The sequence below is a fragment of the Lucilia cuprina genome, chromosome 4 (genome assembly GCF_022045245.1).
Source record: "Lucilia cuprina isolate Lc7/37 chromosome 4, ASM2204524v1, whole genome shotgun sequence".
NCBI lineage: Eukaryota > Metazoa > Arthropoda > Insecta > Diptera > Calliphoridae > Lucilia > Lucilia cuprina.
The window spans coordinates 73,061,987-73,184,799 of record NC_060952.1 but is presented as its reverse complement, the minus strand read 5'-3'; the positions used below and the strand labels follow the sequence as shown (position 1 = coordinate 73,184,799).

The 122,813-nt window shown below is 30.1% G+C and overlaps 3 protein-coding genes across 33 annotated transcripts; 1 reads left to right on the top strand and 2 right to left on the bottom strand.

The window, feature by feature from the left end:
* Nucleotides 1-24,226: 24,226 nt before the first annotated feature.
* LOC111675443 (ataxin-2 homolog) lies at nt 24,227-38,391 on the bottom strand. Of its 2 annotated transcripts, none has more exons than XM_023436208.2 (5): nt 37,322-38,391; nt 28,543-28,907; nt 25,897-28,419; nt 25,567-25,712; nt 24,227-25,496 (listed from the first exon to the last, which is right to left on the bottom strand). In XM_023436208.2, exons 1-5 carry the CDS (start codon nt 37,402-37,404, stop codon nt 25,200-25,202), a joined length of 3,414 nt encoding a protein of 1,137 aa, XP_023291976.2. In that variant the 5' UTR covers nt 37,405-38,391; the 3' UTR covers nt 24,227-25,199. The 2 variants fall into 2 exon arrangements, with proteins under 2 accessions (XP_023291976.2, XP_046804290.1); XM_046948334.1 differs by lacking the exon at nt 37,322-38,391 and adding an exon at nt 37,084-37,236.
* Nucleotides 38,392-48,726: 10,335 nt separating this feature from the next.
* LOC111675444 (sodium-independent sulfate anion transporter) lies at nt 48,727-58,686 on the top strand. The gene is made up of 9 exons (XM_046949523.1): nt 48,727-49,014; nt 54,942-55,217; nt 55,293-55,463; nt 55,557-55,759; nt 56,456-56,792; nt 56,861-57,022; nt 57,091-57,191; nt 57,261-57,446; nt 57,806-58,686. Exons 1-9 carry the CDS (start codon nt 48,984-48,986, stop codon nt 58,145-58,147), a joined length of 1,809 nt encoding a protein of 602 aa, XP_046805479.1. The 5' UTR covers nt 48,727-48,983; the 3' UTR covers nt 58,148-58,686.
* Nucleotides 58,687-70,724: 12,038 nt separating this feature from the next.
* On the bottom strand, nt 70,725-117,570 carry LOC111675456 (RIMS-binding protein 2). 30 transcript variants are annotated; one of them, XM_046948913.1, is made up of 20 exons: nt 117,362-117,570; nt 117,060-117,161; nt 116,669-116,923; nt 112,953-113,070; nt 112,461-112,891; nt 106,164-106,731; nt 105,905-106,016; nt 104,742-104,890; nt 104,475-104,675; nt 104,016-104,206; nt 103,542-103,943; nt 103,209-103,470; nt 102,895-103,142; nt 98,937-99,038; nt 97,215-97,745; nt 90,283-90,594; nt 90,101-90,199; nt 86,756-87,053; nt 81,478-81,545; nt 70,725-72,415 (listed from the first exon to the last, which is right to left on the bottom strand). In XM_046948913.1, exons 1-20 carry the CDS (start codon nt 117,494-117,496, stop codon nt 71,639-71,641), a joined length of 5,361 nt encoding a protein of 1,786 aa, XP_046804869.1. In that variant the 5' UTR covers nt 117,497-117,570; the 3' UTR covers nt 70,725-71,638. The 30 variants fall into 30 exon arrangements, with proteins under 30 accessions (XP_046804869.1, XP_046804871.1, XP_046804870.1 ...); XM_046948915.1 differs by having other exon boundaries at nt 104,016-104,200; XM_046948914.1 differs by having other exon boundaries at nt 104,742-104,887.
* Between the last annotated feature and the right edge of the window lie 5,243 nt (nt 117,571-122,813).

Sequence of the window (122,813 nt, the reverse complement as noted above, 5' to 3'; positions counted from 1 at the left end):
GCTGAACAAAACATTTTTTTTTCATCTTAAAAATCTTCATACTTTAATAAATTTTAAACAAAATTATTTTAATTATTTTCTATATTATAAACAAATATTTTTATTGGTTAAAAAAAAGCAACAACAAAAAAAATCACTCATACAATTTTATTTTTGAAAATGTAATTATTTTATTTTTTTGGATATTGTAAAAAAGCAACGTTGTATTTTTATTTAAAAAGAACAATTTTATCAATTTGTGTGTTATTTTACTTATTGATTTATAAGCATATACATATATATTTTTTTAAATAAAAATAAAGACGAATTTTAAGTTAATTTTGATAATAAAAATAAATATCAAATGTGCTTTTAATTTTATGAAAAAAAAAACTACCCAGCAAAAACTTGCATTGCCATGTAAGGGGTTAAAATGCTAAAATTTACTTACACAATAGCATTTTAAGACATTATGTACTTACTACAAACGCTTACAGGCAAGAGGAAAGTATTTATATAACACATTACTAGTAAGGCCTAATTAAACTTCTTCTATTGCAACCCAAACGATATGTACTAGTCATTGAGTAGTATGTTGTTAGGTTAGTTAGATAGTTAGTTTGAATGGAGGATGTATATATACATCAAATCCAAAGAAATACACCTAGGCCTCTATCAGGCCTGTTGTGTGCTCCTTTACCACCACCTCCGATCTACCAGACTAGAACACTAACCACTAACCTACTGCAGGCCACATGTTGTTAAGTTATTAATTGTCCAGTTTTGGGAGAGTACTCGTCCCATATTGCTAGTCCACCAACTTACTACCTAAATGTTCATAGGAAAGTCAAAGTTGTTGTTGCAAAATTTGAGGACTTTAGATTTAATAGTATGGCAGGTCCAAAAAATAACAATTTTTGTATTAAATTCATGAAAGACGTTCCAAACCCACCCTGATGTAAGTCTGATAATTTTCCCCAAAATGTTTGTTTTCTTTTTCTTGCCTAATTGAAAAATTCTCTAGTTGTTTCCCACATATACGATTTTTTATATTTAATTTATAAGAAAGATTTCAAGCTCCCAATTGGTATTCTAATTGTTATTCCGACACCTATAGGAAGTCCACGAAATTTTCAGATGTATGCAAAAGTTTTATAGGTCGTGTATTTAATTCATATGGGAGATTTCAAAGCAACCTATTGTTATAAGCGATAAAATTCTTCGTGCAATATAATAAAATGATCACAAAATTTGAGAACTTTTGCTGTTGTAGTTTCTGAGATATGCGAATTTCGATAATTGTTTTGTATGTAGACGTGGCACCTTACCGGGCATATGTTGCTAATTCACACAGTTTTTATCTTAAATATTCCTATTGGCAGGATCCAGTGATTCCGACAAAAGTCGAGGACATTTTTATTGAGAAACTGTTATATATTCTCAGATACACTAATTTAAGATTTTCCTTTAATGGAAGGTGCAACGCCCATAACATAAAAATTTTTCAGAAATTATAAGCAGGAACCATTAAATCGTACTTCGTATGTAATATCATTGTTAAACCGGCCGCGAAAACAAGAATTCATCTAACACAATTAAGATCGATATGGACCCATGGCAAGCGGTTACGGCCCTTATGTAAAGCTCACATATTATACTATCAATCCCAAACTACTTCATTTAGCTTAATGGTTTACGGAAATAATCCTTTAGCACAATATATAGACCTCAACACAGAAGCCTCGGATTAAAAATTATGCTGGTAAATAGATATGATCCGAAACTGTACATACTGAACATATTAGAGGATTAACATTAAGACATTGGTCCGAGATAGGAGATCATAAGCTGTTGTTATACGGATGGTTTTAACCTAAGAGACAAAGCGAGTCTGCGGATTAACATACACTCAAAATCGGGAAATCAAGGACTTCCTAAACACATCACTATCAGGAAAACGTCCATACATCAAAGGTACATACCTTTTGGATTTGGATTTGACTTAAATATCACTGGAACAGAGGTTAACATATTGACCTTTGACATATAGTCAAAAGGCAATTAGGAAGATATCAACTGATTATGCTTTGATGTGACCTCTTCAGAATAAATATATCCGAGTTTAGTATGATACGTATTTTTACTGTACCGACAGGTTTATGGCTTTCCTAGAAATTACATTTAAATATCTTTGAAGCTATGTTATTTCATATACATATATGTATACAGTTTGAAGAAGACTTACTTGGATCACAATATTTTTTTTAATATATTACATATTTCATATCATTACTCATCTCGATTTCCCAGTAACTGTAAAGCGCACATATAAGAACATCAGTTTGAAAACTTTTAGTTATAATAAAACCTAATACTCTTAAGAGAATCGGAAATACGAAACTAAGTACAGTCACAAGAAAGCAGTTCCTCTAAATGCGAACGAACATTTCTTTCTCATTTTTTATTCGAAACAATACAAATTTTTCGAATTTATTTGTTGTTTTCAATATAAAACTAAAAAATATATCTTCGTTCGCATTTAAAGTATATATAACATACTACGGTCTTTTTAGAATAGAAAACTAGCATTTTATGATACCGAAGTCGGGTGCTTTACGTACCTGTCAACACATATTTCATGGATAAGGTAGAAACTTCTTAACACAGGCCATCGCGTCCCCTTTGTGTAACTTCCAAAATTCAAAATACATTATGTTCGTATAAAGACGTAATCGGTAAATCGAAATAAGAATTAATCAAATGAGCCAAAGCCATATTTCTACAGAGAACACACTGTTGTAGGTCATATATGAACAGACCACACACTTAACACACTCTTAATAAGATTCCGTACCACAATCACCGTTCAACTCATCACACTTCTCATTCAAGAGAGTCTTGTGATGTCTACATACTTCTGATTCATTCTGTATCTTATTAATTTGGCATCAATTCACATTTAGCCTTTAAACAGAGGAAGAAATAAATGTACAAAGTGTTTGTAATTTTTCAATAACATTCTCTGTCAAAGCGACAACACTATTTTCCAATTCCCCATCAGTGTTGTATTATGACATACAACGCTACAATGATACGACATCGATTCTGAATTGGACATATGTAATATAATGACAACGGATGTACATCTGTTTTTAATCCAATATTGTGTTCTACTGTAAACCTCTTCGTGTGGTAATGTATAAAAAAGATTCTCTGGTTCGACTCTAAGTTAAATGACTCTATGTATTCCCGATAGACTATTCATTTACTATAGACTACAGTTTATTGAGGACTCCAGCGCCAATTTCTCAATTTGAAAGCATCCAAGTTCTAATTAAACGGTTTTAGAACGAAATGCAAACTTAAAATAAGTGAAAGCTTTTTAACAAAAAGTTATTTTATTTAAAACTTTACCTATCCACAACACAGACAAAAACCCTGTTCAAAAAAAGTTGTTTATTTCTAAAAATCATCCCTTCGTGTTACCACATTAAATAGCCCGAGGTGAAGGCGCTAACAAAAATTCCACAAATCTAGCTCCCATTCAACCCCCTTGCGTTTAGTGAAGAAACACTGAAATGACATGCGCCTCAAAATATGTGAGAGTTATACAGAACTTTTTTTCAGTTCCTCTAATTTGTTGTTTTTTTTTTTTCTTGGTTTTAGAAAACTATACACTAAAATTTAGAAAGTTTGTACAAAGGAAAATTCCCAGCCCAAACAGAGAATGTTTTTTTGTTGGTAGAAAACGGCTAGAAAAAATACCAGTCAACACATACACACAGGACATGGGCAAGAGAGTTTGTTGGTGGGTTCAATTCATTTTCTACTTTTTTTCATTTTCGTTTTCGTGTGTGATTTGTTTAGTTGTTGTAAAAGTAGTTGTAGTAGAAAGACTGAAAAAAAATCTGAAAAAAGACACAATACAAAAGAGAAAAAACTATATAGAGTTTGTGAAAAAACCGGTTAATAAATTATTGGCAATTGACTGTGAATGGTGTGGAAAAAAAAGAACTAAAAAAATTTTTAAAATACAAAAAAAACAACAGAAATATTAGAAAAAATAAAACAAATAATTGAAATTATAACAAAAGAAATCTAATGTAAAAAAGCCGACATTGAAAACAAAAAAATGGTGCAAATAAAAAAATTAAGTTATTAAAAAAACCCTGAAATACTTAAAAAAAATATTAACAATTTAAGGAAAAAAAAACTATTTATTAAAACTTTAAAAAATATTGTAAACATAAAAAACATTAATTTGTATTTTAAAAAGAAATTTTCCAAATCAAATAAAAAAAAACTTCAATACATACAAAATTTTTCTTTTCCTTAAAAAACATAAAAATTTTGGCACTAACTTGTATACTGGAGCTGATATAATACATCCCTAATTTCCTGCTACCACCCTAAATTACAAAATCTTCCCCCAACTCCAGCTCACTACATAACTATTCTACTATTGAAGTTTTCCCTGTGTAAATATTCCCAAAAAAATTCAATAACTTTAAAAAAGCTATAAAAAAAACAAAAATTCTATAGTTGTTGCTACAACAAAAAAACATATTATTATTATTTAATTAACAACAAACTAAGTATTCCATAAAAGCAAAAGTATTAAAAGAAAAAGCAGCAACTCAAATTACCAGGAAATTTTTCAAAATTCTAAGAAAAAGCGCTTGAGCATAAATATTTTTTCAAAGTACAAACCAAATAATAAATTAACGAAAGAATAAAAAAAACAAATATTCGCGCCATCAAAATTGAATTTTGTAACAACCCTTAATCCCCACTACAAACAGTGTCTACACATTTAAACTACATACACACAGACACATTTCCACACAAACATACACACACACACACTTTTGATAAAGTATAAGGATAACAGGAAGAACTGAATACCGTTAAAACTTTAATAGTAGTAGTTGTTGTTGTTATAATATTTGCTCTACACTCATTATTTATTGTCTATCATATTGTTGTTGTTGTTGTTGCTTTTGTTTTATATTTCATTATATTTTCCTCAATTCTAAACTAACTGTTTTATTCGTAAGAGTGTTTGTAACGTATACTTAACAAAAATATTGACTATTTTCCTTTTAATCATCAACCCCCTTCTAATGCCATTTAACACTCTAACACAATATGAGCGCGAGTAATAGAGAAAAAAAAGAGAGAAAAAGTAAATTTTATTCTAATACATATTTTCTCACTTAATGTTCTTGCTAATGAGCAAGCTAACAAGAGAGTCTGCAACAGAGGGAGTATTTTATTATTTTGTTGTATTTTTTGCGTAATATTTCTTTTATTCTTATTTCCTTTTTTTGTCCTCTTTTTTGCTTTCTTCCTTTTTTTCAACGTTTACTGTCTTTTGGTGAATGTTTAAACAAACAAGTGTAAAAGGGCGTTAAGGCGTTCAACTTTAAAGGGCGTGTGAGCAACACTTACAAAACTTTATAAACATTGGTTTTGTTTTGTGTCGTAGGGTTGCCGGGCGAGTGGGAAAATACCTTTACGTATAATCGTGTGGAAATGTTTTGATTTCTAACTCTAAGAAATTTTGACACATTTTGGTCCGATTTACAGACAAATATTTTATTTGAGTCTTGTATCTATTAAATAGTTTCCTGACAAGTGTCCAACGGAAATCAATAGGCGAGTCTATGGACTAATCTATTTACTCGCCTTTGAACAATCTTATTTTCAGTTTATTAGCAATAGTTCCCCTCGGGGGCATGTTACCTTGATGAATGACTCCATCTTGGTGTTATTGTAATCCGGGGGAAAAGCGTTGGTACCAGTACCTCAAGTCTGCCGGGACTATAAACTGGTGATGTTACTTCAACCCTCGGATATACTTACATTGACTTGACATTGAGTCGAACCAGAGAACCACAAAATCTGGTACTACAGGTTACCAGTTGCCCACAGGACTGGTCAGTTGGTTGAGGTTCCTTCGGTATGCGTGTAGTGGCTGCAGTTTAAATCCAATTTCGCTGGAAGAGTGAGTTGTAATTAAAATACTGATGCATGGTTGTTGCCGATGACAACAGATACCCCACAGAGGAGTGACTGTTTGACTAAGCGTTGGGAATGAGTTGGTGTTAAATGTGTATTATACAGGGTTCGGAATAATTGAAGATGCATAAGGGTCTTGCCAGCACGAATACCTAGAATAAATGTGTCGAATAAATGATAAGTGTACTGGGTTGAATGATGATGGATGAAAAGTATAATATACATGTTATACTCTTGATTTTATCTTCCTTGTCCAGGAATGTTCATACAAGATTTATCATATTGTGTTCTCTGTGAGTAAGATCAATAGGCTCCAAGAGCTACTAAAACCGTTTAAAAGGATCATGCGCTCGAAAAAATATATTTGACATAGTTACTGATACCCTTTTTTGGTTAATCAGCTTGTGTGCCCCGGTATGCCTGACAGTCTGGGTTCGATTCCTACCAGAGAGTGGATTCTGCAACGGGTCATCGTCCCCCTATCCAGTGAAATAGGTTAGAATTTAATTTTTAATTGTATTGTAATGTACAAATAAATAAATAAGATTATTAACGGGGTCTTTTTGATCAGATCAGATTTCACTTATGTTCCACGCCATAAAATATTTGTAAATTCTTTTGAATCCAATTTAAAAGAATGAAAATTCGGTTTATTTTAAAAAAGTGCACGTTCTCATTTCAGAGAAATATTTATGCACCTAAGTTGCCTTAATATTGGTTTCATCTTCCGTTGTAGCGCTTTACCAATCAGTCGAACCTCTTTAGTAGCGGATCCAATTATTTGTGGTACATAATAGACTTATTTCATTAAGTAGAGAATTTCAAAATTTGAACTGAAGCATCGTGCTTTTACAGTTCTCGACGCTATTTCCATTTCACCGAGAATACATATCGAGGACCGTGACTTCAAATATGTTTCTAGGTGCTGATACCGAAGCAATAGTGCATTGTGATGTGGTTTCCCGGCATAGGGACTATAAATTACTTAAAGGTAGGGACGTTACGGCGTATTACATGATAACGTATCAATTGGTCCATATCGGTGTCATTCCTGAGATTATGGATTCAACAGATGCGTTTGTGGGGACTTGCGCAAACCTCTCTCATTTAATTCAACCGGTTCTTCGCCGCCTAAGTCGAACCAGTGGATGGTTAGACTTATTTCTATTTCTCTCTTTAAAAAGTCGATAACACCGTCTAAAGAATTTTTAATCCACAAACCAAAGTAAACTTTTCTAAAGGCTTGATTTGCGCTGAATCCGAATGTCTGCATCACATATTTAAGAAAAATCCAAACTCTGAAACCAAGGGCCAATAATGACGTTTTCACACTTCAGGGAATGATATAGATAAATATTTAATGTGGTCACGATCATATTAATCAATTGTTTATGTTACAGCCCTGCAAAGTGCGTCTACCACCACCCACAGGTGTGACCATGGCACCTAGTAAACCTCTAAGACCATCGGCTCCCATTAACCAAGTAGTTTTACTGACGACAAAACTTTACACTTCCGGAAACGATAAATGAGGTCAGTTTCAGCACTGTTCAATACTTGCTAATAGTAAAACTTGTCCCCAGGGTTTCGATATTTCAAATTTTGTCGGCATGTAAAGAAACTTAAAAATCAATGATCTATTCTAATAAGATCAATCGCAATAGATCTATGGACCCAAGCCATTAAAACCCAAACCACTACACCAAATTTAGTCAGAATTTTAAGACAGATTTTTGAAAACTATAGCACCTGAAAACTCTAAAACATCGAAAAAATGAACCCAAATACTTAAAATTTATTTTTCTGCAATATTTTTTATAAAACTTTCTACATTTTACAATATAAATTAAGCCCTTTCATTTTAAATAATACCAAACTATGGCAACCCTTCTTAGTTATACTTTTAAATTAAAAACGTAATAATCAAAGGAAATTAGTTTCAATATACTACGAATACAAACACTATAATAGTACGAAAACACTAATACTACTACTAAAACCACCATCACAACTATAACTATTATTAAACACAACAAAAATAACTGTAAATTTGTTAATAAAAATAATAAAACAAACAACAACAACTTCAAAATAGTGAATAAAAATAAAAAGTGTGCTTTTATACTAAAGTGAGTAAGAGTAAATGTTAAATATGGAGAATGTGAGTGTGAGTGTGTGTGTACCTAAAACTTCCTTTAATTTTATTGTACTCATAAATCTTATTACTGTTGTTTTTGGACTTTTTCTCATTTTACTTTATGTTTAGTATGTGCAAATTACTAATATTTTGTTGTTAGTGTTAAAGTATAGTATGTGTTGATGTTGTTTTATTTTTTTGTTTAGTAGTTTTTTTATATTTATTATTTTATTGTTGTAGTTATAAGTAAAATATACGTGCGCGACAATGCTTACAACAATAATAGCAAATACAAGAAAATTTTATGAAAATAAAAGAGAAAATAATTTTATTTTTTAGTTGGAAAGCTTAAGGAGAATAAAAATTTTCTCAGATTTTTTTTTCCAAACATTTAGCCGGTCGAGGGCGGTGGTTATTTTATAATGTTGAAAGAATTGAAAAAAAGGAAATGAAATAAAAATTTTTAAATAAAGTATAAAAATTAAAAAATAAAGAAAAATATTAAAAAAAAAATTATTAAAAAAAAATTAAAATAAATATTTTAAAGTGTTAAACAATTTTAATAAATATAAATAATATTCAATTTTGTTTTTTTTTTATTAAAAAAATATAAATATTTTTTTTAATATTTTTTTTTTTAATTTTCAATTTCATAATTTTACACATATTTTAATCCATTAAATTAAAAAAAAATATTTAACAGCAAGAAAATTTTAAATTCTTAAAAAAATACAGAAAATAACTGTGTATTCATTCTTGTATTCCAAAAGGTTTTTGTCCTCTCACAGTAACAGACAGCAAGTAAGTAAGTAAGTAAACCGTTATCATATGTACTTGTAAACCATTATATTATACATGCACACACACCTTGCTACATACATACATACATATATTCCATATTAAAGTGTAACGGCTTTTTAGTTATTTTGTATGTATAAGTGTGCTAAAGAAATGAAAAACAGACAAACCCCTATAACAACAGAGTCAAACCTCCTCTTTCTTCCGCAGCTCTTCTGCTCATACATATACATACAGATGTATGTACATATGTTGTTATAGTATACTAAATCTAATAAGAATAAAAACCAACAACAACAGAAACATTTGCTCTCCAACAAACTAACGGTAACTATTAAGTAAACTAAACTCAACGACTTACTGACTACAAAATGAACAAAACTGAATGTCGTCGAAAATAAAACAATGAAAAAAAAAACAAAACAAAAAAGCAAAAAAATAACAAGAATAAAGAACAAAATTCAAAAAGGAAACGAAAGAAGTAACGAAATTACAAACGAACTAAACACACACAAACACACATCTTAGTATTTGTATGGACAATGTCATTGTATGTATTATTCGTTTGATTGTTTTTCTATTACGAACAACACAAACAAACGAACGAACAAACTAAAGAACGAGAGTAGTTTTTTTATCCTATTTTTATTTCCTTAAATACGAGTACGAGTATTTTGTTTGTGTAGTGCTATGTGTTCAATACGTAATAATATTATGTATACGTAAGAGGCATCTTAAAAAAAAAAACAATGTTAACATTTTAGCGTTTTTGTAAAAGTAATAAAGAGCATATAAAGTTGCATTTTTTGTAATGCAAATTGGGACTGCATGCTAAATACTGCTACAGTCTGCATATATAGTTGAATTTATTTCGATAAAACGTATATTCTGATGGAGTTCATCCTAAAATAACGCAGCAAATTTGTTTGAAAGCATAGTAGAAGCTCAACTCAAGACAATGTGTCCCATTTTCTGGCTCGTATAACAATAACATGTTCGTATCATCGAAAGCCAACATAAACAGTCCCTATTTTTAAATTTTTGCTGCCAGAATGGTCCCACCTACACCCAAACAACATTCACGCTAAACTCCATAACATTCCACCAGTTTATGGAAGCGTAAATTATAAATGGTTTAATTACGATAGGAAAAGCATCTCGACTCAATGGTTGTCCTACATAACTCTCAACATTGAAATTCTTTGTTCTTTCTATTCGTTGTATCCACTAAATTATATTTTCATTTTAGATGTATGTAATTTTACTCTGTCAGCTCTTTCCATGGACAATGGTTAAGTATTGTATTGGAATTTTGTCTTTCTTGTAAAAAGAAAGATTTTCATTTTTGTTGGTTAAACATTCAACTTTTTTGATAAGGCACACCCGATGTTAAAACCTCGTTAACCGCCCTGTAATAATCGTAATCATTTCCTGATTATTTGTTCAACAATCTAGCAACTTATACACCTATTTCATAGAGTAGACTGATGTTTACCAATGTTAGACTTAGATCTCTCAATTGTTCTCCTACATCGCTCTCAACATCGATATTCTTTGTTCATTTTAGCCTCTGAGTGATATTTTAATTTTAGTTTCCGATCAAGGATTCTGCATAAGAATTTCGCCTTGTCGGTTACTGATATCGTCCTTGCCATTAACAGTGGTTTAATAGTGGCTTGGAATTTCGTCTTTCTTGTAAACATTCAGCCTTCTTGGTTAAGCAAGAATATTATTGTGCTTCATCGATTAATGTCTAGGAGGCTTTATATATTTAGTTACTCAAAGTAATTTCCATTATGTGTAGCGCAAAATATTCATTTCCTGATATGATGCAAAACTTATGTCATCCTAAAAGCTACCAGTTATAGTAGGTGAGAAACGAAGGTCAATCAGAAGTTTAATAATTCTAAATACTCCAGTCTCTTGCTGATTATATTAACCATCTCGTTACACATGTCTTTTCGATATTAATTCTAATATACCTACTCTAACCCTATTCGAAAGATTGTGAATAGTGTTTCTAATATCTGCTATTAAACAGGATTTCTTCTAAAGGATAGAAAGCATGGTTAGACTTTTTACCCCAATAAGATTGAACTAAGGGTCCTCTTTCCTATAAAATACCAAAAAATACCTCTATTTAACCAGTCTTAGCTTTTCGCCGTCACATAGGTGTGATGCCAATCAACACACCTGCTAAACTCGCTGCTCATTGGTTGTTTGATAGCGTGTTCTAGTATATTATTTTTGACAAAATCTTGTACCTTTTTATACTGGTCTATTGGAATTTTGTGCACCAGGTTATCGACGACTTACTGCTTTGCAAAGATCGTTTCGGTGTCTCCTTTAAGGATATAAATCGGCGCTCTTCCTTTTTCAAAGATTTTCTTTCGCTTTAGTTGGAACTTTTTTTAGATATTTCGTCCGAGGTTGATTTACCAACATACTTGTCTTCCAAATAGCTTTTTTTCTTTGTCTTTCTCATTTGTAGGATTCTGACTGGAAGCTCCTTAAAGAAAGATTTTTCTTGGTTTTGTTAAAATATTTGATGACGTGTGAGTTCTTTTTCTTCTTTGGTATATTTTCTAAGTGTTCATGCTTTAGAGTGACCAAATAACATATATTGAAGCTAGCCCAGGATTGTAACGTTTATACAAAATTTTCTAAGGAGAAAAAAAGTGGGGAGAACAGATTGATGATGTTTGTTCTGAATGGCCATATTCGCGAACAATCCATTAACAAAGAAAATTAATATTATCAAACATATGGACCGATAAGCTGACAAAACTAAATTGAATATTGCTAACGATATGTAAGGTTTCATAATAAACTTTATACAATAATATACTAATTTTCATAGCATACTTTTAGTATAATTTAAAACCCTATAATGCAGCCTATTTCTTAACAACTTTATATATTAACAACACTGTAAAGATAAATGAGTTTCTGTGCTTTTTTTATTGTATGTGTGCATTTACAGGTTCATATGATTTGTGTGTATTTTTTTTTTTTTGTATTTTTTGTTACAGTTTTTCTTCTTCTATTAATTTAGTACGAATAAATGAGAGTATGAGAGATTGAGAGTTGTGATGTGATGACGGTGAAGTGAGTAAGTAAATGTGTAAAGTGGGGGAGAGTATTCCTGTGTGTGTGCGTGTGTTCGTGTGTGTATTATAAAATATTCTTGTTGAATTTAACGAATCGTCGAAGAAGAAGGCAATTTCAATGTCATCAAAAAGGGCTGTTGTATGATATTTTGCATTCGATTAAGTATCACAGCCAGCTTTGATGAGCATTGCAAAATACCAACAAAATCATCTGTAAAAAATCAAGCAAATAAAATGATAAAAAGATTAAAAAAAAAAGAATTTCAAGCAAGAATTATCTATTTTAATCTGAAATAAAAATAAAGTGTTTGTGTATGTTTAAAATATAACAAAAATTGTGCCTAAAAGTATGCTTCGTTTATTTGTGTTTTAGTATTTATTATTGTTTTTTTGCCTCTATTTCATTCTTAGTATTTTGTGCAAGTGTAAGTAAGTGTGTGTTGGTGTGTATGTGTGTATGTATTGCGGGTGTGAGTGTATTATTTTGTGTATTTTCTGTGCAACTTCCGGTGAGATTCAAACAAGTTGTTAGTGTACTTTTCATCATAACTAAAGTAAATGCTGTGTATAGTGTGTTTTTTCTACATTTTTATTTTATTTATATTTCTTTCCTTGATTTCATTGAACTGATAATATTTTTCTTAAAATTTCTATAGTTATATTATTTAACAAAAATTTGATTTATTAAAAATATTGAGAATCCTTTTTTAAGGGCTGCTAAAATAAAATTAACATTATAAATCTTACAGTTTTCCTTTTAGACAATACATACACAAAATTTTCTTGCTTTGAGCTTGAAAATAAAAAAAAAACGAAAAATTATTGGCCACAAAGGAAAAATCAAACTCAAACGCTAAAAAGTGCTTACATCAAAAAAAAAGAAAAATAATAAAATAAAACTAAACCTTAAGAACTTGTAACAAATTCTTGCGTAACTCTTCAAGATGTTGTGAAATGTTATTATCTTTTTAAAGAAATTTATTCAAAAATTCATATCACAGCCATTTTGATGAGTTATGAGGGAATTGGAAAACATCAACAATTCATAGTTTGTATACAGCAACAACATAACCACCACCATCGTCACCAGCACTATTACTAGCAACGAATCTAACAACAACCTTAGAAGTAATAACTTACATCTAACTATCTCTCTAACCATTCAGCCATCGTTCCATCTAGTTCTAACACCATCATCATCAAAGTATACATACAAAGAGTTTTCTTAACAAATTCTTCTTCTTTTGTATACATGAGTAGAGTTCATGTATGTGAGTGTGTGTGTGTGTGTGATTTTTTTGATTGAGTGTGTGTATCTTAAAGTTAATTTAATAATTAGTTTCTTTTTACCACTTCGTTAAAAAGGTTTGTGATTTATGTTAAATTATCATATCACAGCCATTTTGACGAGTTTGAGTAAAGAAAACTTCAACAATTCAATTGAAATATTTTACATTGTTCATCAAAAACAACAAGTGCATTTTCAACAACAGCAGCAACAACAAACAACATCATAATCATTATCAGCATACAAACATTCTTATACATCCTTTAGATCCTTTTTAGGTATTTGTATTACTTCCTTGCAATTGTGTATCTCTTAAAAAAGCAGAAGTTAAACGTTGTAAGTTTTTTTGTTGTTGTTGAAAGAGTGTCATTGCGAGTGTATGTCTGTGTGTGTGTGTCTTTTTTTTTTTTTGGTGACAATAGAAAACTTTTTAAATTTATTTTGTTTAAATAATATTTTTTTCTTTCGCAGATTTCCTTATCAGGGTGTGGTTGGTGAAATCTTAATGGAGTTTAAGCACAATTTCTATATTTAATGTTTAAATGTTCTTTATAAATAAAACTAAGTCAGATAGATAAAGAAATATACACGCCTGGTACCAAATTGATACCAAAGTGTTTATAATTTTTCAATAACATCCATCATCATCATTGTTGAAATCAAAATTTTATAAACATCCGTTATCTAAATGTTAACAATCGTGGTAAGCTCACTATTGACAACGGATTGTTTTGTTCAGGTACCAGGTATGTATATTTCCTTTGCCCTCTGTGTACTGAACTTAGTTTATGTTGATGAACAATTTATATTCAAATATTGTACTTTAGTTTTAACAACTTTGTTTTATGAATTTATTTTAAACTTAGAATCATTTTTATAAAATGTCTGTTAAATGAAAAATAATTTTCATTATTTTGAAAAACTTAAATACAATTGTTCGATTTTATAAAACCACTGCGTGATTTATTTAATAACTTTTCTAATAGGTTAAGGTTGGTCGAAGAATTTCTTCAAGGTGTAATAAAGGAATTCCACATAAAAAGTATGGCTATAAAACTATTTGAAATAAAGACCCAATTACTTACAAAGCAGCTATATCAAGACCAGACAGCAAAAATTGGCTGACAGCTATGGAAGATGAAATAAAATCTTTGAGAGAAAATGAAACATGGGAACTAGCCAAGATGCCCGAGGGTCGTAAGTTAGTTAGCTGTAAGTGGGTGTACAAAATTAAGAAAACGGTAGATGGCAACCAAAAATATAAGGCAAGATTAGTTGCAAAGGGATTTTCACAGAAATTTGGGGAGGATTACGATTAAGTTTTTGCGCCTGTAGTTAAACAGACAACTTTAAGATCATTATTGGCTATAGCAAGTTTTGAAGACATGAAGGTAATGGTTTGAAGGTATATGTATTAATTTATGTGGATGACATTATAATAGCATGCAAAGATGAAAATGCAATCAAGAATATCGTTTGTATATTGAACAGTCATTTTGAGATAACCGATCTAGGCGAATTAAAATTATATTTAGGACTTGAGATAAATCGTGAAGAAGGAATTTTCTACTTATCTCAAGAAGAATACGTAAATAAAATTATAAATGAATTTAATCTTTCTGACGCAAAATCTTCCTCAATTCCAATGGAGCCTGGTTATTTAAAGGAATGTATTGAAAAATCTCAATTAGAAGACAACAATTTGTATTGGAAGGCTATTGGTTCATTATTATATATTTCAAACAATACAATACCAGATATATCAGTTGCTGTATCAATACTAGCTAAAAAAGTAAGCGGTCCAAATCAACGTGATTGGATCGAAGTAAAAAGAGTAATTAAATATCTCAAAGGTACCAAACATTTAAAACTTTGTGTTGGAACTAAAAACTCGTTGGGCCTAAAAGGATATGCTGATGCTGATTGGGCTGGGGAAATATGTAGTAGGAAATCTACAAGCGGGTTCGTATTTAAACTTGGAGATGCAACAAATAGTTACGCAAGTCGAAAACAAACTAATGTTACGTTATCATCCACTGAAGCAGAATTTATGGCTTTGGCACAAGCATCGCAAGAAATTCTATGGATTATACAACTTCTAGGAGAATTCGAAATGGAAATATCAAAACCTGTCGTTTTTTAAGACAACCAGAGTTGCCTCAAGATAATAGAAGAAGAGAAGATTAATCCAAGAAGCAAACATATAGATGTTAAATATTATTTTGTGAGAGATTTGTTAAAGGAAAACATAATTAGTTATGAGTATTGTCCTACTGACCAAATGTTAGCAGACATATTTACTAAACCTTTAATAAAAATTAAAATTTGTAAATTTAGAGAATTTATTGGTTTATGTCATTAATTATAATTTTGACCGATGTTTATATTATGTATATGTAATTGTTAACAATATTTGTTATATTGAGAAGGGGTGTTGATGAACAATTTATATTCAAATATTGTACTTTAGTTTTAACAACTTTGTTTTATGAATTTATTTTAAACTTAGAATCATTTTTATAAAATGTCTGTTGAATGAAAAATAATTTTCATTACTTTGAAAAACTTAAATACAATTGTTCGATTTTATAAAACCACTGCGTGATTTATTTAATAACTTTTCTAATAGTTTATCTTGATCAGTTCATTCTACAAATTGAAAAGACTATCTTGCAACGTACAATTTTTCTGGGAAAATGTGAAATTCGAAACAGTTAAAATAAACCGTTAAAATATACCGATTGTCGTGAAATTTAGTTAAAAGAAAATTACATTAGCATGAAGTCTAATGTCATTTTCTAAGGGATAACTTATATGGGGTCTAGCGTTAAGTGTAACCAAATAATCGATTTACTTAACAGTATATAATAAACGTATGTTTACGTAATAAATATATTTTTGAATACATTGAATATTTAAAACTGAACTAGAACTGAAGTAGAATTGAACTAAAACTAAACTAATACTGAACTAGAACTGAACTAGAACTGAACTAGAACTGAACTAGAACTGAACTAGAACTGAACTAGAACTGAACTAGAACTGAACTAGAACTGAACTAGAACTGAACTAGAACTGAACTAGAACTGAACTAGAACTGAACTAGAACTGAACTAGAACTGAACTAGAACTGAACTAGAACTGAACTAGAACTGAACTAGAACTGAACTAGAACTGAACTAGAACTGAACTAGAACTGAACTAGAACTGAACTAGAACTTAACTAGAACTGAACTAGAACTGAACTAGAACTGAACTAGGACTGAACTAGAACTGAACTAGAGCCGAACTAGAACTGAACTAGAAATGAACTAGAAATGAACTAGAACTGAACTTCGTAGAGCTACCTGTATTGTTGATGGATAAAATCGTCAGGCCTCTAGGTGTTTGTAATTACACAAAGTAATTCATTACATTCTTAATTACAATTACTTGTAATGTGTAATTAATCAAAAACTAATTGGAATTACTTGTATTTGTAATTAAAGTTTTTCCAATTACATACAGTTACTTGATTTTTGTACTTGAGCAATAACCAATTACTTGTAATTGCAATTGAAGTTTTGCAAATTACAAAAATACTTGTAGTAGTAATTGAATTACATATAATTTTAAGGAACAAAATTCAAAATTACAAGTATTTGTAATTTTTTTCAATTACAAGATAATTGTAGTAGAAATAAAAACTATCTTTTTCTTATTACTGAACACCCTTGAGTTCAAGGCCTTACTTCAGGGATGGAAAAATAAATATTATTTCAGTATCATAAAAGATGTCTTGGCGCTATTATAGCGTTTAAAAAAGGCAAAGAAATTTTATTTCAGTATTCTAAAAGATGTCTTGGCAGGCGTCATCTCCAATTTCAGGACATAATATATCAAATTTCAGAGGTGATGGAGAAAATATAAGGACGAATTCGAATTCAGCGCTGTTCAATACTTTAAAAGCGTTGCGCTATATGTCATTTGACCTTACATAGGACATTTACTCGTACATCCGATTCTGAATATGTGATGAAACAATTACTTGTATAAATAATTTAGCTGAAAGCTAAATTTCAAAACATATCGCAAATCATTTCTTTTAAAGTCAAACATTTTTTTAAAATTGAAATTTTTGGTAATTTGTTTTCATAAAATATTAACAATGGAATTTTAATGAGATTCATATAGTCTAAATCAAGATAAAAATAAGTACAACTTTCAGTTTCCATTTTAAAATGAGCTACATTGGATATTTGCTTTTGAATATCAAAGATGTAGTATCAAAAAAAGTACCATAAATTTTGCCATCCCTGCCCTACTTCTTTGTCCGATTTGATAAAATACAATAACATGGCACTGAGCTTCAGTGTCACTGTCCTCTATATTCGTCTAAATACACAAGTCCAATTCTGTATATATTCTGTATCTCAATATACGAAACACATCATTATTATTATACTAAGGACGGGTTTCATACTCCTCAGTTAGATTAAACTCGGAACAAATTTAGGCGGACTTTAACCGATGATTGTGTTTTTCAGATTTAGATTTAAGCTCAGTTAACTTTGTTAGTATTGCCAAGTTTTCACTCAAAAACATAAACAATGAACAGCTGTTTTTTTGCAAACAATACTTTTGTAAAATGGAAAATTTTGGAAAAAAGTTAAATAAACATTTAAAATAATAATAAATAAAACAAAACAAATCAGAAAATTGCAATTTACTAAAAATATTAATTTTTTGTTCTTCCGAAATCATTGTTTTATTGTTTTTGTTAATTGTGTTTTCTCACTTATAACTTGAGTTTAATTGCCCAATTAGTTAAACAAAGATAATAAGTAACTTTACTGATAACTGAAAAACACAAAACATATAATAAACCAGGTTTAACCCCAGAATGAAGATTATCTTTATCAGAAAAACTCGCCCTAAGAAGGCTAATGGGAATCTTGCCCATATTTTTAATTCCATTGTACTAGAACTGAACTAGAACGGAAATATAACTGAAGTAGAACGGAACTAGAATTGAACTAGAACTGAACTAGAACTTAACTAGAAATAAACTAGAAATAAACTAGAACTGAACTAATACTCAGCTAGAACTTAAATAGAACTGAACTAGTTCATTACACATAATGATTTTGTGTTTTACCTCTGAGAGAATACTCAGTTAAGATTTATTTACAATCCAATTCGGTTTTAGACCTTGTCAGCTGATATCGCCGTAATTGCCTTCTAATTGTCGATAAACACGTAATTAACACCGGTTGGCGCCATATTTACGCACGCCGTTATGGTTCTGCCTAAACGAATGTGTTGTAATTAGGAAAACTCTAGTACATTTCTGTTTCTACGATTTCAATATAGAACCCCAAGACCGCTAAATCCCTCACTTTAGAGCCATCCATCCGAGAGCAATGAATTACTAAGGTATTTGGTCTAATGTTCCGTTTAAAGCAGAACCACTTCTGTTTCTAGTTCTTCAATATAGAACCCCAGACCTGCTAAATCCCCATGTTAGAGCCATCCATCCGTGTTCTGTGGATCATTATTGGGATTTCTCAGTTACTATATAATCGGTATCGGAGAAGACGGTGAAAAAGTTGATGGGAAAATGTAACGACTTAATGTGCTTTTAAAAACTTCTAAAGAAATCGGAGAACAATCGGACATTTGAACAAAACATACATACCTAAAGGACTCGTAAAGGCGTAACAATCTCGTGATCCCAAACCAAATAAACCGTACACGGAGAGAAAAATATAACGCTATTAAATATGATTTTAAATCAAATTAGCCAATTGTCATCGTTTGGAGATTTGGGCTCTCCAAATACAAATCTGAGGAACTATAAAAAAAATGTTAAAATGTCCTTTTGACATTTGATGAATTTTAATTAATTTATTTTAGCACAAATATCAATAGTGTCGAAAAAGTGCTCTGAATACGGTAATTCACAAAGAATTTCAATACATTTCATAGTAAATCTAATAGAAAAATTTCTCAATACTAATTCATTCTAATTTTTATGTAATAAATAATAATAAAAATTGCTTTTATTTTTTTTTATTTGTATTAATACCCATATTGTCCCTTTGTACCCATCCGAGTACAGCCCAAAAATCGCATTTCTAACATTTAAAAATTGTTTGTTCTTAAATTTTATTTTAAATTAACCCATAATAAAATACATTTTGCAATAATAAAATAATAAAAATTTATTGATTATAAGATGGTTGGGATCTAAGGGGTAATATTAACTTATTCACATACCTGAAATTCTTGTCATTAGGTACGTCTGAAACCGCTTGATTTTATGATTTTTGGACTCAAAATAAGAAAACAATTTTACCGTTTTCCAACTGTTTAAAAATTACTGGATTGCTCAACATTTGCTTGATTTCCCCATTGTGCAGCATCCAATATATATATGTACCTTCAATTTCTCCATTTAAATAATATACAAATTTTCTTTGGAATGCTTTCGTTCGGAGCATCATTGATATTATAACCCAATCTTAAGGACAATTTAAGAGTTGTAGAATACTTGCATTGTTCAAACATATTTAAGACAATTTTTAACATAATTTATTGTAATGGAATTCCTCTTTTTTTTAATGCGCAAACTCTATTTCTTGTATAAATTTTATTTTAAAGATTTTCTATGATAGCTTACCCTTGAATTAATGGAACTGGTGACGAATGGAATTGTAAAGTTAGAGCAATGATCAATGATGAAATTTCATTACTTAGCGTGTGACATGCACTCCTTATTGATGATGAACACATTTTCCACATTTCCACATTTAAATAAAAAACCAACAAGTATCTTTTTTGTGTTTTACGTTTTTTTTTATTATAATTACACGCATATTTGATTTTAAATATTTTTTTGTTTATTATTATACTTTTTATTTTGCTCCATTTTTTCCAGAATCTTTTTTTGTTGTATGTTTTTTTTTATAAGAAAAATTAGATGTACAATGAATTTTACAAAAATGTTATTTCTATAAATATTAAAAAAAAAAATATTAAAAATTTCCATAATTTAAAAAATGAAAATGTTAATTTTGATTATTTTTCAATTTCTGTAAATTGAGTGAAATAAAATCTATCGAAAATCTTTATAAAATCGATAACTTCCATTTCAATCGATTTAGAGATGTGTTACACCAATAGAAAGTCGAAATACATTGAAACATTTGAGGCAGATTTTTAACAAACTGTGCAAATAATAATTCCATTTGTAAAAGCAGGGATCCTCTTAGAAACTTTTAATAGACTAAATTACTACTTTGCCAAATATCTAATGGAAAAACTTAAAGAAAAAGATATCAGATCCAAAGAAATACCCCTAGGCCACTATAAGACAGTCTCGAAGGCAAATTTGTAGTAAAATTACAGTGAAAAGGAATCCAAGAAAAATTACGATGAAAATTTTACTTGATATCGTATGCGGTAGTCCGCCCCGAATCTTTGTGACATTCTACTTTAAAAAAGTTTGAGGTCACTTTTTTGAAATCATACCCTCAAAACAATGCAAGTAATTAAACGTTCCATTCGGCCCGAAAAATTTTTAAAAATCTTAGTAAAGTATTGAAAATTTATATTAAAAAATATGGTGATGACTTTCCAGTATCAGTTTTAGGATTTCAAATTTGCAAGATTTACAAGAACAACACGAATTTTTATCAATAAAATACAATTTTATTGAAATTTGTAAAGTTTTTCTCACTCAGTCATTTGTTTGTTCAATGTAAGGGACCGAAGTTGTCCTTTTTGAGATGATGACATTCGATATCGAAAAAGAAATCTAGAATATAGACATTTTTAATTATGATATCGAAATTATTTCAAAGCATATTCGATCACTGAGATTGAAGGAACATATGGCAGAAATAGTTTTTTCTCAAGCATTTTATTTATTTGTCAAAAGTCAGGGATCGAATCGGTCCATTTTGAGTTGAAGGAATTCGAAATCGAAAAATAAATCTAAAATCTAGAACCTTTTAGCTTTGTTATGATATCGAAATGATTTTTGAAACTCGTGACCCATCTTCTACGTCAAATCCAAAGAAATACACATAGACCACTATCGATCCTATCATTTTCATATAAAATGTTTGTGGGTAAAAACAAAAACTTTATATAGTCATCAATGAAGGTATTATCTTCCGAAGTACATATTTACCGGAACGTAAGATATTTGTATCTATATATAAAATGCTCCAGAGTTTTACTGTCATCTCCACATGATTTACATTAGTTTGAAGACACAAGTCCAATTCTGTATAGTTGTGCCTAAAGCTCTAAGTGACCACTGAAAATATCGAACTACCGCATAAGTGATGGTATAAGCATTTATATCGAAATCCCGTTTCAATATCGAAATGAAGTTTTAATATACTTGATTTCATGTTCGATATCGAATATGTTTCTCTTTACAAAAATAAAAATTATAATCATTTTTTTATCGATCGCTTATGCGATAATTCGACACCAGTTCTAGATCTAGTTTGATTAAAACTTAAAAATTACTTTAGAATCATAGCAATAATCTAGAGATCAAGGTCCACGTCTCCTTTTTAAGAATCTCGTTCTAGAACAAATTTATTATCTTGGATGGAAATTTTCGTGTGAAAAATACTCAGCTTTTTAAGAATTTTAAAATTGAATTTCCATTCGAGAATGACATTGTTTTTCAGAACTTCTTTCGATCTTCATTCTGGAACTAGTTATTTTTTCAGTGAGTTAAAAACTTTAGAATTACAAAAATGTTCCAGAGCAAGAGTTCTAGAAGTAATGGTGACTAAATATGGAAAATTTTCCCTAATCTCTACCGATGCGGTTTGCAGTAGTTTTATAGCAAATTCTAAAATTTTTCTATTTAGTTTAATCAGCGATTTTGTTTAAAAGACAATGTTCTAAAAAACGGTTCTAGGAGTAACTCCCACATTACTGCTTTTCAACAATTTAAAGTGTTTATTTTTGCACTCGTTTTAGAAATAGTTCTTTGAAAATAACTACAACTTTTTCCTGGATTTTCATATAAAACTCAATATTTTCAAAGATTTTAAACTTCTTATTAAGTTATTCAAAGAGTAGATCTAAAGTGTTTCTGTTTTACATTCGTTCCAGAACTAGTTCTTTTAGAACAAATTATCTATATTTAAAAACATATAAAGTACTTAATTTTGCACTAGTTCTAGAACTAGTTTTAACAAATTCTCAAATTTTCCTAGATTTCCATATAAATCTCAATATTTTAAAAGATTTAAAACTTCATATTAACTGATCTCAAAAATAAATACCACATCACTGCTCTTCAACTATTTAAAGTAGTTCTTTTTGCACTCGTTCCTAGAACTAGTTCTTTTAGAACAAATTGTCTAAATTTTCCTGGATTTTTATATAAATCTTAATACTTTAAAAGATTAAAAATTTCTTATTAACTGATTGTAAACGTAAATGCCACATCACTGCAATCTAAAGTGGTTCTTTTTGCACTCGTTCTAGAACTAATTCTTTTACAACAAATATTCTGAATTTTCCAGGATTTTCATATAAATCTTAATACTTTAAGGCCGGGTTTCTTACTTCTCAGTTAAACTAGGCTTAACTTGCTGTTAGATTAAACTCGGAACAAATTTAGGCGGACTTTAACCGATGATTGTGTTTTTCAGTTTTAGATTTAAGTTCAGTTAACTTTGTTAGTATTGCCAACTTTTCACTCAAAAACATAAACAATGAACAGCTGTTTTTTGCAAGCAATACTTTTGTAAAATGGAAAATTTTGGAAAAATGTTAAATAAACATTTAAAACAATAATAAATAAAACAAAACAAATCAGAAAATTGCAATTTACTTAAAATATTAAATTTTTGTTCTTCTGAAATCATTGTTTTATTGTTTTTGTTAATTATGTTTTCTCACTTATAACTTGAGTTTAATTGGCCAATTACACTCAGTTAAACTAAGATAATAAGTAACTTTACTGATAACTGAAAAACACGAAACATCTATTAAACCCGGTTTAACCAAAGAATGAAGATTATCTCTATCAGTAAAACCCGCCCTAAGTGATTTAAAACTTCTTGGCCTCCGGTAGGTTAGTTGTTAGTGTTCTAGCCTGGTAGACCGGAGGTCGTGGGTTCGATTCTCGCCTGAGGCACTGGTTAAAGAGCGCACAACAGGCCCGATAGTGGCCTAGGTGTATTTCTTCGGATTTGATGTATATATGTACATTCTCCTTTCAAACTAACTAACTAAAACTTCTTATTAACCATTTTTAAGAGTAAAATACCACATCACTGCTCTTCAACTATCTAAAATAGTTCTTTTTGTACTCATTCTAGAACTAGTTCTTTTAGAAAAAAATTTTCAAAATTTTCCTGGATTTTCTCAAAAATTTCAATATTTCACTTTTACAAAAAATAGTTTTTTTTCGAAAAAATTCTAAATTTTTCCTGGATTTCCATTAAAATCTTAATATTTTTAAAGATTTTGAAATTTTTTTCTTAATTCTTACAAAAATTTTAAACTTAGTATTAGAAGGCGTTAGAAAAAATCTTGTAAAATAAGCAGCATACTTTTAGGTTTATTTTAATTTAATTTTTAAGCAAAACATCAATTTTTATAATTAATAGTTGGAAAGAAAATCTAAAAAAAAACAAAGAAATTTCTCAACCAAACTTAATATTTTTAAAGAAAAATAAATATCTGAATATTTCAAAAACATATCGATATATTATTTATTCTCAATTGCCTAAAAGTATGCCAATTATTTTATAGCTTTCCCAATACAACAACAAATTACAGAGAAAATAATAGAAAATTATTTATAAAAGTCATCTATCTGTACATCTAATTTTTCTTATTCAAGTTCTAATTTATTATTATAGTTTAGAATTGAATTTATATGACATGCTTTATTAAGGTTCTTTTAACTATTTTACGACAATATTTAAATAATAATTGTAAAAAACAGAAAAACAAAGAAAAATTAAAAATAATTATAAAACAAGTGGAAAAACAAAACAGACAGCAAACAGACAAGGCAGTAGAGGAAGGAAAAAAAGTTACAACAAATGAGGAGTAAAGATAACATTTCAAATTCTAAACATGAGCAATTTTTTCAATATTTTCACAGTTAAAAATATAAAAACAGAAAGATTGAGAAGAGTAGGTGATAGAGAGGATATGACCTATAGGGGAAGAAAAGAAACTAAAAAAAAATAGTGAAAGTTAAAACAGAATAGTTTATGTCTTAATTTATATGGTAAATGTAATAGGAGCTGGGAGCTAAGTGGAGGCAGGGGAGCATTTAGGGAAATATCTTTGTTGCAAAGAATTATTTGGACATTTGATTTAATTTTTTGTTTCTTTTTTAATGTGTGATTTTCACAATATTATTTATATCTTTTTGTTTTGTTTTTTTTTTAAGTTTTAAACAGGCAACAATTCACATTCACAGAAGTTTCATTAACCACGTCATCACTTTTTGTATGATAAATTTGTTTTTGTTTTAATGAGAAAAAAATAATGAAATTTCTTTAAAAAAAGGACGTTTTTAACAAAGTAATTACTTAAAAAAAAGAGAGGGACAACATGGGCTTTATCTTCATTTTTATGTTTGTATTCTTTAATAATTATGAACCAAAAGTATCTTTTTGTTTATTACGCTGCTGCATCTTCGACAACTTCTTTTTCTTGATCTTCTTCTTCTTCTTCTTCTTTTCCATTTTCTTTTATAACTTCTGGTTGTTTATGTTTTTTTGTTATGAAAAAATTATTTTTGTTTTCTTTTTTTTAAATTGTTTTGTTAATAACGAAATAAAAATTTGTTTTAATTACGAACACACAATTTGCCTAAAAACTTCCCCTACTGGGCCGGATGCTGTGGCATTATCAGCTGAGGCTGAAGCAATTGTTGTGGATGTTGCCCCGCCGCTGCTTGATAATAGTGGCTGGGCATCAATTGTGAGGGATGTATTGTTAGGGGGCACACAACATGGTATGAGGCTGGGGTTTGTGGGGCAAATGGTGGCTGTGGTCCCCCGCCAGCAGGGGAAGGTTGTGGCTGTGGATGGAACGTTTGATGTGGTTGACCAGGTGATGGTGTAGTTGATGGTGGTGTTTGTGTTAAAAATTGCAACTGTTGTGGTTCATACATACGGACCTAGAATAAATAAAGGATAAAACCACATTATAAGAAAAAGAACTAGATCGTTTTTTGGAAAACAACTTACCATTTGTGGAGCATAAGACTGCGATTGGAAATGTGGTGCATGTGGTGTTTGTGGATATGAGATGAATTGTGTTTGCAATGGTCCGGTGGCCAATAATGGTTGACCTGTTGCCGCTGAAGCATGCATTTGTGATGGTGTCATGGGTCCTACAAGTAAATTTGAAAAAGATTAATAAATTATTATTAATTTTTTTAAACCTTGACTATAATTAAATTTAAAACTTAAATTCGAGTTAAAGTTCGAAATTTCGACTTTTCGCGGACTTGAAAAGATTTCAAAGCTGTTATGTTTACGCAGATATGTTTTATAAAAAAGATCGATGGCACTTACCATAGTTTCCTCTTCTCATGCGCGGCTGTTGGGCAGCCTGTGGATGACCGGGAGCATGAAAAGCTGTAGCCGGTTGTTGTCCAGTCATCATATAGATCGGTGTCTGTTGACCACCAGCCGCAGCCAATGGCGCACCTTGTGTATAAATGGTTGTCATAGTGACGGGAGTTTGGGGTGTATGAGGCCGCGAAGGATTTGGAGTGCTGGGACTGCGAGGTGTAAAAGGCTTAGCTGAAGGATTGAGGACATGTGTCTTTTTGACGAGTGGTGCTGAACTCGAGGCCGAACTTGTTGTGCCGGTTGTGCCTGATGAGGATGTATTGCTAGAGGGTGGTGTTGTTTTATCTGATGGTGTAGAGCTGCTGTTTGAGGACGATACCGGGGTACCGGCAGCATCTGTTTTTGTTATGGGTGTTTGCTGTTGTTGTTGTTGCTGCTGCTGTTGTTGTTGTTGTTGATTGGGTGTGTTATTATCGACCGCAACGGGTGGTGAAGTTTGTTGTTGCTGGCTATTGGTTTGTCCAGCACCAGTTGGTGTTACATTTTGTGTTGTTGTGGGCTGTTGGGGCTGGGTTGAAGTGCCAACAGTATTTGTTTGTGTTACCTGTGTGGTTTGTTCGGGCATGATGTGTTGCTGTGGTGTTTGTGGTGCCACGTGTTGTTGTGGAGTCTGTGGTGGTGGCACATGTTGCATCGGCATCGATGCTGGTCCTGCGCCATGTTGTTGTGGTACATGTTGCATTTGTTTTTGTGTCTGTTGCTGTTGTTGGGGTGGCGGCAAATTCTGTTGTTGTTGCTGCTGCAAATGTGGTGGTGGACCGTGGGGTTGTTGTTGCTGCTGCAAATGTGGTGGTGGCACATAGTGTTGCTGCTGCTGTGGTGGTGGTCCTCCATGATGCGATTGCTGGCTCTGCTGTGGTTGTCCAGCATGATGTTGCTGCGGCACATGCTGCATAGCAACATGTTGCGATGGATGACCACTAACATGTTGTTGCTGTTGCATATGGGGTGGTTGCTGTTGGGGCGGCGACACCGATGGCTGTGGTTGATGGCCCTTATTAATGTTCATGTGTTGCTGTGATTGTGAAGAAATGGAAGCAGACTGCTGCTGCTGAGTTGGGGGACCGGGAGAGGGTGATGTGTTGGCCAATTGGAAATCTTGACCAAATTGTCTTAGGTCCTGTAATTGATTTTCACGAGAACGCATTTGCCTTTGTGGCTGAGGTGGTGGCTGTTGGTTTGAGGGAGGACCAGACATGCCATGTGGACCACCAGATTGTAAGGGCGGTGAACTGCTGTTACCACCTTGTCCTCCGCTATGAGGTGGACCATGTTGCGTGTGTCTACCCTGATTTTGATTATCATTGTTGTAGTTCATCGAGGAGTTCGATGAAGAACCCGAATACTGACGCATAGCTCTTTGAGGCAACGGTTTTCCATCACCACCTCTGCCGCCAGCATCACCATTCATTTTCGAAGGACCTCTATAGGGAGCGGGACCACCGTGCATTGGAGCTGGTGTATAAGGCTGATAAGACGATTGAGATTGTTGGGGATTTTGCATTGGCATTGTATTGTAAATGATTTGCTTTTGACCTCCAGCGGAATTGCCGCCCTGAGACATGACACCTCCTCCTTGGGACATGCCAGATGAACCTCCACCACTGTTGGGTGGTGGTGTATTGCGCACCATTTTTTGATTAAGAGGCGCATTGGGTTTGCGTTTTATCATGGAATTATTACCGCCCTGGTATTTGTTGCCACCATCTTGTTGAGACATCTGGGAAGCGGGTGGAGCAGAACCCTTCATACCACCTGTCATACCGCCGACAGATGATTGCATAGAGTTTGACTGACCACCCATCGAAGAGACAGATGATTGATTGTTGCCCATCATGCGATCGTTACGATCATTACGATCATCACGATCATGGCCACCATGACCACCACCACGAGCTGAAGAGCCCATAGTTTGTGAGGACATAGCAACGGGTGGTGGAGGTCCGGTAATCGAACGTGTCGGTTTTGTTATGTACCGTTCAGTCATTACGGGTGGTTCAAAACGCTTGCGCTCTCTTTCACGCTCCCTTTCTCTTTCCTCGCGTTCACGCTCACGTTCCCGTTCTCTTTCTCTCTCCAAATCGCGTTCTCTTTCACGTTCTCTCTCGCGTTCCCGTTCACGCTCTAAATCGGGACGTGCAACAGCAGCAAACATTGCTTCTTCGTCTCCATTCTCTAAATCGAGACGATCCCTACACGCTGGATTATTCTCAATTTCAGCCGCCAATTTTTCAGCTTTAGCTTCACGTTCTTTAAACTCATCTGAATCGATTTTATCCAAGGGCACAGTGTACGAAGACAGAGAATCGTCAAAAGTTGACTGAACTCCAAAAGTATTTTCATTCTTACGAAACATGTCATTGGCATCCCAACCATTGGTAGCGTCATCTAATACGATGTCAACTTCGCCATTTATGCCAGAAGGATCCCAGGGTTCTAGTTCTTTCTCTTCGAAACGTGAACCTAAAAAGTAAGTTAAATAAATCTACATTATATCTGAACAATATAGGTACATATTTTATGTCATAACTAATTTAGATTTTATTTAACAGGCGAGAAAAGTATACTTAAAAACTTATAACTCACCATTACATTTCTCCGAAATGGCAGCATCCGTTTGGAAATTACCACCTGTTGCATACTGAGAATCAAAATCTTTAGCAGAAATGCTCACTACCGTATCATAGGGAAAAATCATAACATTTGGTACCGATTTCGATTCATCGGGTGAATTTTTACTCAACTTAATGCAAGCAGGCAATTCCAAAGCCACATCGAAATTGGGTGAGAATGTACGAAAGACACCTTCATAAACATTACCCGAACGTAAACGCATTTGTACAACATTGCCGACCAAAGCAGTGGCAGCATGCATAAAATATGCATTATTGTAAATGCCCTGAGCCTGGGAACGAGATTTATTATTCGGCTGTCTGTTATCATTCGAATATCTGAAAATAAAGACAATTTTTTTTTTATATTAAATACTAAAACAATAATATGGAAAAAATTCATTGGTTAAAAATCTAAAGGTCGTTGACTTTAATAATGTGTGAGAAATAAATTTATAAATTGTGTTTTTTTTTTATTGGATGTTTTGTTTGAATTTTCTCTGGTTGTGGTGCAGAACAAAAAAAAAAACAAATACAATTTAATAACAAATAACTGCAACAAATGTATATACATATAAACATATGTATATGTATGTATATTTGCTTAGTAGAATTATGATTCATAGAATTAAAACTAAACAACAACGAAAAATTAGCTTGTTAAGTAGAATTTGAAATTTAATAATTTGTGCAAATTAAAATTATTGAAAATTAATAAAAACAATTTTAAAACATGGGAAAGAAACCCCAAATATTATTCCAATTAAATTCTAAAATTTTTCCAAATCGATTGGAAACAAAATTCTAAGGCGAATTTTAATTTTATGGCAATGAAATAATGCAAGTGATAAAAACTAAAACTAAAAGAAATAAACAAAACTTTACTCTTTGTTTTTCCTATTAGTGGGACAACAACGCTCGCTTCAATGGTTAAATGTCGACCTTAAGAATTTACAAGTTTGAATTAGCAAACCTAGGACTCAAGAAGGGAATATATGTTAATAATTGGAACAGTAAAGTACTATGAAGTAAACTACAAGAGTTGAACGATTTAACCCATCCGGATGTTGGAGGTCAATAATATGTGGACATGTCAAGATTTAAGGTTTATTACATTCAATCTTAGAGTTCAATGTCAGAGTTCCCTCTAGGAGCAAATGGTATAGGGGTTGCCTTCCAAGTAAATATAAAACTAGAATCTTTACAGATTGTTCTAAAATGAATTGTGGTGTAGTTTTTGATTGTTTTCCATGAAGTAGTTGAGAAAAATATATCATCGTCTTCTTAACAACTGTTTTTTACAGTACTGTACGACCTCAACATTCGTGTCAACTTAGTAATTTTAATTAACAGCAGGCGGCACTTCTTTTTCTAAACTCATACACTCCACTTCCTTTTTAGTTAGATAATGCAAGAAGGATTTATCAAGGCTGGATCACCTGTCAGACTACTCTATTTTTGGGTCTCTGCGCATAGGACCCTGAACATGCCATAACAGGTTCTGCTTTTAATATCTCCAACGCCGTTTCAGTTGGCTATATAAAAAGCTGCATCCACCTTGTCATATGTAAAGTCTCCAAGTTTTTATGGCTGCCTTTTAAGACTCGAAGTAGGCAGAATATACTGAGTTTGATAGCAGTAATAACGTGACACTGGGTTTCGGCTTTGCTTCAATGAGTACTGCCGCAGTTGCAAAGATAAGGAAAATGAAGAAACGGTCTTTCGTCTATTCTGAAAACGCCCTGATCTAGCCAATAAGAGAAACAGTTTCCTCGGCAGTCACGAAAGGTATATTAAAGATTTTTTACAGTGAGTCCATTGGTTATGTAAATAATCTTATACGTTTGTGGCAATAGTTTTATAAATACTTAATGTCGATCATTATATATTGAGATATCTATTAATTACTAAAGTTCGTAACATTCGTCTAGAGCCTATTTTGGAAAACTACAATTATAAACTTTATATACTAAGGGCGAGTTTTTCTGATAAAGATAATCTTCATTCTTTGGTTAAACCTGGTTTAATATATGTTTCGTGTTTTTCAGTTATCAGTAAAGTTACTTATTATCATAGTTTAACTGAGTGTAATTGGCCAATTAAACTCAAGTTATAAGTGAGAAAACATAATTAACAAAAACAAAAAAACAATAATTTCGGAAGAACAAAAACTTAATATTTTAAGTAAATTGCAATTTTCTGATTTGTTTTGTTTTATTTATTATTGTTTTAAACGTTTATTTAACATTTTTCTAAAATTTTCTATTTTACAAAAGTATTGTTTGCAAAAAACAGTTGTTCATTGTTTATGTTTTTGAGTGAAAAGTTTTCAATACTAACAAAGTTAACTGAGCTTAAATCTAAAACTGAAAAACACAATCATCGGTTAAAGTCCGCCTAAATTTATTCCGAGTTTAATCTAACATTAAGTTAAGCCTAGTTTAACTGAGGAGTAAGAAACCCGCCCTAAGTAACTTTACTGTTAACTGAAAAACACAAAACATATATTAAACCAGGTTTAACCAAAGAATGAAGATTGTCTTTATCAGAAAAACTCGCCCTTAATGTGACTACGAACCCTTAAATATCGTAAATACTCTTGTCAGATTTCTAATAACAGTTTAGTTCTGAGTATACATATGTATGTATACTCTCCGATATGTAACAATACCTTAACTAGTTGACAATCTGAAGAGTTACCTATTCCTGAATCCTTCAAGTAAGAAATCTCTACATATTCGACCATTTCCTTTATAAACGACAATGTAAACATTTATAACACCAGAGGACGAGTAAGACTCCGTTACTGAATCTCTTTTCAGGACGATTGAAATATATATAATAATCTCTATCAGTTTTCATCACAACATCTAGTCTGGCAAGCGAATATCGAAGTACTCTTAAAGATATAACAAACCATCAAAACCTTGGCTCGTGACAGACATAATAGCTAGTCCTAGAGTAGTGGGATATAACAATTATTTGGAATTTCTGCTTCATTTTCAATGATCATAAGTTATTGAATCAGATAAATTCCTCATGGATAAGCTTGAGATTGCTATATGATTTTGTTTCCTTTTTTAGCAAGCAGGAAAACTACAAATCTAAAAGCTTGTTTTAGCTACGAAACTATATAGAATACGGAGAGTCCTCGTAATGTAAATCGATCACCAAAGGATTGCAAAGTCTTTTAAACAAAATTTACAAGTTTCGTAGTTGGTTAAGATTAATTTAACTCAGAAGGATTGTTAATGATGAAACTTCAGTACGCCAGAATTTACTAGATCGTAACTGTCCGTAATCTAGGAAGAACTCTCTCTCTATATATTTGTAAGGCACAAAAATATTATTACAGATTATCAACCACAGGTTGATAAAGGTAAATAAGTAAATTCTATTATTTATCACATCAATAGGAAAAACTATAAAAGTTTTGAATAGATTTGTCAGTATCACAATCAATTAAATGTTACTCGCTTTATAAGTCCTTTTTTATTATACTCCCTCAATTGATGTCATTCTTTTTAAATCACATAATAACTCAGTAAACCTATTGAAACATTAGCATTCAACATATCATATTCCCTATTATTTCTTTCTGCACTGTAACCTATTTGTAATTCTATACAACTATTTATCATTTCCACTTTTGTACTTTAATTTCACCAGAAATTTTAAAAGCAAAATAAAACATTATCTAATTAAATAAATGACATACAAGATATTTGCAAAATTCATGAGCTTCTTCTTTTATATTTATAAAATACCAAAAAAAAAGCTCAGATTTAAAAAAGAAAATAAATAAATAAAAAATATAAAAACAATTTTTAAAATAGAATGAGGCCACATAAATACAAAACAAAGTCAAGAATGCACACATGAATAAATAAATTAATATGAGTATAAGACTAGTCGTCGATTTCTGTTTTTCTTTTTTTTTAGGAAATATACAATTTTTGTTATTTATGCAAAGTAATATTTACAATGTATGTTGAACAGAACAACAACTACAACAGAAAATAAATAATAAATTGAAAATAAAATCATAGAACAAAAATACAAGTTAGTATGAATGACGGAGAACGAGCGAGTAGTTATTAGTAAAATGCAGGCAGGCAGTTAGATACAATGTAGAAAAATTTATAAAATGAACAATTATTATTATTATTTATGAGCGATACTCGCACTCGTACACAAAAGTACAAATAGCAGCAGCAACAACAGCGGCAGAAGTAGAAGCAGCAACATCAACATGCATATTGTAGACATTTTAAATTAAGGTCAATTGAAATTAAAAATCAATTAAGTCTACGTGTGTTTTAGAGGGTTTGTTTAGGCCTTTTATTGTGAATATATTTTATATATTCTATTGTTTCTTTTTTTATGCTTAGATTTTTCACCACACATGCATAAGGGGACAAAATCCATAAAGCTACTCTAGCACTATATGGCAAACATGTAAACATGTTTGTGGTCTACTGTTTACAATAAAAGCATTGGTGATGATGATAGAATCGTCACTATATAAAGGCACAACCACCTAACCAAGTGATATTGATAATTTATCTATGCGAAGGATAACAGTTTGTTATTCATCATAATTTTGTTAACATGAAAGACTAAAAACAAAAAAAATCTTAAAAACAAAATATTAATCTCAAACGATAAATCAGGTCAAGTTTGGGTCAGGTCAAAATATTATTATTGTTGTAAAATGATTTGAAAAGGAAAATGTGCGTGGATTCAGGTAAATGATAAATTTTGAAATGCAAAACAAAAACTATGGCGGTTATTATTAGCTGTTTGTCTTTTTTATCTTTAAATTATATTTATTTTCATGGAACAGAAAAATTCTAAACTGTAAAGGTGTTCTTGGGAATATCACAGTTTAAACGGTATTTCCAAGAATTCATTTGTGTATTTATTCTATTATGTAAACTGATATTAAGTTAAATTTGTAAAAAATTAACAATTAAGATTGTTGTATTCGAACATTCCAACAAATCATTTCCGAAAAGAATAGCTTTCTTACTTTTACTTTTTGAATCGATGTTTTTATTATCATTTACATCATAAATTTTATAGGACGTAGATTCAATTATTGAGCATTTTTTTTGATTTTATTGCTTTATAGCTTTACTTTTATAGCTTTATCGCCATAGTATTACTGGAAAACTGTACCACCTTTTATTAAAGAATATTCATTAAACCAATATCCAAAATTTGAGGGTTCTTTAAAAGTTTACAAATCAACAATCTAAATGCCTGGATTAATGTTCTAATTGAGCTTCAAAACAGTCCTTAACTAAAGTTGACTTTGTACTTTTGACAGAAAACGTTCTATTTATCTATCTATCTATCTATCTATCTATCTATCTATCTATCTATCTATCTATCTATCTATCTATCAATCTATCTGTCTGTCTGTCTGTCTGTCTGTCTATCTATCTATCTATCTATCTATCTATCTATCTATCTATCTATCTATCTATCTATCTATTTATCTATCTATCTATCTATCTATCTATCTATCTATCAATCTATCTATTTATCTATATATCTATCTATATATCTATCTATCTATCTATCTATCTATCTATCTATCTATCTATCTATCTATCTATCTATCTATCTATCTATCTATCTATTTATCTATTTATCTATCTATCTATCTATCTATCTATCTATCTATCTATCTATCTATCTATCTATCTATCTATCTATCTATCTATCTATCTATCTATCTATATATCTATCTATCTATATATCTATACATCTATACATCTATCTATATATCTATCTCTCTATGTATCAGATCACTTTTAAAAATGACCTTAGCACTTTAGTACAGGTGCTAATGACTTAAAAGATATCTTTAGAAATACATATTTATAAGTTTCTCGTAAATAAATCGAAGCATTTTGTTTTCTATAATTAAAACACTTGTAAGTTAGTTACGAAAATGATTTTGTATTCCATGTTGCCTATGTTATCTTGTTGGTATCGAGTAGCCATTTAATGTAACTCCAAAGAAAAAAAGAAGTTAAATAACAAGTGCTTTTGTCTTTAAAGTGAGTTTGGTCAACAAAATTTAGCTATACCTTCCTATGATTATATGATTTTTCAAATTGCTAAAGAATTATAAAGCCAATTTCAAGGCGATCCAAAAAAAGTCAAAAACAAAATGCTTCCTTCTTAACAGAAACCTGAATGCTGTGGCTTTGTTTTTGTATTAATTATGTTAAACAATAAAACAAAAATAATTTGACAGCTATTTTTTGAAGATTTTGCCAACAAAATCCACTAAATTAAAAACTCATTTTTAAATTTTTGCTATAAATTATATTTTCATATAGAGATAAATAATTAATTGAAATAATGTCAACGAAATTGCAAATAATTTGCAAATTTATTAAATTCTATGAATCACCAGCAATCAACCCAAATTTTATTGCACCTAAAAACATAATTACTTATGGTAAACATACAACCACAAATTCCAAGATAACGTGATATGATAAGTATCAGAGGAGTCCATTTTTACCAGCAAATTCCACTAAATTGAAAACTAAAGTTTATATTTTTCCTATAAATTATATTTTTATATTGAGATGAAAAAATGTTGACTGAAATAATGTCAACGAAATTGAAAATAATTTGCAAATTTATCAAATTCTATGAATCATCAGCAACCAACCCAAATTTTTATTGCACCTAAAAACATAATAAGTTTTTTTTTTGTTAGTAATTAAGCTTTACGATCCACTAAGAAGACAAAAATTCAATACATACTCAAAATAATAATAAATTGTTTATTACAAGAACTTGAGCATATTATTATCTTAACAGAACCAAATTGTATCAAGTTTGGACGTCATCACATCAGCAATCTTGTCGCTATCATCACGGAACATAGCTCATTTGGTAACTATGTAAGAAGACACACAAAAACTTCTGTATAAGTTTTCAAAACTAGGAAAATGAAGAATCTATCGAACATCTTTTCTGACAATGCCATACGCTAGCAGACATTCGATTCATATATCTAAAAAAGTGACTATTTGACAATCAAGCCATACTTGACCAAGGCACTTTTTAGTCCTTAGGGACAAACCTTCTATCTTCTACACTACTTCTATCTCAACTCTTTATTACCCTCAGTATTTGATTATATACCTCTCTCATGGCTAAGCCGTAAAATTATCCAGGTATCTCAAAGGGACCAACAGGACCCAAGTGTGAGTCTTTGCTGCTGAATACCTAACCTAAATAATAACTAAAACATAATTTTTAATAAGAAATTAAATATTCGTCAGAGTAGGAGAGTTTGAAAGGGTAATTCACTGTGATTCACTTATGTATAATGAGCAGGGAAACCAAAATATGCAAATGCATGTTTTTTGTGGTGCGTCGTATGGACTCATGGATAAGATATTTACACGTTTCAGACCAATTTGAGAATTTTGGCATTGATTTGTTAGAGCATATTTTTGCATATTTTACCCATAATAGCATAATTTTGCATGATTTTACTTTTTAGCATATTTAAGGCATATTTTCGAGTTTTTAGAGCATATTTTACTCTTTTAGTACATATTTTGATGTTTTCGCTTTTTTTCGTTTTTATACATTTTTAATTTTCTTTTCAAAACTTTATTTAAAAAAAAATAAAATTCTATTTTTTAGCCTATTTTACAATCTGAACGTAAAATGGAATTCTATTATACTAGTTCTTCAAACTATGAGATGTAGGATATTGAATATGACATTAAACATTTATTATTTCATTACAATTTCATTCTTTTTGAGCTTTTCAATGTTAAAAAATAATAAAAAATTTTATTTTTGGAGCATAGGTATATTTTAAATTTTGAGAGCATATTTTGAGTTTTTTACGGCATATTTAGCGCTTAAAACACTTTTATTAGAGCATGTTTTCGGTTTCCCTGGTAATGAGAAATAATTGTCAAAAATATATAAACAAAAGACCTATTTTTAAGTCACTTTTATCTTAAACTATTGCCTTAAAATATAAAGAATTAAATAGTATAAAGAATGTTAAAGCTTGAATACAAGTATAACTTTTGTACAAAATCTATTGATGTAAATAATCTGCAATTTAGAAAATAATGTCACGCAATTCTTAGGGAAAGAGGACATACAGATGCAGTTGGTTCAATATAAATTTTTCGACTAGAAATCTTAAAGTTATATTTAGACAAGATGTGAAGATAACTTCTACTGAAAAAACTTCCTAAAAAGAAAACAGAATTCTTTCCAAGTTATTTTAACATACAAATAAATTAACTTAAAAACATTGAAAATTTCAAAATTTTCAAATAAAAGTTTATAAAATACATATCTACAACATTTAAAATAAACACTTGTTACAAATCTTATAAAAATATTTTCTATTTCAATTCAAAATACTTCGTTTTGAAATCACACGAAGAAGTGAACAAAATAAATGATAAAAAATTAAATTGACCAACTGGCAAAAATAAAAACAACTCACAACTCCAATGCCACCAAAGAAACTTTTTGATACACACGCACACACATGTTTTAACAATTACATAATATTAAAAAAAGTATTTAATTTTATTTTATTAATTATTTGTTATAACACCAAATATAAATAAAAAAATAAAAACAATTTCCAAACCGACTAAAACAAGGAAATGAAAATGCGCTGGCAAAGCACAAAATAAAATAACGAAAATTTAAAACATACAATGCAAATATGAACTTACCTTGAGATACCACCACCAGTGGATATACCGCCTCCTCCACCACCACCACCACTGGGGCGATTTTTACGTTTATTGTTGTTCATTTTGTTTTCCTTTTACTTATTGCTGGAACGTAAAAGTTATTGACTGCAACCAGAGAGAAAACAGACAAAATATTTTTAGGCACAAACAAAGGTTTTTTTTTCTTAGTTTCCTCCTCCTCTTGGTTTATGTTTTTCTTTTAAGCTTTTTGCACAAACTTATTTGCTTTTAGTAACGAAAAACACCAGCTTTTTTGTATGACTTTCGTTTTGCTTTTGTTACTTTTTTCTTTAACTTGTTTTAAATTTATTTATTTTTTGCCAACTTCACTGCATTAATGTGTGGTGTTTGATGAACGTTGGTTGATTTCTTCTCTTTGTAGAAATCGTTAATTTCAACGCTAGTTGTATTTTTCCTTTTTTTCTTGTACTTTTTTTGTTTTATTTATTTATTCAACTTCTTTTGTTTCTTGTGTTTTCCCTCGTTTTTTCAATTTCAATTTTACGGGTATATGCAGTTTATTTTATCTTCGTGTTTTTTCTTGGAATTTCTTTTGACTATTTTTGTTTTTCCTCTTTTAAATAATTTCTGCCTTTTTTCTGCTCTTTGATCGGTGTGAGTTGTTGTTGTTTCTTGTTTTCTGTGTGAATTCTTCTATTTCTTTTTTTGGCTTCAACTTCGCTGCAAAATTTTCACGTTTTTCTTTTTTCTCCTTTCCCTTTTAGAGTGTTGTTCGTTTGCCTACCTCTGCTAACGCTCTGTCGCTGTTCTGCTTACAAACACACTTTGCACTGACTGATTTTCCTTCCAAATTAATCTTGACCAACTTTCGCCACGTAATATTCTTTGTAATAACTGCTTGTCTTCCTGAATATGTTCTTTTTCTTGTGTGACGATGTTAACTACTTACTTTTCTTATATATTTGCTAATTTTAAGTTGATAACAATTATTTTTTTAACAAATTTTTTAATTGCTATTTTAACTTTTACTTCGGCAATTCCACATATGCGTGACAACCGTAGACCTGTGCTGACATAAATTAACGACGTTGGCTGACACTAATAATTTCATCGGCGGCATAAAAACAAAACGAAAGCCGGCTAAGATTGCAGCTGCATTTTGAAATTTTCAAACGATACACAGAGTGGCATTTTGGATAAATTTATTAGAATTAAATTATTTTCTGGATTTTTTGACATTGTTATGAGCTGTAAGGGCCAACGTTCAACCATACAAATTTTTCTCGGAATTGCATTATTTATATTCATATATAAGTGTAATTTATGCAACAATTATGATAAAATTTAGTTTGGATCAGGTTTATATATTCAGAAATCATGGGGTACAGCTTGGTGGATTTGGAATCATATTTGACCCTAGTATGAGCGTATTTTTTACCAAATTGCATTATGGTCTATTTGTAATTGACCCTAGTAAAAAAGTAAATAAATATTATATTAACCAACCCAATATTGACTTTCATAATGTCAGAAAATAACTTTGTCACTTATTACAGACTTAAAAATGCCAGTATAGCACAGTAATCGATGACAACTACTTTTCTTTACATTCCAACAATATTTCTTAAACTAATCCCTTTAAAATCTTTAATAGGGAAGAATATTTTTATTGAAGCTCTCATTTAAGTTTATTTTACAATGCGTATATTGACTTTAAATTACTATTCGGCATATGCAAATATAATTTTAATTGTTTTTCTAAATATTTAAGTTGTTTCAGAACTGACAACGTTTACGGCGGCTTTTAATTTTTTACAACGGCTAGTTTTAAGACGAATTAACGCAGATCTATGTTGACAACCGTAATAACAAAATGTTACCTGATTCTCAGAACAAAATATTATTCATCGAGATGCCATATTAAAATAAATTATGAAATGTAAAAAAATCGCTAGAATTTGAAATTAGCTAAATTTGTTTGTCAAATGAATAGGTAAAGTATAGTTTTTTAATATCAACATGTTTTTGCGTAATATTTATTCATAAATTTAAAATACAATATAGAAAAACACAAATTTTAGCAAATTTTGCAAAATTAAGGTAGATAAAAATTAATGTAATAAAACGTTTTTATTAATTAAGCTCCAAATAAAAATATATGTATTTATAAAAGACGTATTTATTTGAGAAACTTGTTTAATGTGTAATGCGTTTTTATACCCTACACCACTTTAGTGGGGAGGGTATATTGGGTTTGTGCTGATGTTTGTAACATACAAAAATATTCGTCCCATACCCACCTTAAAGTATACCAATCGGCTTAGAATCATTTTCTGAGTCGATTAAGCTATGTCCGCCCGTCTGGCTGTCCATGTAAACCTTGTGCGCAAGGTACAGGCCGCAATTTTCAAGATAGTTGGATGAAATTTGGCACACACGCTTCTCTTGGCTTCTCTCCAAGGACGAAGCCTATTGAAAATGGTTAAAATCGGTCCATTATTTCGACTAGCCCCCATACAACCTTACCCCCCAAATAGGGCCTTTTGGCTTATAATTAATTTAAATGATCTATTATGTTAACAAAAGTCGACAAAACTTAGTTTTATGGAACTAGTTTTATAGAACTTTAAAAGATTCTACCGATTTTTGTAATGATCGGGCTTCATTTGACCCATACAAACTCCCCTTCAGAAAATGACTTAAAGGTCAAAATTCACTTACAAACACTAATAACACTTAAATTCTACATAAATAATATTGAAGAAGACTTGACTCCCCCTACCAACATTTTTAAGGATAGGGCCATATTTGGCCCTACTCCCCTTTGAGCCCTCTTAAAAAAATCTCTTTTTTTGCACATACATACATACATACATACATACATACATACATACATACATACATACATACATACATACATACATACATACATACATACATACATACATACTGACTGGTTTCATACTTGTTTTTGTTGTTTCCTGCTAGTGGCAACACTTAACTCAAGTGATATATTCAAAATATTAGCTCTACGAATCTGGATTAATTTTTCAGTTCTCTTGATTTGTTTAAGTTCAAAATTTAAGTTTTTTAGAAACTCTCTTCTCTGAACGATATGTCCATTATAAATGAGTGTAATCTAAAATATTGTTAAAAAACTTAGTATTTTAGAAAAATATTTTATTAAATCCGCTATTAATTATTGCGCCAATTTCTGTCTCACTAGTGATACCTAAGACATCATGTTATTATTTAAAATTTTAATATTACTAATTAGTCCATTAGTTTTTGCAAAAAATTGATTTGAATGTAAACAAAACAGTGAACCTATTTAAGTGAGCGGGAGTGTATATAAAAAGCATGATAAAGAAAAAAAACTGCTGTACCCCGTGACATTTCAGTACTTTTATTTTAAACTTTCTTGTCTATACTATGGTCTACTATAATTTATAATTGTCTAGTCTATAGTTCAATCTATAATATAGTCCTTAGTGCAATCTAATTACATAAGTCTATAATGAGTATATCGGATTCGTATCGCTTAAAAATACCTCCAAAGTCAGCACCACACCCGCGGAACGTCCACCAGGAACTACTTTGCAAAGTGCTAAAATTTTTAGCAGATTTTCGAGTATTTTTTTGCGTCTCGAAATTATTTATAGTATGGATGTTAAATATGCATTTACGAATATCCAATTTTGTTCCGACTTCATAATCATTCAGGTAGTTTTTAGTAAATTTCTCGCTGAAAAACGAATTCTCATTATTATTCTCGTTTTCAAACCGAGTACACAAATCTAGTCGAATGTAAATCGAATTTAATTTTATATATTTTTTGGAGTTTTTAATGCATTTGTAATCTTATAATTATACTATGGACATTTTAAACTCTTTTTCATTTAAAATATGTTTATTTTTTCTGAATTTTACATTCGAAAAAAGTTGGATTTATAGAACACCAAACGCCTAAAGCTTTGATATCGTCAATATTTGAAAAAGTCAAAAATTTCGGAAATTAAGCTAAAAACTTTTTATTTGGATGGGCCTTTTTCATTTTAATCGACATCAGCTTCGTTTCACAGTTGTTTAAAGCACTCAGTTTTACCGAATCTAATGCTTTCTTGCGCATTAAAAAATTGGTTTTACTCTGCTGCTTTGATATTTTCTCTTTTTTTTAACCCTTTGACGACCATAGGCAAATATACTTGCCATACAATTTTTAGTATATATCTGTTTAAGTGACAATTAGGGCGAATCTGTCAACCGATCTTGACAACTTTATTTGCGAAACGATACATAAGACTTAGACGTTATCTAGGAGAAGAATTTCCTTATTCTAACTATCATAAGGTCATAGATATCGACAATCAAACAAAAAATTAAATTGACTATACCAAAGGGTTAAAGACATTCTAATCATAATATTATCGGTCTACCAATAGTTTTCATTTCTTCTCTTTTTATCTAAATCTATGGTTTGAAAACATTAGAGGAAATCCCAGCGACAATCTAATTACAACACTTACATTCAGGCGGAATTCCGTTCTTTAAAGATTTGAGTACGCAATTTCCAAATTTAATTCAAATTTCCAACATTAACGCCTTAGGGCGGGCTTCTTACTCAGTTAAACTAGGCTTAACTTTCTGTTAGATTAAACTGGGAACAAATTTAGAATGACTCTAACTGATAATTGTGTTTTTCATTTATGGATCTAGGATCATTTAACTTTGTTAGTATTGCCAAACATTCAGTCAAAAACATAAACAATAAAAAGCTGTTTACAATAAAAATTTAATTCTATAAAAGAATGAAGATTATCTTTATCGGAGAAACCCGCCCTTAGCAACCAAATCTTGTCTGATCTAAGTAAATTACGGAAGTTACATTTAAGATTAACAATTATCTATGTGATAATAATGTAAATTCACACATTTTAACTCTTATCTCTTATCGCCGTCTTTCGTAATTATGTAAATCAGTTGTAGAAAAACAATAATAAATTTATAAAATTAGTTTACGTAAAAAAAGACTAGTGGCTTATAAAAATAATAGGGCATAATAATTTTTAATGCTCTTAGTTAGTGGCGCATTTAATCTTAATTAAGCGTTAAACCAATATTAACTTTTTATAAACCTAATAAATCTAAACAACTTGCCGCACTATTGACCAAAAATGAAGAAAAAATATTACTTACATAAAAAAATAATAAACAAATAATAACAAAGATATAATTATTTATTTACGCAAAAAATAAACAAATAATTTTTCTTTTATATTGTTATTATTATTAAAAATATAAATATAAACTTTTCTTGGAATGGAAAAATATTGAATCAAATTTAAATTGAAATTTTTCCACTTGAGCAAAACTTAACAAATTCTTTATGAACGCAAAACATTAAGATTTAATCAATAAAGTAAATTTAGCTTTTTTGGCAACACTTTTTCATTTTTAGAGTTTGTAAATTATTTTGTCAAATAGCTAGCGAAAGAAAAAGAATAATAAAGTTATTTTTTATCAATAAATATGTCAATAATTGACACTTGTACCATACGGTGTGTACTTGTGGTATTCGATTTAAAAATTAGCTAAAATTCATTAACACTTTTACACATTCTTAATTTGTTATACATGTACATACATGTACTTTGAAATTGACATTTGTGATAATAATTTTTTTGATTTATTTATTATTTTGCGACTTTGTTAGTTATATAAAATTGTTTAAATCTTATGTTTAACGACAACAGTAATAAAGGTATAGTTTTCTAAAGGATTAAAGCCCGAGGTCCACACTACCCGTTTTCGCGTCAAAGCATTACGCGCTTTTCATACCTCCTTCGCGTTCTACGCTTCAAGTTACATGAGACGCTTTTTAAGCGTAAATTTTTTGTTTTATTTAAAAAAAAAAACTTAAAAAAACGCGTTTTTCTACAGCTTTTATTTATTTTTTTTATCATTAAACTAATTTAATTTTATAAAAATGGATAAATACGCCTTAAATAAACAATATAAAATGTCAAAATCAGCTGACATGTTCGTGCGCCGCTTGTGACGCTTATAAAAGTAGAAAGTAGGGTTCTATAAATCGACTTTCGAATAATCGAACAATCGACTTTTTGTCGAAAAAAAATCGAAAAGTCGAAGTCGACTATTTTGTTCCAAAAAAGTCGATAACTCGACTATCGTCTGTGAAAAAAGTCGAAAAGTCGACTTTGTTTATAAAAGTCTAAAAGTCGAAAAAAGTCGAAGAAATTCGAAAAAAGTCAAAAAGTCGTAAAAAGTCAAAAATAGTCGGAAAAACTCGAAAAAAGTCAAAAAATAGTCGGAAAAAATTAGAAAGAAGTCGAAAATAGTCAAAAAAATCGAAAAGTCGAAAAAAGTCGAAAAGTCGACTATTTATAAAAGTCTAAAAGTCGATTTTTATTTAAATGAAAAAAGTCGAAAAGTTGAGAAATCGACTTTTTATAAAATGCAAAAAGTAGATTTTTACTAAATGAAAAAAGTCGAAAAGTCGACTTTTCGTTTCAACTGTAGAACCCTAGTAGAAAGTAGATCTACTTTAAGCATTCGCAAAGGCTTGTAACTTTCAGCATACAAATACATTGATTCTACATTTTACACAGACGCATAGAATGTGAGAAAACGGTGTGGACCTCCAGCCAAATGATGCCAAATAGTTCAGCTTTAACTGATGTGACCAATAACTCCGGTATATGCATATACACGCTGACCGGACCGATGAATTATATGCCTATATCCCTCCTACCATATATCACGAAGATTATTAAATTTTTTTTATTTTTTTAACAGCAATTTATCACTGTAGAAGCTAAAGATATACAATTTTAATGCTAGAGTTCTGTGTTGAGATCCTTGAAATTGGATGTCTTCGGCTGGGTAAGTTCATAAATATATTGGGCTATGTGAAGTACGGTGGTCTATGTATTTGGATACGTGGTTGGTATCATGCGAACTGTGACCATATGCAAGGCTTATATTAAAGCTGACGCGGTTTATGGGAAACCAGTAAGCTATATCCCGATTAAAGTTAGACCAATTATTTATTTTCTTTTGTCTCTATTTCTGTTTTAAACTGAAGCAGCAGTATTGATGACTTCTCTATAAATGTTCTTTAATGCTGCTTTATATACGATGTACGATCAAAAGGATCCTGAACTTAAAGCTGTGCGATGTTAAAGTAGTGATGACTTTTCCGTGACTTTCCCATAATTGTTGGAGGAAACCTTCTTTTCCTCGTATAGGTGGTACACAAGTCCAGTTCTGTACACCATAATGATCTGAAGATCTGAATTATTTGGCCAGCTGCTTTTAATGCCAGCAACAACTACACTGCCCTAGTATCGTTACATTCGCCGAGTTATAACCATTCGAAACATATTCAAAATTCTTACTAAAGTAAGAAAGAATTATCTTGATATCGTAACCAACTAAAACCAACATGCCGGAAAGGACATTCACATCTTGAAGAATTACTGATCATCAAGTATTAGAGAACTCCTTCTTCCTCGTTCACACGAAGTGGTTATTCATCATTTATGCACTCATTTTCTTCATTTAACCCTCAACTTCAAACTGAATTATTTTAATTCAGAGTTCAAATTTAGTAAATCAAATGTTCATGTAAACTTGATATTACAACTTTATTCAGAACTTATATACCACCGATGATGGTCCTATAATTACAGAATCGACTTTTTGTCGGAAAATGTGGAACACGACTATTATGTACCAACAACTATCGCAGCTCGATAATTCCCTGTCAAATAAGAGAGATGTGTTGATTTTTAATGTAATTGCTGAATGAATGCATCATATTTGGAAACAACTGATTGTAGAATATCCTCTGTGCTACTGCTCTACTCTACAAGAGTTCTAAACAAAATATTTTCGATTCCCACTAGAAATACTGGCAAAGGCATGCACAATACGTCCGATGGAGACCTAGCTGTATGTTTAAACTTTGACATTTTTTAAAACTTTTAATATCGAAAAGTTTATGTAAATATCGAAATTGGGATAAAAAGACTTATGACATAAAAAAGTTCAGCAACAAATAAAGAATTACATATAGATAAAGAAAATGACAGTACATGTCGTCTAATACCACCTTAAGTAAAGTATCCTAAAATATTAATTAAAATTTGTTACTACCTGTTATTAAAAATTTTAAACTAAACTTAAAAGAAATTACTTTGTTTATTTTTTTAATCTCATAACATGTTAGCAAACTGTTTACTTTAATAATAATTTTTATCTTAAAATTCAATTCCTTGAAAAAAATATACATTTTTCTATTTTCAAATCTAGTAATAACTTGTGTCAATCTAGTTCCACGCTCCAAATTAAGTTTAATAATAGAAGTTATATTTGTATTCTTCACATATGAATCAAAACAATATTTATCTAACTAATGACACTGGCTCCTCAGATAATAGAGAAGCTATTCAGATAATTATTAGACAAACAGTTTGACTTTCATTAAGTCAAATATTTCTGATCGATTACAGCAAATCAAATTTTCTGAAAACTTCCTTATAGTATATAAACTTTCAAAATATATTTTAAACAATTTGACCAAAAAGCTTAATTGAAAATTCAATGAAAAATCTTAATCAAAAATTAGCGTTAATCGCCAATCACAATGACTAAACATAAAAATTCTCAAATATTTATTGTTCGAATATGTAAATTTAATTATGCTATCAACAAGTTGACTACACTCAACTTGTTATTTTAAATGGGGGTTGAAATTTTATATTTATTTCCCTCAAACATTTGTTTACATGACAAATGTTTTTGTGCAGATCACACGCTCAGTGTCGCAGGTTCCCACTTTGATAAAGAACAAAATATGTTTTTTTTTGTTGTTAAAATAAGAAAAGAATGAAAAAGTTAGAGGTGTGTATATTAATAGCGATGTATTTATGTACATATGGTTATCTCATAAGAAAGGCAATCATTTTTGAATCGTAATGACTACTATAAACAAACGCTTGTAATGAATTTATCAAAATTGCGAAGGCAGTTTGTGAAGAAGTTTCTAAAGATTGATTAAATTAATAATTTAATTTCTAATCTAATTCAAGAACTGGGTTCGATTCCCTAATTAACTACCTTACTAACTAACTAACTAATTAACTAACTAACTAACTAACTAACTAACTAACTAACTAACTAACTAACTAACTAACTAACTAACTAACTAACTAACTAACTAAATAACTAACTAACTAACTAACTAACTAACTAACTAACTAACTAACTAACTAACTAACTAACTAACTAACTAACTAACTAACTAACTAACTAACTAACTAACTAACTAACTAACTAACTAACTAACTATCTATCTATCTATCTATCTATCTATCTATCTATCTATCTATCTATCTATCTATCTATCTATCTATCTATCTATCTATCTATCTATCTATCTATCTATCTATCTATCTATCTATCTATCTATCTATCTATCTATCTATCTATCTATCTATCTATCTATCTATCTATCTATCTATCTATCTATCTATCTATCTATCTATCTATCTATCTATCTATCTATCTATCTATCTATCTATCTATCTATCTATCTATCTATCTATCTATCTATCTATCTATCTATCTATCTATCTATCTATCTATCTATCTATCTATCTATCTATCTATCTAACTAACTAACTATCTATCTATCTATCTATCTATCTATCTATCTATCTATCTATCTATCTATCTATCTATCTATCTATCTATCTATCTATCTATCTATCTATCTATCTATCTATCTATCTATCTATCTATCTATCTTACTTTTTCCTTATAGAATAACGTAAACCTGTTCTCAGCTATGGTCGAAAAATTTTGATATTTTTAACGGTCGTTTCAAAATTCAAATTTTATTTTTTTTGATACTTTGTTAAACAAATTTCAATATTTTTGAGAGAACTCATAGGGATTTATGGACAACAGATTAGGGAATAAAACAGTAAAAAAATTAGGTCAATACCTTTTATAGTTTGCCTGTACCTGCAATTTGAATTCAGCGGATTTCGAGAAAAACACAATTTTATGTAATATTTTGCAATATTAGCCTTTTTATTATATTGTTGTGTATTTTAAATGGAACCCTTTTGTAACTTTATTAGTCCACATATGTCTAAATAAAAATCAAGAGTTTAATGCAATTTTGACGCCATTAACCCATAAACTTTAAAGGTCAAATATTTGCAATTTTTGATGGAAACTAGTCGAAATTGTTTCTATTTTTAGGTAGATTATCATAAAACTTAACAATATAATAAAAAGGCTAATATCGCAAAATATTACATAAAAATGCGTTTTTCTCGAAATCCGCTGAATTCAAATTGCAGGTATAGGCAAACTATAAGAGGTATTGACCTAATTTTTTTACTGTTTTTTCCCTAATCTGTTGTCCATAAAACCCTATGAGTTCTCCCAAAAATATTTAAATTTGTTTAACAAAGTATCAAAAAAAATAAAATTTGAATTTTGAAACGACCGTTAAAAATATTAAAATTTTTCGACCATAGCTGAGAACAGGTTTACGTTATTCTAAAAGAACAAAAATTCATATTCAAATAACTACAGATGTATTTGAAGTAATACAATTGTTTTATTAGAAAAATTTTAAAAATTTGTTTATTTTTTTATCACATTTCGAATTTAAGTGCTCTGAGACACGATAATGGCCTGGGGAATTTTTAATAACTTTTACATTTTCAACCAATTTTTGTGTTTTTTATCTTTTTGTAACGCTAATTCTGTGTACATTACGATTCTTTGGCAATAAAATACATAACATATTATTAAATGACAAAACTTTTGTGAAAACTGAAAAAATGCATATTTTCCCCTTGTAAATGCATCTTCAAACTTCAGAGCCGTTGCGGCACCAGTTAATGTAGTCCTATTGACCTAATTTTTTATAACCCGTAGAACAATTTTAGGGAGGGACGGGCAAAATTCGAAACTTAGTTTTTTTGGAGCACTCTACTGTACATAGTTGAATACTTTTGTTTAAGTAAAAGAAAAAGTATTTCTCAGTCTGACTTTATTTAAATACTTATCTCCGAGAAAGTAAATAATGTTCTAATTCCTTGTAGGTTAATGTCGTCTGACGATAAACGGTCGCTGGTAATTGAAGAAATACAACATTCATTCATAATTACATGCTAAACAAATGTGATTATCTTCTATTTATTTACTTAAGTACTTCAGATTTTGCTAATTATATCACAATATTATCACATCCCTCAGTCACATTTGATTTCATCTCCGAATCAACTGATATTCATTCGCATTAACGCAGTAGTTTTGTTGTTGTTATTATCGTTGGAGGCAGAGAGTGGCACAAAAGAAAATGTCAAGAATTAAAAAAATAAATATTAATCGCATAATTTTGATCTACATATGTATTTTTTTTATTTAATATCACGACAGCGTAAAATTTTTTTGACAGTTTTCATTCAAACGCGTTTCTCAGCGGTCTGATCTATATTTTTTTTTTTAAAGGAATTAAAAAAAACGATTAAAGTAAAAATCTTTTTAATGTGTCGTCCATGATATTGGAAATTAGTCAAGGAAGTGATAATAAATAAAATAAAATATAAGTGCTTTGTGTTTGAATAAATCAATCATGAAAAATATTAATAATTTAAAATTTGAAGGTGGGTTACAAAGGGTTTAAAAATAACCGTTTTAATAATAAAGTGACAAATTATCATATTAAATGTAAAAACTATTACTAAGACCCAGTCAGTTTTGTACTACATTCTAAGGAAAATTTAAACAGTTTAATTAAATATACAATTTTGGATTATGTATATGTAATTTATATAGAAATATCATTTCAAAAATATATATAACAGATACAAAGATCTTGTTTGATAACTCATTGCCATCAAATTTTTAACTCAAAGAGTAAAGTATACTTTTCTAAAGGATTAAGCAACTCTTGAATAGAATTTGGAATCAAAATTTCTCCATTGCATTAGATTTTCGAGATATCGTGTTCTTGAAATTGAAAAATATAGTTTTTGATCATATTTAAGACATTATAACAGCGCGAAGACATATTTATTTGTGAAATTTGTTAAGTCGTCTAAAAGTCCCATCTATCGACTTTAAAATAAAGGTTTACCTCTGTTATATCTACATTCCTTTTCGAAATATTTTTACATAAAGTTTTAAACAATTGATCTTGACACCATTATAGTGGGGAGGGTATTATACGTTTGTGCTGATGTTTGTAACATACAAAAATATTGGTCCAATACCCACCTTAAAGTATACCGATCGATTCAGAATCATTTTTTGAGTCTGTCCGGATGGCTGTCCATGTAAACCTTTTGCGCAAGGTACAGGCCGCAATTTTCAAGATAAATTGATGAAATTTGGACCAAGCTTGTTTTTGGGGACGAAGCCTATTGAAAATGGTTGAAATCGGTCCATTATTTCACCTAGCCCCTATACAACCGTACCTCCCGATTTGAACTTTTTATGCCATAATTACATCAAATATTCTGCTATCTCTCTAACAATTGGCACAAATAAGTTTTATATAAGTATAAATGACACTGCAGATTTTCGTAAGGATCGGCCTTATTTGACCCTAGCCCCCATACAAACCCCCTTCAAAAAATATCTTAAACGTCTAAAATTGACTTGTAACCATTTGTATCGCAATGAAACTCAACAAAACTAACTGTTATTTATAATATATCCTTTTCCCAAATTTACCGAGGATGCTTAAATATTTTGGAATTATGGTAATATTCAACATAAAAGTTTTTTTATAAAATATAAAAATTTTATAAAAAGTTAAAATTTTAAAAATATACTCATGGTGTAGGGTATTATATGGTCGGCCATGCCCGACTATACTTTTTTACTTGTTTGGATTTAAATTTGTTTAAAATTACATTTTTATTATAAATGTTAATCTGTGTTTACATGGTTGTTAGATCTTACAATATTGGCAGTATGTGCTGTAAATGCCTAATTACAATGTCAACTTACATCTTGCAACATTGTTAGTACAGCTTTTTCTTACAACGTTGCAAAAGAAAAATTTTTAAGTTCACGCGATTGTTATACATTTTCTGCACTTTTTACGTACGTATGTATATACGTTGTAAAATCTGACAACTTCTTTTACCGATTGATATCCGGATCTGAAGAATGCAATTATTTCAAGGTTAGCCACCGTTACCATTAACCTATATTTATCGTTAAAAGAGCGTTTATCCCCTAAATGTCGTCACCAGGTTATTCTGTCAGTTCCACCATAATTAATACTGCGGCTGCGTAATATAATATTGTGAAACAGTTTTGCATAAGGCGATCCGCATTAGTTGTAAATTTATTTCTCAAGAACTCATATCAGTTAAAAAAAAAAGCAGTTTAGTTAAGCTAGAAGAAATTTCAACCTTAAGTTGAGATCTTAAGAATCAATTTTTTTGGTTCATGGTAAGTCGATCTAGAAGTGATTTTAACCTTAAGTCGTTGTCTTAAGAATTCAATTTTTTGTTCTACTCGCAGACAAAGAGACAAAAATTAATCGTAGAATGTTACCAAGCGAGTATCTCTAACAGATTTTGTGTGAGATCGCGTTATTCCGAATAACTGAAATTAAAGTTCAGACTTCACTTTGCTATTTTTATCGAAAGATCTTGTCAAAGTTAAGTGTATGTCATGCGCTTGATTCTCGGAGTTGGAAATGTAATTCATATGGGTACCAAGAGCTTATACGTCTAGCAGGTATCTAGCCATGACCGTCCGTCTGTTTGTAGAAAGCACAATATAAATGTGTAATATCGGTCCACGTTTTCGTATAGCTCCCATACAAATGGTCCTCCGAAAAACAGTTTTTAGAGTCATGACTGTTTTAAACGTTCGGATATAAAAACGAAATTCGACCTAAACAATTTTTATATAAACCAAAATCTCTCTACATAATTTTATGAATATCGGAGCATAATTGAACCTACCTCCTATATAAGGTCCCTTTCAGAAAATGACATAAGACAAAATCTGTCTATCAAATTTTATGAGGATCTGTTAGCAATTCGCCTTACACTAATATAAGGTCCCCTTTAGAAAATTAATTGTCTAAAAGTTAACAAACGTGTTAAGCTCACAATCCATTGTTAATAGTGAGCTTAAAACGTTTGTTAACTTTTAGACAACGGATGTGTATAAAATTTATATTGCGACAGCGAGTTGCAGCAATGTTGACAACGTTGCGTTATCAACATTGCTACCATGAGTGCAAGCACACCATGATGAGGCCTTTAATTAAGGTGACATGTCTCCGGGGGGAATATGTTCAGACAATCGTATAAACGAAATTTAGGCTTGGATAGTTTCAGAAGAGCACTTCTTTTCATCGGTACATAAGGTTGATAATAACACGTCCATCACAGATTATGTTTTGGAATAAGTTTAAAACTAATTGGATAATGTTTGGAACCTTGCTATAGAAGCGTTTAAGATAAGACCCTCACTGTCGAAATAAAGACAATATAGAAATATTCACAAGTATACTGATTGAATCGTTCGGTTGAAAAATTGATTCGACTTCTAATAATGTTCATGGACATTATGACACTTGAAAGTTATAACACGTAACGTTTATACATATTGTCTCTTATTCGCCTTAAAGTATAAGAATCGGCTGAAAATGTTATCCGTACTTTTTATCTAACTGCACATTGCTAATTTCAAGAAATTTTAATGAAACATTCCTTAAACCCAAGCCTATTGAAAATTATTGAAATCGGTGCACGAGGCGAAGACATCTTTTCTTAATCCAAGTTCAATCCTTAAGAATATCATATCTTTATTTATTTATGGGTGGTGTAAATATTAAGGAATCAGAAACTCTTGATGTTCTGGGCATGAAAATGCAGTGCGATGTCCGATGGACTAAACACATTTTCCAACTGTCGCAAGAAAAATTCAAGTGTATTGGTTTTTTGAAACGGTGTAAGAGATATTTTACTCCGTCTGATCTTCTCACTATTTACACCACTTATATCCGACCGAAAATGAAATACAACTCCCTGTATGAGCTGGAGCTTCGAAGTCTATTTTGGAGGTATTCGACCGCGTACAAGAGAGGACGAAGGTACTTATCGGTGACAGCAGGGTATCCAACTCTATTGATTCACTTCAGCACCGTCCCAATATGGGGTGTATTTCACATTTGTGGTCGCTTGGCCAGTGGACCGCACAACACATTACAGGCCAAATTCATTCGAAAGGTTTAAATCAAATGTCCGCAAACACTACTCCCACTATCCTTCGTAGTTCCAGCATCGAAACATTAGTCGTAGTTCCACAAAAATATATATTCTGGCTCTTTGTTATATTCTAAGATAATCCAGATATATGTAGTTCGATCCATCTGTCTAAGAGCAGTTACTCATGCAGTTTGCTTGGTATCGGACATAGTTCCCCTTCGGAATACATCTTTAACGATCATAATTGACTTAAACATACAAGTATAGTGATGAAATTCGACAAGAACAAGTTTTGTATGAACTAAAACCTAACCAAATCTCATATCGGTCCATTTGATTGATCCTACACACCATATACCTCAGATCTAACAGATCACTTAAAAGTCAATAAATCGTATACAAATCAAGGTATTAGGGAAATTTTTACAAGAAAAAAGGTATTTGTTAATAAAAAACGGTGACGATACATAATTGACACTTTTCAACATATTTATAGCGATGTATGACAAGCTTTTCATATAAGTTTTGGCTTAGTCGACTATATCACTCTTACTTGTTTTGATATTAAGATTTATTAAATACCAATTTTCAAAATACAGTTTTTCTCAAAATATTTTCCTATAAATCACTCTTTTCAATCTCTGGAACCAAAGACCCTTTCTTGTATCATATGGTCCATTATGTCCTACTATACATATTCTCTTCATAGTTTTTTATTACATAAAACATTGCAATTAGTTGTAAATTATAGATATATTCACATATTATTTTCAAAACTATATATATAAAGTGGGGATTTCCTTTTGAATACAGAGTGTTTAAAGTTAAATTATAAAATATTTACTAACATTATTGATAATTAGTTTGGTTTAAATAGCTAAAATATTTATTAGGATTTCATTGTATTTTAAACTAGATTTTCATTACAAATTTATTGGTTTTGAAAAAAATATGTCTGATCACTCAGTTCCCATTCACTTCCTATAAATTTTTTCAGAATTAAGTAATAATTTATAAGGTTATTTAATTTCTTAGAATAGGATTTATATCCAATATAATAATAAAGTAAATTCTGTTTAAAATGGATAAATGTTATAGACATCGTCGAGGAAAAAAGGAAAAAAGAAAGTGAAGTATGTGCTAGACTAATAATTTTGAATATCGCCCCAGGGGACATTATTAATATAATATATTTTCTAATTGGTCCATATATGACTCTATTCCTTATAAAGGATCTACTTTTGAAATTTAGTTTGTTCCAAGAAGTTTGTTCGATTTATACAGATGTCGCTAGGTTTACAATCTTTACAACTCGGGTCATTTCGGAGCAAAGATCCAATTGTCGCGCGAAAGTCTCTTTGTAATAATAAGGAAATGTTAAAATAGTACAATCTCCTAGTAAATCTAGTAATACGAGCTTCCTTAAGTAGTACGATGAATAGCTAGTTCGAAACTGGCGAGACTTTCGTAACTTTATTGTCCCTATGTAATCTGAAGAGTAGACTCTTAAGCGAAAAGGTTCAAAACCATGAATTTAATCAATTGGTTTAGATTTCTGTCTGTATTTGGTAATGTTTATTTAGTAATGTTTGGCCTAGTATAGTTCAGACCGTAGCAATGATCTGTGATGTAAACGTGTCTTTATAATGATAAGTAAATGTTAACATAGTTATTCTCTTGGGTAATCGGGTAATACGGTCATCCCTAAGTGGGTCTACTTAAAAAAAATATATTTTATAACAGTGTAGGGTTTTCTAAAGTTGGGCTTAACTTTTATATTCATTTGCAAATAACTTTTCTTTCTATTAACTTCTCCAATTAAGTTTTTAACACCCTGTATTTTAAACACTAATTGCTGCAGGCGATGTAAGTTTTTGTTTCAGACAGAATTATTTATTTTAATTTGTTTTGCTTTTATGAAAAAAACTGTAAAAAATTTCAATTTGAGTCTGCTAAAGAGATTTCGGGGAATAGAATAATATTTAATTAGCGCTTAATAACAACACAAAAAAGTTAACTAACAGAAGTTAAAATAGTATTAAATAAAATTAAACTGATGTTAACTATTGTGCGCGAGTGACAGACATATGGTCCGCAATGCGAATTTTTAATAAAAATAATTTATGCAGACTAATCGGCACGAAATCTAAACGAAATTTAGATTTACAGAAAAATAAAGAATATTCGGCTAAAGACAATAGAGAACCTTTAGCTATAATATATAAAAGTACTATTTGGAAACTTAAATACAATTTTATATAATTAAATTAAATAATTAAATAATTTTAATTAAATTTCAGTAGTAAAATAAATTGGCATCAAATAACTGTGTGTTTTCTTTAAAATTTTAGCCAAAGATGACGACAATAGTTATCCGTTAAAAAATGGTGATTGTACAGATTTGAATATCGATATTATCGATGATAAATATACAAAACCCAAAAAACCTCATTGGTTTTTCCGACGTGTTTTCATTTTGACCTGGATACGTTTGTATGATCGTGAGAAGGCTATAGCGGATTTAATTGCTGGCATTACTTTAGGTTTAACCATTATACCGCAAAGTATTGCTTATGCTGCCTTGGCGGGTTTGTCTTCCGAATATGGTTTATATACAGCTTTTATAGGTAAGTTATTTTTAGCTTTTTTCAGAATGTTTACTTTAATTTATTGTTTTTTTTCTTCAATAATTTTTATTACAGGCTCTATAATCTATGTTTTCTTTGGTACAATACCTCAAGTGTCCATTGGACCGACCAGTTTAATGGCTTTATTGGTTTTACAATATTGCTCCGACAAACCGGTACAATTTGTGATTGTTTTAGCTTTTCTAGCAGGTCTAGTTGAGTTTCTAATGGGGGTCTTCCAATTAGGTAAGTTTAAATTTATCGGAATAGTTTTTTAATTAAAATATTTATAGTCCAAATATTTTTTTATATTTCTAATCATTGTTTTTTATCTTTTAGGTTTTATTGTGAGTTTTATACCCTCTCCAGTTACAAAAGCTTTCACCACCGGTACAGCTTTAATTGTGGCTCTGGTGCAACTTAAGAATTTATTGGGTATTCGCATCAAGGGAGTACCATCGCCCATTCAAATTTGGGAGGGCATCAATATACCCGATGCTACTGTTGGCATTATCTGTTTAATTATTTTGCTATCTCTGAGAGTAAGTTAAACTAAGAATTACACAGACTGATAAAATTTGAATAATGTCAAAATACAGGGAACAGAGTATACTTTTTTGACAGTTTACACAGCGGGCCATAACAGTTTAGTCAGTTAGTTAGTTAGTTAATTAGATAGTTAGTTAGTTAGTAAGTTAATTAGTTAGTTAGTTGGTTAGTTAGTTAGTTAGTTAGTTAATTAGTGAGTGTAGGACTCTATCTGGCTTGTTGTGCGCTCCTCAACCATTGCTTCCGGTGTAAATTTAACCACCTCCGGTCTATAAAACTGTAACACTAAACTACCGAAGGCCACATCTTAACTGTTTAAAAATTCTTATACGTCTTATTGTTTAGATATTTATTTTTTAAAATCTCTGAAATCTCGTCTTTATTCTATCGTTATTATAATTACTTCTCGAAATCATGTCTGATAGAATTTTGGAAGATTTTGATCTAACAGATGCCGAGGGTCTTTTAAAAACTGATTTCAACATACTTACTAAGTCGACTCCGCTATATGAGAACTCGAAATAAAAGTTAAAGTTGTAGAAACCGGCGAAACATCAAAATTTTCAGAATAGATTTGATGAGAACATGATTTAGGAGATGATTAATTTCAGTATTACTATTGGAATCTTCAGAAAAGTATACTCTCGACTCAAAGCTAAAAATTTCTAATACGATTTTTTCCCTTCCAGCAACTATCCAGCGTCACTTTCAAAAAACAAAATGATAAAACAAGACGTTTGAAAAAAGCTCTTTGGTACATTAGTATTTCGCGTAATGCTCTCGTAGTTTTCTTCTGTGGCCTTTTAGCGTATTTATGGATTCATAAAAGCTCTCTGCAAGCTGTACCATTTTCATTATCGTCAAAAGTACAATCGGGTATGCCTAGTATCAAATTGCCGCCTTTTGCTTTTGAGCATAATAATAGAACCTATGTTTTCACCGATATATGTCGTGAATTGGGTAGTGCCATTATAGTGGTGCCCATAGTAGCGGTATTAGCTAATGTAGCCATAGCTAAGGCTTTTGGTAAGTTAGTACTTGATATTAAAAATACCAATTAATATAGTTTCATTAAAATCCCATTTTTAATTTAGTTAAGGATGGTCAATTGGATGCTTCTCAGGAAATGTTAACTCTTGGTCTATGCAATTTGGCCGGATCTTTCTTTAGTGCTATGCCTACTTGTGGTGCTTTTACAAGATCAGCTGTTAGTAATGCTAGTGGTGTGAGAACTCCCATGGCGGGTATTTATACCGGTAGGTTTATTTTTTGTATTTATAAAACATGAATCCACCTGATCATTCTACTTTTATGTTAATTTCAGGCATTATCGTACTTTCCGCATTATCTATTCTAACGCCCTACTTCCAGTATATTCCCAAATCCTCCTTATCTGCTGTTCTTATAGCTGCTGTTATATTTATGGTATGTTTAGCATTGTATCAAATAGGTGCGAAATGTTTGTATTTATTTGTAATATTTTATTATTTAAAGGTCGATTTTGAACCCCTGAAAACCCTGTGGAAAACCAACAAAAAAGATTTCTTAAGTTGGTGTGGTTGTTTAGTGATTTGCTTATTGGCCGGTGTGGAAATGGGTCTTTTGTGTGGTATTGTGGTTAACATGATCTTTGTACTTCTACGATTGGGTAATCCAAAATTGGACGTTAGCTTGAGAAAGGTAATTATTTTAGATTTGTGGAATTCTGATAAGATTTTTAACTTCATTACATTAGATGTTATTGAAATCAAATTATCTATCTATCTATCTATCTATCTATCTATCTATCTATCTATCTATCTATCTATCTATCTATCTATCTATCTATCTATCTATCTATCTATCTATCTATCTATCTATCTATCTATCTATCTATCTATCTATCTATCTATCTATCTATCTATCTATCTATCTATCTATCTATCTATCTATCTATCTATCTATCTATCTATCTATCTATCTATCTATCTATCTATCTATCTATCTATCTATCTATCTATCTATTTAACCACAGCTCATTTCTTTCTCTCTCTTAACAGTGTGATAACATGACATATGTTTACATTCAACCACAAACTGACATTTACTTTGCCGGTGTGGAGCACTTGCGTACTGAAATACGTGCCGCCTGTTCTTTATACAGAAATGATTTTCCCATCGTAGTCGACTGTTCACGTTTTATGCTCTTCGATGCCACTTTTATTGAAATGATCATCGCAGTAGCTAAAGATCTCAAAGAGAATGAAGTCATGTTAATTTTACAGTCAATGAGTCTGAAACACCAACGTTTATTGCCCATTAATGCGAATATTCGATTTGTAAATGACACCATCATAACAGCTGATGATTTGATACCAAATAAGGAAAGTACAACGACATAAATTTTAAGAAAATTTGTTACAAAAAAAGCCTAGACTTTATTAAGCAAAAAGACAAAAAAATATAATGTAAACAGTTCTTAACGTTATTGCAAATATGTAATTTAGTCTGACGTTGCAAACTGTCACATTTGTTGTCATAGCTGTCATTCTCTCTCAGTCTGTATATAGTATAGGAAGAAAATATGAATGAATTTTTGAAGTACGTTTCATCTTCTTCCTGTCTCATTTTAACCTCTTGCATTATTATATGCATCTTTAATATCGTAGAGAGAATCGTATTTGTTATTATTCCGTCTAAAATCAACTCGCAACTTAATTTTTATAATTAAATGTTAAGTTAATTTATCTAATATTTTACGTTGTGTTTTTGTTTTTGCTGTAGAACAGCTATAATTACTTTGTTATTATTTTTATTTTTGTTCGGCATCATTAAAATAGAGAGTGTTATTGTAAATATATTACACTGTGGTATTGTAGTAACTAGTATATTTTTTTTTAAATTTCACACTCGACTTTTTTGTTGTTGCTTTTTAATATAATTATTTTCCTAGTTAATTGACATTAATAATTTGTGTGATTTTATTATTATTTGTAGTATTATTAAGTTAGTTGTTTTTTTTAGTTCTAAATTTATAAATAATTTGCATTTATTATAGTAATTATAAAAATTATGTATATAAATGTATGTTTAATAATAATTTAAAATTCAAATTATTATAATTATTTATAAGAAAAACTTGACAATTTGAATAAATAAATAATTATGTTTTAACATATGAATTAAAATAAATGGGTAAATGTTGTAATATTTTTCATCCAAAAGAACATTTCAAAGGTCAGGTTTGAGAGTAATTCATTACAATTGTAATTTCTACAATTTATTTTTTGAACCTATAGGTCGTTATAAAAGTTTAGGCATGTCCGGCAATTTTTTTGTAACAATCATAGACAATCGCATAAAAAATTTAAGTATGTATGTGTAATTATTGCAGATTATGTACTATACGATGACTTTTATGACAAAGACTGATTTTATACATTAAGAAGTTTGTGTAACACTGATATTTCAATTGATATATAATGGCACAAGAAAATGTCTTTAAATAGACTAAATAAATTGTATATATTGTATTGTTAATTGATTCATTCCAATTGTGTTTATAATGATTCGGGAGTTCTTTATATATTGCACATTAATTCCCAATATGCTTTTCTCCATACTAGACTAGATTATAGACTAGACTATAGACAAGACTATAGACACTACTAGACTAGACTAAAAGCTAGAATATAGACAAGACTATAGACTAGACTATGGACTAGACTATAGACTAGACAATAGACTAGACTATAGACTAGACTATAGACTAGACTACAGACCAGACTATAGACTAGACTAGACTATATAATAGACTACAGACTAGATTATAGACTGGTCTTTAGATTAGACTGTAAACTATACTATGGACTAGACTATTGACAAGACTATAGACTAGACTAGACTATAAACTAGACTATAAACTAGACTATGAACTAGACTATAGACTGGACTATAAACTTGACTATAGACTAGACTATAGACTAGACGATAGACTAGACTATAGACTAGACTATAGACTAAACTATAGACTAGACTATAGACTGGACCATAGACTAGACTGTAGACCAGGCCATAAATTAGACTATAGACTAGAATATAGACTAGACTATAAACTGGTCTATAGACTAGACTATAGGCTAGATTTAAGACTATACTACAGACTAGATTATAGACAAGACTATAGACTAGACTTTAGACTAGACTATAGACTAGACTATAGACTAGACTATAGACTAGACTATAGACTAGACTATAGACTAGACTATAAAGTAGACTATAGACTAGACTATAGACTAGACTATAGACTAGACTATAGACTAGACTATAGACTAGACTATAGACTAGACTATAGACTAGACTATAGACTAGACTATAGACTAGACTATAGACTAGACTATAGACTAGACTATAGACTAGACTATAGACTAGACTATAGACTAGACTATAGACTAGACTATAGACTAGACTATAGACTAGACTATAGACTAGACTATAGACTAGACTATAGACTAGACTATAGACTAGAGACTAAACTATAGACTAGACTATATACTAGACTATAGACTAGCCTATAGACTAGACTAGTCTGTAAAATAGACTAAAGACTAGACAATAAACTAGATTACAGACTAGACTATGGACTGGACTATAGACCAGACGATAGCCTGGACAATAGACAAGACTATATATTTGACTGTAGACTAGACTAAACTATAGACTGGACTATAGAATAGATTATAGACTTAGACTATAAACTAAACACTAGACTATAGACTAGACTATAGACTAAACTATAGACTAGACTATAGACTGGACCATAGACTAGACTTTAGACCAGGCCATAAATTAGACTATAGACTAGACAGTAAACTAGACTATAAACTAGACTATAGACTAGACTATAGGCTAGATTTTAGACTATACTACAGACTAGATTATAGACAAGACTATAGACTAGACTTTAGACTAGTCTATAGACTAGACTATAGACTAGACTATAGACTAGACTATAGACTAGACTATAAACTAGACTATAGACTAGACTATAGACTAGACTATAGACTAGACTATAGACTAGACTATAGACTAGACTATAGACTAGACTATAGACTAGACTATAGACTTGACTAGACTATAGACTTGACTAGACTATAGTCTAGACTATAGACTAGACTATAGACTAGACTATAGACTAGACTATAGACTAGACTATAGACTAGACTATAGACTAGACTATAAACTAGACTATAGACTAGACTATAGACTAGACTATAGACTAGACTATAGACTAGACTATAGACTAGACTATAGACTAGACTATAGACTAGACTATAGACTAGACTATAGACAAGACTATAGACTAGACTATAGACTAGACTATAGACTAGACTATAGACTAGACTATAGACTAGACTATAGACTAGACTATAGACTAGACTATAGACTAGACTATAGACTAGACTATAGACTAGACTATAGACTAGACTATAGACTAGACTATAGACTAGACTATAGACTAGACTATAGACTAGACTATAGACTAGACTATAGACTAGACTATAGACTAGACTATAGACTAGACTATAGACTAGACTATAGACTAGACTATAGACTAGACTATAGACTAGACTATAGACTAGACTATAGACTAGACTATAGACTAGACTATAGACTAGACTATAGACTAGACTATAGACTAGACTATAGACTAGACTATAGACTAGACTATAGACTAGACTATAGACTAGACTATAGACTAGACTATAGACTAGACTATAGACTAGACTATAGACTAGACTATAGACTAGACTATAGACTAGACTATAGACTAGACTATAGACTAGACTATAGACTAGACTATAGACTAGACTATAGACTAGACTATAGACTAGACTATAGACTAGACTATAGACTAGACTATAGACTAGACTATAGACTAGACTATAGACTAGACTATAGACTAGACTATAGACTAGACTATAGACTAGACTATAGACTAGACTATAGACTAGACTATAGACTAGACTATAGACTAGACTATAGACTAGACTATAGACTAGACTATAGACTAGACTATAGACTAGACTATAGACTAGACTATAGACTAGACTATAGACTAGACTATAGACTAGACTATAGACTAGACTATAGACTAGACTATAGACTAGACTATAGACTAGACTATAGACTAGACTATAGACTAGACTATAGACTAGACTATAGACTAGACTATAGACTAGACTATAGACTAGACTATAGACTAGACTATAGACTAGACTATAGACTAGACTATAGACTAAATTATAGACTAGAGTATAGACTAGACTATAGACTAGACTATAGACTAGAGTATAGACTAGACTATAGACTAGACTATAGACTAGACTATAGACTAGACTATGGACTAGATTTTAGACTAGACTGTGAAATAGGCTAAAGACTAGACAATAAACTAGATTACAGACTAGACTATGGGCTGGACTATAGACCAGACGATAGCCTGAACAATAGACAAGACTATATACTAGACTGTAGACTAGACTATAGACTAAACTATAGACTGGACTATAGAATAGACTATAGACTAAACACGGGACTGTGGGTATTAACTATAGACTTAACAAAAATCTAGGCTAGACTATGTACAATTTAGACTATAGACTGGAATACACTAATCTAAGCTATAGACTTGAAAATAGACTACAAACTAGTCTAAGAACTATAATATAGATTATATTACAGACTAAACTATAGACCAGAGTAGTTTAGTGTATATTATACACTAAACCATAGATTAGCCTATTCAAACTAAACTATATATTAGAAGTATATACATATGTATATGTATATAAGTTGAAGAAACTTCCGAAATTTTGTACTACGATGTATTTCTATATCAAAAAGTAAAAAAGTGCTTAATTTTTCACAATTGGTCCAAGGTGTTTCTCTTTATGGTATGGCGTTTATAATATATGTACTTCTCTTCACTTCTGATTATCAAAAAGCACTAAATTGGCAACGTTGAATAAATATAACATTTAGTAAATTTGTTGTGAAACTAGCAAACCACAATGTTTTTCTCTTAGTGAATGCGCTCAATACATATTTACCAGATTTTGTTGTATTTCTAAATATGATAACAATTGTTTTTAATATTATTTTTGTTTAAATTTTTATTCATTTTTTTTCTCAGTTTTATTTCAATAAATAAATTATAAGTTATAGAAAAAGTATAATAATACCGTATAACAATTGTTTATTATTATTTTTTGTTTGTTATTATTACTTTTCTTTTTATTAATTTTTTAGCTTTTTTTTTGTTTGTTTATTAATTATTTAAAGAGTTTTATTTATATTAATGTTTATTATTTGCTTTTAAGTTGCTTGTAATGTTTTTTATTGTTGTTGTTATTATTGGTAGATTTCAAATTTTTGTGGGTTTTGTTTTGAAATTGTTTTTTTTTTGTATTTAATGATTGGCTTTTTTGAACAAAGAAAAGAAACCGAAGAAATTAACAAATATTTTATTTTTTTATAATTTTTGTTTTTTATTTATTTTTATAAGTTTTTTGTTTTTTTTTCATAAATTTATTAAATTTTCAATAACTATGATTGTGTGTATTAAAATTAGAAAATATTTGTTTTTGTTTTGGTTTTTTTGTTGTTTGTTTGTTTTTATTTTAAATAATAGAATTGATTAGAAAAAGAAAAACTAAATTATTTAAACTAAATATTGTAGATTTTTGCGTGGGATAAGTTAGAGTTTTTTTAAATAAATTATTTATTTGGTTTTGTTTTTGTTTCATTCCATTTCATTTCATACAATTTTGTGACAAACTTTCGTGTTTTTTTTTTTCTTAGGCTTAAAATTTTATTTGCATTTGTTTATTGTTTTAAATTTGTTGAAATTTTGTGTTTTTTGTAATTAAATACTTGATATATATATTTATGATGTTGTTTATTGTTTAAATTTTATTAGATTTAGGGGAATTATGGGGATTTTCGTGAAATTTGTTTGTGGGGATGTTTAATAGTTTTTATTTCTGTTAATTTACAATGATTATTTAAGTGTTTTGTTTTTTCTCTCAGTGTATGTTTATAACATTTGTTTATATATTTGTCTACCATTTTTTTGTTATAATTTGTTTATGTAGGATTTTAAAGTAAATATTTTGTGGATTTTCTGTAACGGGATTGTATAGAATTTAGTTGTTTTTTTTTTTTTTTTGTATTTTTCTTTAAATATATTTATAAATATGTTTGTATATGTTTATTTTAATGTAAGTATGTACGAATTTATGTACGTTTTCATCAGAATTACTCATAAATATATTTATTTCTTTGTTTCTTTAATAAGTTTTTTTGTTGTTGTTGGTATTTTGTATTTTTTGTTTATAAATATATTGTTTAAAGCAAAAAAGGTACATTTCAAAGTATAATTATTTATGGCATTTTGTTAAAGGTTGTTGTTGTTTTTTCTCTTTTTCTTTTTGTTGTTGTTTTCTTCTATTATTTTATTATTATAATTATTATAATAATATAAAATTTATAAGATAGATATATTTTTTATTTATTATTTTTAATTTATGATATATTATGCTTTAATAGGAAACTTGTTTGTTTAATTTAAAATAAAGCACTAAATTTTGGAAATTTTTTTTATGCATTTAAATTTAATATTTTCATTTGTTTTTAATTAATATATTTTTTATTTTGTTTTAGTTTATTACAAGCCGAAGAAAATATTTTAGTTTAATCAATTGCTTTAAATAAGAAAAATCATTAAATTTAAAACATAAAACTTAAATAAATTAATCGAAGAAACTTAAATTATTTATGTTCATATACTAACTGTTATCTATGTAGTATGTATCTATGTTTGTAATTAATGTTTATATGTATAGGTTTAAGTATTTAGTATGTGTTATGTTTGTAGTAGTGTATTTTTTGTTTTTTTTTATATTTTCATCTAATTGTTTATGTTTTAGTTTTAAATTAATTAATTTTATTCTTTACTTTGTATATGCTTGGTAATTATTATTGGTCTATTCGCTTTGGTTTCTTTACTTTACGAGGTTTTAGTTATTGCAATTATAATTCTTTGTTTTACTTTATTAAAGTTTTATTTTTCGAACATTAGAAGCAATAAAAGTAACAAAAGTTTATGCTGCACTTACGTTTAATTGCTCGCAGTGTAGCGAACGGTAAATGGTACAAAATATGGTAAACAATGACAGTGTTGCCGTCTTAGCAATTTTAACAGCGTTTAATCGTTTAAATAGAAAGTGAAAGAGAAGTGTTATTTAATTTTTGGGAATTTGTAAAATGCCAAGTTTTTACTGACTTAAATGTACTTGATTTACCTAAAACACTTTAAAAGGTTTCCACTAATCTTACTCGTTTTCGTTATTGGAATTTTCGATAAAATTCTTTAAATTTATTTTGATATTTGGAAATGGAAAACGATTCCAATTGATTGTCTTTGGAACTATCATACTGACTTTTTCATTAACTAAACATACAAATGGGAAACAATACTCATGAAAAACTTGCACGTCCGTACGTAATTTTTGACAAATTCTTAACGAGAACTTTAATAATAAATGCGTATCGCTCCTCGCACTTGTTTAAAGTTGCGTTAAACACTTTTTCATATTCAAGGTAGGATCATACAGGTGCTTGCTACAAGATATAAGCATAATTTAACTGTTCGTGCGAACATTGTATTAGAATGGCGTGATGCGAATTAGGCTTAGAGTAGATCAATTTTTCTTAGTTTCTTATTAATATTAGCTGATTTTGAAATTAAACTCAGTTTTGAACTTGTGTTTATCAATTTTAAAGCTGGAGTTTCACACCATGCATTTTACGCTTCTTCGCATTCTACGCCACTGTCAAAAAATTAAAATGAAGGCTTAAGTATGCCTACTTTCTACGTTTCTAAGCATCATAAGCGGCGCCCGAATATTTCAGCTGATTTTGACAATTTATATTATATATTTAAAAAGCACGAAGTTTTTAAAAATGAAGCAAAAAAAACGTTAAAAAATCGTTGGACCTCCAGCATACGCTACATGCATTAAAGCTTATACCCCGTTTACACACAGAAATTATTCGTAATACAACTCTTCGCATAACTGTTTTTACTTCCTATATGAGGATATACTTAGGATATACTATTTTAGATTAATTAAAGTATTATTTGAATTATTTTCATAAGTGCAGCATAATTAAATAATAAAAACATTGTTTTGCGATAAATAAGATCAAATTAAAAAAAATTTGATTAAGAAACTTGGTGTTTTTATATATAATATTTTAGTTTAAAAACAATTTTACAAATTAATGCTTTCTTATATAAATACTAAAAAACCGGACGAATAGATTCAAATAAATATAGGGCATAATCATAACTCTGGAATTGGTATTCAATTAAATAAGAATATTTTAAGAAACTACGTACAGGAATCGAACAATATACCTTCATAGAGCACTGTATACGATTTTCACATTAGCATTTCGTAAAGGAGAATACAACAAGCTCAATAGGGGTTCTACAGTTTTAATTCGATCAAATTTTATTTCTTGGACATAATTTTAAGGCTTTTAACGTCTACACGTTTTTCAGCCCTAACAATATTGACAATAAAAATTTGCCATCACAATGTAAACTGTCAGTTCACACAGTTGCAAGATATTTGTCAGAAAATCTGTCCATATATTGTAAGACAGTTATCTGACAATATTGTCACCCAAAATGCCGTTAGTTTGCATTTTTTCGCTTTTGATTTGCCTGAAAATTACAATGAAATCATTGTAATTTTCAGACAACTAAACTTATTATGTGGTAATACAATTGTAAGGTGTTTTACAATTGTCTGAATTGAGAATTTACTTATTGCTTAAAATTTTACATTGTTAGTACATAGCCATTTCTTTCAACGTTGTATGATCTGTTAAACGTGTACTCATAAGTGAATAACAGTGTAAACTAATAAAATTTATTGTCTGACAATTGCTTATCAGTGAAATTGTAAGGTTTTTTTACAATCGACTAAACTTACAATTTGGATTGTCAGTACCTTGTCAGATCTTCCTATTTTGTATGATCTGACAACTGTGTATATATAGCTTTATATATATTGCAAATCCGAATCGGAAAGTAGAAGTTTCGAAAGTTTTATATGATAATTAATAAACTATTTAGTTAATTCATTCTTTCGAAGATACGAATTTGAGGTTGAACCAAAATTTTAAACAATCTGAGATTTAATACGTTATGTTTGGAAACATTTCCTAAACGGAATAGAAATTGAAGCCAAAAACAGTTTTAAATAACAACTCTGCTATTAAAATGGGTCCATATGTCTTTTTGTCAACTGTACTAGCTCAAATATCTTCAATCAATAATTTCAGTGTCAATACAATATATATATAGACCCAAAATATATAGCGACTTTTTTAAAAAACATGTCGATATTCCTTAAGAAAATTTCTATAGTAAATTTCTAAAGTTCCATAAGATATAGGAATGTACTACTAAGTTTCTGGTTATAATGTTACCATATGAAGAACTTTAAAAACAATAACATTTATTACCACTTCAAAAGTGGCCATTAAATGTCTATAGCACTAAGCCTTGTTTGGGGTATAATTCGGAACTGGTACAACGGTATTAATAGTATTTTAACATATTTTTAATATTGACATTTCCTACACGGAATCCTAAAAAATGTATACCCCGTTCAGACGATACAATTATTCAACGCTCAATTACGAACTGATTTATACCCCGTTAACACGGTGCAATTATTCGCTCTCATTCTACCGAATGACATGATTAGCCTACAAAATTTCAGCTGCGAATTACACAAGCTGTACGTAATTCAGTTTGAATTAAGTAAGAATTACAAATAAATAAGTGTCATCTATAATTATTTTGGATATTTCTTTTCATTTGTTGAAGAAGAAAATTACAAAATAAGCAAATAAATAGAAAATATAAAACTTAAACTGTTAAAATAATGTAATAAAAGTATTTTTGTATCATATACACACAAATATTCCAAAAAATTACAAAATAATGATTGAAACGGGTTATTTGGCGATTGTCATTCAGAGGTCGAATTTAGTATTTCAACTGCTCGTGTGAACCTGGTATTATAAATACTGTTTAAAAAATAAACTATGGCAACTCCACGTGTAAATACAATTACTGTATATGAGTGGCAAACTAACAAAGAACATTAATAAGGTAACAACGATATTAAACAAAAGAAAATGAATAGTTAAAATATAGAAATTTTATTAAATATAAAATTTAAACAATATTTTGATGTGTTATTATGAATGTATGTAAGTTAGCTTATTGTAGTATGATAAATTTAAATACGGCAGTGCCCTATTGTTATTATTATATTTGGATGGTTTCAAGTAGCTGTAGATTTTCAATACATATTTGTCAATTATTTAGTCATTATTTGATTTTAGTTACTAATAAATTCAATTATTTAAAGCATTTAAATGTAAAATTATATTTTAAACTAAAAAAGAGGTATTGAAAATACGAATAAATAAAGAAATTAAGAAGAAACTTTTTAAATTGTTAAAGTAATAAAGTAGTATTTTAGTCGTAGTTGTAGTAAATAGTAGTAGTAAGTATGTATGCATGTAAATATGTTAAGTGATTAGTAGTTGTTTTTAATGTTTTTTTTTAGTTTTTGTAATTATATTAGGAAATATATAATAAATCGAAGCCTTATGTTGAAAAAATTAAGTAAGTGTTAAATAAAAGAAATAAAGAAATAATTTGTTTAAACTTTTTTTGTTTTTTGTTTCACTCTATATGTATAAGTATAAGAAATAATGTATGTATAAGAGTTTTATAAGAGTTTTTAAATTTATTTTTGTTTGACTGTATTTATGTGTTAAGTTAAAGTGTTTAATGTTTTTTGTTTTTGATTTAATAAATTTTAGTTTTAATATATTTTTTTTGTTTTTCTTTTTAATAATTTTTATTTTTTTGGTTTGTTTTATATTATTAATTTCATTTAAATTAATAATTTATATGTATATGTATAGATTTTTTTATTATTCTTTATATAATATATATATTTTTTTTGTATTTTACTCAATTTGTTTTTTTTATTTTTTTATAAACTGGTCAGCAACAGTAGCAAATTTAACAATGTGCGTAACAAATAATTGTAAATATTTAATATGTTTTTATAAATTTTAATTTTTTTCTTTAATTTATCATTATTATTAATATTTAATATAACTTTATATTTAATATATATAATATAATATAATTTATGTATGTATAATATGTTTACAATCAATTAAATGATGGTGATTTTTGTTTTTAATATTCAATTAACTTTAAATTTGTTTAAACAAATATATTATTGCATTTCATTGGGGGATTTTATTTATTTTTTCAAAATTTTCATTACAATAATAATTATTTTTGTTTTTCTTTAATTAATTTAAAATTTTACAACGTTTTTTGTTGAATTGTTTTTCTTTTTAACAAAATTAATGAAAATATTTTTTTGTTTGCGGAGGAATAAATAAGTTTTTGTTTTCAACTATTTATTGGAAAATTTTATTGATTTATTTTGTTTTTATTTTTATTAATCCTTTAAGGTTTTTTTTTTCTTTGATGGGGATTTTTTTATAAAGAGCAAAAATATAGTTTAATTTTCTATCAATTTAAAATTAATAAAAAATTAATTACTATTTATATAATTTTATATATGGTTAATGACAAGAAAAGGTTTTTAAAAAATTAAATTATTTAAAATTTTTACACAATAATAATGTAAAATATAATCTTAGGAAAAAAAACAAACAGTTAAAGCAGTGGTCGTCACTCAAAGCCATCAACTAATGAGATATATAGTTTACATAGCGTAGGAATGTTTAAACCAAATATATTTTAATAAAAACACATGTCAAAATTTTTAGTATGAGGCAACTTTGACTGCGAACCCTTTAAGCCGACCACGGTTTTTTTTGATTTTGCATGAGAAAGAATAAAGAAAAATTATATTTTTTTTCTTCCTCTCTCTCTCACAAATTCAAAAGTTTCTATGTGTCAACCGTGACTGGGTTTTTACATATATTCGGATTAAAGCTTAAAATAAATACATGTGTCCTGACAGATATATAGACTAGTGTAAAGACAAAATTAGCGTCTAGCCAACGGCCTACTCTATTGACTATGAGCTACTCTATAGACTGGTCTTTGACTAGCCTATGAACTAATTTTGTGATTGATCAAGTATTTAGTTTAGGGGCTAATCCATATATGAACTAACCAATTGACCAGTCTATCGAATAGTCCAATGACAAGTCCACAAATATGTCTAAATACTGGTAATTCATTAACTTGGTTATTGACCAGTCTCTCTAGTCTAAGACAATCATGGAAAATTGAGTACTTCTTATTAAGTCTGTAGTCTAGTCTATAGTCTAATGTATAATCTAGTATGTAGTCTAGTCTAATATCTAGTCTTGTCTTTAGTCTAGAGTTTAGTTTAAAGTTTACAATATAGTCGAGTCTATAGTTAAGTCTAGTCTGAAATCTAGTATATATTCCAATATAAATTCTAGTCAGTCTGCAGTAAAGTGTAGACTATAGGTTAGTCAATAGTCAAAACAATAGGCTAGTTTAAAGTTATGTTCATAGTTTAGTCTATAATTTACTCTATATACTAGTCTATAGTATAGTTTTATTAGTTTATAGTATAGTGTATAATCTAGTAAGTAGCCTAACCTATGTACTTTAGTCTACAGTCCAGTATATAGTTTAGCTTATAGTCTAGTCCATATTCAAATCTATATTCTAGACTATAGACTAAATTAAAGACTAGAATATAGACAAGACCATAGATTTAACTATAGACTATGCTATAGACTAGACTATATATATAGTCCAAACTATAGTGTAGTCTAAATTTTAGTCTATAGTACAGTCTAGACTATAGTCCATCATATTCTATATAGTCTTGTCTGGACTTGTCTCTAGTCTATTTTATATGCTAGTCTAAGTCAAGTCTATAGTCTTATATAGTTTAGACTATTCTATAGATTCGTCTATGATTTAGTGATCTAGTCTGTGGTGTAGTATATGGTCTAGACTATAGTCTTGTCTATAGTCTAGTCTATAGTCTAGTCTATAGTCTAGTCTATAGTCTAGTCTAAGGTCTAGTCTTAGTATAGTTTATGGTCTATAGTCTAATATATAGTTTAGTCTGTAGTCTAGTCTATAGTCTAGTATATACTCTAGTCTATTCTTTAGTCTAGTTTATATAATATCCTATATCTAGTCTATAGTATATCCTATGTTCTAGTCTATAATTTGTTCTTTACGGTAGACTGTATTCTAGACCATGGTCTAGTCCGTAGTCTTATCTATAGTCTAGTCTATAGTCTAACAGTTTCGACTGCAATGTAGTCTATAGTTTAGTCTAAAGTCTAGTCTATATAAAATGATTTATTCTTATTGGAATCTTCGATAATCTATTTAATATAAACAACGGATTTTAAAAATATCGGTAGTCTAACACTTGGAATACTAAAGATATATTAAGTAAAATGTGAAATTTTGAAGATTTCATTTAAAGTTGTAAAGAACATAATTTTTAAAATATTTAGCAAAAAATTTAAATGGATCTTAAAATTCCTAAATAAAATAAACCTTTTCTTGTCTTTGTTATTATATTGTAAAGTTCTTCTTCTTCCTGTTTACTTCTTTTATTATTAATTATTTTCAATATGTATTATTAGTATTATTTTTGTTTTAATTAATTATTAAGTAATTTATTAATATATAATAATTATTATTAATATAATATATATAAAAACGACCTATAATATGACCGGGGTTATTTGCCAAAACCGAATCCGAATTTGCCAAAGAGATCCTTACCTTTCGACAGCACATCACCACCCGGCGCTGCTGCGGCGATACCTTTAAGACCGCCCAGCAGACCAGCACCGGGCCCTTGGCTCTGTGGTGGTGGCTGTTGACCTTGAGGTGGCACTTGTGGTTGTTGTTGTTGCTGCTGTTGTTGTTGGGGTTGCTGTTGTTGTTGCTGCTGTTGTTGTTGCTGCTGCTGTTGGCCGCCGCCAAATAATCCTCCCAGGCCGGTTGATGTTTGCTGCGTTGGCTGCGCACCACCTTGTGGTTGCATTGGATCTTGTTTTGGTGGTTGTTTAGATCCAAATAGACCACCGGTGGCAGCCGAAGTAGCACCCGAGAGCAAACTAGTTGCACCGGATAATAAACCGCCTGAGGGTTGCGATACGGGAGGAGGTTGTTGTTGCTGTTGTTGTTGTTGTTGTTGTTGCGGCTGACCCATCATACCCATTTGTCCCATCTGTTGACCAGGCTGCTGTTGCTGCTGGCCCATCATGCCCATTTGACCCATCTGCTGGCCCATCTGGTTCATTTGCTGTTGTCCCTGTTGACCCATTGGCTGCTGTTGACCCATCATACCCTGCTGACCCATTTGGCCCATTTGCCCCATGCCACCCATCTGTTGTTGTTGCTGTAACTGTTGCTGCTGCTGTTGTTGTTGTCCCATTTGCGTTTGTTGCTGACCATAAGGTTGTTGTTGCTGCTGCATGCCAGCAACATTACCACCGCGACCGATCATCCCCTGTAAAACAGTTCAATCCATTAAATATTTTTAAGATTTCGCTTTTGTAACTCAATTTAACAATTGAACAGTTTTTTTTTTTTTTGGTTTTTCAATAATCAAAAATAAAGGAAAAAATTAGCTAAAAAGAACTTGATAAAACATATAGTATTTTGTTCAAAAAGTAACAAAGTTGTGGGGCTTCAAAGAACAATATTATTTATTTATTTTTTTATTTTTAACTAAGTAAATTGTTTAAAAGGAAGAAAAAGTTGTTATTTTAAAAAAATGCCAAGAGAAAAACACATGTAAGGAATCCACTCTGGGGTTTTTTATTTTAATTTTTAACTGTTTTTTTAAAAATCATCTTTAAATTCCCTTTGGATTTTATTATTTTTTCAATACATTAATCAAAAGAAGTATTTATGATTAAAAGTGTGTAATTAATGTGTGTAAAATACTTGAAACAAAAATATTGGGCCAATTTTATATTATTTTATTTTTGTTACTACTTTCAACTATTTAACTACAAATTTATGATGAATGAAATAAGAAAATAGTTGTGTTTACCTTCAAAGCTTTTTACTTTATATTTAATATTAATTAAATTCTTTTTAAATTTTATTTCATAAATATGTTCTACTCATGGTTTGGAATGTTAAGATAAAATCTTTTATAACACATATTTTGCATACAACACCCTGTCGTTGCAAGAGATTTGTTAATTTGTGAGTGTTAACTTTACGCACTATATTGTTATTGTTTATATTAATTGATTAGTTCGCGAAAGATTGTGATCATTTTAAAAGTTTGATTTTATGTAAAATTCGTTTTAGATTATTGTATTATTATTAGTTAAATTTTGAATAATGGTAAGCTTATTATTTAATTCAAGTTATTTATAAAAAAATTAAATGTATATCTTCCGATTCCATAAATATTCAATATTTTTTATATTTGAGTGAAAATCATAAAGTTTTTAAAAAATAACTGATTTTGTTTCAATGGTTGGATCTGAAAATGTTTAATTGTGGACACATCTAAGCAAACAATCTTCTGAAAATTATTTTAAATATATTAAAAGCTTAGACCTTGGTTGGATCTGAAAATGTTTAATTGTGGACACATCTAAGCAAACAATCTTCTGAAAATTATTTTAAATATATTAAAAGCTTAGACCTTGTAGTGGACGATTCGTAAAAGATATTTTCGAATGTCGACAATATTAGGCAAAGACTCTGCTGACGACTAGACAAGCGATATTTTGTTGCATCTAGTCGTCTACACATTGTTCTATACAAAAAAAAAAAAACAAATAGGAAAGTATAGTCGGACATGAAAAAAAAAACAAATAGGAAAGTATAGTCGGACATGGCCGACCATATAATTAATACCTTACACCATGAATATATTTTAAAAAAATTTATTTTTTATCGATATAGGATCTAAGTGGTGGTGTCTGCAAAAAATACAATATTTTTAGCAATATCATCCGTGTAAACGTTGACGACAAAGTAAAATATATTGTGAACCATAAAATCTATGTAATCGTTGACGATAAAGTGGTGAATTAAATCATCTATATTGTCGTCAGTGAATATATAGCCGGCTATAGTCTATAGTCTAGTCTATTATAGTCTGGATATCATAGTCTAGTCTATAGTCTATTCTATAGTCAAGTCTATAATCTAATCTATAGACTAGACTATAGTCTAATTTATAGTCAAGTCTATAGTCCAGGCTATAGTCTGGTCTATAGTCCAGTCTATAGTTTGGTCTGTAGTCCAGTCTATAGTTTAGTTTATAGTCTAGTCTTTAGTCTAGTCTATAGTATAGTTTATAGTATAGTCTATAGTTTAGTCTATAGTGTAGTTTATATTCTAATCTTTAGTCTAGTCTATAGTCTAGTCTATAGTCTAATCTATATAGTCTAGTCTATAGTCTAGTGTATAGTCTAGTCTATAGTCTAGTCTATAGTCTAGTCTATAGTCTAGTCTATAGTCTAGTCTATAGTCTAGTCTATAGTCTAGTCTATAGTCTAGTCTATAGTCTAGTCTATAGTCTAGTCTATAGTCTAGTCTATAGTCTACTCTATAGTCTACTCTATAGTCTAGTCTATAGTCTAGTCTATAGTCTGGTCTATAGTCTAGTCTATAGTCTAGTCTATAATCTTGTCTATGGTCTAATCTCTGGTCTAGTCTACAGTCTAGTCTAGATATCATAGTCTATTCTATAGTCTAGTCTATAATCTAATCTATAGTCTAGTCTATAGTCTAATTTATAGTCAAGTCAATAGTCCAGGCTATAGTCTGGTCTGTATTCTAGTCTATAGTCTAGTCTATAGTCTGGTCTGTAGTCTAGTCTATAGTCTAGTATATAGTCTAGTCTATAGTCTAGTCTATAGTCTAGTCTATAGCATAGTCTATAGTCTATTCTATAATCTAGTCTATAGTCTAGTCTGTAGTCTAGTCTGTAGTCTAGTCTGTAGTCTAGTCTGTAGTCTAGTCTGTAGTCTATTCTATAGTCCAGTCCAATGACCAATTGTGAAATTTTACAGTTACATTTCTGTCCAAAAAAGTTTTATTTTGCATATTTCGTAGAAATATCTTAATTAAGTAATGAGTAATGTGCGTTAAAGTGATTTTTGTAGGGTACCTTGTATGGGAGCTATTACCAATTGTGTACTAATCAAAAAATTTTTTCCTTAACATGAATTTTATTAACATTTTTAAAATTTTCTGAAGATGTCGACATTTTGACGGAAGTTATTAACAATAAACACATTTTTCGGGAATATGTACGTTGGTATGAGAGGTTTTTTGAAATTGTGAACCGATTCCGCTAATTTTCAAGTTTCGCCAAGAGCCAAGTTTTTATGTAGAGAGAAAAGTGTAGTGATTTTTATGGAATATTGCACAGTTTTTGTGAAAATTACATTAGAAATTGTAAAAAAGCGTAAATTTTCCGGATTTTTTTATTTTTAATGTATATCTTTTTCGATGTGAACCGATTTAGCTTTTAAATTTGGTTTAAGTGATATTTAGAGCGGAATAGTCTTTTATATCGACTTATATTTGTACTAGAGTAGTCATTGTATATTTTAAAGACTACTACAACAATTAGTCCTTGGGCTAGTATACGGACTAGGCAGAACTCTACTCCTTATTCTATTGTCTCGTCTATAGAGTAGTCTAGAATATGGAGAAGTGTGGTCTAGAGTGTAGACTAGACTATGGTCTAGTCTAAAGACTAGTCTTTTACACAGAGTAATTACCTTTATATAGGACTTCTCTTCAAAGGAATAATGAGTTAAGAATGAAGTTAGGTATTTAATTGATAGGTTCACGGAGTAATGAAGACGATTCGGCATGTTTGGTTTACATTACCAGAAGCTTATCAAATTGTTTAAACTATTAAATCAAATTTTGAATGAATGCGCAAAATTGTATAAGAGAAATATAAATTCGTAAAAAGACTTTTTTTCAAAAGCATAAGTTGAATTATTTAACATCAAATCGATTAAACTATTTAATCAAATTGCCAATGGTTACGCAATATTGTATGAGAGAAATAGAAAGCTTTTCCAAAACCATAAGTAGAATTATTTTGAAAATATATACATACATATGTAAGTATGCATTTGACTGTATGTAGAACTAGCAACTTTTTTTCTATTGTCAAATTTATACTTGACAATTAAATTATTTAAATATATTAATGTATGTTAATCTAACAAAAACTATGATTGATTATAAACATATTTTTGTTAAATAAGCAAAAAAAAAGAAACACCTTTAACTCAACTCTCTAGAAATTATTAGTGTGGAAAAAAAGCAATTTCTTTTCCTCAATGTTTCAATGTTTGAAATATTAAATGTTTTGGAGTAAGTGGAGTTTTTTTGTGTTGGATTTTCAGTTAAATTAAATTAAAATTAGGAAATTAATCAAAAAATGGAACGAAAACAAAATTCAAATGGAATTAAACTTAAATTTGTAAAAAAGAAACAAAACAATAATAATTTAGCAAATTTATAATACAAAAACATTTAAACTTAATTTTGTTTTTTTATATATTTTTTTGGTAGTAAAAAGCAAATTTGAAAATAATAATTAAAAAAAAAATTAATTAATAATTATATACTAATAGACAATAAAAACTAAAAAAGACATATTTTTACACATACAGTGAATCACATAGAAATTTTTTATACACCATTTATTACATCCAATATTTAAAATTTTTTAAAAAAAAATATATATTTTTTTAATAATAAATTATGTTTGTTAAGAGGTACAAGTAAAAAGTACTATTAATTAAAATAAACGTTAAGTTAATTAATTATTGTTGTTGTTAATTTTTTACGATTATTAATACTAGTATTTATATTTGTTAAAAATGTTGAAAAATGAAACAAAACAAAATAAAATGATACATCTATAGATATACATAGTTAAAGCATTTCATTGATTTTTTTTTTTCTGGATTTGTTTTCTAAAAATATATATTTATTTATTTAATTACACTAAAAACAAATGCTGCTCTAATTCTAGTTACTAGATTAGATAATTAGCATTGATATTGAGTATTTGATGTATTTACAAAAGTTTGAGATTTTATTCAGTACTGGCTTGAGTTGTTTTTCTATAAAAAATTAAAAAATATTTTGTGATTTTTTTTCATTTTATGAACATGATGGTTTTAAAAATTAAAAAAAAAAACTTAACGAAATTAAAGAAAAAAAAAAAAATAAAAAACTTAAAAAGAAATAAGTTCGCTCTGCTTTGTGTGGCATGTTTTATTATTATATTCAATGTGACAAAGTTTTTCTGGGTGACAAATGTTTAATAACGAAGGCGGGCGAATACAATAAAAGAATCATTTCATTAGTACAATATTACGAATGACTCCTTAATTGTCTCCTTTGCCCACTAAAATTGGTTTCTTTTCCCATAGAATAAATAATAAATTTAGAAATTAAAAAAACATAAAATAAAAAAATTATAATATTTAAAAAGCAAATAATGCAAAAAGTAAACAGAAAATAAAAACAAAAAACGATAGTGAAAAGGAAAATTAGAAAACTTAGAGTTTAGTTTTAATAAGGGTTTTCATTAGTTTTTGTATGAATTCTGTGAAATGTTGTCTTATGAAATCGGGAGGAGTGCATTTAAAAGATGTTGCTGAGATTAAGATATTTGAAAATATTAAAAATAGTTTAATTCTAAGTATGTTGACTCCATTAGATCAACTTACTCATGGTTCCTCTACTGTTTTTCATCTGTATTATATAAAAACTTCTAAATAGGTTGGAGAATGGAGTTTTATAATTCACTTCTATATTCAAAAAGTTAGAGAAGATCAGCCAACAAAAATATACCGTTCATGGTTTACAAGCCCAATACCAATAACCAATCTGAAACTTTAGACGGCATGAGGCCTCTGCATTCCATGTAAGAATAAATCATTAATGTTTATCTCAATTTCATTGAGTCCGATAAATAATCACCCCTATCGCCAATCAATATTTCACGTGAAATATGTTTCCTTTTCACTTTTTTCGTTCACTAACTTTTTTGTCAGGAAAAAAATTCCCTGTTGTGAAATTTGTAAACATTAAACAGCTGTTGCATACAAAATCAACTATTGTGAATGAATTTTTCACAACAAGGTTACAATTTTCCCATCGAGAGGAACGAAAGTTTCAAGGGAACAAAAATTTTACTTCTATTTGCGTTAAGGTTGAATAAGAAATACTGTCCTTGAATACAAATGATCTTCACAAAATTATACTATCCACTTAGTTATGATAGCTATCCATAGCGTCATAGGACATCATGTTGCCGAACTAAATCCAAAACAAATAACTCCACATTTGCTATTATAGACAAAGTTCTAAAAGTATTCAGCAAAAAATAACTTCTGAAGAATCGAAAAAGAAGTAGAATTTATTCCATGGAAGTACAAAAAACACCTGAAGAACTGATGATTTCAACACAGGCTTGTCATAGGAGAGATGTCCTTTTTATTTCATTGCAAATTCACTATTATTGAAGTCATGCTCAAGAAGTTATTTTTATGTTTTTTAGAATTTATTTCGAAGTGAAATTGTAGTATTATAGAATACAACTACATAATTTGATTTGCTATTAACACTTATAAGGACACATTTAATGCTAGCTTTGAAGTGGTGATAAATGTTATTCATTTGGAAGCACTTCGTTTAATTTGTGCGAAGGTATTACAGTTTTATTGAAGTTCTTCTAAGACATGAGTGGAATTAACACAACAAATAATATAGAATATCATCGACCAATACTTCATAGTTATCTAAATATGAGTCCTAACAAACATGTCAAAACTTCAAAAGCAGTCACCATTTATGATTTAAAACCGCCTTCAAATATAGAAACAATAGTTGTTCAATTGTTTCGGCTATTTTAATATTATGAAATATTTAGTAGAGGCGACAAATGTATATTTAGTTAGATAGTCAACATCAGATCCCCAGAAGAAATTACACAAAAACACTAGAAATATTGAGAGGGATGCGTTCTCGGAACAAAATTAATTGTCCCATTCATTATTAAAGTCGTATTGTTTTAGCGTTGTATGTTATAAACATTTTTGAAATAATTTTTTTTGATACAAAAAGAAATCATAACAGAAAAATTTTATTACAACCAAAATCATAATCTTTCTGGGGCAAAATTACTACACGTACCAAATTTCATCGAATTATTTTTATTTTTAAAATTGCGAACTAAACGTTGTTTAAAAAGAAAGACCACCGCTTAATAAAAACTGAAAAAATTATTATTAGGAGATTGGGGGACCAATGAATATTACAATATGAACTTCAAAGTTCATTAACTTATTGCATACGATAACCAGCACTATAAGAATATTTAAGATTGTAATATGGGGGTTAGATGGAGAATATGGAGCAGTGTTAAATGATATTATATATAAAACGTACTTCTATCATATTTGATCGCAATATCGATAATATTAAGAGATTATAGATCACCAAAGTGGATACAAATGAAACCGACTGTAATATAATGTTCCCTTCACCTTCTAAAAGGGACCTTAACATTTTAATGTCCTAGATGAAAACCACTTAGTCATTCCATGTATTACATCATGGAATTATGGGACTACATGATCGGTGACATGTTCCAGGCCTGCATTATATGGGACTACAAAAGGAATCATGTACTTCAATCATATTTACAGATGAGTAGTTTTTGGACTAATTAAATGGATCATGTATTGCAATAATTTTGATGTGTCCATTTAAGTGGGGCCTTCAAACGATTACATTTTACGAACATAAAGTCTAAAGGTCACTTTACACGATCACACTTTACGTACGTAAAGTCAATTGAAAAAGTAAATTGAAATTTCATCCGTATAACAAAAGAGAATAAAAGTCGTATGATTTCTATTTTTTGTGTTGACACAATTGGTTTAAAATAACAACAAAGTAAGATGGAAACAGCTGTTTCCCTTTTTTGTGTGTGTTTTCATAAAAACACATCCCTGATGTAATGTGAATTGCTTGTTTTTTGATTTATTTAAAAAAATATAGAAAGCCATACGAGTGTCAAATTTTCATCTGTATCTATCTTTCAATGTGTGATGGTTTAATTACATTTTGCGTTTTGAGCGCCCCATCCGTTCTTTTCTACACAATATTTTTGAAAATTTTGATCATAACTCTTGTGTGCTCGTGTGAAGGCACTTTTGTTAACCGCAAAACTACACCCTTACAAAGATAAGTACCTAATCCGTTAAGTAATCCTATGTCATGCATGTCATGTATAATTTTAAAAACTACATGTTCTATGACCTTTCGAGGTGTTACAAACGAACTGACAAACCCGTACAAGTGTATCAAATCTTTCAACTAATTTAAATGCACTCCTTCTTTAAATGCGGCGGGAGAGGAGAAATAATGACTGATAAAGTGATGTTATTGTTGTAATATTGTTATTGTGAGTTGGTAAATAGTGAAATGTGATTATGTTTTTTGTTGTTGTTGTATTTAATTATTATATTATTTTGGAAATTAATCGACTACTAAATGAATAAATTATTTTCAATATCTAGTAATTTAAAAGTGCTCTAACTAAATATGGTTTATATGGTTTTCTTAAATTTTCTAGGAAATTTAAAGTTTAATATAACTTGATTTGTTATTGTTGTTTTATAAATTTATATAAAATAAATATAAATGATTTTTGTTAAAATGTTGCTAGCTATACATAAAAACGTACTAACTGTAGATTTTCAGTTGTATTGCAAATATTTGTTGATTTTAAATATTTAGTTTGTTTTTTTTTTTTTTTTTGCTGTTGAAGATGAAGAGCATTTAGCATAAATATGTTTATTTTTGACATTTGACATTTAAATTGACAAGTGAGATGATGTTTTTGTAAAAAAATGTGTTACAAAGCAATAATATTATGAAGGGTTTTGTATGGTGTTAAAAAATATGTAATAACAACTACAATTTTTTTAAAAAAGTGTTTTTTTTTATTTTTTTTACGTTTTATTCCAAAAGTTTTTTAAAGTAGTTTTTTTAACCTTACAACTGTTTTGAAACTCAAATTAAATATTTAACAGTTTGAAAACTAAACTAAACACAAACTAAAATAAATAAACAAAAACAATGAACAATTTTTATATAATTAATGCATGATTAAGTAGTTGAGTTTTTGTTTATTTTTTTTTTAATTTCACAAAGACAGAGTTGTAGTACATAGTAGTAGTAATAGTAGTAAAATTGGTTTTTAAAGAGACAGTTAAAAAAGTGTTTAATTTGTTTGATTTGTTGAAAAAAAACAGAACAAATATTTATATAGAAAAAAGTGAGTGGAGGGTAAGTGGATAATTTGGGTGGTTAAGTAGAGGTAGTTTATTTTTTCTAGTAAAGTAGTTTAGGCAGAGTTTAATGGTAGTAGTAGTAGTAAGTAGTAGTATAACGTAACGTATATTTTTTTCAAAAACAAAAATTAAAAACAAATTTAAAAATGCATTTTTTTTGAACAAAAAAACGTAAAGAAGAAAGAGTATTTACCTGCGTTTGGTGATCGGGGGCAGGGTGGCCCGTGTTGTCTAACAGTGTAGGGGAAGCAGGGCGAGCATCTATAGCAACAAATATAACATAAAGACTTCACATTTACCACAGCAGACCATTACAAAATAATTTTGTTTTAACTTAAATTTGTTTTTTTGTTTTTGTTAAAGAAACAAATATAAAATTAAAAATAAAAGAAACTCAAAGAAAATGAATAGAAAAAAAAAACAAAACGAAAATCGAAACACGAGTTATAAAACAGAATTTCTCAAAAAATTTCCTCCATTTGTTTGTTTTATAACATAAAAGAATAGAAAAGAAAAATAATATAAATTTGTTTTGTTGCTTGTATTGAAAACCAATTTGTTGTTGTTGTTATATATAGTTTGTAACCTAAAGTTAATAAAATCATATTTTAAACCGATCGTTACAAGTTCAGATGATTTGTGCTCAGTTTAATTCAAATTTAATTAAGCTTTTTTCAAGCTCATTTCAGTTTAGATCAGTTCACTTTCATTTCATATAGACAAAACACATCAGCATCTAAAGGCCTGTGCATTAAATTGTAGTTTCTATATAATTCACCGCAAGTTTATACATATATATTTCTTTTTTTATAAAAATTACTTAAAATTAATTTTACTAGTTTTTTTTACATATAAATACACATTTAACTAAAAAAAATCTTATAAACACAATGAAACTTAAAAAGAAAAAACTTAGTTTTGCATTTTATATAAAAAGCTGTTAAATTAAAAGAAAAAAATAAATAAATAAATTAGAGAAAAAAATTATTGAAATATATTTATTAGAAAGAGAAAGTGTAGTTTTATTTTATATATAAAACGTTTAATATGAAAAAAGAAAAAAACGTTACCTTTAAAAATGTTGTATTTTGTCTTTCAAAAACTTAAGTTTTCGTTAATATTTTTTTTTTTTTGTTCAATATAATTAATAATATATGTATATAAAATATTACACAATATTACATAGTTATTTAATTGTTTGTTTGATTTTTGTTTTTACATTAAATTTGTTTAATTTATAAAAAAAGAAAAAAGTTATTAATTACATATGTTTTTTTTTAATTAAAATTTAAGATTTATTTTGAATTAGTGCTTAAAGCTGTTAATAAAAGTATTGTTGTTGTTATTGTTGTTTTATATATATAAAATGATATGTCACATGATTAATATATAAATTAAATTGTATATCACAGATTCTTTTATTTGTTAAGAACAAAACAAATGCATTAAACCATCAAAGACATGTATTGGAGTTTTGTTTTTATTAATAAATTTGCTTAAAGAAATTATTCTGTACATAAGATTTTTTACAGTGTACTTAATTGAAAATAACAAATATGTTGCCAGATCAAACACATTTTAATTTGTAATAGTGTTGTTAAGGATTGAATTGTTGGTGGGAGTGAAAAGTACACAACAAAGTTAACAAACTAAACTACTCTTTTTCAATCATGCAGAATATGACAAATCTAACTTTTACACAAGAGAGATAATTAATAAAGCTTTTAAATCTTATTAAAATAAAAAGGATCCAAGTCCTTATTTTTGTGAAGAATAGAATAAAATATCAAATATGTATACAGAATCAAAATAAATCCATTCGCATATAAAGTAGGGTTTAGATTATATTTCTTCAATATAGATGGTTTCTCATATTGAGCAGCGTTTAATCCGAAACAACCTATTGTTATATCAAGCTTTAAGTGAAGTTATCTCGGAGAGGAAAGAAGATGTTTTAAATGTTAAGCCTTTAATTAAAGTGACAAACAGAATAGACTTTTAGAAACACATTTTATAAATTAAGTTAAAAGATTCAAAATATGCTTACAATTTAGTTTTTTGAAACTTCAGGTCAGATGGGACGGTGTTTTTTGAGATTTGAATTTTGCTTGTCTCAATCCCTTTTTAAAGTATACATTGGTCTCTGAGTCAAACATTTGCCTGCCTGTGTTATCAATGATTTTCGCATGGAACTAGAATAATGTTCACTAACCAATTTAAAAGGGTTTTCATAACTGAATACAATATGAGAGAAAATGTCAATTACATTTCAAACCCTCTTTAAAAAGCTCCTTGAATGAAGAATTACTGGAAACAACTAGAATTACAATAATATATAAGTGGGACTACGAGTGACACGTTGACAATATAGGTTTATATACCCCATGGTATACATAAAATCGGAGGCCCACCAGGACCACTGTGATTCTATTTATGAAATAACATAATTAAACAAAAAGAAAGAAATGTGAAAAGACTTGAAAAGTGAAATAAAAGTTCTCTTTGAAAAGAATTTTCTATACTCGATAACCAAAGGAATGCTCTATAGTTTATCTCTCATTTGTAGCGGATTCCTTGCTCTAGACCTTATACTCTGCCTCATCAATCCTAATTGTACTCAGATTGCCTGAAATCCCTTCAATGATACTAGGATCGTTTAATAGAGTGTTCGAATTTTTTTTTAATCGACAAATATTTAGTAGGGAACAACATATTATCTGCCAAATATTATCTGTAAATATTACCCTCTATATAACAGTGCCCCGGTAACCAACACAACCTTACAATGGTATTCCAGGTCGTTAAGATCTCGTTAGAATCAGGAAATAAGTATTAGATATAACTATACGTTCAGACAAGATATCCAAGTGCTTAAGGTGAACACCTTCTATACCTTACTTAAAGGTGGTCTTTTTCATCCACAGGTTGAGCTTCTTTTGTTGCTCACAACCGTTTCTTTGTTTATTTTACTGGCAGGTGGATAGTTCAATGGTGTCGATCCATGTACAAGACTTTGCTCAAGTACTCGAGTTAAATAATCACTGACCACTGTTGCCACGTGGTTTAACCTTTAAGAAGCAAAACATTACTTCCGTTTACAATCAAGCAAGTGGGATGGAATCTGTTGAGTCGGCATCAGTACCCACAGACGTATTCGAAAGACCGATACACGAATTCATTTAATAAGTCAAAGAATTTGTTCTTACTCACAGTTATCACACATTGGTAAATCTGGACAATAAGTGATAATTCAATGTTATTACTTGTATAAGATACCTTTAATCCATCGCTATTCAATGCATCCATAGAAAACAACATCCAACAAACTCACTCAAGGTATATGGGCGCTTAAAATTCGTATACCCCTTCATTCATCCTTTAGTATATTCATACACTTCTCTGTGAGGTATCTGTTGTCTCGCCATCAGTCTTTTAACCGACATTCTCTTCGCGCGAGTTTGGTTTTATGCCATAGCCACTAAGTGCACCCCGATGGGACCGGAAGGACTCCAATAACCGGGACAAGACAAAGTCCGAAACTCTGCCCTGTCGGCTATTGGTTTCCGTGGTACTACATTATGTAGTTCCCTGATTCGACACCATGTCAAATTTTTCTATGGAAAAGCCGAATATAAATTCCATCATCACCAGTTTATCGTCCCGTCAAACTAAAGCAATCCCACAAATATGGGGTCTTTCATTGAGGTAACTTGCCCCTGAGGGGAATATGTTTAGACAATCATATTAACGAAATTCAAGCTCAGATAGTTTCGGAAGATAAGTAGGGGATGACTCCTACTTATGTGCTGGAACTAGGAAAATAAGTTGTGGGAAAGAGTATTGAGGATGTAGTGTTTTTAAACATTTGTTTCAAATCTTATATCGAAAGTGTCAGGGAATATACCTGCAGGAAGTTTATTTCATTCAAATCTTATATCGAAAGTGACAGGGAATACCCCTGCAGGAAGTTTATTCCACATACAAACATTGCGGCTGAATAATGAATTTTCCCTGTGGTGTGTTGTGCGGTCACTGGCAAATTTATCACAAATGGTTGTGTTATTGAAAACTGATGTGTGTTACGCAAGAATATACGGGTATCGGGAACAAGTTCCCTTTTGTCAGAGGACCACATTCCTTTTTATAAAAGCGATTAGAACACGACCCTTAACATTCTCAAGTATTCTGGTTGAATCGTTCGGTGAAACATTGATTATAATTCGAATAACATTTGTTAAATCTATTTAATGTTCAAATAAAATCTAAAACACCCTAATGAAAACACTAAAAACCTCTGGCAACATTGTTTACATTAAATTATATTACAGGGTAGCTCAAAAATAAATTAAAATTGAGTTGTAATTTATGAGATTTTTAAGATTTCTCCAATATTAATAGAAGTTTTTTAAGAAAAATTTTATTTAAATAATTTTAATATTTTTAATTCAAAAGATAAATAATAAGACATCACATGCAGTTATTTAATAATAAACAAACTTAAAATTTAAACACACACACAGACACAGTTTTATGTTTGTTTTGTTTTTAATTATTTTCAATTGTTTAAATTACAGACAGGACACAAATAAATAATGAAGAATAAAAAAACATAGATTAATAAAACAATTAGAAGTGAATTAAGAATAGAAAAGTTTGATGATTTAAATGAATTTGAAAATATTTGAAATGAATTTTTACAAATTCATAACAAATTGAAATGATGTCATGTTTTTTTAAATGTTTTCATTTAGATGAGATGTTTAACTAAAAAAATTATTTTAGATTCTTTTTACCATTTTATTTTACTAAATTTTAGTTAACAATTACAAACAACAAGAACAACAACTATATTCATATGTATATTTAAAGAAAATATTACAGAAATGTTGTGCCGAAATAATTACTTATTAGTTAAAAAAAATAAATAGAAAAAAATATTCTTAAATTAAAAGAAAAATTTAATTATTTTACATAAGAAAATTATAAATAAATAATTGAAATAAAAATTAATAACTGCTGAAAAGTTTTATTGTAAATTTTGTTTAGAAATGTTTAAAATACTTTTTGCAGTGTTCCAAATATTATTCGTTTTTATTTTTAACAAAATATAATTTTGTTTCAAGACCTAAATTTGTAGAAAAATATACCTGATTCTATATATGTATTATTTTTATTTAGATTTTGAAAAATAAATTTAATAGTTAACATTATTTGGAAACCAATTTTTGTTTTTAGTAAAGAAGAGCAATGTATTTTTGTATATTACAGAAAATTCTTGTTAATAAATAAAACCTAATTATTTTACAATTTACACATTAAATAAAGTAATAATTAATAAAAGAAACTTAATTTAAAAAAATAAAATAAAATATTTTTTTACACAAGAAAATTAAACCAAATAATAAACAAATAAAATAATAGAAAGAAAGAAAACAAATTACAGGAGTAGAATCTGCACAAATTTTACTTACTTTTTCCTTGGGGACCACGAGGTCCTGCCATACCAGGCATCATATTATCTCGAGGAGGTGGTGGCGGTCCTCTAGCACCCGGCCCTTGACCTCTGCCCCTTTGACTGGCCAAGCCACCGCGTCCTGCAGGGCCACCACCAGGCATCATTTGATTGCTATATGTATCGGGCGCTTCGGCTAAGAAATTAGAAGGTACTAAACCTCTCACGCCATCCAATTCACCCATATAGAAACCATCTTCATCCATATCACCATACACAAGTATGATTTCACCCGTTTTAAAACTCAACTCCACTTGCTAAGGTTTTGTTTTTTTTTTTTTGGAAAGAAATAAATTATATTGTATTAATTATTTTATTAAATTTTTCATATAAATATATAATATAAAATCTAGCAGAAATCATGGGTGCAAAGTTTCCTACAAGTAGAGATTAACGAAATACATTTTTTGGTGTTTTATCGGTTTCAACACTTCATAAGAGAATGTTGGTTCTTGTCTTTTAAGCAAATGTGAATTTGTAGCCTTAAAACATGGTTGTTTACTTTAGTGCTAAAGAATGTGATGCTTAAACCAGGACTGTTTATGGGATCTTTACATTTGACTAGTTGAATAAAATTTACATTACGAATGTTAAAATTTTTCAACTTTTTCAACACTAATACATGGTCTCTCCCTAACCATGTATATATCACAAGAACATATGCTTCCTTCTCGCAACAGTGTTGTCAACATCTAATGTAATAGTGCTGAAGCAAGGCCATGAACACATATACATAGATTGCAACTGGATGTAGATTTCATCATATTGAACTTACAAATAAAAGCATTTTACGTCAATAGAATCAAAGAAGAAGATACATGTAACAATATATTCAGATGATCTTATAAACGAAATTATGGATTGAATAGTTTTGAGAAGAGCACTACCTTTCAGAACATCGGTTTATAACAATCAAAAAAGTGCGGTCACCACCAATAAGTTTTGGAATAAGTCTCTTGAACTCTATTCGGAAACTAACTGATGAACTGTTTAAAAGAGAACATAGAAGCCAAAGTAGAAATGTATCTTTAAAAGATCTTAAAAACTAATTTCGGGATTTAATAGTTTCGGAAGAGCACTCCTTTTCAGGCCATCGGCTTATAAAAATCAAAATAGTGCGGAAGCAATATAAGTCTAAAACTACTTGGACACTGTTCGGAAATTACTTAAATAGACACCAAAGCAAAATAGTATACTAGTACTTTAGTTGAATCGTTCAAGGACCGGAGAAACCGTGGGTAACAAAAGAAATTCAAAACATTGGAAATACTCTTTAATCGGGCACAGTATACTTGGAAACTTTTCTAACATGAAGATACTGTTAATGATGTATCATAGATATGTCAGGACACCGAATAATATGGAGCAGACCAACTCATAATTGGATCTTACTTTCCGCCTGGTATATCGGTTACCACAGATAAACCCAGGATGAGGTAGTTATTACAACTTGCATGCTTAAGGAGGAAGTCAATGGTTTTGTATCGTATAAAGCTGCAGGACACAATGCTATTTTGGAAACTGGATTCTCTTCACCTGACAGATATTCTCAATGTATACTTCAAATTCACAAACCCAGTACACCCAGTTAAGCCACAACAAGATCCCATCGACCTTACTTTCTTTTTATTTAAATTCTTGGAACGTTTGTAAAAAGCAGTATATCAGACAAATACCCCCAATATAAGCAACATGCTTAGGTAAAGAGGCGATCGTTTGAAACCACGTTAAATGAAGATGTCCACTAATAGGTGAATCCTTCGATAACAATCATTAAGAGTAAGGATAAATTATATTCTAAGAAACTGATGGATAAGCTGTAAGATATCTACTTCATAGTTTGTAATCTAGATCAATAGCCTCCTTAGGACCTTAGGACCCAAATTACTTGTGTAGAAAGGCTAAAGAGGTTATGAATATGACTAAGACCCCTTTACACTTGCTAACCAGTTACTGCTCGATGTGTTTAATAATCATAGGCACGAAATGAGGAATTAGTCCTACTATAACATATTAGAGATTGAAAACAGAAATGGAAATATACTTCCTAATCACAACACTATCCTACTAGAAGTCAGATCAATTTGTAAATTGGATTAGAATACTATGTCACCAACAGGGGCTAACATATTTACCCATATGACAGATGATAGGGTCATATCAGATAACAAATTTTAAGAAACCTATCTTTGCCTTTGTCAGACTTTGGTAGAAATTAGATCTAATTATCTTGTGAATGATATTATTTCAGATATAACAACCCTTACGAACACTAATAAGAATAATTCTTAGGTAAATACTACATAAAGTTTTTGATTGTACCGACTTTATTTCTATAATTATTTCGTCATCTAAAAATCACCCTTACATATCTGGTAACGAAAGAACTAATTCGCTTCCTAGTAAGGAGAGGCAATTGGAGGAAGGCAACCTGACAAATTCAAAACCTTTAGAGGCAATTATAGTGTATTAAAAATAATGGCCCTAGAAAATCACATAAAATGGCGAATAGAACCACAACAATCGTAGAGAGAGCAAGTTTAAGGTTCGTTAAAAGACACGTTCACGCATTCCTTTTAAACATTGAGTTGGAGTTACTTGATTATTGGACTATAATTGTTGTTATTAAGGGGTGTAAAGGAGCTGACAACATTTCGGGTAACGGCCTAGACGTATGTTAATATATTTTTCTGATAAGAGGTTTAAAGCATTATCTGTAGCAACATAAACCTAATTTAAGTCGTGTTAAATAGTTTTGCAGATTACTTCGGATCGGACGAACGTTTGTTATTTTTATATAACAAACGTAATCCGGTTATGCGCTAAAGGCCTGCAACTTCTCCACTTGAAATAGATATCGTTTCAAAGTTGCTGCTTAATTTTCTTTATGGATCCTTCAATGATCAGTCTACTACTTTAATTGTATGAGGATAATTTCAGATTTCCTCAAACCAAATAGAGGCGAGGAAATTCCTTTTCCAATTCTATATACTTTGTATTAAGGAGCAGAGTGTAATGCAAAGCATATAGAATTGGAAAAGAATCAATTAATCAATTAATTCAATTCCCCAACTAATGATAAAATCCCGAACTAATAGAATACTAACTTGATAGTGTAGAAGTATAAAAATATGTAAATTTTATTCTAAAGCACAGGATATTCAACAAATATAGGATCTAGGTATCACCAGATTTCCAAAACATTAGTGCAATTCATACAGTACAAAAGCCCTTAAAGTAATGCAGATTTTTCTAGCCGCGATATTATACTATGTTCATATGAATATGTAGATAATTTTCTCACCCAACGTGAAGTGCTTGTGTCTTGTGTAAAAGTAGGTAATATGTTATTAAAAATTCCCCCAAATAGACCACCACGACCACCGCTACTGGCCGCTTTACGCTAATTTAAACACCAAACATTTAAATTCTATGCACTAAAAGATAAATGAAGAGTAAAGGCTTAAGAGTAAAAGTTGTACTTACTTCGGCATCAACATTGGGGCTTAGTTCTTGTGGATCATAATCGTAGAGGGCGATCATGCGCTTAACTGGCATATTTGCATAAATATCACCCCAACGATCACGACTAACATTTCGCATACTCTGTTGAGTGCCCACTTGACCGGGCATTACTTGGCCCGTACCACCGCCGGGTTGTTGAGGCATCTGGCCACCCATTTGGCCCATTTGACCAGTGCCATCATCAACCTCTGTAACCATATTGTGGGGTACATAGCCACGACGACCACGCAATTCACCCCAATAAAACCCGTCGGCATCCTTATCACCATAGACCTATTATATAGAGAAAAAGAGACAGAGCGGAGAAATTGAGAATTAAAGCAGCCATGTTTTAATCTAAGAAAACTATAACATAGGTCTGTTAACTTAAAGTTTAGTCAAAAATTAATAATACAATTTTTATACAAAAATTATCTCTTCTCTGTTACCTAAGTTAACAGACCTTAAAATTATTAATTTATTTTATTTTAAATATAAATAAATTAATTAATAATTGAATATTAAAAACATTAGAAACATTTATAAATATTTGGTATATAAATAGTTTATAGTTGCAATAAAGTAATTAACAAAAAATTACATTTAAACTCTAAACTAATTAAAGCATTAATACTTAATTAAAATAAATAAATATATTTGTTTAAACACTATTCTAATAAAAATTAACATATTTAAGGGATGATGGGTGATAAATAATTAACAATTCTGATTATTGTTTAAATAATTGTAATAATAATGATGACAAAATCTAATTCGTTTAATGATTTAAATAATGTTGTTAAGCTGCTAACCGATCAGTAAGTTGCCTTTAAAATTTATTTAACCAATCGAGCATTAATTTAATTATTAAAAGTAATTAATTAATTAATTGTTATAAATAAAGCGGGTTCAAACACTTTTAGTTTGCACAGTTTCCCACAAGGTTTTCGTTTTCGTATTTTTCTGTTATTTATTGTAGATATTTGTTTATTCTAATCTTACCTTTGGTTGCTATTAACGGTTTGGTTACATACAGACTTTTTTAGTTTTTATATTTTTTTACTTTTAGCTGACCAACTACATACGAATATTTATTTAATTTTAAAATAAGTAATTAACAATCATTCCATTATTATAGTTAATGCTAATTATTAGATTTTTAGAGTGTCCCTACAACTTTTACGACTACGATTTAAAACCATTATGGTTGATTCTTAATTAGAGGAGATATATGAAGTTTAGAAGAGAGTCACATATTTGTAAACTATAGACTAGAATACAGACTAGACTACCCAGCAGTAAAATAACTCCCAAAGAAGCGAAAATGAATTTACTCCATTAAAGTGTTGAAAAAGACATCAAGCATTGATGATTTTAACACAGGCTTGTCATAGAAGGTATTTCCTTTTTTATTTGATTCCAAATTCACAACTTCTGAAAGAGTAGACTATACACTAGACTGTAGACTCGACTATAGATTAGACTATAGACTAGACTATAGACTAGACTATACACTAGACTATAGACTGGACTATAGACTAGACTATACACTAGACTATAGACTAGAATATAGACCAGACTATAGACTAAACTATAGACTAGACAATAGACTAGACAATAGACTAGACTATAGACTAGACTATAGACTAGACTGTAGACTAGACTATAGACTAGACTATAGACTTGACAATAAACTAGACAATAAACTAGACTAGACTATAGACTAGACTATAGACTAGACTATAGACTAGACTATAGACTAGACTATAGACTAGACTATAGACTAGACTATAGACTAGACTATAGACTAGACTATAGACTAGACTATAAACTAGACTATAGACTAGACTATAGACTAGAAATTAAATTAATTATTTTAGAAATTAAGAAATTGGCTTTAACTCATATATGTTTTATACGAATCCAAGTTTTGTGAGGATCAGTTCATAATTGCCCCTACCTCCCAAATAATGTCCCCTTCATAAAATTACATTAACGCTCATTACTCATTATCGCATCATTGGGTAACAGCCAACAAAATACATTTTGAAAATTCATGAGGGACGGTCATAATTGGCCCTAAACGTCCATATAAGCAACCTAAAGATGAATACTTTAATACTCATTACTGCCTTTAAAATGCAAGTAAATCGATGAAATTATTACAGACATTTTTAACACAAAGTTAAATCTCGTAACCAAATATTCCTTATAAGGTCCCCTTCAGAAAATAATTTTAACGCTTATTACTGGCTTAAAATCCTAAAATCATGAAATTTTTGCAGTAGGTATCTTTTTGGATTTGTAGATCCACTAAAGAGGTATTTTTGAATATTTGCATTTTTATATGGGGGTAAAAAGGAGAAAACGGATAAAACTGGTTTTCTTGATTATATTGCTCAAATTTAGTGATACAAAAAAATTTATTTGCAACTACTACTCTGAAAAAGAGCAGATGGGTGTCTGGTACTTTTTTTTTAAATTCGTACTTTTAAAGGGGATTGAAGTACCAAAAAGTCCCACTAATATATTGCGGGTTTAATTGGTTCACCATTCAATGTTATATAAAACCCAAAAAGTACTAGTGGAAGACCTTAAATAATTGTATATTTCCTGCTGTTACCCATTTTAGTGCCACAGTACCAAAAATTTGCCATTGTAACAACGTGTATCTAATATGTACACAACTTGTATTATTCTTTTATCTTTTTTCAAGATACTCGGGGTCTAACAAATGTGTTTACCCTTTTACCCTTCATAGAACGGAATTTAAAAAAAGTACCAGACATCTGTCCGTTTGATTTTCTTTTTTTATTTTATGAGTGTAAATGGATCAAATGTCTGATTATTATCTTTAGACGTTTAAGCTGTGTGATGATGAAAATGTCAGTTACTAAAGATATAATTATACCCTACACCACTATAGTGGGGAGGGTATTATACGTTTGTGCTGATGTTTGTAACATACAAAAATATTGGTCCAACACCCACCTTAAAGTATACCGATCGATTGACTATAGACTAGACTATAGACTAGACTATAGACTAGACTATAGACTAGACTATAGACTAGACTATAGACTAGACTATAGACTAGACTATAGACTAGACTATAGACTAGACTATAGACTAGACTATAGACTAGACTATAGACTAGACTATAGACTAGACTATAGACTAGACTATAGACTAGACTATAGACTAGACTATAGACTAGACTATAGACTAGACTATAGACTAGACTATAGACTAGACTAGACACTAGACTAGACTATAGACTAGACTATAGACTAGACTATAGACTAGACTATAGACTAGACTATAGACTAGACTATAGACTAGACTATAGACTAGACTATAGACTAGACTATAGACTAGACTATAGACTAGACTATAGACTAGACTATAGACTAGACTATAGACTAGACTATAGACTAGACTATAGACTAGACTATAGACTAGACTATAGACTAGACTATAGACTAGACTATAGACTAGACTATAGACTAGACTATAGACTAGACTATAGACTAGACTATAGACTAGACTATAGACTAGACTATAGACTAGACTATAGACTAGACTATAGACTAGACTATAGACTAGACTATAGACTAGACTATAGACTAGACTATAGACTAGACTATAGACTAGACTATAGACTAGACTATAGACTAGACTATAGACTAGACTATAGACTAGACTATAGACTAGACTATAGACTAGACTATAGACTAGACTATAGACTAGACTATAGACTAGACTATAGACTAGACTATAGACTAGACTATAGACTAGACTATAGACTAGACTATAGACTAGACTATAGACTAGACTATAGACTAGACTATAGACTAGACTATAGACTAGACTATAGACTAGACTATAGACTAGACTATAGACTAGACTATAGACTAGACTATAGACTAGACTATAGACTAGACTATAGACTAGACTATAGACTAGACTATAGACTAGACTATAGACTAGACTATAGACTAGACTATAGACTAGACTATAGACTAGACTATAGACTAGACTATAGACTAGACTATAGACTAGACTATAGACTAGACTATAGACTAGACTATAGACTAGACTATAGACTAGACTATAGACTAGACTATAGACTAGACTATAGACTAGACTATAGACTAGACTATAGACTAGACTATAGACTAGACTATAGACTAGACTATAGACTAGACTATAGACTAGACTATAGACTAGACTATAGACTAGACTATAGACTAGACTATAGACTAGACTATAGACTAGACTATAGACTAGACTATAGACTAGACTATAGACTAGACTATAGACTAGACTATAGACTAGACTATAGACTAGACTATAGACTAGACTATAGACTAGACTATAGACTAGACTATAGACTAGACTATAGACTAGACTATAGACTAGACTATAGACTAGACTATAGACTAGACTATAGACTAGACTATAGACTAGACTATAGACTAGACTATAGACTAGACTATAGACTAGACTATAGACTAGACTATATATAGACTAGACTATAGACTAGACTATAGACTAGACTATAGACTAGACTATAGACTAGACTATAGACTAGACTATAGACTAGACTATAGACTAGACTATAGACTAGACTATAAACTAGACTATAGACTAGACTATAGACTAGAAATTAAATTATTATATTAGAAATTAAAATTGGCTTAAAAATAAATTATTTATTAATCTTTATGATAATTCATTTATATATATATCCTAAGTTTTGTGAGGATCAGTTCATAATTGCCCCTACCTCCCAAATAATGTCCCCTTCATAAAATTACATTAACGCTCATTACTCATTATCGCATCATTGGGTAACAGCCAACAAAATACATTTTGAAAATTCATGAGGGACGGTCATAATTGGCCCTAAACGTCCATATAAGCAACCTAAAGATGAATACTTTAATACTCATTACTGCCTTTAAAATGCAAGTAAATCGATGAAATTATTACAGACATTTTTAACACAAAGTTAAATCTCGTAACCAAATATTCCTTATAAGGTCCCCTTCAGAAAATAATTTTAACGCTTATTACTGGCTTAAAATCCTAAAATCATGAAATTTTTGCAGTAGGTATCTTTTTGGATTTGTAGATCCACTAAAGAGGTATTTTTGAATATTTGCATTTTTATATGGGGGTAAAAAGGAGAAAACGGATAAAACTGGTTTTCTTGATTATATTGCTCAAATTTAGTGATACAAAAAAATTTATTTGCAACTACTACTCTGAAAAAGAGCAGATGGGTGTCTGGTACTTTTTTTTTAAATTCGTACTTTTAAAGGGGATTGAAGTACCAAAAAGTCCCACTAATATATTGCGGGTTTAATTGGTTCACCATTCAATGTTATATAAAACCCAAAAAGTACTAGTGGAAGACCTTAAATAATTGTATATTTCCTGCTGTTACCCATTTTAGTGCCACAGTACCAAAAATTTGCCATTGTAACAACGTGTATCTAATATGTACACAACTTGTATTATTCTTTTATCTTTTTTCAAGATACTCGGGGTCTAACAAATGTGTTTACCCTTTTACCCTTCATAGAACGGAATTTAAAAAAAGTACCAGACATCTGTCCGTTTGATTTTCTTTTTTTATTTTATGAGTGTAAATGGATCAAATGTCTGATTATTATCTTTAGACGTTTAAGCTGTGTGATGATGAAAATGTCAGTTACTAAAGATATAATTATACCCTACACCACTATAGTGGGGAGGGTATTATACGTTTGTGCTGATGTTTGTAACATACAAAAATATTGGTCCAACACCCACCTTAAAGTATACCGATCGATTCAGAATCATTTTTTGAGTCGATTAAGACATGTCCGTCCGTCCGTCCGTCTGTCCGGCTGGCTGGCTGGCTGTCCATGTAAACCTTGTGCGCAAGGTACTGGCCGCAATTTTCAAGATAATTTAATGAAATTTGGACCAAGCATGTTTTTTGGCACAAGGACGAAGCCTATTGAAAATGGTTGAAATCGGTCCATTATTTCACCTAGCCCCCATACAACCGTACCTCCCGATTTGAACTTTTTATGCTATAATTACGTCAAATATTCTGCTATCTCTCTAAAAATTGGCACAAATAAGTTTTATATAAGTATAAATGATACTGCAATGATACGTAAGGATCGGCCTATATTTGACCCTAGCCCCCATACAAACCCCCCTTCAAAAAATGACTTAAACGTCTAAAATTGACTTGTAACCATTTGTATCGCAATGAAACTCAACAAAACTAACTGTTATTTAGAAATATATCCTTTTCCCAAATTTACCGAGGATCGGCCCATATTTGACCTATATAAAGCCTCATTTAGAAATTTTAGTTTTTTATCAATAAATGGCTTAAATATTTTGGAATTATGGTAATATTCAACATAAAAGTTTCTTTACAAAAAATAAAAATTTTATAAAAGTAAAAATTGTAAAAATATACTCATGGTGTAGGGTATCATATGGTCGGCCATGCCCGACTATACTTTCCTACTTGTTTTATATTTATATTAAGTAGGCATATGGATATTATGTATTATGGATCTACTGAGTTTTCTTTAATCTCCTCTATTACATTCATCCATTATCGATTTTCGGAATAATATTATCTAATTTTAGTGATAGTTTATTGTAATGCGTCTCAAGTTGTAGGAACACTTTAAATTAACAAAAATGATTATTTAAATATTTACGACCTAGGCCACTTTTAAAGAAATTAAATGTTGTTTTTTTTAATTTTTTCAACAAGCCTCATTAATAATCCTAAACGCAAAACTACAATTTTTTTCCAAACTGGCCAATGAGTTGGTAAAAAAGTAGGTAAATGAAGAAGAATGTTCTAGAGTCATGTTTTTAATTTGCCGACTTACCTTAATAGTATCACCCTCTTGGAATGGCAGTTCTTCGTCGCATCCATCTGGATTTGGACTCATTGTGCTGGGATCATAGTCGAACATGGCAACAAAATAGCGGGGCTTTTTCTGGGCGGCCGCAGCCATTTGTTGCTGTTGCTGCTGTTGTTGTTGTTGTTGCTGCTGCTGTTGTGGTGTTAGACCTTGTTGGCCGGGCATCATTTGGCCTTGTTGCATTTGTTGTTGTTGTTGCTGCTGCTGCATTTGCTGCTGTTGAGACATTGGACCTCTAAGGCCCATAGCACCTTGCATTTGACCTTGCATGCCACCAGGTTGCATGCCGGGTTGCGTTTGACCGGGCATCATACCTTGTTGCATGGGTCCACCCGGTTGCATTTGACCCGGAGGGGCAGGACCTCTTTGGCCGGGGAAACGCTGCTGTGGACCCATGGGGCCTTGAGGTCCATATGGTTGTTGCTGCTGTTGCTGCATACCCTGAACACCTGGCGGCCGCATCATACGTTGCTGCTGTTGGCCCGGTGGGTAACCCTTTTTTGTGGTATCAATTTAATTGGTTTAAACCCGAATAAAGTTTTTGGAAAAATTTTGATTAAAGCAATACAATTTTTGGTGAGTTTTTTCGTTCAATGATTGTTTTCTTGTTAGTGAATATAATTTTTTTTCATTGTAAGTTGAGAAATAATATTTTATTCGTAGCAAATGGTATTAATTTTATTATTATTTTTGTTTATTTTTTTAACGTAATAAATGAAAATGTTTTCAGTTTATATTCGAAATCAAACAAAGCGAAATTAAATAAATTTTATGATTTTGAAAATGATAAGGGAACGAAACAGAACGAAATGAAAAAGTTAGGTTAAGTAAGGTTAAGTTTAAAGCGAAAAAATAAGAGAATGAACACAAGAAAGAACCGAAAATGTAATAGAAAAAGGCAAAGCTAGTTGTTTATGTTACAAAAGTATAGTTTTTACTGTTCTACGGTATTTTGTTGTTGTTATTTGTTTTGGTTTATTTTTTACAGTGTATTTTACGTTATTTTTACTTGTTTGATGTTAAATTTACACCATGAGAATAAAGAAGGTTTCGATTTTATGTAGGTTATGAATTATTAGAAAATATTTTTTTGGGGGGAATTTAAAGGATTTGTTATGTTTGTTTGGTAGTGTAAGTGTGGATGTAACTACCTAAACTAGTAGGATCTTTAATAGGTTTGGTTGACTGAGGAATTTGTTCTTCAATTTGTTTCAAGTAAAATTAACACCAAAACTAAGACTAAACTTAAATAATTTATTACTTAAAACTAAGCAACTTGGACTCTAAAGTTTAAACCTAAAAACTTTTCAACGTTCTTAGCTACAACTCTAAGAAAATTAGTAAAACTATAAACTAAATTTGTATTTTTTAAAAAAAATTTTGTTAAACCTCAAATTGAAATTAAATTTTGAACAAATTATTATTACTATTATTTCGTTTTTTTTTAATTTATTTTGCAAGCATTAATTAATTAAGTAATTAAATGAAAATCAAACAAAAATATTTGTTCTCTAAGTACTTTTCTTTAAAACAATTTAATTAGGTAAATAGTAATTAAAAATTGTTATTAAATAATTATTTAGTATTAATTAATTAATTAAGTTTTATATATATATTTTGTATGTATGTGTTTAAAGTTAAAATTGTAGTAAGTAAGTAGAGGTATGTTATGAATTATAGACTTACGTTAATATTTTGATTCGCTTGAGTTTGAGTCTGAGTTTGTGGTGTTTGTTTTGAAAAGAGGCCCCCGAATAGGCCTCCTAATACACCGGTACTTCCCTCGGCCTGCGTTTACAGATGATTTAGGGGGGAATTTGTTTGTTTTTATTTAGAATTTACACAAAATGATGATGTTTTATTTGTAGTTTTTTTTTTTTTTTAAATTATTATTTAATGTAATATTTATGAAAAAAATTAATTGTATTAAATAAATGAAATTGTTCAGCTAATTTAATCGTTTTAACAGATTTTTCAATCATTAACATGCCAACAAATTATTTATTTATTAAAATTTCGTTCAATATATTTTAAAAAAAGAACGCAAGCAATTAAATATATTTTTGTATTTTAATTATTATACTTTTTTTCTTTAAATTTCTTATTGAAACTTACATACATTTCAAAAAAGGGGGGATTTAATTTTGGTTTTGGATTTCAATAATAACAATTTAACGTTATTAGTTTACTTGAATTATCGTTTAATTCGTAATGGTCTGTATTATTGTTTTAGATTTGTATATAGTAGGTGCTTTAAAAACGATATTTTCAACATGTTTTAACAAATAATTTTGTTCAGTGTATGTAGGTTTTATATCTTATTCTATCTTAATAAGTTTGTGAAAAGAGACAGTCAGAGAGAGGGGAAGATATAGAGTTGAATCGAAAACACAAGATTTAAGAGTAGGAAAGAGCAAAATTTGAGAAACTTTCTTTTTAGGATTTGTAAATTTTTAACGCACTACTGTGATATTAAATTTAATATTCCGGATCTCAATAAATTTATCAAACTCTTGACCCTGCGATTGAAGTGGTGAATATTATAGATACTAAGTTAGAGCGAATTAAATTAGAAGTTAACTACTTTATTTTTTTCCATTTTATCTTGACGCAAACTATATTTTCTCAGATATTTTTTCTTTCACGAATAAAATGACGCATCATCTGATTTGTGTTTTTCATACGGTAACCTCACGATCAAACTTATGACTTAAGGCTCTGTTAGTTTTTATTTTCAATTTCGTGACGGATCAGCTGATTCGTTTTGTTTCATACAAAAACTCAACAGCAATCAAACGATCAAACTAAGTACCGGTCCAGACTAGGTAATTTTTCGGAAACTGGTTTTGTTTCGTTATTTTTCTTATTTATACAAAAACAAATCAATGCAATTAACACGGAGTTTCTAAAAACAGACATAAGGGAAACTTAAAACATTAAGAAAAAGTGTGGACTAGGTCTAAAGACAGATTTCCATATTACAGTACGGAACGTAGAAACTTACTGGGCATTTACATAAATTTTCCTAAGGCATAAACGAATCAACTGGTTCATTACGGAAAGGCCATGAGTTTATTGTATATTAAAATAAATCAAATTTCCATATATTTCAAAGATAGGGTCAGAAAGCTATTCCAAAGAATCGAGTAAATTTCCATTAACATTTTTGTACAGCACACACACCAACATCCCCCCGGAAAACTGCTGGTTATGCTCCTAGGGTAAACCTTAGACACTCAACTATCCAGATGACTAGATATATTAACCTTTTCGCTTTTTTTAAGAGCCTACTCTTAAGATTATTTAAGGAGAGTAATGTGACGATTATTTTTTACATAAAGGACATTAAAGCGAAGACTGCCTTCCCTTTCGCTTACAAAGAGTATATTTGTGATTAAAGACGATTTATTTATATAGATCCTCGACATTAGTTCGAAAATATTTGCATTATGAACCTGGTAATTGGACTAACACCGGTAGGAAAACATTTAATAGTTAATTCGATATCTATTTATCCAGCAGCTTTGCTTTCAAAGCAAAGTGTTGAAAGGCTATGCCCTAATAAAATATCACGTTCTGATTTCAGAAATTACGTACACAATCAGCTGTTCCGAAGAGTTTATATTGAAAAGAGATGAGAAAGTTCTTGCATACTAGACCAAATAAGTCTGTCATCATTCATCCTGAAGAGTTTAGAAAGAGTTAATAAGCTAAACTTGAGATCATTTGATTATTCCTAAATCCTCAAAAGAACATTTCAAGTTTTACTTGTCTATAGACCCCTGATCGGCAAAGAGCTTCCTTGCACTCTTAATTTCATACGCATGTATGCTTACACATGTATAAAAAACGATTAAAACCAGTAAGAATCTTATTTTTTACTCTCTGATGATGTAGGCTATAGACTTTACTTGGAAGATAGTTTTTTTTCGATCTAAGTAACATAAAGGGACCAATTATAGCCCCAATTGAGGTTTACACTGTTATCCAGGGTTCTTGCAATTTGCCAATTCGTCAGTCTCTTATTAGCAGTATACGTCCTAAAGATAAAAGTACAAAAGGTTATGCGGAACATATTGAATCTATACTGATATAGAAATCTACCATCGAATCTCTGTCTAGTGTCTAAATGATATCAAGTTTAGTTTTGGAGTAACACTGGTTTACAAGATAAAGGTTTACAAACGTGAGAATTGGCTGTTTCTAAGCCAGGCTTCTTATTATAGTATTAGACGATCTAACAAAGAACGTCTATTGTCAGCCTTTTGATGATAGAAACGCAAAAGGATATATCGAGGATGTATCCAAATCTATATAACCGGTTCATGATTATTTTAACATAAAGGGATAATAATAAACCCAAATGAGGTTTGCACAGTTAGCTATTTTTGAACAAGTGTTCTTGTAATATTCTAAAACGATCTAGAAATGTTCGAAAACTTGTCTCTTAAAAGTTAGTTTGCTTTTGCCATTAACACCTTGTTGGAGAAAACTTTATGACTGATTTTTCCCAATAATATTTTAATTGGACAATATAGGTTCAAGCTAATATCCAGCTTAAATACACATGTTCTCCCGGAACACTATATGCACTCACATAAAATTGTCAATATAGTTTGGCATAGAGCAAGGTGAATAGATAATAAGGTGAATTTATTTCATTTTGCGGCGAATTCATAAAATGATTTATATATGAAATTTGACAACCAGTAGTTTGAGAAAATAGTGCTATAAGTCTCTGCTAAATGTTAAACTTAATTATATAAAATCTTATAAAATATCACAGTTTGGTCCAGGGTGTACAGAATACAAGATAACATCACTAGCACAGCTGATTATTGTTTACAATTTTTTATATATAGACTTGTATACAGGCTTAAACCGCGGTTTGATAAAAAGTTTCGACAAGGATCAAACTACTCAAAGTTTCTTAAATTTTTCTCTCATATATATTCTCTTAAATTTTCATAGATTAAAAATGTTTAGAAGAATTCTTGCAAAGAGTAAATAGTAGTAGAGCAGAGTAGAAAAAGTAGTAGAGTTTGAAATGTTGTGAACAAAATTAAAAAAGTAACCCATAAATGCAAATGAAATCATTTTGAACTTAAACGTTTAGAGAGAAAAAAATCGTGTGTGATTTATATAAAATATTTTAAATCGGAAAGAATTTCATAAGAAGGTGCAAGCAAAATAAATTACAATATTTGTTGTAGAGTAGATAAAGATGTGAGAGTGTGTGTTTTGTTGTTGTGGCTGTTGTTGATGTTGTTGTTTAATAAAAAGACATTAGACTTTTTTTCAGACACAACATGTGTTTTAGTTTTCTGTTAAAGAGAAAGTTTTGCTTTTTTTGCAGTGTATTTATTATGTACAGAGTTGCCAGAATGAAAGTAAAACATGTGTAAAAGTTGATTTTTAGTATAATAAAAATGTTATAAAAAGAAATATTTGCTGTTTTTGTTCTTTTGTTAGAGACTGTTAAAAGTTAGTAGAAAGAATATTTTACAGTGTATTTAATGAACACTTGAAACAAAAAATCCAAAATTAAAAAAGAACGGGTATATTTTGAGCTGGTATAGAAATGTATGTTTTCTTTTTTTATATAATTTATAAATGTTTGAAGACTGCGAAATACGACACATACCTGTTGGCCCTGCTGACCCTGCTGTTGACCGGGCTGTTGTTGCTGCTGCATGCCGGGTTGTTGTTGCATGCCCGGCTGTTGTTGCTGCTGCATTTGATTGGGATCATATTGATTGGGATCCTGGTGACCCATCATATGCTGTTGCTGTTGCATGCCCATGGGACCGTGAGGTCCCTGGGGTAAGTGTTGACCCATGCCCATACCCATTTGATTTGGTCCCCTTCTACCTACAGCACTACGAACAGAATCTGCAAAAAACAAAATGGACATTTTTAATATAAAATTTTTAAGGGTTTAAAAAATTTAAAACTTACTTGGTATTAATATGGGTGCACTATCGGCCGATTGTGCTTCACGGGATTTAGTACGTATAGTTACGGCTCTGGGATTAAATGTACCCAATTTACCAATATCGATGAGCGCATGATCTCCCGTAGGTGAATTGATATCGGTTACCTTTTTACCATCAGCGTACACAGAATAGCCGGTTACAGGCCCCGATGAGGTGGGCCTATTAACTGGCTGCCATGTCACTAGAATGGTACCATCCTGAGGACCAGCCTCAAGTTGTATATCCTGTTAGAAAACAACAACAGCAACAATTTAAATTAAATTTCATAAAATATATATATCATGTAGAATATAACCTGTGGAGGATCAGGCAACCCTTTTGTGAGTGTACGGAAATCTGCATATGCTCCGGGAGCCTCCTCTTGAGGACGTCCTGGTGGCTGATGACCACCAGGTGCCCGCAAATGTTTGGCTCGTACTGTGACTCGATATTGAGTACTGGGTGCCAAACCGGTTATTGTGTGGCGATAGACACCCGGTTTTACGGTGCGTACTTCGACATTATTTACACAAACTACATGCTGATGATTGGAATTGGCTGGCAGCCATGTGATGACAGCCGATGAACACGTTATATGCGTAGCACGCACAGACGATGGACCCAAATGTGAAGTGTCACGACCAATGATCATAGTACAAGCAGCATCTCGAGATTGTTGGCGATTTTGTGCTACACTACGTACACTAATGCGATGAGGCTGTAGCGGCAAGGAAATGCGATAGATAAATACATGTTATTCTTAAAAGAATGATTCTAAATCTAAACTTACTCTATTAGAGTCCACACCCTCGATAAGAGCACGTGTGCGTTCATTTGCTTTAACAGTAACTTTGAGCACTCCATCGACATAGACATGATAACTGTCAATTAAATTATAGCCCAGGGGTTCAGGTGGTGACCAACCGATTAAAACACTCTTATTCAGTTGTCTTTCCAATGTCAAATGCTTTGGAGCTGGAACTGTTTGAAAAACCATAAACAAATTACAGTTAGTTGCATTGAAAAATTAGAATCTAGTTTTGAAACTACTTGAATGTTATGAAATTTATCTAGCTTTAAAGGCTTCCAAGCCTAAAATGCTCAAAATGGATAGTAAAATAATTATTCAAAAAACAAATAAAATGCTTACTTTTTTTGCAAAAACAAATTGTAAAGTGTTAAACATAAAATCACATTTAAAATATTAAACAATTAATGGTGTCCAAGAAAATCGTCCATAATTACTCACCATTATCACTAATATCATCTTGATCGTGTTCCAGATCAGTATGAGTTTCACTTAATCTAGCTAAATCCTCTTGGGTGTGGGTGAGCAATGGATTGTGCGGTGGCAATGAAGGCAATGATGTTGAATCACATTGCATAGAACCATCTTCGGCATCACGCAAAGTGGATAAGACGGCTTGATGAAATTCCAAAAGATCATCACCTGTGTAAGTAAAAAAAATAATATTTGAATTGTTTTGTATTTAATTCAGATTAAGCCAACTTTTACCTATTAAACGCTGTACAAATGAAGCTGGCACCAGGCCACGTCTACCATCTAGTAATTCGGCATCTAAATAACCGCCTTGTGGTTCACCACTGGTCCATACTAATAGATAATCACCCGCACACAATGACAGTTCTCCTTCAGCATCTCTGCTTGAAATTAGAACGAATACAAATACAATTACAATGAAACTGTTAATAAGATTATAGTCTAAATTACAAACAAATCAGTACTATAATCTGAACTTGAGATGAGTCTATAGTATGAACTAAAGTCTATAGTATGAACAATAAACAAAACTAGTCCATACTATAGTGCGAACTAAAGTCAGGACCGTAGATAAGTCTATAGTCAAGACTGTAAACAAGATTATCGTTCAGACTATATTAGATTATAGCCCGGAACTATGAATGGAAATAGATCATAGTCAGGACAGGCATATAGTTAGAACCGTAAACAATATAGAAAATACTATAGTTATAACTGTAAAAGACTATATTGAGATGAAGACTTAGAAAAGACAGACATTTTAGTCTGAACTATATTTAATATTATAGTCATAATTGGACTATATTCAAGACAATGGACATATCCATAGTCAAAACTATAGTTAATACCAGGCATGGAAAAATTTGTTTTTGAGTTAATAAACAATTAAAAATTAATATACTATACTAGACTATAGACTAGACTATAAACTATACTATAGACTAAACTATAAACTAGACTATAGACTAAACTATAGACTAGAATATAGACTAGAGTATAGACTAGACTATAGACTAGACTATAGACTAGACTATAGACTAGACTATAGACTAGACTATAGACTAGACTATAGACTAGACTATAGACTAGACTATGGACTAGACTATAGACTAGACTATAGACTAGACTATAGACTAGACTGTAGACTAGACTATAGACTAGACCTCAGACTAGACTATAGACTACAAACTGGTTTACTGACTACTATGCGGATTATTTATCAAATTTTTTTTAGTTAGAAGATGTACCGAAAATGTCTTGGGGGTACCTTGGTGTTTTTCGATACAAAAAGTTTTGAAAAAGTTTCTCAGATACTGAATATCCCATGCCTGGTCAATACCGTGAATAAAACACAATAGCCATCCATCGGTTAACATTCAATTTTGAAACATACTTACTCTGGTGGATCATATGGAAAACGGGCTATGAATACGCAACAACGTCCCTTGCCTGGTATGTCCAACATATCAACTTGTGGTTCGCTGACGCCATTTAAATTGTGATTGCGAGCTAAAGAATAAAAAGCCATTAAAGTTTACAAGCGGGTATTTGTAGGAAAAGCGAGTTATTCATACAAGGAGGGCATTCTACATTCCACTACTAGCCAAATTCACAATTTATTTCGAGTATTTTTGTTTAAATCCCAATACAACTTACAGTACTTACATTCCATGTCCATAGGTCCTAAAGCTAAACCGCCACGACTATGCATCATTGAGGCGCTCATGCTATCGGGAAATTCATCAAGTCCCCAAGTACTGGGTGGAATCGGTGAGCAAGGTGAACTGCGATTGCCATAGCGCGCCAACGGTATATCGATCTCATCTAGCATTTTCATTTTCGTGGCATTACGTATGGCGGCCGAGGTGAAAGGATACGAGGCGGTTGAACCGATATCCAGATATGAGGGAGGAGGAGGACCAAAGGTGCTTGGCAAACCAGCGCCAATGCCACCAACACCGGAACCCAAACCGTAAAGTGAGGCAGTACCAGCTAAGCCGGTACCCAGACCAGATAACCCCGTTGTACCCAACAGTGTGCCGGTGTCCAGGCCTAAGGTGGGATGGGTCAGCGAAGCACCCAATGGAGGTACACCAGCACCGGCGCCCGTGCCACTTAAACCGAGGGCTGAATAGCTGCTGGTGCCAGTTGGTATATTATGCGAGTTCAGCGAGAGTATAGGCATAGTTGTGCTCTGTAAATTGTATAGTTGTATTGTGCCACGCTATTATTAATATTATTATTCATCATCAACATCAACATATTGAGTGGTTTAAAAATTATAATTTTATATAGTAAAAAGTATAGTATATTTTTAGGCAGTTAATAATGATTTTTTACACATTTTTGGGAATTATATAAAATTGTTGTAGGGTTGTAGTAGTTTTTGTTTTTTTGTTATTCAAATAGTATTTTAATTGATTAAGTTTATAGTTTTTGTTTTTTGCAATTGTTTTTTTTTTTGTTTATATTAAATTTATGTTGTGTTTGTTGTTAAATATTTAGTAGACACGCATACAGACACATACACACACAAGTTAATGGTAGTTTTTTTGTTTTGTTATTATTTTTGTTTCGGTAGAGATTATTATAATTTATATTATTATTATTGTTATTATTATTTTTAATAATATAGACAAATATACACGCACACACACATATAGATTATTATTGAATATAAGAGTATAAAAATATATACATTTAGAGAACGTGAGAGAAAGATAATATTGGACAAAAAACAATTTTAATAGTTTAATTGTATTGTTTTTTTAATTTAATTAATATAAATAAGTTGTCGTTGGTTTTTTAATATTTGTCAAAATTAAACAGTTTATTTAAGATGGTTGAAATAAGTAGTTTCAATTTTAAAGAAAACGAGTGAAATTATTTATTATATTTATTCCACCCCATCATCATTCATACGCGTTGTTTTGTAAATAAAGTTACAGTTAGATAGAGAGTAGAGGGAGAGAGAGAGAGATATATAAAGAGTAAAAAGAGAGAACAAAATGACAGCACATATAGATAAAAAACAAATGGAAAAAAGAGAAATCAAATTGAAATTCTTTTTTAAGTTTTTTATACATTATTGCTTTTTGTTAAATCTTTTTTTTACATAATTAATAATGAATTAGTAACGAAATAGTTTGTTTGTTATACAGTAACAACAAAAACTGATGACAACTTATGTAAATTATATACATAAATGTTTACTATTACTTTTAGTTATTATTATGTTGTTGTTTTTGTTATTTTTGTTTGACATTTCAGTTTTAGAGAAGCAGATGACAGTTTAGCTTTACTTAATGACACAATACAAAGCTCATGATTTTTGAACGAGATGATGAGATCTTTTTTTTCTGGGAATATTAATCAATCAAACACACATTTTCAAAACGGAAACTAAATAAAATGATTTTGATTTTAAGTTTGTTTAAAAGTAAAATTTTAACATGCAAAAAGCTTTTAAAGTAAAAAACAGTAATCAAGTATCTTAGGAATACCATATCCAGCAAAAGCCTTCTTTCAATAATATCTGTCGTATTGGATCAATAATAATTTTCTACTCTTTCTGGAATGTTTATTTGAGCGATTTTTTGAATAACTTTTAAACAATTCATTGTGTTTGATAACACATAGATAAAACCAAATATGAACATATAGACGAAACTGATTGTCAAGGACCTAACTGGTGAGAATTCATTAACCTCCAAAACAGACCATGTTAGTCTTTATAGAAGCTTAATTATATCAATTCTAATTTGTACTAAGTCATTGAAAGTGAGATCTTTATATTTAAATGGTGAATAAACTAAATTTTCATTTTCGACGGGAACATCAGCAAACTTCTATTTTTGGACCAACCTAATGGATGTTCTATTTACAGATATCAGTCTAGCAAATAAATGTATATAAATAATGCTTAACATACGTCGGGATTTGACGAAAGCGATAAAAATTTATAATGAATCTACGATTAACAGAATCGTTTAGTGATAGATATATCTCAACGTCAAAAAAGATAGAAGAAGGAATCCAACTCAAAAACGTTTGTCCCCAACATGAGTGGAAATCCGCCAAGGATAAACACTATGTTACAGATAATTTTCTTTGTTAACTTTACAGCTGTCATAGAAGAATTAGTCGAAAAGTCAAAGTAAACAAGTAAATAGGTAGATTACGGAAATTAATATACAAAACATAAAAAGACAAGTCTTTTCTCCAAATTAGCCAGATTTCTACTCAGAACTTTTGTATGTCGATGATAAGTAGAATATTAAACAAAGCTTGAGCAAAATCATAAATGAACTAGATAAGGACATTTTTACAGATATACCACGCATTATAGGGCATTAACCAATAAGGATCTTGTATTTAATACCGATGATGCCTGGAGTTCTGGTTTCATTTCGGCTCTACCAAGAGGGTTAACTATCAACTCATCGAGGAAAGAAGGTTTGTCTATTCACACAAATACAAAAATTCTTAGATATTTGTCAAGGCAATATAGCACAGGATGGAATTTTTGGACTTTATCATAAGTAATCACATATTGTAGCTTCATAAGGGCATTAACCCATGAAGCATTAATAGCAGTTTATTACATAGACAAAGTAGAATTTAATAATACCGAAGATGTCTGGAATTATGTGCCCGTGTTCTCTAACTTTTGAGTCGAGAAAAAAAAAACATTGAAATATAATGGTCACACTTTTTTAGTTGAGTGATTTAAATAAATTTTAAACTGAACACATTACAATTAAGTGCAAGATATGTGGCGCCATTTAAAGCTTCCTAAGCTAATTTACCAAAGTTCATGTCGTCAGGTTTTATGGACTTATTGGAGGGCTATTCACAAACATCGAATTACCCGATCATATTTCAGAAACAGTAGCTGTCGGAAATTACGATTAGAAATACGAATTTTTAATCGTCTACCAGATCCCAACACTTGTTCCAGATCAAAATCCGTGATAAAATTTGGAATGTAAAATGGTATTTAATAAAAAGAAAGCAGACAGATGTTTACATATTTTTCGTTAGCCAAACAGCAACTACACAGATAGAAAAAGAAATACACACGACTGGTACCAAATTGATACCAAAGTGTTTATAATTCTTCAAAAGCATCCGTTGTCAAAATATATACACATACGAACGACAACACTCGTTGTCGAATTCTAAATTATATACACATTTGTTGTCTAATCGTTAACAAACGTGGTAAGCTTACTGCATAAAAAACTTTACTAGTACTAGAAACAAGTATCTTAAATACGTATTTTTTATGCTATTCTAAAAACAAATTTACTAGGAATTTTAAAATACAGTTTTTCAAAATGTCATTATTAATGGTTTTGCTTTAAAACTAAATCGAGAAAATGTTAAAATATTTTTAATTCATATACATTTGCTTTAAATTACTTAAATAAAGCAGTTGTTGAAAACATTCACCAAATGCAATTTCAACATTTTGTCAACATGCAAACAGATCAACATTAAAGATAAAGATTTTATTTGAAAAAAAAATTGCACAGGGAAAAACACTCAAAGCGAAATTACACTCAGGAAACATTAAGTAAATTACAATTTTAATGTTATTAATTAAGAAAAAAACAATAGTAAAAAAATAATAAAAATAATTTTTGAACATTAAAATAGTAAAAAAATTTTAAATAACCAAATATTAAGCGAAATGAAAACATATCGCTTATTAACAATAAGTATAAACGAAAAAATAGTTTAAGAGATTTTAATATAATATCAGCTGGAAAAATTGGACGTTTGTAGCAAAGAATATATGTATATACTTAAAGTTATGGACGTAATATTGGTACGAAATAGGCTGATTTTGCCACACCATAACTCGCGAACTTCATATAAGTGTAACTTATATTTATGGTAAACTTGGAAGAAAAAGCAATCTTCCAACCGAAACATGTATGTATGATGCAGAATGTCGTCGAAAACATTAAATATGCTAAACTGTTTCCCGGGAAAGCTGAACTAACCTTGCGGGGAAATGAGGTGAAACAGTAGCTCTAGTCTTTCGGAATTATAAACTGGGGAAATCATTTGACTCGTGAACTAACCAGCAAGACAAAATTATGCGGTACCAAGGGAAATGTGTGGTCCACAAGGCAGAGTTTTGGACTTTGTCTTGTGCGGTTTATTGGAGAAGTCCCTTCGGGGTATACGGTTAAACCCAAATCGTGAGAAGAGAATTTAGCTACTTATGAAGGAATAAATCAATTCAAAGGCTCAGGATTTGTACTAAATGTTGAGAATGAGTTGATATTAGATTAATAAGACAAAGGATTAAGCAAGATGATACAGACCTTTCCACATCTGTCTACTCGAGGGGATATGTCGAATAAAAAATGTGAATAGGGTTTAAAGCTGATGTTTGTTCCCTTCATTCTTAGGGTATTTTCAGGAATTACTCTGTTAATACCAGAAGCAGTGTATCTAATGTAATGAAGAACTTGTCTTTGGTTTATTTGTCAGAATCATACTTCGGTCTACCGATTACTTTACACGAAGCATAATTGTCAAAGCTTACATAGCTGAAGTAATCATCCAATGTTCATATACCGGTGTCCGACATGTACAAAAATTTTCACGTATTTAGATCATTATGTTAAAAAGGATAAAAAACTTTGGATTTATGTCGTGAACTATAAGATGTATCGATGTAAAATACAATATTAAAGCAAACCCAATATAAGCATTGAGAGTCCGAATTATAATGGAATGTGTGAAATAAATGTGATTGCCAACATAGCCGAAGATTGTTGAAGTGGTAAGCACTACATCATATAGGTACCAGGCTTCTCGGGAATAAATTGAACGGAAAGAAAGAATGTATTTGGCAGCTAACATGATAATAATGTTCGTCGCAAAGAGAGCTGTAATATAACATGGGCTTTGTGCGGTGACCCCAACGAGAGCTGAACGAGTAGTCTCTCTAGAATATATAAGTTTGCGAAAATGAACACAATATCACCAAAGTTAAGAGATTGAATCCGACAAGTGCAGAACGTGCTGAGAGGGCAGTGAATCACTCAATGAGAAAAGGACGAAAAGACTTTCTAGAATGAATAAGTTTGAGATTACAGGCATTGCTTCACAAAAGTGATTCCTTTACAAAAAGATCCCTTCAACTGCACAACATTTTAATCTGACATTATCGGGCTTTCCTTGATCTTCCTTGGCCTTATGCAGTGACTCCAACAAGAATAGAACGAGAAGTCTCTTTATAATGAATAAGTCTGAGGTTACGTTCATAACTTTACAAAAGTGGAATTCAGATGAATGTAATGAATGGATCTGGATCATTTTCATCCGTCATTATTGGTCTTTCCTCGACATAAGATCCATATTAAATATTTTGAGACCGATGCCAACTACTTATTTCAAAACCATAGTCATCTCAAAATTGTTAAGAAAAGTGCAATTAAAAATTTTATTGAGGTAAATCTTTATTGTAAAAATGTCGAAACATAATAAAAAATCAAAAAGGAAACATAAACGTGCAAAAAAGCCAAAACATAAATAATAAAAAAAATTTAGATAAAAAATTATTAAAAAAAAATAAAATAATTGTAGCAAACATTTTTTTAACAAAAACCTTGTTTCAAATTCCAAATACAAGTCTGAAAATCAAAATGTTTTTTCTTTAATTTACGAATGAAATTCATGGAACGTTGAAACTATTTAAATCTGCACGAGAACAATAAAATGTTAGTAGCGAATATTAATTAGCTGTTAGTATGTTAAATGTTAATAATGTTATTAGCTATGATTAGTTATACATAAATCCTAAATGATCATTTAACGGGTGGAATGTTAAAGTAACTGGCAATTTGAAACCAGTTTCAAAATGTCTGTACGATTTGAATGTCTACGAATTTTTGTATTTTGTTGGAATGTTTAAGAATTTGTTTAGTTTACCTGACTTAATGCTGATGGCATAGACTTCATCGTATGAATATTTACCGGCAATGGTGGAATGCCAGTGATTCCACTTGTTCCACTCAACAGCTTATCAACGGCCGATGTGCCAGCACCACTTCCGGCCGCTCCGTATGCTGAGGCAGCCGTTATAGCATGACTACTGAGACTTGAGGAAATGCCACCGATTGAATTTGGCACCAAGGCCGATATGGATGTTAAACCGGGACCATGTCCGGATGACGTGGTACCCGAATGACTTGAAACCACACCGGTAGTACCGGTACCACTAACACCTCCGCCACCATTGGATAGAGTGGAGGTTAAAGCGGACGAGTAACCGGTGTAGGCACTACTGCCCACTGTACCCGACATCCCACTACTGCCACCAAGCACGGCACGCTTATAACGATTCAGTTCTTCTTCAAGTTCTGCAAAAGACATTGAATTATTTTTATACACAATCCATTACAATTGTTGCACTTCAATTACCTGTTTTTGATATGGTTTTAAATTCGCTATTTGTTGTATTCAATATGGAACTTGTGGGCATGGATGAGTGACCAGCTGATGTTCTAGGATTCTCTAATTCGGCCAAAACACGATTATCCTAAAGAGTAGGGGAATAAAAAAGTAATGTTTAAGTTAAGCATTTAGTTTAACTTTATATCCCATTAATGAAATTTCAATGTTTTTCTACAATTGACGAAAATTGCGGGGCTCAGAATGAGTGCCATGGAAGAGGAAACTGTTGTTTTTATAGATCTATAACTATGATTTGTCTATCACTATTAGGACTTTTTTATACTTCAGTTATATAGTTATCAAGTAGGTGCAGAAGATGTTGCGATTAGTTAAAGTGTAAAAGTATTAGTAAAAGATTTGCAAAGATTTCAAGGCATGTGAATGATAAAGGGTCAGTGCAAGCCTATTTAATCTTTGGATTAACCCTTCAAATTTAGAAAATAATTGGCACATGACTATTTTAATATCGATTTACTATTGTACCATATGAAGATAAGTTAAATATGAATGCCAATTGGTATTTAAACTGTTGGCGATTTCAGCGTAATTGAAGAAATCGACAGAGTTGATCTGCCCCTTGATGGATCTTCTTACTTTATAGATCTTTTACGAACGCTGCAGCGGATACTGAAAGTCAAAGCGTAGGCAGTTTCCCCTGCCTGTATATATATTTATACCTTAATCTCTTTATAATTCAGTCTTCGGTTACAATCATACTTTTTTGAGCAAAGAAGGTATCCTCAATGTCTTCTAAGGACAGTAAAACCCCGTTTATTTCTTATAATTTTAGGAATATCCTAACATTTATTATTTTAGTTATAAAATAAAGTATTCACTAGTAATTGTAACTTGCCAGATAACAGTTAGGTACTGATTCTAGCGAATCTCAACATATATATTTAACCAGAACCAAAGTGTTTGTGAACTATCTATACACGAATTTTATTCCATTCTGGTAAATTTCCTAAAAGTTGCTCATGAAACGCCAAGAGGGAAGAAACTAAATCCACTTCTGCTAAGCTTCGTCTTCTGTCAGTCTTCTTCCTCACTAAAGCATAGCGACTTCTGTATCACACAAGTAATTTACACAGGTCTAAGTCGTTTCTCGTTTATGGTCCTTAGGAGGCTATGTCACATTGATGTATACCACTCTTTTCCCATAGCTTATTCATCTCTTCCTTAGCATGTAGTAGATCCATTTATTCAGTATTCCTTCGATGTCAATACATGACCGTCATTGTATACAGTTTGCAGTCGATGTATTCACATATATAGTGGACAACTGCATTAAAAGCGGTTTCCACCGATCGATAAACATGTTGCTTATATTCGAGGTCTTAATCTGATATATTGTTTTAACCAATAGCTGTAGTCTATCCGTTACAAGGATAAAAGTAGGAAGATCGTAAGGCTTATTGACCTATAAGACTTAGTTGTCGCCCTACTAGGTTCTCCGGTTTGCATCTTGCCAACTTTAACCATACAGTTAATATATATGACAGATGTACAGAAACCTCTCTACCTCCATTTGCAAATGCCATTAAAATAACATTCGGCCCAGCAGCATTATACTGAACCTATTATAGTGCAATCTTTTTACACAGTAACCGGTTAAATAGTTTGCGAAGAGTCTTCCCTAGGTTCCAAACATGTTACCTAGGTTTTCTCCTGAACAGATGTCCTCGGACGATTCAATTTGGCAATGCAATTAATGTTTGCAAGAAAATCGTGCTCTTGAGGAATCTTACCTAGCGGACCACTCATACACATACATACATATATATTTATATTTAGTTCTTCTTCTTTAATGCTCTTCTCCTATTGATCAAATCCTTTAGAAATGTTAGAGTCAATCTTTGGGTGAAGGATTAGGGAGTAAATTAAAATTAATCTTCAAAACTCGTTTTTGAATATTCAATTAGTTGAATTTGTTTGCTAGTTTAAGCGCCTTATGGAGGTGAATTAAACTTGAGCATAAGTGTAAACAGCTGATGCAAAAAGAATTAATACAATTTTTACTAAAATAAACATTAAAATTATTGACTTATAGATTAGTATAAATTATAGGGACTTTACAATATATTTTTGTGTTTTAATTTTAAATTTTCATATTACATTTACAATTGTCTTCATTTTTCCTATAAAACATGCATTGTTTTGATAACAACAGTGATGTTTTCTGTTGTTTTGTATGGCTACACTGCGAAGATTAATATTGTACTCAAAAACATTAAAGGGGATCAATTTGTTTTTAGATTAACTAATCTGATTATTATTATTAATATTAACTGGCATTTGATTGACAATTCAAAAACTCGCTCTTATTCGATCAGACGAATATTTGTTTGTATTTTCAATTTCTCATATATTTTGGACAACTCGATGGAGAATCAATCTTCACTTTAGAACAGTGTTGACCTTACACATACTGTTACACATTCATTTGTATTGGTAAAGCAGCAGAGAACAAAATGTAACCCAAAATAAAACTGTACTAATAAAATGACTGCAAACTAAAAAGTATATTCTAACTGTCAAATTGATATTATGGATTTTGACAGACAGCGTACATTAAAGTTCATATATAAGAAGCTATAAGTTGTGCTCTCTCATTCACCTACACAAATTCGGCATTCTTAAAATTTTGTTGTTGTATTTCTGTGTGGATTTTAAAAAAGTTTGGTACAGATCTTACTCCGACAAATGCTGATCAGCAACTGAGTTGATTTTGTTTTGCAAGTTGAGAGATAATCAACTAACACATGCTCAAATAGAAAATACACAAGTAAGCTTATAGTGTAGGTGAGTCAACGCAACGTCAGCAGAATATTCTTGCCCTATCTCGCGTGATAGGGAATCGAGATTTTGGGCAGCATTGCTTTAGATCAGTGTTGCTCACACACATACTACCATAGACTATAATAGTTTTATTTGTGTTGGTAAAGCAGCAGAGAACAGAATTCCATTCAAATTAAAAGTATACTAATAAAATGACTACAAACTATAAAGTATATGCTAACTGTCAAATACTATGTAATGGCAATATTGATCTTCTCTGCTTTAGATACTTATAGTTGTAGATTATGAATTTTACAGCGAGAAGATTTGCCTCCTCATTTTTAAACTCCTATAAACCATGAGTTGTTCGCATGAAATGGAATATACCATAGAATTCTTAATTCGGAATTTTGAAATTCTAAAACAAAATAGATCGGAATAATTATAAGGAATCGAACCCATTCCTATCGAAATAAGTGACAAGCATTTATATCGATATTCGTTTTTGTTAATCTTATCTCTTGACTCTAATGACTAACTATCGATTATTTATGATTGATATTCCATAAACAACTATCAAAGCTTTTCCTTGCAAAAATTAAGACTACTCCGCACACTCGGGTTAAGAGAACTTCTAAAAGGACTAGAACTGGTCGAAAACTTATTAAAATATATTGAAAAAACATACTAAATTTAAAATTGAGATGTCCTAAGTGAAGACATCGGAGAAATCCCAGAACTACTCCCTTATTCCAAAAATGTTAGTTTTTTTAATCCAATATAAAAAATTGTAAAGGATGTGATCTTTAAACAGCATTATGAAAAATAGCATTTTTTCACAGATGATCACTAATAATGCAAATCGAACGAGTTGAGAATAAAACACACAAAAGAAAATAACATACATTAGCTAGAGATAAACGTGCCTGTTCAATTTTGGCCATAATGATGTCAATTTCCGAACCCTGATCATCATGATGGCCATGATGGCCTATTGTAGGTGCCCAGGTAACTGATGTGCTGGTACCCGATGTAGCAGTGGCACTCGAAACAATATTCTGTCCCACATTTGTTACGCCGCTCGAACGAGATGATTTTGATTTCATGGCAGCAGATAATTCAATTTGTAATTCTTCGCAGTGAACATTTTCCAATGCAGCCTACATAGACAAAAACAACAAAACAAAGCAGAAAATAAAACATAGAGAAAAAGAGATTGATAAAACATTTGTATATTTGGGTAAGAGCGTATAAATAAATATAATTATTTAATTATAAACAAGATAAAACACAAACCTTTTTCTCTAGTTCTCTGGCACGAGATTGTAAATTTTCAATGGCTTCTATATCTTGACGACCGCCAGAACTGCTAAGATTACGAATTTGTGCCAAGGTTTCCTGTTGTAATGCGAAACGACAAGAAGTATAACAAAAAAAATGAAAATTATATAAAAACAGTTTCAGTTATCTCTGGTAGAAATTTCTTATTAATTTAATTCAATTGTATTAAATGCAATTAAAGAAAATTATTAACAGACGACATAGTATGTTAGAGGGGAAAGTATGAGAAGATTGCAAAAATTCCATTTTTCACTTACTTGATGTGCTCGTTCGATTTCGGAACGACGCGTTTCAGCATCGCGTAACTGTAAGCTTAAGGAGTCGAACATACCGTTAGCTGTGGATGTTTGATGATGGTGTTGCTGTGAATGGTGCATTGTTTCGTACGGCATCGTAAACTATTTCCTTAGATATTTTTATGGTTGATGTTTTTTTCTCTCAGTTTGCTGCTGCACTGCCACTGTTTCAAAGGCTGCAATGAATTCCAAGAAAACAAAAAATTGTCAATTTTATTACTCGTGAACCAAGAAAGAACAAAATAAAACTAAAATCTCTATATTGCACACAAACATAAATTTCAAAATCTGTTTATATTCTTTTTTTTGGGGGGTAGAACTCTAGGAAACCATTGATATTATGCCCTAAATTTATGACCACTCTTGCTTCCACAACAACAATTGGGGAAAAAAAGAAAACGAAAGAAAATTGTCAATAAACTTTTGCTTTAAACGAATTCACTGGATTGGTATTTGTGCTTCCTGTTTATGGTCGTCTAATGTATCAAGCCAATTTCAATGTTCTTAATTGGGCAAAATCTTTTACATTTCACCTCTTTAATTTTTGTAGATTTTATGTCTTTATTTTGCTCGTTTTGTTTCGTTTTATATTCAAGTTGACAACATCACGTTTTATGTCGCCTGGCGTGTCAGACTGTCTCCTGTGGTGGTAACCACTTTACTAGGATACTTTGTTTGATAATAGGGTGGTTCAAAAATACCACTATTCACAATTAAAAAGGAACTTATTAGCAAAAAAGCGTTAAGATAAACTGTCACCTAAACGAGTATTTTAATTATATGTCGCGGAGAAAAACGTAAGTGTTTAGGGGAAAATTAACTAGAATTATTTTTTCCCTTTGATGACATTTTCCGAACCTTGATCACTATTTTGATCTATTGTGCTCATCCGGATCACTAAATTGTTGTTTTTATATAAATGAGAACCACCCTAATATCATCCATATTCTAAACATTTCCTTGCGAACATTCGCATATAGAAGATTTTAATGTCTTCGTTTGGTTGTTTTACAGCTAAGAAGTAGGATAAACATTTGTATTCATGTTACAGCATGCTTAACGTTTCCATACAGTCCATTAAAGAATCAAATCATTTCTCACATACCCGAAATTATCGGATCTTACATAGAAATGTGTAAAGAAACTGAATACAAAAAAAATATATTTATAATACCCTTCATCCTCGTGAGAAGGGTTTTTACAAGTTAGTCATTCCAATTGTAATTTTTATTTTTGTAATATGTCCGTCTTTCTGTCCGTCAGTCTATCCGTCCGTCCATCTGTCTGTAAGTTTTTTGTTGAAATCATGTTTTGGATTTAAATCTATAACAACTCTGTCTCTGAAGAACTATTATCTAAGAACTATTCCTAGATAGTTTTCCTATAGAAAACTGTCTTCACAGAACATTTTTCATAAGCAAAAAAATACTTCAAAGATAAATTTTAAATAAGAAAGTGTTTTCATAAAAAAATTCTATAAAAAACCATTTCTTTAGAAAATTTGAAATTAAAATACAGGTACTTTTTGCCAAGAAATATTGCCGCAGAACAGAAAAGTATTCTATAGAAAACTGTTTTTAAAGAAGAATTTTCAATAGAAAACTCTTTTCACATTACTATTTGCTATATAAAACAGCTTTCTTAGAATATTTTCCAAATAGAAAACTGTCACTACAGAAGAATTTTCTATAGAAAACTGGATTCAAGGTATAATTTTCTATGAAAATCTGTCTTCTATTTTCTATAGCAAACTATCTTCACTGAACAATATTATTTAGAAAACTGTCTTCTCTGAACTATTTTGTATAGAAACAGAAATACTTTCTATAGAAAATACAAAAATTTTCAGAAAATACTGACTTCACAAAAGATTTCTCTACAAAAGGAATTTTTATTATTGTTTTGTACAACTTTCTTAATAGAATTTTTTTTTAAATAAAACTGTTTTCTTAAGATAACTACTTTCTATAGAAAACTGTCTTCGCAATATCATTTTTACAATTAATTCTATTGAAAACAACCTTCACAGAATAGTTTTTTTTTAAAAAAACTGTCTTTATAGAACAGTTTTCTATAGAAAAACTTTATCTCAGAAATTTTCAATAGAAAACTGTTTTAACAGAAGAATTTTCTAAAGACTATTTCTTATAAAAAAATGCAAAACTATTTTTTATAAAAAACTGTCTTCATAGAACAATTTTTTAGAAAAACCTGAGTTCACAAAAGAATTTTCTATTGAAAACCGTTTTAAAGAAGAATTTTTTTAAAGAAAACTGTCTTTACAGAACCATTTTGTATAGAAAACTGTCATAACAAAACAATTCACTGGAAAAAACTGTGTTTGTGGAAAAATGATCTATAGAAAACTATTTTTTAGAAAACCGTCTTCATAGAACTACTATCTATAAAAAACTGTCTTCATAGAACCACTTTCTATAGAAAACAAACTTTGTAAAAAATTTTTCTATATAAAACTGATGAAAACTATCATAATAGAAAAATTGTTTAGAAACAGCTATTTTCCAAATTTTTTACAAAATAACATTTTTTATAGAATACTGCCTTTATAGAAGCACTTACTATAGAAATTTTGTTTTCCCGGAGCAATTTTTGTTAAACAATTTCTATAAGAAACATTTCTTTCAGAAAAATTTTCCAGAGAAAACTGTTTTCGTACTGTCGCTACAGAAGAGTTCTTTGTAGAAAACTGATTTTGCAGAAATTTTTTCTTAGAAAACTAATAAAACAATGGAAAAAGTGTCTTTTATGATCTATGATAACAATCCCGTGAATACACTCCAGTTTAAGTTTTATATCAGAAACAAATGACACTATATTTCCTTAATCTTTATGTAAGAATTCTTCTTAATTTAATTTAATATTCAGTTTACAGTTTTAGTATAGTTTTTAAATTGTATATAAATTTTGTGCGTTTGACCTTTGAACTTTTGGGTTAATTGTTATGCTAACCATTATATTTTCCTTTTTTTATCCCATAAAAGAAAAAAAAAACTACAAATATTTGCCAGTTACGACTTGTGACTGTGTAGTTGATGTTGTTGTTGTTGCTTGCTTCATCCATACTTGAACAATTATTTTCATTTTTCTCCATTTTTTTTTAATTTTTTGCTTTACCAAACCAGCACGAGTAAATACTTTTAACAGTTTTCAAAGAGTAGTTAAGTATGTGTATGTGTGTATGTTTTTGTATGTATATATAAATATTTATTTTTAAGGCCAAATAGGAAATTCAACAATGGACAATTGTGCCAAATTCAAATCTTATAAAAATTTCTTTTAATTATCTTTGCTTTCGTACTTCTACACTTTCTTTATCAAGGGTATTTCTCTGATGAGTATTTTGTAAATATATCTGTATGTATGTCTGTATATATGCGGATATATTAAAGTTTATAAGTGTTTGAGCCTGTAAAAATTACAATTACAATTAATCGTTATTGATATGACATGCGAATTCTAGGATTAAAATATATTTTATGTTTTTATGCTTCCATAAACCGTTTAATATGATGATGCAGTAGTGCTAGTGATGCCAACTTTTTCGTGTATTTATGTGTCAGTAATTCACAGCACATACAACGGAACATGAATTTATGCATTTTTGCCATTGGAAAAAAGAAACAATCAGGAAACTTAAGTGGAAACTATTTTGACTTTAGAAAAAAGAATTTAAAATTAAACAAGTACGCATGTATAGTCGGGCATGGCCACCATATGATACCTTATACCAATCAGTATGTTATGAGGAAACTATTTTAGCTTTAGAAAAAATTATTTAAAATTAAATAAGGATGAATGTATAGTAGGGCATGGTCGACCATATGATAACCTATTCAAATCAGTATGTTAAAAATTTGTTTTAAAACTTAATTCAGAAATATTTTTACCAAACAAGAGATTTTATACAAGAGGGCTGAAAGGGGAGTAGGGGTAAAATAGACTTTGCAGAATAATTAGTTTTTAGAAAATAATCTTCAGAAAACAATTTTCTATAGAAAACAGTTTTCGACAAACATTTTCTATAGCAAACAGTTGTTTAAAGAAAACAGAGTACGTAGAATATTTTTTTACAAAATTATCTTTAGAGATTTTCAATAAAAAACTATCTTCGGGAAACATTCTTCTATAGAGAACAATTGTTGTAGATAAATTTTCTCTAGAAAACAGATTTTTAGAAAAATTTTCTACTTAAAACTTTTAGTATGGAAAACTGTCTATAGAGAACAATTTTCTAATCTTTGTATTAGAACATTTGTCTTTTGAGAAAAATTTCGCTTACTTCGCAAAACTTTTTTCTATAGAAGACGTTTTTCACAGAACAATTTTCTATAGGAAACTTTATAAGAACCCTTTTGTTATAGAAAACTGTTTTTTCATAACAACTTATATTGAGAAATTTTCCTCAAAACAATTTTCTATAAAAAGAGTTCTATAAGAACATTTTTGTTATATAAAACTGTTTTCTCATAACAACCTATATTAAAAACGTTTTCTCATAACAATTTTTTATAAAAAAAGTTTTTTCAGCACAATTTTCTATAGAAAACTGTATTCCCATAGCAATTTTCTATAGAGAAATTTTTTCTAATAACTATTTTCTTTGGAAAACAGTCCCATCAGAAGAATTTTCTATATGAATCTGTATCCGCAGCACAATTTCCTGTATAGATTTTTTTCTAAAAAATGTTTTAAGAAAAACTTTTTTCGCAATTTTTTAAAGCATTTTTCTCGGTACAATTTTCAAATAGAAAACTGCCATCACATAACAATTTTCTATAGAAAACTAGTTCAGTTCTAGTTTAGTTCTAGTTCTGTTCTGTTCTAGTTCAGTTCTAGTTCAGTTCTAGTTCAGTTCTAGTTCAGTTCTAGTTCAGTTCTAGTTCAGTTCTAGTTCAGTTCTAGTTCAGTTCTAGTTCAGTTCTAGTTCAGTTCTAGTTCAGTTCTTGTTCAGTTCTAGTTCAGTTCTAGTTCAGTTCTAGTTCAGTTCTAGTTCAGTTCTAGTTCAGTTCTAGTTCAGTTCTAGTTCTAGTTCAGTTCTAGTTCAGTTCTAGTTCAGTTCTAGTTCAGTTCTACTTCAGTTCTAGTTCAGTTCTAGTTCAGTTCTACTTCAGTTCTAGTTCAGTTCTAGTTCAGTTCTAGTTCAGTTTTAGTTCAGAAAAATAATTTTCTATGGAAAATTGTCTTTAAAGAACTACTTTACATGGAAAATTATCTTCACATTTATAGAACAATTTTCTTTAGAAAACTGTCTTCGCTAAACTAATTCTACAGAACTTTCTATAGAAAATAAAACAACTGATTTCACAAAAAAGTTTTCTACAAAAAATTTTCTTAAATAAAACTATTTTCTATAGAAAATTCTCATCACAGAAAAATTTCACTAGAAAACTGT

Bases quoted from the DNA above. Each gene is read 5' to 3' on its own strand.
- LOC111675456 (XM_046948913.1), bottom strand. From the start codon at position 117,496: ATGCCGTACGAAACAATGCACCATTCACAGCAACACCATCATCAAACA. The intron at 103,471-103,541 runs GTTATATTCTAC...GTTTTCTAACAG, and splicing joins GGTTGCCTGATCCTCCACAG to GATATACAACTTGAGGCTGG. The intron at 90,200-90,282 runs GTAAGTACAACT...TGTTTAAATTAG, and splicing joins GCCCCAATGTTGATGCCGAA to CGTAAAGCGGCCAGTAGCGG.
- LOC111675443 (XM_023436208.2), bottom strand. From the start codon at position 37,404: ATGAACAACAATAAACGTAAAAATCGCCCCAGTGGTGGTGGTGGTGGA. The intron at 28,908-37,321 runs GTAAGTTCATAT...CTTTATTTTCAG, and splicing joins ACTGGTGGTGGTATCTCAAG to ATATTCGAATGATAACAGAC. The intron at 28,420-28,542 runs GTGAGTTATAAG...CTTACTTTTTAG, and splicing joins CATTTCGGAGAAATGTAATG to GTTCACGTTTCGAAGAGAAA.
- LOC111675444 (XM_046949523.1), top strand. From the start codon at position 48,984: ATGAAAAATATTAATAATTTAAAATTTGAAG. The intron at 49,015-54,941 runs GTGGGTTACAAA...TTAAAATTTTAG, and splicing joins TAATAATTTAAAATTTGAAG to CCAAAGATGACGACAATAGT. The intron at 56,793-56,860 runs GTAAGTTAGTAC...TTTTTAATTTAG, and splicing joins AGCCATAGCTAAGGCTTTTG to TTAAGGATGGTCAATTGGAT.